The sequence below is a fragment of the Carettochelys insculpta genome, chromosome 2, assembly GCF_033958435.1.
Source record: "Carettochelys insculpta isolate YL-2023 chromosome 2, ASM3395843v1, whole genome shotgun sequence".
Lineage (NCBI taxonomy): Eukaryota > Metazoa > Chordata > Testudines > Carettochelyidae > Carettochelys > Carettochelys insculpta.
Genome location: NC_134138.1, coordinates 239351281 through 239495459, shown reverse-complemented (window position 1 = coordinate 239495459; position 144179 = coordinate 239351281). Strand labels below are relative to the sequence as shown.

At 43.3% G+C, this 144179-nt stretch overlaps 1 protein-coding gene across 4 annotated transcripts; it reads left to right on the top strand.

Annotated features, from left to right (window-relative positions):
• Nucleotides 1-36089: 36089 nt before the first annotated feature.
• MINDY3 (MINDY lysine 48 deubiquitinase 3) lies at nucleotides 36090-139611 on the top strand. Of its 4 annotated transcripts, XM_074984806.1 has the most exons (15): nucleotides 36090-36407; nucleotides 42121-42200; nucleotides 50886-50943; nucleotides 51358-51531; nucleotides 58495-58546; nucleotides 60365-60479; nucleotides 64204-64277; nucleotides 64767-64846; nucleotides 77196-77266; nucleotides 82998-83078; nucleotides 124692-124764; nucleotides 126329-126401; nucleotides 132141-132228; nucleotides 134374-134445; nucleotides 138168-139611. In XM_074984806.1, the coding sequence occupies exons 1-15, from the start codon at nucleotides 36311-36313 to the stop codon at nucleotides 138315-138317; spliced, it is 1338 nt and encodes a 445-aa protein (XP_074840907.1). In that variant the 5' UTR covers nucleotides 36090-36310; the 3' UTR covers nucleotides 138318-139611. The 4 variants fall into 4 exon arrangements, with proteins under 4 accessions (XP_074840907.1, XP_074840908.1, XP_074840909.1 ...); XM_074984807.1 differs by lacking the exon at nucleotides 134374-134445; XM_074984808.1 differs by lacking the exons at nucleotides 36090-36407; nucleotides 42121-42200; nucleotides 50886-50943; nucleotides 58495-58546 and having other exon boundaries at nucleotides 51397-51531.
• Nucleotides 139612-144179: the final 4568 nt, after the last annotated feature.

Sequence of the window (144179 nt, the reverse complement as noted above, 5' to 3'; positions counted from 1 at the left end):
AATGGCAGGATGCAGTTGCACAAACGCATCTGGAGTGACCTGCAAGCTGGTGGCTGTTTGGGAGCCATCCAGGTTAAAGGATTTCAAGGTATGTTAGGCTCCATGACATCTGCAAATTAAGTTTGAGTTTTATCAATGACATTTTGACACCTTGGCACCATTTGAACCCTGTCTGGAGCAGTCGGCAGGCAGCTCTGTGCACTGATGTTCCCTTCTGCTGGGCTGGAGCTGTGAACACTGGCTGTCAAACCTCTGTCTACACACTGTGGTCACCTGCAGGAGCCATCCATGCAGCTCCCATTGGCCAGGAATCATAGGCAGTGCCTGAAAGCAAGAGCAGCATGCAGTCACCTACCCTCCCACAACAAGGCTGCAGCCAAGGAAGTGCAGGTAGATTCTGGGAGAGATGCAGGGTCAGGACAGGCAGGGGCCTGCCTCATTCCTAATGTGCCACCAAGCAGGAGGTGCCTAAGGTAAGTACGTTACACCCCAATATCCTGCCCCAACTCTGAGCCCCCCTCCTGCACCATAACTCCCTCCCAGATCCTGCACTTCCACCTTAACCTCCTGCCCTGAGCCTGCTCCTGAACTCCAAACCCCTTGGCCACAGCCTGGAGGCCGCGCATGCACTCCAAATCCGTCAATCCCAGTCCCACCCCAAAGCCCATGCCCCCAGTCAGAGCACTCACCCAGTGCTGCACCCCAACCCTTTGCCCCAGCCTGGAGGCCACTCCTGAATTCTGAACCCTCACTTTTAGCCCCACCTCGGCCCCATATAAACCAAAACTGAAGCTCAACATAGAAAACTGTACAACAAAAATGCATTTATTTCATGGAACCTGTAACATTTGATGCTACAGACCAAATTTCAGGACTCTATTGCCGACCCACCTTCTTTCCTTAATGACACAAATAGATTTTATCCTAACCCTAAGGCTTGTATTCTGCATAGGCACTATGATTCCCTATGAAAATAATAGCTTGCTTTGATCTCATGTCACCCATACAAACTGCCGAAAATGGGGAAACCAATTTAGATTCAATTGTATGACTGAAAGTGGTTTTTGTTTTTCTGGTTTTTTCAATGTTAGTCACTATGTTGGATGATTTTGTATGCATTGTATATATTTAACATTTTTTCTTGATTTTTTTTTGTATCGGTATTTTATTTATGCAATTTTTTCTCCTTCCTTTTTGTTTATAGTTTGAAAGAAATTCATATCTTTTCTCTTTTTTTTAGTTTACAAGGTAAAAGAATTACTAAATGCCTTATCTTATGGGCAAAAAAATGCAAGTTGATGGAGTATATTACTGTGATTTATATGTCTTCACTCGGGACGGTGCTTGTGATTGTAGTCCCCTTGCGAGACTATAATGTTTTTATAACTATCATTTATTTCTGAATAAAATTGTATGAAAAAAGAAATATATAACCTTGAAAAAGAAAACTCCCTAAACAACAAAACAAGAAATTTAAAATGCTTCTCTCTTATCTTTGGAGGCAGTAATCCTGTCTGAAATCAGACTTTAACAAAGAGAATACATACTGAAATTTGTGTCTCAGAACTTGTCTTCACTGTAGGATTAATTCAAGCTATAACTTGATTGTTGTCTCCGACCCGGCTCCTGTCCACACACATACATACATACATCTCTATCTCAAGTTAAGCGGTACTTTAAACTTGACCTAGTTATCCAGTTAGGGGTATAGTTTGGATTGCAAGTGTTGCTAAACTTGATCTTAGCCAAACACAGTGGGGACGAAGCTGCAGGCTTAGTTAACACAACTCATCAACTGCTATGCCATTCATTCTGTGGCTACGTCTATACTGCAGTGATCTGTTGGCAGAAGTTACTGTCAGAAGATAGCTTCCAGCAAAACTTCTGTTGACAGATTGCAGCCACACATGAAAGTATATTGAAAGAGCAATCTGATCTGTTGACAGAGAGCAGCCAGGCTCCCCGACTGCTTTCTCAACAGAATGGACCCTGGAACCCCATCAGACAGAGTTGCATGGCCAGCAAGCCCTCCCAGGAGCCCTGGCAATGCGTGCCCTTAAAGGGACCCCCTCCCACACACACATACACACACGTTACCTGGCCAAACTGAGGCTTGCCTACCTCCACGAGTGACAGCATAACTAGTGCAGGGTTCGAATACTTGCTGACAGAGACTGCGCTTTCCAGCTAGCTATGGTGCCAGAGCAGCCCCCAGGGGGTTTGCACAGCCCCCACACACTGATGCTGCAGCTTCTGCTGCACCTCATTCTGACCGCCCTCCTCTTCCTCTGGGGGAATGAGCCCAGCATTGGCTCTGAGGAGCACATCATGGCTATTGCACCGGATCCTCTGTGCTCACCCCCTCAGGTACTCAGGCAGGTCTGGAGGTATAGCCCCAGTTCCTGCTGGTGGGACTGGCTCATCACGGGGCAATGGGATGGCTAGCAGTGGCTCCAGAACTTCCACTTGCAAAAGAGCACTTTCCCGGAGTCCTGCACCTGGTTGCCCCTACTCTCCAGAGACAGAACACCCAACTGCAGCCCACCATCCTCCTGGAGAAGCAGGCCACCATTGCTCTATGGAAGCTCGCTACCCCCGACAGCTACTGCTCTGTCAGGAACCAGTCTGGCATGGGGAAGTCCACCATCGGGGCTGTCCTTCTGCAGGTAAGGCGATCCCGGGTTGCAGGCCCTGCACGGGGTGGTGGTGTGTCCAACCCAAGAGGGACCCTCTGGGATTGGGATTCAAGGGGGTAAGGACTCAAGGGCGAAGCCCCAACCCTGGGATGCTGTGCATAGTAGCCTTGCACAGCCCTGCTGCTGGGTGAGTGGCCTCGTGGGGAGGCAAGAGGGGGTTGCAGCCAGAGAGCTCAAGGGAGAAGGGAACAGGAGGCAGCAAGGGGCCCCCTTCCTCAGTCCCTGATGTGTGTTCAGTCTCATCCCCTTGCAGGTCATGATGGCCATCAACATGCTTCTTCTGTGGAGGGTCATCCATCTCTAAGACATGGATGCACCATCCTGGGGCTCCTCAACTGCTTCAGGGTGATTGATGGAACTAACATCCCCGTCCATGCCCCAGACCACAGCACAGCCAGGTTCATCAACCAGCAGGGATATTACTCCATTGTGCTGCAGGCCCGTGTTGACCACCACAGACAGTTCCTCGATGTTTATGTCAGGCAGTCAGGCTGGGCACATGACGCACAGGAGTTCCGCATCTCCAGTCTACACCAACCTGTAGCCAGGAACCGTTAAATGCCTGTCTCAACCAGGCACGTATGCAGGCTCACAAAAAACACTGGCACCAAACTTTCTTCAGTAGTGGGAAAAATTAGATAACAGAGACAGCTGATGTAGAGTTATATGCTTATCAGTATAGGAAAACAGCCTAGTCAGTAACAACAGGATAGACATAGTCTCTACACATTGCACTTAGAAGGCCACAAATTAACTGAGATGTATGGACAGAATCCATAACTATTTCACAGACTTTCCTACAGACTTGTGCATCAGTGAGTGATTTTATTTAGATTGTTCAAGTGAGATAAAACACTTGAGATTAACAAATGGTTGGAGTGACCCGAGAGCAAGTGAGACAACAGAAAGAATTCTGTGTTTACATGCTGTGGAATATATAAAATGGACTATGGGAAAAGAAATATCAAGCAGACAAGGAAGAGGAAGAGAAGAGGACATGAAAAAGGAGCTAAACAAAACATTTTATGATTTTTAGACTGAGATGCGAACAAGTCTGTATTGCCTTCTCTTCTGAGAGATTATCTAAAGCTGGTCAGAGAAACTTCAGTATTCCCATATTCTACTGGAATACACAGTTTGCCCAAAACCAAATACTGCACAGAACTGGATTAATTTTGCCAGAATTTCATTTAGAAAAAATAAATAAAAGAGCAGGGCACAAGGAAGGCATTCTATTTTGACATATTTTGAAGAAAATTGTTTGATTTTACATTTTATTTTGTATTATCAGTGAAAATCACAACTTTACAATTCAGATTTGTGAAAAATGTCTTGAATAACCAGGAATAAACATCTTTATAAAATTTTCTTTCACAGAAAATTTCATGATTTTCTGTTTTCATTCTGATATGGAACAAAGTCAAATTTCAACATCTCAAAATTCTTCACGAACTGGGACTTTATCCCGTGCACACCTCTGATTATAATATTAATTTTCTCTTCAATGCCTCCATTTCTGTAGGTGCCGTGACCTTCATATTGTAGGCTTTGAAGTACTGGTTCTCTGACTGCTCTTGGGAATTGTTGCCAGGTGATGCAAATTTGAACAGTGCCCAAAGCAGAGATCAGGGAAGCCGTGACCAGTGCTTTGACGACCCCTGGTTCTGAGTATTTATTCCCACACACCTGCCTGCCCTGATTTTTATTTTCATTTTTATTTTGTGGGAGCAGGGAGAGAAGCATGCATTCCAAAAGATGCAACACAGTGCAGACATATTGCTGAACTACAAAGAAAGCACAAAAGATTAATTTGTTTTGTCAGTATGCCATCTATGTAGCTACTACAAACACAGAACCTTAGAGATGCAAAACATAGGTTGAACATTATAACTAATCACAACATGAAGGATTAGGCTTGTATGATGCAGTAAACCTGCTATGTACAAAATTTATAAATAAATATTTTTGTAGCATTACATGAGAAAGGAGTGATGGAGACAGCGGGGAGCTATAAGTGACATTGTAGCACAAAGTAGTAATTAAAAGAACCCATTGGCAGATGCTCGTTTTAACCCTAAATTACGTTGGTTCAAAATGAACTTGTGTAGTGGGGAGAGACAAAAGAAGGGAATTTCTCATACATTTTACTGCCCCAAACTTGTGTGGGGATACAGCGAACCCACTCCACGCACTTTGTAAAAAGCTGGGGCCACAGAAAGTATAATGTAAGTCAAGGTGGCACGCTTGTCTCTAAGTTTTTGCTAGAGTTAAGGGTTAAGAGAGAGATATAGACAGCGTTTGAAATTTATTGCTAAACTCCCTTCTCGATACTAAGGGTTGTAGAATCGTGTTCTAGGAAGCATAGGTCAAAATACAATACAATATGTGATGCACTTCACCGCCGCTCAGTCTCATACTACTCAATAGAAGGTATTTCAGCTTCAGCTATTTCCAGTCACCCAAAGGAGTGTCTGAATGTCAGGCTCTTTCTCATCTAGTCTCCAAAGAACAGCTATCTTGGGAAAAGATTGCCATAATGTCTGAGTTTTGTCTTTTCAATCTTTTTCTTTTAGAATAGTGTTTGCAGTGGCAGCTCTGCAGCTACAGATGAATAGATGCTTTCCTTATAAGTCTCTGTTTCCAGGTACTTTGACAGTTGTGAAACAAAATATTATCCTTTGGGCTGAAATTTCTCTCAAACCAATAATGATTTCATTTGGAATGTCTGGTAAAACTTTGTTTGCCTGTGATACTATGGCTACAGCTACACTAGCAAATTTTGCCGACAACGCCCTGGCAGTCTGGCCACCCTGTCAACAGAGCAGAGCGCTCTTCCGATTGGCTTTTGCATGAGGCTGCACTCTGACAACAGAAGTTTTGTCAGGAAATCTCTTCCTACGGTAATGTCTGTCAACAGATCACTGTAGTGTAACTGTAGCCATGGTGTTTTGTATTTTAAGATCACTTTGATTCTTTAAAATAGTTGAAATATTTCAATAAATCCTCTTCACCTTTTAATCACAAAGAGCAGAAAAGTAGAAACTTTCAAGGTAGGAGGGGCAAGGACAGATTTTTCTCCTGATTCAGAATGGAGTGTTCTGGAATTTGCTTTTATACAATGTCCTTTTATTGAAGATGTCATAAAGATTTTCAAATACCACTGAAGTCTGATGAAACAGCAGAGCTCAGTAGATAGTGAATTGTCTGTTGAGCACTTCACACACGCAAGTAAAATGTAGTGGACATTAGGGTGGAAGCTGATAGTCATTTAAAAACAGGCAACAATGATGAGGAGCAGTCTTGAACAAGAGGAAGTGAAGAACAACATGGTCAGTTGAAACTTCATCGGAATTGCACAAAGACAACAAAATATATATCAATACAATTCAATTTTACACAAGATGCTTAGTTGTATTAAAAAGGCCATGTGATTTTTAGACACAAATTTTCAGAGACACCAACTAGCATTTGTGTGTCTAATTGGCAGAACATTACTGTCCTTCCTTACGGTCAGAATAATTGTGGTCTCTGTGACTGCAAGCACAGTTTTTGAAAATGTCTCCCTGAATGGAAAAACACACAGGATCCAAATGTGTGAGTCTGGGTACCTGTCATGTTAAATATTATATTGTCTATAAAGCAAGATATATTGTACAATGTACATTGAATAAGGAGGGTAACATTGGAGCTATGGAGGAAAAGGAACGAAGTGAATCAGCTATAGATGATACTGAAACTAATCTAATTTCTTTATAAAATGCTAGAAAGTGTGTATAGCACTTTACCAAATACATAGCTTAGAGAGATCCCTCCCCAGAAAACACATAGGGCACATCTACACTTGGGCACAACATAGAAATGGCCATGCTAATGGCCAAATCGGAGAAAACTAATGAGGCACTGAAATGAATATTCAGCACCTAATTAGCATGCTACCAGCCATGGCACTTTGAAAGGACCCCCGTGTGGATGAGACGCGTGCAAGCAAATTGTGGCACTTTTGAAGTGCCACAGCCAGCACCATGCTAATGAGGTGCTGAATATTCAACCAGCTGATCAGCAGTGCGCCCACAGCCACCCACAGTGAGCAACATGTGCTGCTATTGGTGGTGCACATCCACACATGCCTTAGTGCACATAACACAATTTGTTCTGCCCATGGATTGAAGAAATTAGTGGGAACAGAGCACTGCAGACAACTAAAAGAAGACACATGACAATGGAAGCCAAGAGAATTATACTCAATGCTTACATCTACACCGGCAGCCCCTGTGGATAAAAATGGGCTTTGGTTGACAAAACTCGCTGAGTGTCTACGCGGTTAAAGCGATCTGTCGAGTCTGTCAACAAAACTCAGCTGTTCAGCTGGCAGTATCATACTTCTTCCTCATCAGGTATAACGCCTCTGTCAACAGTGTTTTGTCAACAGAGTTCCCTGTCTCTGTCGACAGAGAGGGCTTCCGGTTCCACTGGCGGCCCTGTTGGCAGAGCTTCCGGTCAGCCATTCTGTCAAGAGAGGGCAGTTCAGATGCTCTCTGTCGACAGAGCAGCTTGTTCTTTCCAGCTGCTTTTATGTCTAGAAGTGATTCGTCGACAGAGGTACTGCCAAGGTTTCTCTGACCTCTGTACTTCTACTACATGTAGACGTAACCAATAGGTATAGAAAGCTAAGCGAAACCATGAATTTATGGGCTGATTTCAAAGTGAAGGTGGGCCATACTTGCGTCACAAGACAGAGGTTGTTCCCTCAATAGTGGACACTGGAAAAAGTCTAGGATTCTAGAGGGACATGTGATGGGATGCTAAGTAGATAGGTCTGGGCTGCAGGGCAGAGCTTAGGGCCAGAGAGTAGATAAAGGAGCAATATAAATAGGATAGCAGTTTTCAGGTTGTAAACTGAAACACATGTTCCTTTCATGGCAGTGGTATGGTATATGACTGAACAGCCTTTTTTCCAAGAATACCTAATACTCCATGAAGTTCAGTTTATCTCAAATGTCAGGAGAACTGTAGGGAGAAAGAAAATCTGTTTTCAGAAGCATTTTAATGAGGCCAGGGCTATGTCATCTCTAACAGAGATGATTTTTCTGTACTTAAAGAAGTGGATTCCATTGAGGGACATTACGCTTCTTCTTTTAGTACTATAGCACAATTGTAACAATGGTTCCCCATAATACACTGCCCCTCCAGTACATCTGATGAGCTCCCCTCCCCTTCTACACACACACAATACACTAAAAAGGCCTGGTGCCAGGTCTCAGGCTTATTCTATACTAAAAAGTTTCGCTGGTATAGCTATGTTGGTTGGGAACATGAAAAAAAATCACACACACCCAGCCAACATAGTTCTGCCAGCAAAATTTGTAGGCTATGTCTACACTACAGAGATCTTTCAAAAGAAGCCCTTCCAGAAGATCTCTTCCAAAAGAACTTCTTTCAGAAAAGAGTGCTTCCACACACAAAAAAGCAGATCAAAAGAATAATCTGCTCTTTCAAAAGAGAGCATCCACACGGCCCCCACTCTTTTGAAAGAATGGGCCAGGCATTGAAAAATCAGGCCCCATGAGGACTCCTCTTTCGATAATAAGGGCCTGTGGAGAGCCTTCACATTTTCTTTCAAAAGAAGCTTTCGAAAGGGGGTGCTGTTCCTGAAATGGGAAAGGACGAGCGATTTCGAAAGGAGCACCCCGTTCTTTCGATTTACTTTTGTAAGAATGCTGTGTGTGTGTAGACATGCCATGGGATCTTTCAAAACAGCCCCCTTCTTTTGAAAAATCTTTCAAAAGAACTTGCTAGTATAGATGGAGCCCTAGTGTAGATGTGTTTATGAGAGCTTCAGTTGGCTTAAATGATGTCATTTGGTGTGGTAGAGTAGCTATGCTGGCAGAACTCCTTATCTTATCTCCAGAATTCCTTTTTAAATCTTTAGCTGTCAAAATTCTAGAGAAAAGGTCAGTCCCTGTCTACGCAGAACTTTATAGATCATAACCAGAACCCTGTAGCTCCCAAGCAGATATGAAGTTAATTCAAAGCACAATAGGGAAAAAAAAATGTTTTTTTAAGACAGAAAACTAAACACAAGTAATGGATGCAAGCAAAACATTATAGTGGGGGAATTTAGAAATGCCAAATTGAGGAAACTCCACTGTAATGCAGCCACACTGTCTATGCAGTGCTACATATATTAAAGCATAAAAAATATCAGCATATATATGCAAAAAGTATATACAAAGAAGCCAAATCACACGTGCTCTGTGACCTTTGAAATTCTTTAATTTGTACATTTCAAATCATATGCTCAGCTGCTATAAATTGATACAGCTTCCTGATCCTTAATTTCTGAACCACCAGACTGTGTGAAGAGACTTTTGCCCCAAACTAAAATAAATAGGATTGTTAAGGACATCTATACTAAGAACCACAACTCCCTCTACTGGGCAGAAAATTCTGAATGAAGACGAAAAAGTTCAACTAATTTGAATGATTTGAAGTTACTGATAATTGCACTGTTCCTGAAATGTCAAGTTTTAAGGTGTGACAGGCAAAATTACTGTCATATAAACTGTGATAATGTGTCTTCATAAAATGCTGTGAGTGAGTTTATATTTTTTTTGTCTGAGGATGATGTTCCCCTGGGTGATTAAACTCAAGATGGATAAAGATCAAAATGTTCTGATGGAAAAATGTCCAAATCTGAATCTTTTTAAGTGGCAGTCCCTCAGCTATCATCTCGCTCTCCACAACAGTTCTCACTTAAGTATTCCTCTTCTCAGTGTTGCACAGAGGCTGCCTGTGAACCTCATCTAACTGTTCAGCAGAATCCACCCTGTAGACCTCTCCCTGCAACAAATGATCATTTATTTACTTTTTGAGTGTCATGGGGAAGGTTATATGGACAAAATGGTGTTTTAGAAGAGATGTGAAGGGGGAAAGATAAGATACCCATCATATAGGAAGAGAGAGGCTATTCCAAGGTTAGGCAACAGTGTGATATAGGTACAAACTGACCATGATGAAGGAGACGAATTGTTCAGAAGAGAGAACTGCAGAGCTAGTAAAGCACATGGAGTACAGGAAATGTCAGAGGACAAAAAATGCTGCTTTGTAATTAAAACATATGCTAAAATCACAAAATTTCCCATGATACACAAGTTCTCACTCCTGCACAGCTATAATCAAGAAACTCCTGAACCTCAAACACTAACAGGCCACTGTCTCTCCATAGCCTCTTTCTACGCCTTGGATTCTCCTTGACAGAGTTCTACCTTTTCATAGCTCACAAGTTCAGGCACTCTAGTATCTTTGCTCTCGCCCTTCTGGCAAGCTCCTGTTTCCGTATTATCTTCCCTCTTAATGAACGTTCAGGATCCCAGCATCCCACAATACAATCTGTCTGTTGATGTCATAGAGAGGATTCCAACACCACATGAGCTCTCTTTATAGTTATGGTCTCCTGAGTCCTGGGTATTCATGCCTGCCTTTTTTCCCTTTGAAGACTTCACATTCTCCTGGATCTCTATGACAAACACCCACAACAGGCTCTCCAGAAACCTGCAAGGTCCTGCAGCACTTGACATAGCCTCTCTGAAATGTTTCCATAACTTGTCCCAAATGATCTCGGGTCATGGTAATATTCCATCTGTGATTTTCATGCCTTTCTATGACATATCCTCAATAAGCTGCAATGTTCTCTTATCTGTTCTCAGGCTTCCAGAGCACCACTAAACGAGGATGTAAAACTTCAATTACAAAAATATCCACTTTTCAATTAGCTGCATAAGGCTATGTCTAGATTGCAGGGTTCTGTCAACAGTGCAGACGTTAGGAATCTAAATACACATACCTGTCAGTGAGCATTTCAGTGGAGTGCGCCATTCTGTTAAAGACCTGAGAATATGCTTCCTGCAACAGAGACCTTAACAGCAGACTACAGGGGGAGATGTGTGAACTGGAGTTCATGCTGAAATTCGATACATTGAATCTTGGCCTTAATAAGCAATTACCTCATGCATTACAAAGACAGTTTCCCTATCTTTGACAGTTATAATGATCTCAGGCAGGACACTTAATATTTCCCACACCTAACCTCCCTCTTCAGTTCCTTGTATCTGATTTGCTAGTTTTTATTTCAATTTTTTTAGATCTCTGTGTAATAATACCGTCAGTGCTGTATTGGAAATGTTATATCTCCAGGTCTGAAGAAGTGGGTCTGCCCCACAAAAGCTCATTACCTAATAAATTATTTTGTTAGTCTTTAAAGTACTACCTGACTGCTGGTTCGCAGTACTGGTAAGTTTAAGATACATACAACTGGAATGCTTTCATAATTCATTTGTACAAGAGACTTCTGTATGATTGTTAGCTCTCATTTTTTCTTTATTGCAAGATTACTGTAGGTTACTGTTTCAACTCACTGAAGAAAACTGCATGCATGCAAATTATTAATTAATTCAATACCTCCTAGACTTAAAACTTTGTCTGAGCCATCTGTAGTCAATGAAGCTGAATACAATATTAATATTATTGGCTATCCATACATTTAATTTTTAACATTCTTAGCAATCAGAATGTTTACTTTTTGGCAATTATAGTGCCAGTTTCTTTGTCTTACTTTTCAAAAACTGAAGTCTATTACTCAGAGCTATATGCCAGATGGTCACAATGGCTGTTCCTACACAGGCCACTTCCTTTGGAAGTGGCATGCTAATACGTGGAGCAAAAGATGCTAATGAGGTGTGGATGCAAATTCCCCACACCTCATTAGCATAATGGCATGTGATTTGGAGTCCAGAAGACCATTCTTCCAGACTCCAAAATGCCATGTAGAAGCATGGCCCCAAAAATTTTTGGGAAGAAGGGGCCTCCAGCAGGAGGACTTCCTTCCAGCAGCCCTGCCGGGGCCGTGCTTCTACACGGCGTTTTGGAGTCCAGAAGAACAGGGGCAGCTGGGGATGGGCCTGGGGTACCCCTGGGCACACCCACAAGTGTGCATACTCTCTGTCCCCTGCAGGCCATGAGAGTTATCAATGACATGCTCACGTGGCGGCTCGTGTGCCTTGGGGACCTCAATGTGGCCATGGCGGGCTTTATGGAGCTTGACTTCCCCCAGTGCTTCAGGGCATTGGATGGCACCCATGTCCACATCAAGGCCTTGGCCTGCTGCACCAGCCAATACGTCAACCACAAGGGATACCACTTGATCATGCTCTAGGCAATGATGGATGCTTGGGGCCAGTTCACCGATGGCTACGTTGGCTGGCCCAGATGGGCACACGAAGCCTGCATCTTTCGAAACTCCTCCCTGTGCCACCGGATGGAGGCGGGCACATACATTGACCAATGGGATCTTGCTATCAGCGATGTTGCCATCGTTCTAGGCCTGGTAGCCAACCCAGCATACCCTCTGCAGCCGTGGCTGCAGCACCCCTACACATGGCACCTGACCCCATCTCAGGAGCTCCTCAATGCCCAGCTGGGACATGCCCAAAACACAGTGGAGTGTGCCTTCAGATGCCTAAAGGCACGGTTCAGATGCCTCCTCATACACCTTGATGTGGGGGTAGAGAATGTCCCACAGCTTGTGGCCACCTGCTGTGCTCTGCACAACCTCATTAAGGCACATGAGGGAACAGAGCACCAGGGTGGGCTGTGCCTGCCACTTCAGGTGTATAAGCAGACACCTGTGGCCCCCAGCTGTCAGCTCCATCGGGATGGGGTCTGCATCCAGGTGGTCTTCACTTGCGGGGACCTCTGGGCTGGGTTCCCAACACAGGTCCCCCTCCACCTCCAATGAACAGGGGAAGAGGGGTGCCAAACAAAACTGTATTAAGTCAATATCTAACTAGAGTAACATCTATATATAAACAATAAGTGATTCAATATAATGTCTGGGAGTGGGGTCAACTATTTACAAGAGTGGGGCATCATAAGAATGGCCATACTGGGTCAGACCAAAGGTCCATCGAGCCCAGCATCCCATCTGCCGATGGTGGCCAATGCCAGGTGCCCCAGAGAAGGAGAACAGAAGACAATGATCAAGTGATTTATCTCCTGCCATCCATCTCCTGCCCTTGTTCTGAAGGCTAGGGCACCATACTTTATCCCTGGCTAATAGCCATTTATGGACCTAACCTACAAAAATTTATCAAGCTCTTTTTTAAACCCTAATAGAGTCCTGGCCTTCACAGCCTCCTCGGGCAAGGAGTTCCACAGGTTGACTGTGCGCTGTGTGAAGAAAAATTTCCTTTTATTAGTTTTGAACCTACTACCCATCAATTTCATTTGGTGTCCCCTAGTTCTTGTATTATGGGAAAAGGTAAATAATTTTTCTACATTCACTTTCTCCACACCATTCATGATTTTATATACCTCTATCATATCGCCCCTCAATCGCCTTTTTTCCAAACTGAAAAGTCCCAGTCTCTCTAGCCTCTCCCCATATGGGACCCTTTCCAAGCCCCTAATCATCTTAGTCGCCCTTTTCTGAACCTTTTCTAATGCCAATATATCTTTTTTGAGGTGAGGAGACCACATCTGCACGCAGTACTCGAGATGTAGGCGTACCATAGTTTTATGTAGGGGATGTATGATATCTTTTGTCTTATTATCGATCCCTTTCTTAATACTTCCTAACATCCTATTTGCCTTACTAACTGCCGCTGCACACTGCGTGGATGTCTTCAGAGAACTATCCACTATAACTCCAAGATCCCTTTCCTGATCTGTCATAGCTAAATTTGACCCCATCATGTAGTACGTGTAATTTGGGTTATTTTTTCCAACATGCATTACCTTACACTTACCCACATTAAATTTCATTTGCCATTTTGCTGCCCAATCACTCAGTTTGCTGAGATCTTTTTGTAGTTCTTCACAATCCCTTTTGCTTTTGACTGTCCTGAACAACTTGGTGTCATCTGCAAACTTGGCCACCTCACTGCTTACCTCATTTTCTAGATCATTGATGAACAAGTTGAACAGGATCGGTCCCAGGACTGACCCCTGGGGAACACCACTAGTTACCCTCCTCCATTGTGAAAATTTACCATTTATTCCCACCCTTTGTTTTCTGTCTTTTAACCAATTCCCGATCCATGAAAGGACCTTTCCTCCTATCCCATGACCACCTAATTTACATAAAAGCCTTTGGTGTGGGACCCTGTCAAAGGCTTTCTGGAAATCTAGGTATATTATGTCCACTGGGTGCCCCTTGTCCGCATGTTTATTAACCCCTTCAAAGAATTCTAATAGATTAGTTAGACACGACTTCCCTCTGCAGAAACCATGCTGACTTTTGCCCAACAATTCGTGCTCTTCTATGTGCCTTGCAATTTTACTCTTTACTGGGTGTGGAAGGGGTGGGAAGGGAGGGACCCCTACTCGAGGGATGTGGTGGAGAGCCATGAGCCCTGGCGTCCAAGGCTGCCTGTCCCACCCCAAGTGTGTGGACCCCATCACAGCCCTGATGGGGCAGGCACCACAGGAAGGTGGTATTGGATGGCCAGTGGCATGTCCTCAGTGAGGGGGCAGGGGGTCTGTCACGGGGCCCATCGTGGCCAGGAGCCAGGCCTCCAGGTCTCGATGGGCCACTGTGGGAAGATGCCGGGGAAGGACAGCTAGGGCTTCAGGGGCAGGGATGGCTTGGGCATTAGGGCATGGCAGGGTGTGGTAGGAGGGGGGCAGAAGAAGGGGACAAGGGGCAGAAAGGAGCAGTGGGGGAAAGGGGGGATGGCAGGAAGAGCAGTGGAGGGGTGGGAGGAGGAGGGCCAGGGTGGCAGGGGTCAGGGGACAGTTCCATGAGGGCCTCACACGCCTGGTGGAGCATCCCCACCACCTCCCCACAGGTGTCCTGGTGCCACCAGAGGTCCTCCACCTCTTGGGCCAGGCACCTCTCTGCCACATCATTTTGGTGGTGGAGGGCGGCCACATATGCCACTGCCTCCTCCACCAGACTCCAGCAACAGACCCTCCATGCCTGATGGGCTGCAGCCACACATGTGAGCATTGTGCCTTGCCCCGCCCCACCTGGGGGACCGCCAGCACCTCCAACCTGCACACTGCCAGCTGGCTCCAGGCTCCTCCAACACCTCTCCCATGCCCAGGATGGAGCTGCTGTAAGATGGGGGGAAGGGAGAATTACGGCCTCAGCCCCAAGCCCTGTGTGACAGTCCCCCAGCCTCCCTGGGCACTTACCCCTGGGCCGGACCCAGGAGGCCATTGTACCACAAGCAATGGCCTTAGCATGGTGTCCTGGGTAGGCCCTCACCTTAGGGATGCTGCCACCTGTGAAGGGCCCTGCCCAGGAATGGGGCACTAGGCGTGAGGGATGTGGTTGGGCACAGAGGGCTCCATGCCCGGGGTACAGGTAAGCTGGGTGTACCTGTGCACATGTGGATGCAGCCCATAGCTGCTACATTTTCATGTAACTGCTATTGCATAAATAGGGATATTAATTCTTGTCAATGTTTCTGCAAATGCTGGGGCTATAGTTTGGTAGGAATCAATTTCAATCAGTGGTGCTGTAGCTTAAACTAAACTATTTTAAACTAAAATATGGTAAAAAAAAATGGAGTTCCTCTTTGGTTTACAATTAAAATGATTAACTCTCACAGAAACTGAGCTATGAAACTTATGAATTATTTCCCCCTTCCTCCAGGAGAATGATTACTGCTAGTGATAATAGGCACTAAACACATGCATCAAGGGAAATCAATAGGTTGTTTTATCTCCTAGATAGGTAACACAATAATAATAAAGACTGGAGTATGGGTGAATTTTATACTATTTCCTATATTCAAAACAATTATTTTCACAAAAGAGATTGCCCTTTGTGATCTTTTGGTCTCTGCTAGACCAGGGATTCTGAAACTGTGAGTCAGGACCCAAACATGGGTCGCTATTAGATTTTCTAAGGGTTGCCAGCTGGGCGGCTCTGATATGGCTCTTTAAGGATCCAGTTGTGGCTTCTACCACTCACTCCTCCGGGTTCCAGTCCTGCTGTACTGAAATAGAACTCAATTGAATTGGCTTTATGGCTGTCAAGAGGGATCTGGCCATTAAACCAATTACACTGAGCCCCATTTCAGTGCAGCAGGGCAGGCAGAAGCCCATACTGCAGGTGTGGGAAGGGAGAAGGGCTTTGGTGGGAGGGCGCCCCATGGAGGAGGCAGCAGGGGCAGCAGAATTCATGTGAGGTAGGTGGGGGGGGCTGTTTGGGGCTGCAAGGGGTTTAAGCCTGGGGGCTGAAGGGCGGGTTGAGGCTGCAAGGAGTTTAAGCCTGGAGGTGGAAGTTAATCAAGATTTATAATTTTTTTCCCCAGGTCAGAACCTCCCCACCCCAATCCCAGTTTTGAATTGCCTTGGGTCACAAAGTCTTACTGAATTGTCAAATGGCTCACCGTCTCGAAAAGTTTGGGAACTACTGTGCTAGACCAACAGTTATCAAATTGAGGTATGTGTAACACAGTGTAATCAAGGGAAGATGAACTGATTTATCAGAGTAAGAATCCATTATAAATACACTGATTAAAATTATGGAAGTGATACTCCAGTATTTCTTTGAGTTTTAGACAGGGTACAGTGAATTTTCAAGTGTGCGAGTTGCTGGTCTATGTGTTGTACAATCAATCTTTGCAGTGAAACTGAGCACTCTTACCTTGTTCTTCCAGCTTTTAAAAGCACAATTTGTCTGAAGCAAGCTTGTCATTTACGTAAAATACTATTTTTTCTTAAATTTACATTACATACATTCAAGAGGCTGGAGAGGTAAAATCTGTCTTGTAGCTAGGGAACCAAGAGAAATGATCAGATAATTACTTGCTATCTAAAAGTGAATTGGGATCTTTACAGGGTAATAGTGGAAACAATATATGAAAGTTATGTCTACATGAGAGGTTTTTCCCAGAAAAACTGGGCTTTTGTTGGGAAAAAACGTATCCACACGCAAAATGCACTTTATCAACAGTTTATCAACAAAACCCAGCACATCTGCCAGAATCATTATACCTCTCCCCGTTCAGCTATAACACCTCTCTCAACAGTGTTCTGTTGACAAACCAGCCATGTAGAACGCTCCAGGGATCTTTTGTTAACAGACAGGGCTTCTGATTCACCCGTCAGCCCTGTTAGCAGAGCTTTCAGTCGGTTGTTCAGTGGGGAGAGGGCTGGGCAGTCTACCTGCTTTCTGTCAACAAAGGGGCTTGCTTTTCAATCTGCTTTTATGTGTAGACACAATCTGTCAACTGAAGTTTTGTCAGGAAATCCCTTACGACAGTGACTTCTGTCGACAGCAGCTTCTTGTGTAGACATAGCCGAGGTGATTAAAAAGGAAGTGTTAAAACTGCAGGAGGTTTTACAGTATGGAGAGAGAGAGTAATAAATGTTTGTACATGGCATTACTAAAGGCAGAAACAGATGCTATTAAGCAGTCTCTACAGAAGAATAGGTGTATGTGGGCACTGGAGGAATTTCTACAGTGAGATTGTGGTAGGAGAACATGAAGTGAATTCAGAAGAAAATCAGAATAGCCCCAGTTTGAAAGGGAAGGTGCAACATATTCCAACTTCAACAGCTCTCTCTCGTATCACTGATCCTCCTACTGTGTTTGGCACAATAATGAACATACCAATTGCTATGTCTTGTTCTTAGCTTTGAAACAATTGTGTAGCTTTCACTTCCACATTCTTACCATTAATAATTTTACAATGTAAGCTTAGCAAACAGGGGACTTTGTGTGGGAGTCTCCAGGTGAAGGACAAGCGATTACCGGACCTTTTGAGTAAGATGTCTATAGTGTATATGTTTGGGTGGCACTTGCTGCTTGTCTGAAAAATACTGTGTGCTGAGCTTATGTTCTTCTGTTTGTTTGGAGGTCCACATGATGAGCTGTTTGTTTGAAGGACCATGTACTGAGACAAGGGCTGTGTCTACACTCGGCCAAAATTTTGAAAGGGCCATGCTAACGACCCAATCGGAGAATACTGATGAGGCGCTGAAATGAATATTCAGCACCTCATTAGCATGCTGCCAGCTGCAGCACTTCGAAAGCGTCATGTTTTGATCACGTGCAGCTCATCTACATGGGGTCCTTTTCCAAAAGACCTTGCAAACATTGAAATTCCCAGCTGATAGGAATAAGAGAATTTCAACGTTTGCAGTGTCCTTTTGAAAAGTGTCCCATTTAGATGAGCCATGAGCAATTGAAATGCAGCACTTTTGAAGTGCTGCAGCCAGCGGCATGCTAACGAGGCACTGAATATTCATTATAGCGCCTTATTAGTATTCTCCAATTTGGCCATTAGCAGGGCCCTTTCAAAATTTTGGCCAAGTGTAGACGTAGGCTAGGAGTTGGAAGCTGTGAGCCTCTTAATGAGGTTTTGAAACCTAACCCTTTGTTCATTCATCAAGCCTTAACCAGGGTGCCAGCGTTATATAAGGCCCACTAGTAAACTTAGAGAACAGGAGCACCTAACAGGGAGTTTCATGGGGGAGCTTATAAGGGAAGTTTGGGGGGGCTAAATACACTTGGCTTTCTGTGAAACATCTTTTAAACTAAACTAATACCTAAAACACTTGATTTAAATAAATACCCTATCAAAAATCTAATTCTCTGTAGGACAGAATGCAGGCAGAAATGGGAGTTATCTTTTTTTATAGCACCCAATGTAGCATGTAGGAAAAAAATGCTCTATGGATATGAGGAGTATGCATGCATTCGATGCAAGGAGATTCTAATCCTCAGAGAACACATGGATTTTGGAGGCCAGGGTGGCTGAATGGGAGGAGCTAAGGGAGGTGGAGAGGTAAGTAGGTGAAGCTTTCTAGGACACCACAGAACAGTCCCACCTCTGATTAGCGGGAAATGATCCCATAGCTGAGACCCTTCTTCCAGATGATGATGCAGTATCTCCGCAGGTGTTAGTAACAGGGGTTTGATCACTGGAAACATAGACAGCTGGGTTTGTGACGACCGGGAGAACTGCGTGATGACTTGCCTGCCTGGTGCAAAGGTTGCACATCTCTCAAGACATCTAGCTAGACTTTTGTGTAGAGCTGGGGAGGAGCCAGAAGTCATGGTACACATGGATAACAGTGACTTAGGGAAGGATAGGTGAGAGGCCCTGGAGGCCAAATTTAGGCTGCTAGGAGAGAAATGAAGTCCAGACCCTCAATGGTAGTGTTCTCTGAAATGCTTCCAGTTCCACACACAGGGCCAGGTAGGCAGGCAAAACTGTATAGTCTCAGTGCACGGATGAGCTAATAGTTTAGGGAAGAGGGGTTTAGATTTATTAGGAGATGGGGAAACTTTTGGAAAAGGAGGAGTCACTACAGGACGAATGGGCTCCACATAGCTCAAATGTGAAACTGTGGAACTATTAACTGTGGTTGTAACCTAGCCTTCAAGTCATCTTCTGTATCTAATGACTGGAAGATAGCTAATGTGATGCCTGCATTTAAAAAGGGCTCTAGAGGTGATTCTGACAATTACAGACTGGTAAGTGTAACATCTCTACTAGGCAAGTTAGTTGAAACTAAAGTAAATGATAGAATTTGGTGGGGGGAAGTCAACATGGTTTCTGTAAAGGGAAATCATACCTTAATAATCTACTAGAGTTCTTTGGGGGATCAACAAGCATATGGACAAAAAGAATCCAGTGGATATAGTGTACCTAGATTTCCAGACAGTCTTTGGCAAGGTTCATCACCAAAGGCTCTTAAGTAAAGTAAGTTGTCATGGAATAAGTGGGAAGGTCCTCTCATAGGCTGATAACTGGCAAAAAGACAGGAAACAAAAGATAGCAATAAATTGTCAGTTTTCAGAAGGAGCATGGTAATTAGTGGTGTCCCCCAGGGGTCTGTACAGAGACTAATCCTATTCAACATACAGTCAACATTTTCATATCCAGAAGATTGGGAGGTTGCTGGATATTCAAATATTCTGGATAATAAAGAGGCATACATAGCAATGCTTAACAATAAAGAAAAACAAGATTAGATGTTAAGGAACAAATGAAAATGCATGCAGAGTACTTTATTTATCAACAATGGTAGTATTGTACACTGTAAACTTACATTATATTTGCTGTATTTATTTGTATTTACTTTCACTAAATTGTACTTAAGGAAAATGTAACTAAAATTTATTTATGGTTAAAATGCCAGTTATCTGAGTGTTCTGGATAATAGAATGCTGGATATGAAAGAGTTTACTATATTTATAAATGATTTGGAGAAAGGGGAAAACAGTGAGGTAGCAAAATTTGCTGATGATACTAAACTGCTCAACAAAAACCAAGCAGTCCAGTAGTTGTTTGTGAAGCTACAGACTAACATGGCTACCCCTCTGAGACTGTTTAATCGCTCAAAATAGTTAACAAGAAAGAATACTGTGAAGAATTTCAAAAGAATCTGGCAAAACTAGCTGACTGGGCAATAAAATGGCAAATTACTTTTAAGGTGATAAATGCAAAGTAATGCACATTGGAAAAAAATGATCTCAACTATACGTACAAAATGATGGGAACTAATTTAGTCATAAACACTCAAGAAAGAGATCTTGGAGTCATTGTGGATAGTTCTCTGAAAACATCCACTCAGTGTGCTGCAGCTGTCAAAAAAGCAAACATGCTGTTTGGAGTCATTCAAAAAAAGGGATGGAAAATAAGAAAAAGAGTATTTTATTGCCTCTATATAAATGCCTGGTATGCCCACATCTCGAATATTGTGTACAGTTGTGGTTGCCTCATCTCAAAAAAGATATATTGGCATTGGAAAAGGTTCAGAAAAGAGCAACAAAAATGATTAGGGGTTTGGAACGGGTGTTATGTAAAGAAATATTAAAAAGACTGGAACTTTTCAACTTAGAAAAGAGATAGATAAGGGAGAATATGATAGAGGTCTATAAAGTCATGACAGTGTGGAGAAAGTGAGTAAGGTGAAATCATTTACTTGTTCCCAAACATAAGAATGAAGGGTCAGCAAATGAAATTAATGGGTAGCAGGTTTAAAGCAAACAAAAGGAAGTTTTTCTTCACACAGTGCTTAGTAGGCCTGTGGAACTCCTTGCCAGAGGATGTTGTGAAGACCAGGACTTTATCAGGGTTCAAGAAAGAACTATGTAAATTCATGGAGACTAGGTCCATCAATGGCTATTAGCTGAGACGGGCTGGAATGGTGTCCCTAGTCGACTTGTCAGAGGCTGGAAATGGATGATAAGAGTGGAGGGATCACTCAATGATTACCTGCATCTGTCATTGGCTTCTAGCGGAAGAGAGGATATTGGGCTAGCTGCTAGATGGACCTTTGGTCTGACCCAGTCTGATCCTCTTATGTGCAGTTACCTCCTTAAATCACTATATTTATTTGTAAAAAAAAACCTGTTTCCAAAAATTAGACTGGTTTTTATTTTCATATTTTTATGGTCTAGGTGGCCAGCACAGGTGAATTAGAGTTCCCCCACCTCTTATTTGTACAGGAAGATTGCTGGCTGTTCTGCTTCCTCAGGGAGGGAGGGGAAAGTGCTGTTTGCTGTATTTCTCACTCTATCTGGGAGTACAGGGGGCAAAGGAACCTGGACCTACACTAGCTTGGGGACATACACCTCTCCCCCAGCTGTGTCCACTGGAGCTGCAGCAGCCATGGAGAAGCTGTTCACACCTGACCCAAAGTTGCCGCAGTTAGAGGGCTGGGATACACCTCTCTCCCTGAAGCAGCCTGCATACTGAACTCCTCATCCCCAGCCCCATCCCAAAGCAAAGATTTAAATGAAGAAAAACAAAAATTGAGTTATGCACGTGAGCAAAACTGGGCGAGTCCTCTAGTCAAGTTACTGTATTTGTGATTTGTGTAGTACCAGAGCCAGGGATGCATTTTAAAGACAAATGAGACAACACAATTTCTGCTCTCAAGAAAATTGTGATCCTGTGAGATGAGAAGTGCCCTTAATGTCTATTGACCATCAGTGCCGTAGCCAGAAAGGCATCAGGGAGGAGGGGTGGCTGGGCAGGAAGTATAACAGATGCAGGAGGTGGAAAAATGGACCAGAGAAATACTAAAAAAATACAGCAGGGGACACTTAGACTCAGCCCAAGTGCTAAAAAGTCTAATTACAGCTCTGTTGAATGAGCCTCAACAGTTCACAGGATTGGGCCATTAGGTAATGCAAGCACTTTTCGAAGTCAGGCTTTAACTAGTCAGAAAAAAAAAGGAACAGTGAAAGAGAACAAGGAGACTTTTGCATGTACAGAAAGGAAAATTTGTTTTGTTTTTATCCATTGCTTGTCTGCTATAATGTAATTTTGTTTTTTAAATGATCACAGGCGAGGGCAGGAATCTGAAGCAGTACAGCAAGACTAATGGGGGAAAAGCAGTTTGAACAAAGTGAGTTAGGAGTACAGATGTGAAAAGGGAAAGTGGTTGCCTCCGTCCCCCATAAAAACAACACAGAATTAAAAGGCAATTAAGCGTATCCGGCAAAAAAAAAACAAAAAACAAAAAAACAAAACAAACGTGAGTTGAATAGAATTTCATGTCATGTATAGAAAAGAAAATAGAAAAACTGGGAGTATTGAAAAGCAACAGGAACATTATAAATGAACAAGGCAAACCACAACATAGAATAAAAGTGGGAAACTGTAGCTATGCATTTAATCTGAAAAAGAGGCAAAAACAACTCAGACTGTCACCATATTAAAGATCCACCATTTGTTAAGAATAAATGTGCATGTTAATTTGGAGATATTCCTTAGAGTAACGAGATGGCATTTATTTCAACATGTAACTATCCTCTTACATTTTCCACGCTGAGTCAAACAACTTTTATACAGCGCAGAGGTCAGATTCATAGTACTCTCATCCCTCACTATACGAGCACAATTGGTTCCCAACTTTCTGCTTGTAGGAGAAAACTCATAAGTGGGACACTAAATTACCATTAAAATTTGTATAAAAGACTGGTTGGTTCCAAGTGCTGCTAACTTGGGGAAGGAGTGGCAGCAGGTGGTGCTGCTTCTGAAGGGAAGGTGATCCTTGGGTGGGGGGTGGGGGTTGGAAAGGGTAAAGGTTGGGGGTAGTTTGGGGACATGAGTGGGAGGGAGGGTTAAAACCTGTGGCTGGTTGGGTCTTTGGGGGGGTGAGGGTGGAGGGGGGGGTTCAGACTGCTACAGGTTGGATCCTTGGGGCTGGCAGTGGGGGGTTAAGGCTGTGTCAGTTTAGATGTGTGGGGACAGCGGGGGGCTGTTAAGGCTGTGGCCGTTTAGGTGCGCTGGACTGGCGGGGAGTGGGGGTTAGGTTGTGGCAGTTTCCGTGCGTGGGGCTAGCTGGCGGGGAGGGTTAAATTGCAGTGGTTTGGGGTCTGCGGGGCCAGCGGAGGGGGTCAGGCTGCAGTGGGTTGGAGCCGGAGCCGGTGGGGGGGGGTAAGGCTCAAATTAGCTGGGGCATTTCACTCATCCAGCGAACAAAAGGTAAGTATATGTGTCCCTCGTTTAAGCGAGTACTCATAAATAAAGTACTCGTTTAACGAGGGATGAGTGGATTATATACAGGAATGTTATATTTATTTGAAGCAGTATACAAGTAGCATTACACCAAGTAGCTCAGTAGGCATACTTGTAGCAAGGTGGTGTGGCCCCTCCCCAACCTTGAAGCAAAGGAAGTCTCCCGGTGACCTTGGTGGGTGGGCCCAGAGCATCTGTGTCCCACCCCCAGAGATTGACATGGGAGGCAGGAAGTGCCTGGGACAGGGCCCATGGCTCATTAAAAAGGCAGCCTCTCAGGCAAACAGAGGGGCCTGGCCAGGCTCCAGGGAGCAGGAGTTGAAGGCAAAGACCCTGCACCAGGCCAACTGACTGTCCAGACAGGCCCTCAGAGGCACACCCAAACCTTCACTTGCTCGCTACTTAGAGGTTCCTGACCTACCTGGGGCCTCTGTGGACCTGCTAGTTGGAAGGACCTGGCCGGCTGGACTCTACAAACCTGCTGGCTGACAGCTACTTGGAGGTCCCGGATCTGCCCAAACCTGCAAACCTGCTGGCTGACAGCTATCCAGAAGTCTAGGACCTGCTGAGGCCTACAGCTGTGTCACCAGTCCACTACCCCAGTTACATGGACATGCCCAAGCTCCCAGACCTACCCATGGCAACTTACCCGGAGGACATAGACCTGCTCCACTTCCCACCTGATCTGGAGTCGGACCCTGTGCTGATGGAGGTGGAGGTAGGAAGCAGACCAGGGGATGCTCCACCAGAGCCCATGTTGATGTGTTTCAACATGGATCCACAGTGACCAGCTACTGGTGTAAACAGCTGCTAGGGCCATGGGCTGGGGCATAGTAGAGTGGGTGGGTCTGCATCCCCTTCCCCCTTCCCCTGGAGAGGTAGCTCCTTGCCTCTCCCAACTCACACCACCACAGTGGTGAGCCCGCTATTTTGCCCTGCTCCGGGGCAAACTGCTGCTACTGTTTGACTGTTCAGCCCTGGTAAAAGGGAGCTGAGCTTTTCTCAGGCAATTGCCATGCCCTGCCCCAAGGCCAGGGCTTGGATACTGTTACAAACTGCTTGGATACAGCTGGCTGTTTCACTGCTGCCCTGCCCAGGGCCAGGGCCAGGGCTTATATACTGCTGATCGATTGCTCAGCCTTGCTGAACAGAGCTGAGCCTTCCCACGATGGCTGCCCTGCCTCAGGGCCAGGGCTTCTACATTAGGTGGTTGCCACACCCTGTTGCAAGGACTGAGCCTGACTACTTTATTGCAGCCCAGCTCTGAACTAGGGCTCTGGCTTCTACACTGACTGCCTGTATGGCCTGTGGCCCGGCCCTGGCCTGTAGCCCTGTTAAAGGGGACTGGGCCCCATAGAGACTGCTGCCTGCTCAGAACCTGGCATCTCCAAGACATTGGAGAAGTGTTGTGGCCTGCCCTACCCAAGAGGGGGGCACACTCCCCTGGTTGACACTTCTACAATACAAAAATGAAATGCAATATTAGCTTCCTCACTAGAGTTCAGAGGTGTCAATCAGTATTTAAACAAGAAAATAAAAGTAGCTTCAGAAGAGACTAACAGATCACTAATCACTTCCTAATCCCGTTATTTATTCTTTACTCACCATCGAATCCAACATAACACTCCCCACAGTAAATCTGAACATGTGCGTGCGCACACACTCAACCTTCCTTTCCTCCATCTAAGTTGTAGTAGGCGTCCTTCAGTCTGCATAGACTATGGATCGCGCCCTTTAAAGTTTCAATTGAGGACTTCATTTACAGCGTCCATTGTGACTATAAAGACCCACACGAGAGTGACAGTCCTTGCTGCATCTCTTGCAGATGTAGTGGGTGTCTGGCAAGTCCTTATTGTGCTTTCTGTGCGCTCGCTTCTCCTCTGCTAGCTGTCTGATCTTCAACTCGCCCTTCTGAAGGCTCTTGTGTAACCCCTGCCTCCATCTGCTGTGGTCGTCTGCTAGATCTTCCCAGTTGTCCAGCTCAATGTCTACCTCTCTGAGGTCTCTCTTGCAGACATCGCTGTAATGCAACTGGGGGCATCCGGGAGGTCTTTTGCCAGAGGCTAGCTCACCATACAGGATGCCTTTTGGAATCCTTCCATCGTTCATCCTGTGGACGTGGCCAAGCCAGCGGAGTCGACGCTGCCTGAGGAAGGTGTGCATGGTTGGGATTCCAGCTTGCTCGAGGACGGCAGTGTTGGTCACTCTGTCCTTCCATGATATTCTAAGGATGCGCCTGAGGCAGCGCAAGTGGAAGACGTCAGCCTCTTTTCCTGGTGGGCATACAGGGTCCAAGTCTCGCTGTCATAAAGGAGGGTGCTGAGGATGCAGGCTCTGTAGACTTGCATTTTGGTGTGAGTGTACGTAAATGTCAATGAACAACCAAGACGCCATTCACAAGCATATATTTAAAATGCCTGAACTTGCATTAACTTTATTGCCCAATTCTATTAAAGGCATTGATATATATTCTGCATTCGTTTACCTGTACTGCAAAACTTGGCAAAAATCTTCTAAAAGGCACATGACATTTTAGCCCTATGTGACTATGCAAACATATAACAAAGTCTCGGGGCGGGGGATAGCCATGTTGACCTGTAGCGCCTTAAAAACTAACAAGTTTATTTATTAGGTAATGAGCTTTCATGGGCAAGACCTTCTTCTTCAGATTCCATCACTTTTAGGCAGGTATTGGAATTCGCGAGTGCCCACTTTTATAGATATGAATCAGTAATCCTTGGGTGGGCTCACTCAAAGGACATAGACAGCCATAGTCTCACTTCTTCAGTTTGTATTCTGTGCTGCTGTTAATACAACCTACTACACTGATTGCCTTTTTTCACTGTTGTTACTGATACTGTGCACTGGACTGATGATGTTTCCACCACAATTCCCTGATGCTTTTCTCTGGGCAGTGCACTAGTTGATTGGTCTATTTGGCATATATTCCCTAGATTGGTTTCTTGCTCCCAGACTAATTATTTTGTATTTGTCTACATTGAACTCAATTTGCCATAAACTAGCCTATTGCTCAGCATTCCATGCACTGACACAGACAAACTAGGGAGAATTCCTGCAATCACTCTTCTCTCCCGTACATCCAGTGTGAAACATCTCCCTTTATGCGTACCCTTTGCTCCCTTCTCTTAGAACTGTTTTTAATCCTACAATATATTTTTACTCCATGACCATGGGAACTTGAAAATTGTAAGAATATGTATTATAACTGAGGAAAGCATCCATTTTTGTAACATTGTAGAGTACCTCATCCACAATGTGTCATTGATTCAAAATGGAAAAAATGAAGAACAAGAAGGAAAAGACCAATTAAAAGAAATATAGGGTCTGATTCTGTTCTTATATTGATTTTACAACAGTTCCATTAAGCTCTCTAGAGTTACTACTGATCTACCTTAGTATAAGAGCAAAACTAGGCCTATAATGTCATGATACACAATGTAATGCAGACAGGGAATTTGCTTCAGGTAGAAAGACATTGATGAAATATCTTACTAACGTACCCAAACTAACCACTATCAAAATTCAATGGGAATGTGGAAATGGCACTGTACTGGAAAACTCTTGACATTTTATTACAATAGCGAAAAGGATAGCAGTGCCACCTGCTGATCAATGCACAGAACTTACAGCAGCCGCTTGCTGCTGCACGGGTATCTGCTAAATCAGGCTTTCAAAAGGCATATAGGTTAACATCCTTAGACAATCAATAAAACATGCAGAAGTAGTACTGGGTGATGACAGATTAGACAAAATACTACAGCCCCATCTTTCATTCAAGTTACTATGGTAGGTGTACCCACAGAATGGTTAGAAAACAGGGCCTCTTGATTTTAGCTTTTACAGAAGAAAGATAGCACTTTCAGAGCAGTTTTGTTAGTGACGATTATTACCCAGTAGAATAAATGACTTAACAGATTATAAAGAGAGAAGGTGGTATTCTCTTCTGCATGACACTGGCCATTGGATTTCCCAGAAATAATTCTTGTTTGACCTAGAGCACAGATATGAAGAAAAAAGAAAAAAAAAAAGCTTGATTAACAAACGTTCATTGATGGAGACTCCACTACAAAACTACAGGTTGAATCTCTCTAATTTAGAACTCTGTTGTCCAGCAACATCCATAATTTGGCATGCTTTTAGTTAGTCAGATGACCATCTACCATGTGGGTGGCCAAGTTTCCTGTGGTCCCATAAAGTTTGCTTACAGCCAGTGGTCCTGACTCTGGCTACATCTACACTAGCCCCTTCTTTTCAGAAAGGGCATGGTAATGAGTGACTTGGAAAGATACTAATGAGGCACTGCCATAAATATGCACCTCATTAGCATAATGGCAGCTGAACATGATTCGAAAGCCCATTTGGTTTTAGGAAGAAGGGGCTTTTGAAGTCCAGGTGGGGGTCTTTTCAGCAGGGCTCCAACTATATGGGTAGGACACAATTCATGGTAGCACCTCATCAGCATCTTCCTATCTCTCTCATTACCATGCCCCTTGCAAAAGGAGGGGGCTAACGTAGATGTGGCCTCTGTGTTCTGTGCTGTTATTTAGCTGTGATTTACCCAAAATGTCTTCTATGAGCCCAGTAAGCAATGGAAGTGTTGGTAGAAAGTGTTGCTTATGTGCTAGCCAGTACTGACTTCCTGTGGTCCCTTTAATTCTCTCATTGGGCACTGGTCAGGTCCTGTGGGTGCCAGAGTAGAGGTTCAACCTGTAGTTTGAAACTAGATAATTCTATTTTTTAATAAAAATCAGTCAGTATATATTAAATATTAAATATATATGAAATATACATAGTTAAAAACAGTTCTGACAAGAGCCACTGTTATGAATTTGGTATTACGAAAATAATGTTGGTCTTTTTCTTCTCATTCATAGATTAACAATAGTACTGTAAAATGAGCACTTTCCAACAAAAGAGAAATTCTGAAAATATTTTCCGTAGTTTATATGGATAACCTAAGGAAGATGAAAATATTTTGCCAACAGTCCCTAAAATATATGCTGCACAAACAGGTTAAGAAACTTTCCACTTTGAATTTCCAGGACTTCAGCTCTGTAAGGTTCTAGTAGCTAGGAAGACTTCAGAAAATTTTTGATCAGCAAATAACACTTTCTCATCCACATCCATCTTGATTGAATTAGCAGTGATGTAACACTCCCGTCTCTGTACCCCTATGTTTCTTTTTCTTTCACTTCATGCATCTGATGACATGAGTTACAACTCATTAAAGCTTATGTCATAATAAAATAGTCTTCAAGATACCTCTGGACTCCTTGGTTTTTTAAGTTTTATTTGCTGAACTAGTTTTAAGAGAACCCACCAGAAAAAAATCAGTACCTTAGTAAGATATAAAACCCTTTCTTATGCCTAATATCTTTGTAAATAATATTTTTAAAGCTGAACATGTCTATTTTTATGGAGATTGTATAAAGTAAATGACTTTTTCCTTTTTCTAAAAGTAATAAGCATGGTTATGAACACACTAAACCTCGGTGACTTATTCATTTAAAATGATGTCTTTGGTTTAGTGAGTTAAATATGTAGTAATCTAAAATTATTTTATTAAGGCGTAAAAGTATATTTAAACTTTACAATCAGCTTAGAAATACTAATTAAGAAATTATAGAACAGAGATGAGCTGCATAATATATTCCATAATATTTAACATTGTATTCAGCAGGACAGTTGACTTGCCATCACTACAAAGTTTTTGCAAATACATCTCTGACAAACTTCAGAGTATAGTAAAAACCCTGTGACCAGTATTTCCTGTAAGCTGTGTACTTGCATGGCTGCTCAGGAGAGAGTCAAATGCCACTCAGCAGGTTAGCAGAATGCCCCCAACTCATTTTTTTCCCCTGCTGGTGGTGCATATTTGTACATGCCTCAGTACACAAAATGTATTTTGCACATGGATGGAAAAAAATCTCCACATGGATGGAAAAGATTAGTGGGACCATTGCCTGTGACTGACATTTTTATTCCCAAGTTTAGTGCTTTTAATTGGGTACCTTCAAATGTCGAGTCTTCATCACTTGGCATACAGTGGAAAACATACTCCATTTTCATTAGACAGAAGTTACAGAAAAATGTTCCACCCCCTCCTCCATGTCCTCTGCTTTATTTGGATGTATGGATTTGAGTGGAAGGGTGTGGGCAGGCAGTAGGAGGACTTGGGACCTGGATGGAGTCGGGGGGGCAGGGCCTGGGGTGAAGCCGGAGAAGAGTATGGGCAGGGTCACAAGCAGAAGAGGCAGGTGGAGGAGCTAGTCTCCAGGAGCTTAACCCATTGCCCATGTTTTCTGGTATTTGTGGGCCTGAAAATCTTAACACTTTTTCTCCTACTTTGTATTAAGTGCTGCATAGGTGCATTTAGGGTACCTTCAGCCAAGCTTTCTGCATTCTTTGTGGGCATATTTAGATCAACACCACTTTTTTATTCCATCACTGATCTTGTAGTAGTGGACTGAAGAATGCTGGAGAGACCACTCTCTTTCAACGTACAACTGTAATGAAAGACTGCTTTTCTGAGTTATAACCATATCCCAAAATAAAGCAACTCCTTCTCAACTTCTGTGGAAGGGTAGCTTTCTAAAAAAGGGTGTGTGAGAGGGTCTAGGCCCTGCTGTTTTCCAGCAAGCAATTCTCCTCCCCTGCTTACCTCTTACAGACCTCTGAAGTATGAACAAGGCACAGCCTGGGTTCTAAAGGCCTGATCCAAAGTCCACCAAAGTCAATAGAAATCTTTCCACTGATTTCAATGGCTTTGGATCAGACCTTAAAAAGCCCTAAAGCAGAGGTCCCCAAACTTCTGAGGGTTGTGCACCCCCTACCAGCAGTCCCATATGCCTTTCACTGCCCCCGTTCCATCCCCAAACCTGTTCCCCATCCAAACCTACCCCTTTCCACACCCTCCCCAGGCACGCTCCATCCCAACACCTAGTGTACACCACAGAAATATGAAAAACCACAGAAATTTGACATTTCAGGCTTAATTAGCTTCTGAGCATTGGCTAGTTTTTGGCTTGATGCTTTTTTATTTTTAAATCAGCTTTCTTCAAGCATGGGAAGGACAATAATGGGCGAGAGTTTGAGGTTCCCAGCAGGCCCACAACAGTCTTATACTGTACTGAGAGAGGAGAGGGAGTGGATACAGATCTAGTCACAGTCTTGGAGTCGAGGAATTAGCATATTTTGAAATGGGAGCAGCTCGATTTTTGGCTTATTCTGAAAGTCACAGTGCTTATTTATAGCTTTAAAGTTGACAACAGAGGGAGAGAAAGGTGTTGATCAGCAAGGCTACTGGTGGGCAAGGAGGAGGAGCTTGGCTGCTAGTGGGTGCTGAGCGCCTGCTAATTTTTCTCCTGGGGTAGTCCATCCTATAGTACTCCCAGAACTGGCTTCTGTGAAGCTGTCTGACACAACGCTTAGTTCTTTGATACCTATGCCCAGGGATGGCAGAAGAATCTGCATGAAGACTATCCAGAGAAGCTGCAGACGAAGGTTGATGCCCCTCATATGAGAGGCCTCACTAGTGGTTATGCATTTAATATAAAAAAGGGGCAAAAACAACTCACTGTCATGATAAAAACATCCATCCTTTATTAAAAGGACTAAACCTGTATGATAATTTGGAGATATTCAAGCAGTGCTTTAGAGTAACAAAATTACGTTTATTTCAACATGTAACAGTCCTGTTCTTAAATTATAATTTCCATGCTGGATAAAACACCTTTTACCGAGCAGATTCATAATATTACATACAGGAATGTTATATTTGTGTGAAGTAGTATAGTGTTATAATGTGTAAATCACTTGGCATATTATTATTCTACCTCATGGTCCATTCCTTATTGTGGTGAAGTGGCTTGTGTATTTCAAGGACCGGGAGAGCTCCACAAGTGGGAGCCAGAGCTCGTGGAAGGGTCATCCAAACTACACAGGTCAAAGGGTAGAGACCAGACAAATCTGGATCACCTCTCCCAGAGATAAACGAGGTTGGCTTAGGGTTAACAATCCTATCTGAAAGCTGAAAGGAAGCTGCCACACAGATGGTCCTTCCCTCCCCCAGAACAAGCACCCATTTTGGTACACGGAAAGCTCAGACTATGTCTCAACTAGGAAACCCAGATTGTGGCAAAGACGAAACAATACAAACTTGCAGTTTTGGGTTTGTATCCATCTTGTCTCATGCAATCTGGGCAGCTATGCCTGCCAACAGGTGAAACCTTCATCTACTCAGGACATGAAGAGGGCACACCACACACAGAAAGTGTGAGCTTGATGTTATCAAGAGATGCACCTGGTACTTCAATGGAGTGGACAGCAGTATCATCACACATCATCACAAGATGCTACACCAACATATGGAAGGTACCAATTGTGCAATGTTATGTACCAACCAACAAAGCAGCTGAGGAATGTAAAACAGACTTCTATGAGAAATTATAATGTGTTGTGAATCAGAAAGCAAAGAAGGATATCTTGATTTTGATGGGTGACTTCAATGCAAAAATTAGAAGCATAAATACAGGCAGAAAACAGAACATGGGAAAAGAAGGCCTAGGCAACATGAATGAAAATGAAGAGGGCTTCAGTGACTCTTGTTCCTTCAATGGATTGGCGATAGTGTTTTTCCACGCAAAAGAATCCATGAGGTCACTTGGGTTTTCACCAGACCATCAGTTAGAAAACCAGACTGATCATATCTGCATCAGCAGTTCTTTCAGAAGATCGATGCAAGACATCCGCGCAAGAAGAGGAGCAGATGTAGGTTCAGACCACCATTTGGTCACGATAAAGCTCAAGTTCAAGCTCAAGAGGTACACCATAAAAGTGACCAAGCTGGGACTGAAATTTAACATGGAGCAACTGAAGGATTTAGAGACAAGAGCTGGTTTCCAAGTGGAGCTGCCTAACAGATATGGACTTCTGACAAACCTCATCCTGAAAGATGCTACCGTGGAACAAATTTGGGAACACACCAAAACAGCCTGGAAAGAGACCTGTGATAAAACACTGGGAAAGAGGATAAGGCATCACAAAGAATGGATCAGAGCAGAAATTCTGACAAAAGTGAAGGAATGAAAGGACAGAAAAGCAGCAGTCAACAAGAGCAAAACAAGAGCTGCCAAGGTGGAAGTTCAGAGAACATATTCAGAAGCCAACAAAGAAATTAAAAAGGCTGCAAAATGGGACAAGAAGAACTCTGTGGAAAACCATGCACAACAAGCCAAACAAGCTGCAGGACAGAGAAACTTGAAAGAGCTGTATAACATCACATAGAAACTAGCTGGGTCCCAGCATACAGAGGATCAGCCAGTACAAGATAAGGAGAGGTGTATGCTAACAAACCCAAATGAGTAGGAAGGAAGGAACACTTTGAAGAGCTACTGAACTGCCCTGCCCACATGGAGCCTCCTGAGTTACCACCTGCAAATATACCTCTGAAAATTAACAGCAACAGACCTACCAAAGGAGAAATCAGAAAATCCACTGCCCATCTGAAAAGTAGAAAAGCACCTGGTCCACACAACATCCCTGCAGAAGCAATCAAGGAAGGTAGTGAGACATCAGTCAGTATGATGTATAATCTATTTGGGAAAATTTGGGACAATGAAGACACCCTGCAAAACTAGAAACATGGCAACCTTATCAAGCTTCTGAAGAAAGGCAACCTGAACGAATGCAAGAACTGGAAAGTCATAATGTTACTGTCTATTTCAGGAAAAGAGTTCAGTAGAATTCTTGTGGAGAGAATGAAGACGGAAACTGATAGACAGCTCAGGGAAGAACAGGTCAGCTTCCAAACTGAGAGATCTTGTACTGACCACATAGCAACTCACAAAGTGATCAAGAAAGTGTTGTTTGAGTGGAACTCCCCCGTACATAAACTTCATAGACTTTGAAAAAGCCTTCAACTGCGTTGATAGAGACACTTTGTGGAAACTGTTGCAACACTGTGGCATCCCAATCAAAATTATTAACCTGATCTGTTCGACGGATGAACCTTCGACATGCAAAGCTGCTCACAAGGGTGTCTTGACAGAATCCTTCAGCATACTCTCAGGAGTGTGATGAGGGTGCTTACAGTCACCTTTCCTGTTCTTGATCATGATGGACTGGCTTATGAACATGACACCAGATAGCCATAAACAAGGCATTCAGTGGACACTTTCAAACAGCTAGAGGACACTGATTTTGCTGATGATGTCACCTGCCTTTCACACAAACATAAAAGTATGGAAGATCACAACACTAGATAAAACTGCCTCAATGACTAGACGGACCCTTACCGAGAGAAAGACCAAGACAATGAGGAGCAACCAGTCCAAACACAGCACCATCACACTGGGAGGGGATGACCTGGAAGATGGAGAGCAGTTCACCTATTTGAGGGGTATTATGGGCAGAAATGGAGGAATAGATAAGGATATCAAATTACAGGAAAGGGAAAGCAACAGCTGCATTGAAGATTCTCCATACCATATGGAGCTCACAAATAATATCTGCAAAGATAAAACTGTGGCTCTTCAGCACAAATGTGAAGATTGTGCTCTTGTATGGATGAGAGACCTGGTGTACTCAGAAGTCTTCAAATTATAAACTACAGACATTCATAAACAGATGCCTGAGGTACATCCTTCACATCAAATGGCAAGACTTTGTTACAAATGAGGAGCTTTGGAACAGAGCAGGACAAGAACCACTTGACATTCAGATCAAGAGAAGAAAGTGGGGATGGCTAAGCCACACTCTCAGAAAACCAACATCCAGCATAGTCCATCAAGCTCTCAAATGGAACCTACAAGGAGAACACAAAGAAGGAAGACCTTGAACAACGTGGAGAAGATCTACTGAGATGGAAGAACAACTAGGGTACTCCTGGAGTCAGTTAGAAGTTTTGTCCCAAGACAGAGTGAAGTGGAGGAGACCTGTAGTTGACCTATGCTCCACTCAGGCTATGTCTACACTAGAAGCATCTGTCGACAGTAATGTCTGCCAACAGAATGCATCTACACACAACAGGAGATTGACCGAGCAATCCTCTCTGTCAACAAAGAGCAGCCAGACTGCCCTGCCTAATGGCAACAGAATGGCTGAATGGAAGCTCTGCAAACAGGGCTGCCTGGTGGAGTGGAAGCCCTCTCTGTTGACAGAACTGTCTACCCTGCACTTCTGTTGACAGAGTCGTTCCTCAAATTATCGAGAGATAACACAGTCGTGACAAATGCAGTTCTGTCGAAACTCTGTCAATAGAATGCTTTGTGTGTGTAGATGCTCCCTGAGTTATGCTGACAGATGGCCCCTTCTGTTGACAAAACTATCTAGTGTAGACACAGCCTCAGAATACAAGGGTTTTAGTAATAGTAATATACTAATATTAAATGCAGTATTAGCTTCCTCACTGAAGTTCAGAGGTGTCAATCACTATTCAAACAAGAAAAATAAAAGTAACTCCAGAACAAACTAGTAGAACTCTACTCACTTCCTAATCCCTTTGTATATACTTCACTCTACACACTCCAACCTCACAGTCCCCAGCAGTAAATTTGTTCATGTGCACACACAGCCCCTCCTCTTCTCCACCTAGATTGTAAGTGTCTATGAACAACCAAGATACCATTCACAAAGCTCGCATTTAACATAATTGAACCTGGCATCAAACGTATTGCTCCATAGTATTAAAGGCATCAAACTATTTGAGTATATTGCCCTTTGCTTTTAAAATATGGGTCCATCTTCTAAATTGCATGCAAACACATAAGGAAGTGTGCACACAATCCCATCACTTTAAGGCTGGCACTGGAATGTGTGAGTGCCCACCTTTAAAGTTATGTATCAGTACTCCTTGGGTAGACTCACTCAAATGACAGACAGCCATGCTCTCACCTCCTTATTTTGTATTCTGTACTGCTGTACTACACTGACTGACTTTTTTCATTCTTGTTACTGATTCTGTGCAATGACCCGATGATGTTTCCAGTATCAGAACTCAATGGGACTGTGGAAATGGCCCTGTACTGGGGAACTCTGAGACGTGTAACTACAGCAAGAAGTACAGCAGTGCCACCTGCTGATCCAAGCTCGGTACTTACACCCCAAAGAGACTAAAAATTCTAGCTAGTGGCTGGAGTATCCCTGGGCGGGGGCGGGGGGGGAGGGGCTGCACTCGATAACCTCCTGAGGTGTCTCCCAGCCCTAGGAGTCTGTGTTCAGCTAAGTGAGAACACAGTCAGGAGTGCAACAAGGCACCCAGCCTAACCTGCTCAGACAGCAATAAAACGCTAAAGCACTGGCGGGTGATGACAAAATACACGGGTACAATAGTGCAGCCCCGTCTCGCCTGACCGCTCCAAGGCCGACTTCGCTGAGGTCAGTCCCTGGGGTAGGGGCACCGTCCGAAAGGCTAGACAATGGGGCCTTTGGTGGAGTTTCTACACATCAGCCAGGTTGTTAAGTGGTGCCACACCACGGGGGTGGCCGGGCTGCCTCGGTCGGGCCAGAAGGGCTCTAGACTCGCTGCCTCACAACCGGCACAGCTCGAGGCGCCAGGACTCGCAGGCTGGGAAACGGGCTCACGTATAACTGCGGCTTCTCCTAGACCTCCGCACCAGTAGCCCCGCCCACCTGCCCGCTGGGAACCCGGGGAGCGAGGCGCCGCGCGAGAGCACATAGTTTCCAACGGCTGCTGCGCGCGCCGCGGTTCCCACGCAGCACACGGAAGTGCGAGACATCACCCGCCGAAGGCCCGTAACCGAGGTGGCCTCAGAGACGCCGGCTGAGAAGCGGGGAAGGGCAGGAATCCAGTCAGTGGTACTGAGCCGGGCGCTTCCTCTTCCGGGTTACACGGAAGAGGAACCGGAAGCTTCTGCTTGGGCACCGCCCCCCCGTTGAAAGAAACCCAGCGGAGCCGGCTACTGAGGTTTCTTCTCCCTCGTGTCTGAGCGGCCGTTTGCTGGTCCTTCCCCTGGCCTCGGCAGCCGCCTCTGCTCCGGCCCCTTCCCATGTCCAGGGAAAGCGGGTTGGCAGCAGCTCCGTTTCTTTCCACCGCCAGGAGCCGCCTTCTCCGCCCGGCTCGAGAGCCGCCCCCGCCCTGTCATGTCTGAGCTGAGCCAGGAGCTCATCCACCTGGTGTGGGGCAAGAAAGCCGGGCCCGGTGGGCTCGCTGACACCATCTTCTGTCGCTGGGCGCAAGGTACCCACACCGCTCCTCTGCCCCACTCCTCCGTGGTCGTCGTTCTACTCCTCCGCGCCCGTGTCCTGCACTGCCCTCGCTCCTCCCCGTTCTGCCCCACCCAGTGCTTACTCCCCCGCCGCTCCCTCCTCATCCTCTGCGCCCTCCCCTTCGCCCCTGCCCAGTCCTGGCCTCTCTCAGGCGCCCCTTAGTCTTCTGTGGCCGTCCTCCTCGTTCCCATCCTTTGTGCCCTCCACTTCATCCTCCCCTTACTCTTGCCCCATATCCTCCTTCCCCTTCATTTTGCCTCTCCCTGCCGTCTTCCCTACCCCTACCTTTACTCTTCCTTACTCCCTTTTTGGTGCTTTACTTATTTTGCTTTGTGCACCTCTTCTAACATTTTCACCCCCCACCCCACCTCCGACCCTTGCTTTCTCCTGTTAGTAACTCAGGTTTGTATCCTGTGGTGTAAAGTCTTTTCCCTTTAGCCTTCTTTCTCTGATTTAATTTTTTATCACTAAGTCAGCCTCCTGGTTTGTTTTTACCTGAAGTTACATCTTTTTCCCAACCCCCTACTTTATCCTGTTATTGTTTTGCCAGTAGCAATCCTTGGGATTTTATTGCTCCTTTTTTTCCTAAGGCATAAGTTGGGAAACGGCATGCTTGGGGTACAGATGAAACCACTATGTACAGTAAATGTTTTGCATATGTGTACTTCTCTTATGTTACTGTTGGTTTGTGGCCTGTGAATGAATGATGAAGCAATTTGACAGCTCAAATATTTTTTGGGTTTTCAGGCAATTTCTTTTTAAAATAGTGAAATGGAAATATAAGAGAAATGAAAGAAATGCACTTGTGCAGCTACAGCCATTCAGCAGTGTGAACACATTTTGCATGTATTAGGTTTTTGTTGCTACGAACACTTTTCCACTATTTGCTGTTTGTTCTTATGTGACTGCAGAGAAGCACTGGGGTCATTAGCATTCTTGCCAAAACTGGATATAGACTTGGACCTAATCTTGCATAGACTTTTGGACTCAATACATCTCAACTCTTCTGTGTACAATTAATCAGGTGTGAACATCTGTGCAGGATTGGTGCTTTGTCACATGAAAACAAATAACAAAAACATGGAATCTGAGATCCTTACTGTATTAAATAGATGCAGCTATTATGTGTAATTATAATAATTCTTAGTACAGAAAATCTTATTTAGGAATTGAAATTGTAATGGTGGGCCCACATATTAATTTGGTGAAAATAATGGACAGGGGTCCACCAGAAGTTGAAATGTCTATATGGTTTGATATGAAAAAGAGAATAATAGTCTCTGACGTAGGCAATAGTCACAGTTGTTTCTAGAATCTACTTGGGATGTATTTTATTTTTTGTAGAGCCCTGTGTGTATGGAAAATTGGTATCTGCATTCACAAAGTGATGTGCAGGTCATCCACATCTGTGAATATAAAATGGATATCTGTGGATTTGCAGGGCTCTGCCAATGAGTGTCTTTGGGTTAAGTAGACAGGGACATATTTTTTTCTCATGTCTTGTTAGTGTAGTCTGCTGTGGGCATTATGGTGAGTAGCAGTTTTGGAGGCTAGGACTTGGAGTCATGAGGTTCTGAGTTCCATTCCTGTTGCTGTCCTGCAATGTGGTATGAAGCAATTAATTTGCCTTCAGTTTCCAAACCTGTAGTGTTTGGCTATGTGTCTGTCTGTTCCACAGGAGTATTGAAAATTATCTGATCATCAGTTAAGTGTAAAAGTACTGTGGAAATGCAAATTATTTTTCTAGTCTTCGAAATTGGGACAATAACTCAAATATTACATAAGGTGAACTATGTATAGTTCGCAGATGCACAAATAAATTTGAACTATAAATTACATTTTATTCATCTACGTTGACCATTAACTCTGAGACATAATTGCCATACTTTCACTTATTTCTAGTACTTAATGAATACTGAGATGTTCCTTACAACATTGATGACAAATAGGTAGCTATTACCCTCTTCAGAGAGGGAAATGAGAATTGTGTAATTAGACTGTAGGAAAGATTCCTGCTAGGAGTGGAAAACACCTCACATGGGGGTACAGATAGCTTAGTGGTTAGAGCATTGGCCTTGTAAACCCAGGGTTGAGAGTTCAGCCCTAGTGGGGGAGCCTTCAAGGTTTGGGGTAGGTTAGATTTAAAAAATGTCAGGGATGGTGATGGGTCCTGCTGTGAGTGCAGCAGCTGGACTCAGCCTTCTTGAGGTCCCTGCCAGTTTTATGAGATACATATATCTTAAGACTTCTGGCCATATGCTACATTTTCTTTAGCAGCAATTTAAATTTTATAGTTTTGGCCACTTCACTGATCATAGTAATAGAAATGATCAGCTGCTCTGGGACTGTGCTCAGTTTGGGTGTGTCTACACAGCAAAATGATTTCAGAATAATGCCTGCTATTCCAAAATAACTTTGCAAGCATCTACAAGGTAAAACTGCTATTTCAAAATAATTTCAAAATAACAGATGACTTATTTGGAATTCTGTATACCTCATTCTGGCTATGTCTACACTAGCCCTTTCTTTTCCAAAGGGGCATGGTAATGAGTGAGGCTGGAAGATGCTAATGAGGCACTGCCATGAATATGCAGTGCCTCAGTAGCATAAAGGCAGCTGCCGCAATTCAAAAGTGTAGATGGGAGCTTTTCAAAAATACCCCCAGGACTTCCTAAGGGGCTTTCGAAGTCTGGGGGATCCTTTCGAAAAGCCCCTGCCTACACGGGGGGCATGTGATTCAAAAGCAGCACTTCTGAATTGTTGTGGCTGCAATAATGCTAATGAAGCTCTGCATATTCATGAAAGTGGCTCATTAGCATCTTCATACCTTACTCATTACAATGCCCCTTTCAAAAAGAAGGGGCTAGTGTAGATGTAGCCTCTATGAGGAATAAAGTCTATTCAGAAATAAATGTTTTGGAATGGGGCTGTATAGACAGTCCAGCCAGGCCTACATGTGCCCCTTCCTTTTGGAAGGGGCATGTTAATAAGGCACTTTCCAACAGGTTAATGAGGCGCTGACATGCATATGCAGCACCTCATTAGCATACTGACAGCCAGTTGCTCTTTGTAAAACGTAGACTGGCTGTATAGACATGGGTGCTTCGAAATAAACCTACACTTTGAAATTCCCTTATTCCCAAAATGAATTTATTTCGAAGCACCCGCATCTGTACAGCCTGTCTGCTTTTCAAAAGCACTTTCGAAGGGCGACTGCCTGCCATTATACTAATGAGGTGCTGAATATGCATGTCTGAAGTGCCTCATTCATGTGCCCCTTCCAAAAAGTTGGGGCATGTGTAGACCCGGCCAGTATATCTACGCTTGCATTAGTCTTTCGAAAGAGGAATGCAAATGAGAGAAATCGAAAATGAAAATGAGGCACTGATTTACATATCGTGTGCTTAATTTACATAATCTCTTTGGAAGAGATTCTTTTAAAAGAAAAAAAATGCAGTGTAGATGGGGCACTTTTGGAAAATAAACCCCATCTTCGAAGGAATCCTTCTTTCTATTTTCTTTCAGGGCTTTTTCAAAATAAGCTATAGCGCTTCCAGGAGCTCTAATCTGAAATAGTTTCCTTTGTGTGTGGACACTATTTTGAACTAGCTTAGCAGTATTTCAGTACACCTTTTGTATGTAGACACCCTATTTCAAAATAACCTATTCCAGAAAATCTCTTCTGGAATAGCTAATTCTGAAATAATGCTGCTGTGTAGACTTAGCCTTTGAGGTGACAGAGCTTGAAAAGAGTACCTCTGCTTTTCCCAATCTGAGCCTTGTTGGCAGCCATAACTAAGTTTAGTTTGCTTGGTGGGAGAAGGCTGTGTACTATAGCTTCAGTGTCCTTAAAGGAAAATTCTCTTCTGCAATTCTAGCAGAAGATTGAGTTGAAACCTGCAAAACAGGTTTGGGGGTGGGGCAACCAAAAGGAAAAAGAAAATGACAGACCAGATGTAAACTAAAAGCTTTGCCTATGTAACTATTTTAGGAAAGCAAGTGGGAAAAATCATACCTGTAACCAACCTAGCTATGCCCTAGTGTATATGCGGTTGTCACAAATCTGGACTGGCTTCACCTTTGCCTTCTCTGTTGCTTAATGCAGTTCCTCCTGATGACAGGCCTTGAGTCTTCAGTTCTCTAGGGCAGAATCATGAGATTCTCCCTCTCTTTTTAGTTTGAGTAGCTGGGGTCTGGTTACAGTGTGCATGTGTACAACTGTAATTGCTTAGGAGGTATAGCTGGATTCAGCTGTCCTACCTGCAAAACTTCCCTGGGTGTATGTAGGCAGTTATGCAGTGCAGCCTTTTTCAGAACAAAGTAATGATTCATTTCAAAAGAAGGAGCATGTCATAACAAGCAAAGAAGTATTAATGCACCTGTCTACACTTGAATCTCACCTAAAATTTAGGTAGGCTCAGCGGTGAAATGAAAGATCTCCCTCTGGTGAGATCTCCTATCAAATGAGAATCATGACATGGCAGTCACAGGGAACAAGGTGTCTGAAGGTCTGGTTAGACTTTCCTGGAAAGGGGGCCTAAGTGAAGAAGGGTTAGTAAGGCTATTTGCAGAACAGTGTTTGGTGATGAATATTTAGTCCACCCTAAACTAAATTCATGATTGGCAAATTGGGCTTTGATTTTTCAGTTTTTACATTTTGCTATGGAGATTGGTCAGGACATCTGAAAGTTTTCCAGCTTTTCTCTTCTGAGTCATCATGAATGTGTCTACCTCATGGGCATTTAACATTTCAGCTCCTGTGAAAGACATCACATTAAAAGGACTTGCTATAGTTAAAAGCAGTTGCTCAAAAAGATTGCTTTTTTAAAAGAACTAACCTTAGTTGTAGTCTTTGGTGCCTCCAGTGAGGTCAGAGGGAGGTTCACAATGGACCAGTAGAAGCAGAAATGGATTATTTACCTATAATGAATATTAATTAAAAAGCTCAGAATTAGCATTTACTGTAAGATAAGGTATCGCAAGTTTCAAAACAGGATTTAGATGGAACTATGTTCTTACTGAATCACTATGGGCTTGTCTGCACTAGCCCCCTTCTTTGAACGGGGCATGGTAATCGGCCCGAGCAGGGAATAGCAATGAGGTGCTGCAGTGAATATGCAGCACCTCGTTAGGCTAAGTCTCGCTACGGCAACTTAGAAGTTGCAAACTTTGAAGCACCAGCATGCCCTGTGGCTGCAGGCACTTAGAAGTACCTGCACAACTTCCAAGTGCCCTTACTCCCAAAATGTTTTTCATCGCAGTAGCTCATTGCTATTCCCTGCTCGGGCTGATTACCTTGCCCCCTTCAAAGAAGGGGGCTTGTGTAGACAAGCCCTATGAGTACTATGGTAGACTGCTGAAAGTCAGATTCTGATGGCTGTCTTAATTATGTTCACTACTTTAGCATGTTACCACTTCAGAACTCTAGGGATTAGTGTTTTTTGGCCATGTGTCATTGTTGATAATTATATTGTAGAATATAATCTGCCCCCTTGCATGCCATACATTTTTGTTTTCATGTAATAAATTAGACTTGTTTGTTGTGTAAAACTGGTAGTCTGGTCTACAAAATTAACTTGATCTTCTTGGTAAATAAGGTGGATGGGTTTCCTGTCAAGGAGTAATATAAGTAATATGTGTGCATGTTTAAGTACATTATTAACCATGGTCTTTTTTGTTGTCAGGTTTTGTATTTAGTGAATCAGAGTCAACTGCATTAGAACAATTTGAAGGTGGCCCTTGTGCTTTGATTGCACCTGTTCAGGTAACGTACACTGGTTACAGACATGTTTTAAACTTAACAGGCAAAAAATTTCACAGACTTTAACATAATTTACACACACACACACACACACACACACACACACACACACACACACACACACACACACACACACACACACACACACACAGGTGAAAGAAGATTGATCCCCAGCCAGTTGAATTTACAACATCTGATAATATAAATCATGAGAAAATAGTTGAGGCACAAGAAGGGGAAAAATAATCTGATATTGACAGAGAGACTTTGTGAAAGTAGTATTTTCCTTCTGAGAAGTATGAAAGACCAATACAGGCATAGGTTGCTTAAAAGACAAAATAGAGCAGAAACTGAGTGAGATAAAAGAAAATTAAAATGTAGCAAGTGAAAAGGATAGCACAAATTAGATGTAGGCAAGACTCATCAGAAATTGAAATTTCACAATTCTTCTTCAAATTATGGAATGTTTTTCTTAAAAGTATTGTCTTCATCACAGCAGGCACAGGCACTGCCACAATAGCGAATTCTGCTAAAACAATTAAAGCATTTGAGCTGCAAGTGAGCCAGTGCTCAATGTGTAAAGAAAGTGAAATAATACACTTTCATCGTCCCAAATCCTGGACAGAAATCTGTAACATCAGTATAATTAAGATATCAAAATTGCCCATTGTCATTCCTGGGACTTTTGTACTGAAAACGACATGATTTTCAGTACTCTTGCCTATGATGATTTTTTTCAAACTTTTGTAGTGTGGGCTAAATATTAGTATGTTTTCGCCAATCGCAATGTGAATTACCATACCTGTGATGATTTGAAGCAATTGCTTAAATGGCAAAATCATGGCAGGAAAGTATCTATTTTTTTTATCTTTCTAATATAGCTTCCATTTCAGTCTGTGGCCCACATCTAGGGAGCCACTAGTTCATAATGTAGGAATTATAGTTTGGGAGAAGAGAACACAGGTCAGTCAGCTGCCTATAAATTTAAACAAATGGAGGAGGTATGTCAGTGATTCAAAATATGTGAGAAGATTCTTTCTTCTTCGAGTGGTCCCCGTGGGTGCTCCACAGTAGGTGTTGGGCTCGCCCCGGCGCTGCAGCTCGGAAAATGTTCAGCAGTCTCTGTCGGGTCGCACATGCGCCGATGCGCGTCGGCTCTTCGCGTGCTTACAGTCACGTGCGCGATCCGGTCCCCGCCAGTTCCTCCTCAACCGCCAACGGCTGCAGACTGAATCCTCTCCGGCTCCAATGCCTGAGACAGATAAGTCTTATTTTTTCTCGTGTTGATAGTTTTTAACAGTTCATAGTTAGCAGTCCTATAGTTGTTATAGTTAGTTACTCTGTTAAAAGTTGTTAAAAGTTAAAGACTATCTTAAAACCGCAGCGGCCGCCTCCGGGTGGGCCCGCTGCTTTTGTTTGTCAGCCTTCAAAGGCCAACGGTTATTAACATCACCTAACATACTGTTAAGTGTGCTATTAGTACCTAAGGACTCAGAATTAAGTTTTAACAGTGCCATCCCCCGGCTTTAAGAAGTGTGAATCTTGCCGGAGGCCATGCCTGCTTCGGATGGCCATAGCAGATGCATACGGTGCCTTGGGGAGACGCACGTTCCCCAGAAGTGCTCCCATTGTTCCAAGTTGACTTATAGAGCTACAAAAGATAGAGAAATGAGGCTGAAGATGCTGTTAGTTGACAAAGCACTTCAGCCTGCCTCATCGAAGGCAACACATGTGGAGGGCTCTTCAGGACTGCACAAGAGGAAGGCTGCCTCTTTTACCTCCTCTGCACAGAAGAAAAGAAGAGCCTTGCCTACTCGATCCCTGCCCCTTACTGTTGGAAGCGGGGCGAGTGTAACAAAGGGCCCACGAAGAGCCTCGCCTACTCGATCCCTGCCTCTTACTGTTGGGAGCGGGACGAGTGTAGCAAAGGGCCCGCGAAGAGCCTCGCCTACTCGATCCCTGCCTCTTACTGTTGGGAGCGGGACGAGTGTAGCAAAGGGCCCACGCACGTTGGCTTCCTCCACTGGTAAAGCCGCGGCGCATGCAACCACTCAAGGCACTGCAGTTACTGGGGAGACTGCACCAAGAGCCGTGCGGGCACTAATCAGTTCGGCACCAGCTACTGCAGCACTGATCGAGACTTCCCCAGAGGCACCGGAGATGACGGCACCGAGGACATCAGCACCGAGGATGACGGCACCGAACACGACGGCACCGGGATCCACGGCACCGAAGACGACGGCATTGGGATCGACGGCACCAGCAACAATGGCACTGACAACAACAGCACCGGGAGCAGTGGAAATCAGCATGACACCTGCTCCGGTACCAAGTTCACCAATAGGACCACCCGAGAGGGTAAAGGCTAAAATGAAGACCAGGCACCGCAGCCCATCTCCTGAGGTAATTGCGCTGCCTCTGTCACCACGATCACCACCGGAGATTCGACAGGCAGCAACACCTTCAGCCTGCCACAGACGTCCTTCTCCTTTTCTTCGGAGCCCATCACAGGGATCTGCACGCTTTTCTCCAGCATCTAGCAGAGATCCCTACGAGTCTTCTCACAGAGGCTCTCCTCGTACATCGGTATCATCTCAGAGGTCTCGACATTCCAGGCACCACCCTTACATCCTTGGGTCATGGTCCAGGTCTCCATCGCCGGGCCCCTGTCCCTGTTGCTACAACCGCCATCATTATGCGGGGCGTCATCATAGGAGGTCGACGTCTCACTATGGACCCCTGTCGACCACTCCTCAACACCACAGTGTTCTGCTTCCACCTGGGGGAACACCACGGGTTCCCCAGTCAGAGGCTGGGTCTAAAGACATTGAACCCCACCTCGAAATTCCACAAAGGCAATCACATCAATACGGCCAGGATCCAGAGGAATTGGAGGAGAGATACCATAGTGATGCCTCCGCATCCTCGCCAGACGAGGCCGTGGTCCCTGGAGACATTTCTCCCCCAGATGACCTGAAACAGTTCCAGGAGCTGTTCAAACAGGTAGCTCAATCCCAAGATATTCAAGTGGCGGAGATGCAGGAGAAACACCACAGACTCCTTAAAAACCTCAGGCCTCCATCTTCTTCTAAAATTGCTATTCCTCTGGACGATGCAATCATGGAGGCAGCCACTAATATATGGCAGACCCCAGCATCCGCTCCTCCTACCAACAAAAGAGCGGATAAAAAGTACTTCATCCCTGCGAAAGGTATGGAATTTCTATTTAGTCATCCACAGCCAAACTCGCTAGTGGTTGAATCGTCCCAACACAGGTCCAAATCATCCCAGTACAAATCTGGGGGATTGGACAAGGACATAAAGAAGCTGGATCTTCTGGGTAGAAAAGCCTACTCCTCCTCTACTCTGTTGCTCCGCATGACCAACTATGCTGCTCATTTGTCGAATCACAATTTTGACAATTATTCCAAGCTTACCGCCCTCATGGACTTCCTTCCAGGGGAAAAAGGCCAATTCTTAAAGCAATTGTGCAAGAGGGCTACGCGGCTTCTCGAGCAGGCGTGCAGATTGCACTGGATGTGGCGGACAGAGCGGCCCGCGCCGTGGCCACTGCAGTGGTAATGCAGAGAGAGTCATGGCTTCACACATCCGGCATTCCAAAGGAGTTACAGGTCAAAATTGCAGACCTCCCCTTCGACAAAATAAAATTGTTTGCTGAATCGTCTGACTCAGTCCTACACTCCAGCAAAGATTCCAGAGCGACACTTCGGACTTTGGGGATATATACCCCACCGTTCAGAAGGAAGAAATTTTATCCTCAGCAACGCCGTTATCGTTACCAACAGCAACTTACCCAATTTCAATGGGGGTATGATCAGGGATGTCATCAACAAACACATTATAAGGGCCCTAGGCGCCGGCCTCAGCAGGGCAGTGCCTCCGCAGGGCAAAGTGCAAGACAGCAAGTTTGACGGATATGTCGAGGGCCACGAAGCCAAGACCGTACCTCAGTGCCAATCTCAGTACATGTTCCATCACCGACTCAAGCCATTTTACCCACAATGGAAAAGCATCACGTCGGACAAGTGGGTATTGGAGATCGTAAACATGGGATACACGATCCCCTTCCAGTCTTTACCTCCACCAAATCCTCCCACTGCATCCATGCTCAGAGACCCCTCTCACCTACCGGAATTAGGGCGGGAGGTGGACCACCTCCTATTCATAGGGGTGGTGGAGAGAGTACCAGAACAATTTCAAGGCAAAGGGTTCTACTCCAGGTATTTTCCTGACGGAGCAGAAGACAGGAGGGTGGAGACCCATTTTGGATCTACGCGCACTGAACCAGTACCTACACAAACAGTGCTTCAAAATTACTACGATGGCTTCAGTAATCACGGCACTTGACCATGGCGATTGGTTTGCAGCCCTCGACTTACAGGATGCGTATTTTCATATCGCAATTCATCCAGCCCACAGGCGTTTTCCTCCGGTTCCTTGTGGGTATGGATCATTTCCAGTACAGAGTCCTCCCATTCAGACTCTCTTCAGCACCCAGAGTCTTCACCAAGACCTTAGCGGTGGTGTCAGCATACCTACACAGACAGGGAGTTTCATTTTCCCGTACCTGGACGATTGCCTGTTAAAGGGAACTTCCCGGGAGGAGGTATTACGGATGATACACATCACCACAAACACATTTACCTCACTGGGCCTCATCATCAATTTCTCAAAATCAAAGACCTACCCCACGCAAAATATAGAGTTTATAGGGGCTCTGATAGACTCAGTCACGTCAAGGGTGTATTTACCCGAGGCTCATTTTCATGCCATCGAATCCCTCGTACAACTACTAACGTACAGCCCCACTGTTCCAGTTCTCACGTGCTTACAACTGTTGGGGCATATGGCAACCACCACGTTTGTGGTGCAAAGTGCCAGGCTACATATGCGAGGATTGCAGCATTGGTTGGCAACCGTATACAAACCCTCAATCCACACCATCCACAAGAGGGTGTCACTTACAACAGAGGCACGAAGCTCGCTAACATGGTGGGGAAACCCCAAGAATCTCCTAACAGGGGTGCCCTTCCGCCAACCACAAATTACGGTGTTCATTACAACAGATGCCTCCCATAGGGGATGGGGGGCTCACATGGACAACAAAACCACTCAAGGATTATGGTCCCCCGCGGAGAAGACACTGCACATAAACATATTAGAGCTCAGGGCAGTGTTCAATGTGTGCAGGCATTTTCACAATTATCTGCGCGGAAAAATAGTCAGCGTGAATACCGACAACACCACCACCATGTTTTATATAAACCGACGGGGGAGCCAGGTCTCGTACGCTTTGCGCGGAGGCGGTCTGGCTCTGGAACTGGTGCATCGCCAACAATATAACCCTAAAGGCTTCATACCTACCGGGGGTCCACAACGTCAAGGCGGACCAACTCAGCAGACACTTTGCGCCCACTCACGAGTGGCAGATCCATCCAGACCTATTCCACCAAGTGTTCCGCAGATGGGGTTTTCCCCAAATCGACTTGTTTGCCACCCGAGAAAACAAGAAATGTCCCCAATACTGCTCCAGAGTGGGCATGGGACACGGGTCTTTGGGGGATGCCTTCATGATCCCATGGAAGGGCCCCCTACTTTGTGTTCCCTCCCACGACACTTATACACAAGGTCTTGGAGAAGACCAGAAGGGAGAAAGCACGCATGATACTCATAGTCCCAACCTGGGACCAACAACAGTGGTTCCCATTGCTCTTGCGCATGGCTCAACATCAGCCATTTCCCCTATCAACAGTACCGGACATTCTCTCTCAGGCTCGGGGGTCAATACTGCACCCGCACCCGAAGAGACTTCGGCTACAAGCATGGCTAATCTATGGCTAAGCGCCTTAGAGACTACGTGCTCAGAGGGAGTACAACAAGTCCTTGAATATAGTCGGAGAACTTCCACCAGAAAGACTTATCAGCACAAATGGTTGCGTTTTTCCGAATGGTGTTCCTCCAGGCAACTAATACCCCAGGACGCCACCATACCTACGATTCTGGATTATTTGCTACAACTTAAACAAAACGGACTTTTGCTATCCTCTGTAAAGGTGCATCTGGCGGCTATATCAGCATTTCGGCATGAAGAGGATGGATCAACCACATTTGCCCATCCTGTTGTCTCGCGTTTCCTAAAGGGGTTGGTGAACCTGTACCCCCCTCGGAAACCAATACCGCCATCATGGAGTTTAGACCTAGTTCTACATACACTCTCGGGACCGCCCTTTGAACCATTGGCTACGGTCCCCCTCTGACTACTTACCATTAAAACGGTTTTCCTCCTGGCAATCACGTCAGCTCGCAGAGTGAGTGAGCTCGCGGCCATAATGTCCACACCACCCTGCACGATCTTCTCAAAAGAAGCGGTGGTCTTACGATTACACCCAGCCTTCGTTCCAAAGGTCTCTTCAGATTTTCATATCAACGAAACAATAGTGCTGCCCTCGTTCTATCCTAAGCCTCACAACTCAAATGAAGAGGCACAGTTGCACTTACTTGACGTAAGAAGGGCACTGGCCTTCTACATCGATAGAACTAAACCTTTCCGGAAAACGGACAGACTCCTGGTGTCCATTGCATCCAGGTCAAAAGGAGAAGCACTATCTTCGCAGAGGATTTCAAATCACATTGTGTCTTGCATAAGACTGTGTTACGAGATTCGCAAGACTCCTCTGCCAGTTCCGCCAAGAGCCCACTCTACGAGGGCGATGGCGGCATCAACGGCCTTCTTCAAAGGCATCACGCTGAGAGATATCTGCAGAGCGGTGACGTGGTCTTCCTATGACACCTTCGCCAAGCACTACGCCATGCACAGGATGCTTGATGAGGATACACACCTGTCGACAGCAGTCCTTTCACGGGCAAGCTGCGCATAAATCGGGTACCCACCTTCTTTTTCGGGGGTGGGGGGGGTTACTGCTGGGTAGTCACCTACTGTGGAGCACCCACAGGGACCACTCGAAGAAGAAAGAGAAGTTACTCACCTGTGTAGTAACGATGGTTTTTCAAGATGTGTCCCTGTGGGTGCTCCACTACCCACCCGTTCCTCCCCACTTCGGAGCTGTGTGTGTTTTCAGGGGCGTCCGGAGCGGTTGATCAGGAACTGGCGGGGACCGGATCGCGCACGTGACCGTGAGCGCGCGAAGAGCTGACGCGCATCGGTGCATGTGCGACCCGACGGAGACTGCTGAACATTTTCCAAGCTGCGGCGCCGGGGCGAGCCCAACACCTACTGTGGAGCACCCACGGGGACACATCTCGAAGAACCATGGTTACTACACAGGTGAGTAACTTCTCTTTTTTCAGTGCATACAGATTAAATCCTTTTGTCTTTGAATCTGTGTTTTAAAAATATTTTTAAAAAGTGTATTGGTCAGTTAGGTGAATTTTGGTTGGGGGAGTAGGAAGGAAGGGGTCAAATATGAGGAGTCAGGAGAGAATCTGGCATAGCTGCTGCTAGCACTGGATGGCCAAAAAGCCCCTGATAGGATAATCTGTTGGGTAAGCAAGCCTGGTGCAAGGAAGGGGAGACTATGGGAGTGTTATAACACTTCAAAATACTATGTGGTATGAGTATTAATTAGAAGAGACGCATATACATCTGTGTTTGTTTTTGCATTTTGTCTGCCAAAAATAAGTTTTGCAAATTCATTTTGCAGTTGTTTGTTTTGATACTTTTCTTTTAATAATCTCAAGGATTTATAGAAAACATAGTAGATATCTAGGATGTCAATAAGTTTTCAGACTGATACAGGAAAACAGTTACCCAGGCACCCTTTTCAAAGAAAAAATGTAGCTTGCAAGCTGCTGAACATGTTAACTGCTGAAAATACTTAGTTTAGTCTCCTGCATGGAAGGAGGTTATCATAGTTTATGTAAATTTGTATGTTAGAATTCTGAGGTGGTGGTGTGCCTTCACTTGCGCAAGAGTCCCATTGGGCAGTAGTCCTTAGTTCAGTATATAGGAATGCACTCTGACAGGCACTGGGGGCATGCTTTGCTCTTGGGCCATGTCTACACTAGCCCAAATCTTTGAAATGGCCATTTATATTACAAATTGATCACTAATGAGGCACTGAAATGCATATTGAGCACTCATTAGCATGTTGCTGGCTGCAGCTCTTCGAAATCACTGCTTTTTGCTGCTGCGCAGCTCATCCAAATGGGTCCTTTTCAAAAGGACCCCACTGACTTTGAAATCCCCTTATTCCTATGAGCAGATAGGAACAAGGGGATTTTGAAGTTTGTGGGGTCCTTTAGAAAAGGACCGTCATTTGGACGAGCTGCACGGCGGTGAAAAGCGGCAATTTTGAAGAGCTGCGGCTGGCAGCATGCTAATGAGGCACTGAGTATGCGTTTCAGCGCCTCATTAGGAATCTTCGAAATGGCCATTTGTATGACCGTTTTGAAGATTTGGGGTAGTGTAGATGTAGCCTTGAAGTTTACACTTAAAATTAGAGAAAATTATTCTGAGGGCACTAATGTAGTAGCAGGGAGTGGGGAAACTGGAGAATAAATGAAGCTTTGGGATGCTGTCATAGTTTGATCTCAAACATCTGATACTTTAACTATATATTAATACTGTCTTTTTAATATAAATATGATGTGAAATATACATGATCACTTCCTTTTGTAGTCTAACATTTGTTGCTTTAATACCTAAAGGCATTCCTTTTGAAGAAGCTTTTCACCTGTGAGAAGTCTGCTTGGAGAGAGTGTCAAGGTAGTTAGACCTGTTTACCTTTTTCATATTTCTTATTGTAGTAATCTGCATTGCAAAGAGGCTAAATATTTCTAAATTTGCCCATCACTGTGCTGCCATGTGTAATAGGGAAAATTATACTTATATGTCATATGACACTAGTTAATTCTCATACCTCAAGGCTGCCCTGCAATATTTTTGATCACATTGATGAACCTCACTGAAACGTTCTTCTTGGATTAGTTTAAGTTCTTATAAAAGAATTTAAAAGTAAGGAACAGAAATCTTATTGAGGTGTATCTTTAGAGGGCTGGTTTTAAATTTCTGTGTTTTAATAAGACAGCTGCCAGAGTTAATGAGAAGATGCTTACACTCGGTGCTAATAGCATATTTAGGAAATAGTGATTGAACTCATGCAGGTTTCTAATCTTACAGAGGAAGAACAGAAGACTCTTCTGTGCCATACATTGTGTGATATTTTAGAAATGGCTTGCTCCGACAATTCTGAATTGTATTCTTTGGCAACATGGGTAAGAGGAAAAACAACTGAAGAGACTGCTAGTATTGCTGAGAGTCCTGCCGAGTCAAGTCATCAGGAAGAGCAACCCTGTAAGACTTATCTCTCTCTAAACTGTGCTATTTCCTGAGCAATAGTTCATTATTGTAGAGAATACTCAGTAGTTTGACAGTTGAGGAATACTGCTTTTCATTATTGTATGGATGAGGGTTTTTGAATCTACTTCCCCTATCTGTTGTTTGGTACTGGTTGGGTATTATTTCTCTTACTAGTAAAAGTTTAACTAGTTGTTTATCTCATTTTTTTTATAACAACAGTCAACCACAGCTGTTCCAGACTTGTTTCTCTTAAATTGGGCAATCTGACCGACCTTCTCATGGGACAATACTAACTTTCATTTCTAGCTTTTTATAAGCAGAAATTCATCTAATCTTGGAGTTGGGGGGGAGGGGGGCAGGCAGGAGGACTCTGCATGTTCCATCAATCTGTAAGAATTGTTGAACCAGAGCCAAAAATGAGTGGCTTATATCCTTATCCACTCCTTCAGTATAGCCTTTGTAGAAATGCTATCTAAGCCTTCTTTACCTATTTTAGAACAACATATTTAAAAAAAATGTAGTTCCCTTTTGGAAGGAAGGGATTTTTCTAACATTTTTTCCCCTCAAGTACAGTTCAGTTTCTTCAACAAAACATTAGTGCAGCTGAACGAAATTACCCTCTCCTAAATGTGCAGTCCTCTTGTAGGGAAGAAGGTTTTTTGAAGTCCTTTTCTTTTTGCCAGGATCTTGATTTGCTTTATTGATCCTGACCCTATTTAAGATGCTAGTGTTGGCATTGCATCTTTTGTTCTGCTGAGAAGAGGCATCCCGGCAAATCTAATTCAGATGTCAACTACTTTCCCTTGCCAATGGCATGTATTTTTTGGTGTGAGAGAGCCTTAATTAAGGCTATCTTCATTACCACTTTTATTTCTATAATATGACATTTGGGGTGTGGAAAAACCCACATCCCTAAGTGGTACAAATCACACTAACAGATGTGCCAGTATGGACTGCTCCATGTCAATGGGAGAGCTCTCTCCTTTTGGCATAGAGTGGCTGTATGATGTCTAACAGCAGGGCAGTTGAATGGGTGCAACGGTGCCACTGTAAGCTCTCTAGTGTAGACATAACCTTAGCGTTAACAAACTTATGAAGTATGTCCTGATCCCAAAGAATTTAGGCTACAGCTACACTGGAGAGTTTACAGTTGTGAAGCTGCAGTAATGCAGCTGCACTGCTGTAAGCTTTCTAGCGTAACTCTTTGGGAGAGCTTTCCTCTCACTTAATTATTCCAGCCCAACAAGCCATAGCATCTCTGTCACTGGAAGAATCTCTCCCACCAACATAGCATTGTCTGCACCAGCACTTAAGTTGATGTAATTTATGTTGCTTGGGTGAGTGGCTTTTTCACTCCCATGTGACATATGCTATAATTTTAGAAAGTGCTAGTGTGGACATATCCTTAGTCTTGAAACAGATGATGTGAGGAAGGATGCACTATCAGTGTGATAATCATACCTTATTTAGTCCATGTACTTGCTTTTTGTAGACAATAATACAAGAAAAAGCTTTTCAGAATAGATAAATTGTTGAATAGATTTTTCTGCTAAGCTCTTTTTAGTAGGGATTGTCTTAGTAGCTTCTGTTAAGTGTCTAGGATACTTTTGAATGCTCAGACGATAGTTAATATATTGGTTTCTAAGAGTTGCTTGATCAACAAAGTTCAACCTCACCTTACAAAGATTGTTAGAGTTGTAAGTCTTTCAGACAGGATCACTTGAAACAGCATTTCCCAAACAAATTTGGCCATGGAACACTTTCAAGCTTAGAATATACTGACAGAACCCATGCAGGCTTGTCAGGTGGGGGTGAAGGATTTCATACTGAAAAATTGCTGCATGTAATGCTCAAAAGTTGATCTAAAAGACTTAATTTTTTTAGGTGTCTTATTTTACAAAGAACAAAAAATAAGAGAAAATCATCTGAATGAACAACTAATGTCCTGGTAGGAGGCAGGTTGGCAACCCTATAATTTAAGTTTAAAAATTAAGTACAAACCCAAAACAAAACATCAATATAACTACCGAAAGAAAGAGGATTAGTGTCATTCCTTTGTACAAAAATAAGACAATATTGGTCAAAAAAAGGACTGTCCTTCCTTAAAGCTTAAAAAAAATAAGCATTTTTTATGAAAAAAATTTAAAACAAATTAGGTATGGAAAATATTTTTAATTTTTCTTTTTATAAATATATTTTTACAGAAGACTACTGGAAAATAAAAATAAGTAACATTTGCTGCAAACCTGCTTAATATTAGAAATGATGCTGGAGAGTTGGATCCTCATATCAGGTGCAGCATCATGTGATTTCTCTGAACATGGCTCATGCTGAAATAATCTGAATCGAGTGATTGTTTTGTATGAGTCCCAAAATTAGAACTATACTTGTATGAATTTGATGCACATAATTTCACTTTTAATATTTCGGAAGGAAAAATATTGCTCACATCACCACATTTTCATGGAACACCTATACACATCCGCAGAACACTGGTGTTCTGAATGAACATAGTTTGGGAAATGCTGATTTAAATAATTGAGTTGTTTTTGTTCAACAAACCTGTTTTTCCCACCTACGACATAATGTCCATAAAGCTGTTATTGGCAACTTATTTCTAAGGATAGTTAATTCTTTCCTTGACAGATTATTGTACCCATGGACTAATAATGTCTATTTTCTTTTGCTTCTTGCTTGTCATGAACATCATCTTTGTGCTGTGAGGTTTGTCTTGTAATACATTTGAGCAGTTTCTGGTTGCTAGTAGGCTTATCCAAATCCTATTTGCCTCCATTCTGCATCCCATGAAAATACTGATCTGTACTGAGGTCTGGGTGATCATAGAAAGTGGGTATGCTTGCTGCAAGAAATCTTCTCCTTTCCCCATAAAGTAGCCTTGATATAGACAGCCTGGTGGTGAAGGGCTTCTTTTCACTGAATTGTCAACTCCGTCTTAAGTTTTACCCCAGTCAGACTCCTTCCCACCCCACAAATCTCTAGCTCAAGTTCAGTGGTACTTTTACCTCCACCTAACTAAAAAGAGCACTGTTTGAAGCTAAGTGTTGCTAAAGCTGGAGCTACTAAAGAAGAGGGGGGATGCTGCAGCTCCACTTACAACTAATCTTCTGATAATCCAATTGCTCTAGATCAAGTGTTTGATACTGTGGTCACTTTCACTATAGCTGGGCTAGTTGGAATTATGAGCTAACTATTGTGGTGTATTAATCTGGCCCAATGTTTCTTATGTAGTTTTTTGTTGCTGTACCAGTTTGAGAATTGTGGTTTACTTTGTCCTTTAACCGGAATGTGACAGTCAAAGTTTCTCTGTGTTTTGAAGGTCCTTTGTTTAGAAGAACAGGATACTTTAATGGCGAACTTGCCTTGTCTCTTGTCTCAGATATCGAACAGCTCATCTCTTACTTGAACTCTGGAGTTCAAGTAGTATTTTGATTTTTTTTTTACTTCCTTCCTGGACTTCATTTTCCCTCATTTTGTCTATGGCTACACTACAGCACTCTGTCAACAGAAGTCACTGTCTGGAGAGTTTTCTGGACAAAATTTCTGTTGCTAGAGTGTGGCCACTCACAAAAGCCAATCAGGAGAGTGCTTAGCTGTGTCAGCAAAGCAGCCAGACTGCCCAGCTACTGTCTTGATAAAACAGGTACTCTGAAGCCTAGCAGACAGGGCTGCCCATTGTTGTGTCTGTTGAGAGAAGGTGCCCCCAGAGTGGCCACACAAACTTTTTGTCAACAGAACCTGTCAGCAGCAGCATTCTGCCTCACAGCTTTGAGGCAAAATGCTGCTGGCAAAAGTGCTGTGTTTTGTCCAGATGCTTTCAACAAAATGCATTTTGTGTGTGCATGCTCCATAAGTTTTGCCGACAAAACCAGGGTTTTGCCGACAACCTTGCTAGTGAAACTGTAGCTTTTAGCTATAGGGGGCTTTCAAGTCCTTATCTGGCCAAGAGATGGGGATCAAGGAGCTGATGGTAGTGCAGAGTATCACCACTGGCAGGGTTAAGAAATAGATTGAAATTTCCTGTCCTTTCAGCTGTAACCAAAGATACAATCAAACTTTGCCTTTTCATTTTTCAAGACTTCTGGAGTGGCAGAAGGCAGGATGGTTTCATAGACAGCAGTCAGTGTTATAGTCAGGCTGCTGCCTTTGGAAGTCTAATTATATACTTCAAATAGAATAAAAACTGAAGTTTGTTCATTAATGTTTCAAAGATTTCTACTTCTGTCTTAATGCACTAAATATTTTCAAATATTGTAAAGACACTTTTTTTAAACTAAAGGTTCTGTAATTACCTTTTTCTTGTATAGATTTTTTTTTAGTCCATCCATTCTTTCCTCTCCTCTTTCTCTCCCAACTAAATGCTGTATCAGTGTGATCTCATTTGAATTATGCCTATCTCCATGTTTGATTTGGTTTGTTTTGTTTTTAAAGATTACCTCTTCTTTCCTGGTTCTCTCATCTGTTGTTCAAAGTGTTCCATTTTTTGCTATTCTATTCTAAGTAATAGCAGAAAGAAATTGTCTAAAATACTGTTTTTGGATCTTCCAACAAAGTGGATTCAAACACATGTGGGCTTCTTTCATCTGCTTTTATGGTATATACTCGTGACTTGGAGGCCGGCTGCTTTGTTATAAGAGTGTTATCCTTCGAGTTTCAATGTTGATTTGATGTTTTTTATTCTAACATTTTTCTTTTTCTGTTTTTTTTTTTTTTTAAAAATTAGCCTATTTACTATGAGAGCAGTTATGACTTCTATAAACTTAACAATGGTTTTCCTCGTGAACAGCTGCTCATTTTTTCTAAAATGCATTTTTATACAGTTTTTGTCCAAAAATTACTCGTTTTAGATTATGTAAAGCTTTTTAGCCAGTAAATTGGAAGTGTTAAATCATTGTTTCCCTTCCCCCCCCCCCAAAGAATATTCTGGGTAGTCACTTTAAATGGGATTAACTTGGTGATGTCTATTTTGGTATGTGAGTGGTCCATTGACTAGACTACTTGTCTAAAACAAACTTGAAACTCAGAAGACAAATACCTCTGAATTTTTTTTCATTAATTTAAAAAGGAAGTTCTATCCAGACAAGGATCCACAGGTAACTTTGCCGTTTCAGATTGATTTTAAGGTTCCAACAGTATTATCTGGCCACATCACACATTTATAGTATCTTCTGTTCTAGTTTGGTTTCCTATTTCTCAAAATACATATTATATGACAGGAAATTTAGAAAAAGTTCATGTTCTTGTAATAAATCTAACTTTAGAAATTCCTGAGTGTTTGTGATTTTTAAAACTATTAGTACGTAGGTGACAGTGCTGAGGATACTGAAATAATGAGCCCAAAACTCCGGTAATTAGTCATTGCAAAAGTCACCTCTTTACTGAAGAGAGACTCATACTGTGTATTGCAGGCAAACTAAAAAGACCGTTCAGAACACACCTTTGATATTCAATTAAGCCATTTATCTATATCGGGGTGTCCAAAACGTTTGCTGCTTGCCACATGTGGGGAATAGGGCACTGCGTCGTGGCAAATACAAGGGTGGCCAGCCCGTGGCTCTTGGAACCATTAAATGCATCTTGTCCTGAAGCAACATGTGGGAAGTGCCATCTGCCCACTCCATGCACGCACCCCACCGCTTGGTGGGAGAAGCGCATGGCGGCCCCAGCAGCAACTCTGGTGGCTCTGGCGAGTCACTTGCATTGAATTAGAGTGGGGGTGGCTGGTGGTGCCTGGCTCTGGTGGGAAGGCATTCAGTTAGAGCCAGGGGGAGGGAGGATCTGGCTCTGGGGAGGGGAGGGCATTTATTTAGAGGGGGCTGGGAGTGCCTGGCTCTATAAAGTTTTGTATAATGTAATGTGGCAAGTATGGAAAGACAACAACCACACCTGTTGCAATCTTTGAATTCCTATTGGACACCGCTGCTCTACAGATAAATTATTCCTCCATTATTCATTATTTTGTTAACCTTCATACTGGATCGATAGTATTGCTTATGACAGATACACATGTAACTGGCACAGAACTCAGTCATGCATCCATTGAAACAAACGGAAGCATTGCTACTCGTGCCTGTGCCTTCAGGATCAGATAGAAGTCCATTGTTCAGTTTGAATTCAAAGTGAAAGCATCTGTTTTATTTATGATACACAAGCTACAAGGTAAAATATTTAGGAATATAGATGGAGCCAAAACCTGCTAATGATTTTAATTTCAGAGCATCTTTTGTAATCTTGGATACTTGTTTTACACATTTTACAAGTATCTGGTTTTAAAGTCTATTAAGAGCAAGTGAAAGCCAAGAAAAGCTAATTTTTCTCTCCAATTCAGAAGCCTTAATGGGGAGCCAAATGTCTACACTGAACCTCACAGGAATGTCTGGAGGGGAAAGATAGTTTATAGGTCTGAAAATCTTGTTGTAGGAACACTGTGCTAGAATTGTATTTGGAACCATTTTAATTTGTTTATGAAAACAAGTGTTACTTAAATATTTCAAAAATATAGCTTTCTTACTTTGACTTTACTCAAAAATATTAAAATAACCATGCTTGCTTTGCTCTAGACATAATACTTGCAGTTGATTTCCAAAATTATTTGTAGCATGTTTATGCTTGGTGACTAACAATCATCATCACTTTTTCAAAAACATCTGTTTATAGTTTTACACATTTTCAAGGCTACAAACTAGTAGCTGAGTACTTTTGATTTAAAAAAATAAGATACTAGTCTGTAATCTACATAGTGGCGCATTTGCTGATTGGTATGGTGAAGAATCAATATTGTTACAGTGAAGAAAATTGAGATTAAAAAAATTGAAAATAAAATTTCAAAAGTAGGGTACATTAAATACAATTGAAGATTGAAAGTACATTAGCTTGCTGTGTGTATCTTGTGTCATTTTTTTGCCATGTGTAGTGCTGAAAAGTGTCTCTTGTATATAGCTGCCTTGGCTGCCGAAGAGCTTGGCTTTGAGCGATTTCATGCGTTAATTCAGTAAGTAACATGTTGGAACATTTAAAATACATTATTTCACAATCTTATTTAATATTCAAAATCTCTCCAAGGTACATGGGAGTGTTTAAAAGAGTGGGTCAAAGTTGTAGTTCAAAATTTTATTTTTATGTTGTTTTTTAATTCAAAAAGGCACAATCATTTGTTGCAGAGTTCAAAAAAAATTATCTGAAGTATTAAATTAGCACACTTTGCACAAGATTATGTGCATCTCTTTGCAGTTAATTAAAATGCAACGTCAGTTTATCCAACATCAAAAATGGTTCATGTTCATCTGTGTCATTTATTTTAGCTTTAGGACTGTCCTTTCTAGTTTTTGTCTAAATTCTGGTTTAAAGGATGAAATTCTGTTTAATTTGTCTGAGAAGGTTGTAATTTTTAAAAAAAAAAAAAAAAAAGGCTACATTTTATTCTCCATAAATGTTTAAGGAACAAAACGAAAACAGTAATAGAAATTTAAGAAAGTTTTGGATAAAATAGAACTTTCTAATAAATCTAAAGATTACTACAAGTTTTTATCACCTTCAACTTTCCTTACAATAGTTTTTGGTATTCAGTGTTCAAAACATCCTTTTATGTGATAGAGGAAAGAGGAAGAAAAATATAACATTGCTTGTCTTCATAGTCACCTCTTGTCTCTTCCTTGGTCCTGTACCAGGTCCCCTGATGTTTACTTATCATTGCTTCTCACAGAACATCTCACTGGGAGTGGCCATCCTTTCCCATGCTCTGTTGATGAAGTTTGTTTGGCGGGTTAGGTTTCTGAGCTTTCTGTGCCTTCCATACCTTTTTCAAGGTTGCAGCATGCTTTTTGTTATCAGGAATGGTTTGAGTGAACCTTCCCCTCACAAGCAGATTTTACACCATTGCAATATAGATTTCATAAGAATAAATAATAAGATATATATTAGAAACAGAATGGTAGACTAAATAAAATGGCTTACTAAATGTATTTAAATTTATACTTCTAACATTGTCAGGCTTTCTCTGCTTAAGTGACAAAAGAAACAATGACTATATGCTCTTAAAAGAAATCTGTGGTTATGATCCCATGCTGTCCTGAGAGAAAGCAATGACCCCGCTTAGCTGCATTCAGAGGTTTATTCTGCTTCTCATGTAAGATCTACCAGCCTGTCTGGATAAACCTCTAATCCATTAAATTAGTCACTTTGCCAATTTTTTCCATTGTACATGCTCACACCAGATGAAGACTTTTGTCTAAAAGGTGTCTTATTGACGAAAAGACCTTTTAACAATAGTCTTCCAAATGCTGAATGAGTCCTCTGAGAGGTGCCATTTGAATGTCTAGCTTGCCCTTCAGAGTAAGTGATTGCTGATAGCCCCTACAGGTTGATACTGAAGGAAGAGAAACTCCACCCAATCAGGTGAAGCTTTAAGATCTCCCTCCCTCCCTTCCTTTCATTATTAATTACTGTACTGACAGACCTAGTCATTCCACTGCAACTTCAGATTTGGAAAAAAAAAATGTTAATTATTTATTCTAGCCACTTTGTGCTGTTTTGGTTGCACATAATTTTTACTAAATTATTTGCATAACAATAGAATGTAATACTGTAACAACCTTTTTAAATAAATAATTTATTTCCTTTTCTGATAAATACTAATAATTGTGAGCCAGGTATGTTAATGCAAGATTGCTGTGTAACTATCAAAGCGTGCAATAACACTGATGTTTCTCTTGTTTTTGCTTGGACTTGATGTTACGATCTAATATTCTTTTTTACTTTTTACACTATTCTAATGCTATATCTAAATTATTTCTTCTTTTTCTATCTTCAGCAAGCAATCCTTCCAAAGCTTTCCAGAACTAAAGGATGCAATGTGGGATCAGTATTCAGTATGGACAAGTAAATTTGGAGTATTGCTCTTTCTGTATTCTGTGATATTGACAAAGGTTTGTTTTTAAAAGAGAAGATTTTTATTATTGCTATTTCACTTAAAGGTGAGCGGCAAGCTCAGAAATGAAAATTGAGTTAATTTCAGATTTATGGGTCAGATGGGCTCCTTATTTATATTGTAGTGGGGCAACCTCCCAAATAAATTTGTAGGTTGTTTTTTATGAAAATTCCTTTCTGAAGTTCATATGATATTTTGCAAAGTAACAAGTGGAGAAGAATATTTACATAGATTTAAAATAACCTATTTAGTAAGAGATGTTAGACTCATAGAGATATAGCTCAGTTTTCATGTTAGCCCTTCAGCCAGTAGCTATGAAAACATGAAGAAAGGGAGAAAGTTAGAGGACCTTCTTGCAGTGTTCTCCCACTCTTTAATTCTGAGTGTAGTGATTTGTTCCTTATTTTGTAGATTGGGGTGTGTCCAGGCCACCAAAACTTTTGATCATGGGTCCCCAGTGTCCTGCGGCCTAGCAATATCTTTGGGCAGGCTTCCTGCTTGCCAGGCCCCCACATGCTGCTCAGAGCTGCTGGGTTTTGGGGCCAACATGAGCATCACAGCACAGCGTGGACCTTCTGGGAGAGGGACTCCATGTGCTGCCATTATCCCAAGCACAATTCTTTCAGCTGTTACTGGCTGAAAACTGGCCAATTGGATCTGCTTGGGGTGTACTTGTGGCACATAGCCTTTCCCCATGGGGAGTGCAGCACAGAGACACATAACCCCAGCAGTAGGCTGCTTTGAGCAGCATTCCAGGGCCAATGCAGACAAGGAGCCTACATGAGCCTCACTGTAGTGTTGCCCAGAATTCACCTACTATGGTGACTTCCCAGTCAGAGCCTGCACCCAACCCCAGTTTCTTGCCCCAGGTCACAACCTGAACCCTCTCCATCCTGCCCAGATCACAACTCCCTCTTATCCCCAGTCACCCTCTGTATTTCCTTCTATGTCCCTGCATGTGCTCACAAACCCCTCCTGCACCCCAATTCCCTGCCCCAGATCACAGCCACCACCTACACCCCTGCCCCATGTCACAAACACCTCCTTACAAACTCTTTTTGGGTTAGGTCACAAGCCAAAACCTGTGAAACCCCTTTTGCACCTATGCCTCGTGTCACAATCCCCTCCTGCACTGGATCACAACCCAAACCCTCTGAACCCACTCCTGCCCCTGTCACAACCCCTCTGAGACCCTGCATCCTGTTCTGCACCCCAATCCCCAGTCTCAGGTTGCAACCCCTTTTACCCAAACTCCCTCCCAGACCCCAAATTCCCTCCAGCACCCCAGTATCTTTTCCTGAGCTCCCTTCTGCACCGAATCTCCATCACAGACCCCACATCTCCTCCATTAATATCCTAGAAGAGAGTGGCCCCTTACCACTAACCAAATTCTTGGAGTGCCCCCCTCCATCAAAAATGATCCACTCCTGCCATAGACTCATGGACTTTAAGGTCAGATAGGACCATCTTGATCCTGTAGTCTGACTGCCTGCACATTGCAGGCCACAGAACCTCACCTGTGCTGTCCTATAGCAGACCTCTAATTTCTTGGCTGAGCTACTGAAGTCCTTATGTCATGGTTTAAATACTTCAAGTTACATAGAATTCACCATTTACACTAGCTTAAAACTTGCAAGTGATCCCTGCCCCATGCTGCAGAGGAAGACAAAAGTCCCCAGGGTCTCTGCCAGTCTGATCTGGGAGAAAACCCTTTCTATTCTGACCCTAAATATGGCAGTGAGTTAGACCATGAGCGGACAACGTGGGCAAAACCTACCAGACCACGCTTGGGAAAGAAGTCCCTTCCTGTCTAGTGTTCCATCAGCAGCTGTTGGAGATTTTTGCTGCCAGCAGTCGTAGATTGCTTCCAGCCCATTGCAGGCAATCTCATACCACCCCCTCCAGAAACTCAAGAAGTACACTCTTGAAGCCAGTTAAGTCATTTGCCCCCACTGTTCCTCTTGGAAGTGTGTTCCAGAACATCACTCCTCTGACGATCAGAAACCATCATCTAATTTCAAGCCTAGATTTGTTAATGGCCGGTTTGTGCCCTTCTATTGTTCTGTCACATTGGTATTTAACTTCTCTCTCTCCTTGGTATTTATCCCCCACTGACGTTGAGAGCACCATCATACATCCCGTCAGCCTTGTTTTGGTTAGACTAAACAAGCCAGACTCTTTGAATCTCCTCCAGTAAGGTAGGTTTTCCATTTCTCAGATCGTCCTAGGAGCTCTTCTGTGCACCTGTTCTAGTTTTAAATTCATCTCTTTTAATCATGAAGTCCAGAATTATGCATAGTATTCCAAATGAGTATACATTTGTACTAACCGTGCAACATGTAACTTCTCTCTTTACTGGAAATACTGCACCATATGAATACTCAGACTTCATTAGCCTTCCTCATGGCTGCATCACCTTGTCATCTCAGTCATCTTTGAACAACCAATATGTCCAGGTCTTTCTCCTCCTTTGTTACTTCTAACTGTTGTTTCTCCAGATTATAGCAAAAATTCTTTAGTCCCTAAATACATGTTTTTGCACTTGGTTTTAATTCCATTTCCAAGGTCCTCGTCCATATTGGCTGTACCTCCCAACATTGTTCATCCACAGATTTTATTGTCACACTTAATTTCTGTCCCAGGGTCAGTAATAAAAATGTTTTGGTCCCAAGACTGATCCATGAGGAACTGCACTAGTAATCTTTCTGCAGCCTTAATTTTCACCTTTTTGCTGTGACCCATTGTCTCCCCTCTGACCTGTTCCTTATCTTGTCACTGTCATATTAATTCACATTTTCATTAATTTAGTTAATAAATAATTTACCATGTGGAAATGCTTTACTGAAATCCAGGAAGACTAGACTTGTACTGGATTTTCTTGACTTAAAAGTCATTACTTTTCAAAGAAGGCGACAAAGTAAGTCTGGCACAAGCTACCCTTTTCTACACCCATGTTGCATTTTATCTCAGTTATTGTTAATCTCTATGTTCTCATCTATTTTCTCTCTGAGAATTTGTTCCAAGACTGCATGCGAGCGAGATTTAACTAATAGCCCTTCATTTTTCTAGATATTTTTTCCTCTGAGTTAGCAATTCTTCAGTCACAATGATAGACCCTTAAGTTTAGAGATTTATTAAAAAAGCCTTGCTATTAGTCTTGTAAATTCAGTTCTTTTAATATTCTTAGATGGAAATTATCTGGGCACCTGATTAGTCCCATTAAATTGTTTGTTTGACTTCATCTTGGATGTGATAATTTTTATCTCCATATCCTCATTCCCATCAGACATCCTGCTACTATCCCTAAACTCATCATTAGCCTCTTTAAAAACTGAGGAAAAATACTTGTTCAGATGCTTACTGTCAGTTATGTTACTTTGCAGTGAGGTTGCTAGGGCAGCCAACCTTGATGTGTTTTATTGTCTGGTTGCTTTATTTTATCTGCTAGCTTGAACTTTGTATTCATCCTTAACAGCCCATATATTTAAACTCTCCTCTGGAACCCCCCAGTCATGCATTGATGAAGCAGGTTTTTGCCCATGAAAGCTTACACTCCAAAATCTGTTAGGCTGTATGGTGCCACAGGACTTCTTGTTGCTTTTGAAGACACAGACTAACTTGGTTACCCCTCTGATAGTGTTGTGTTGGGGGGTTTTTTTTTGTTGTTTTTTGTTTATATATATATATAAATACTCCAATGAGTAGTTCTGCTTTTTCTCCAGGGTATCGAAAACATAAAAAATGAAATTGAAGATTCCACAGAACCATTGATAGATCCTGTCTATGGCCATGGGAGGTAAGATGGAAAAAGTGATCTTAGTGTGTTTGCAATCATTTATATTTTCACTAGACGAGCCAGATTATTCAATGGTCTTCTCTGTAGCATGGACTAACATATTTTCCCATGATTGTACAAGGGAATATTCTTTTAGAAATAATTGTTGAGCATGCTTAAGAATGAATTTGCTGTTCTGCAGTAGATAAAAGCAGCAACTCTTCCGGTAACTTTCTACTTGAATTCTTGTAATCCCTTTGTACACACTGTTTGCTGTGATTTGGAACAAACCCTCTTAATACTGAATTTCCAGAGGAAGTAATCAAACTCTTATGATGGAGGTAAATTTGCAATCTTATGTTAAAATGTTGGTTTAAAGTGAATTCAAAGTATTTAAACAGCAAATGCTTGCTAAGATACAAGTTTTCTGCTTGGTTCAGGAATAATAATATTTGCAGAAATATATTTTGCATGTCACTTTTTAATCAATTATGTCTCCCTATTATATAGCCAAAGCTTAATTAACCTCTTGTTGACGGGGCATGCAGTTTCTAATGTGTGGGACGGAGATAGAGAATGCTCAGGAATGAGTAAGTTAGTTATTTTCAGTTTATACTTTTATCTGTTTTTACACGTCATGACTGTTCAGTATTAGAAACTTGAGTTGAACAGTGTTCCTCATTCAGTGTAGGTATCAAGTGATAGTAACATTTAATCCTCCCCAAATCTTTTGTGGCTTGGTGTTCATTAATCCTCAAAATGCTTTGTGTGATTTGTGTTTAATTAGCCAGTATTTATACAGCACTCAGGCTTGTAAGGCTATACCTTTTTATAATTTTTAAAAATCACTTGTCTAATTCTTCAGTTAGGTTGAATCTGTGTAGTCTGGAACTTCCTGGTCTGGTGACATCTGTGGCCTGGAATAGGTATGGGTGTGGACTCTGTTGATGATCTGCTGATGGAGCGCCCATGGAGTAAAATTAATGGGTCCTGAGTATCCACTGGTGCCAAGCTATACCTCTCCCTCTGCATCACTCATGCACTGGCAGTCCCACACTTACTGATTCTTTTTGTATGTATCTTTGAATCTTAGCCTTGGTCTTCCTCTTGTTCTCAACCCACATGACGAATGTCCTCCCAAATAAATCACTGAAGAGGATTTATTTGGGAAGACATACGTCACCGATCCTTGTCACATGACCAAGCCATAGTAGTCTTCTGCTGTTGAGGATCGCTGTGAGGCTGGGTATGACAGATCTTGACAGGACATCGGCATTTGAAACTTTATTTTACCAATTGATATTCATAATTCTGCAGAGGCAGCAAAGATGGAAGCTGGCAGTTTTTCCTCTGGGTTTGAGTAGGTGGTGGTTGCCTCAGATCCATGTAGCAGTATACTCAATACACATTCCTGATTAATATATTTGTTTTCATGGTCAGTTTAGGATTCCACGCTCATTTCATAAGTTTGCCAAAAATCATAGCTGCCTTCCTAATTCAGATGTTCAGTTCTTCGTCCAGGGATAGGTTTGCGGTGACAGTAGATCCAAGGTAACAGAACAGTTGAACCACGTCTAATGGGCTGTTATCCAGAATGACATTGGGTTGCAGACATCCACCTTCAGTGAATACAACAGGGTTTTTTTTTTTTTTTTTCTTCATGCTTATGTCAAGGGAAAACAACTTCCAGACTGTGGATAGAGAATCCATCAGTGACTGTAGCATGTCTTCATTATGAGCGATGAGACCTGCGTCATTTATTAAGAGGAGTTCCCTGAGGAGGACTTTCTTGACCTTAGTTCTGGCCTTGAGTTTTGCCAGGTTGTAGAGAGACCCATCTAATCCTGTGTGGAGAAATACATCACGGTGTGAGTTTTGAAATGTGCAATGTAGTACAACTGAGAAGAATATGCCAAAGAGGATATGGGCATATATACACTCTTGTTTGACTCTGCTGTTCGTTGCAAACAGTTCCGATGTAGATCCATCACATTGCACTGTTGTTTTCATGAAAGGATGTTATGAGCTTGAGTAGGATCGGTGGGCAACCAGTCTTGGTTAGTGGTCCTGATCTACTGACTGTGTCAAACGCCTTTAAGTCCACAAATCCTATGAATAATGGCTTTCCTTGTTCTCTGCATTTTTCCTGTAGTTGTCGAAGTGAGAAAATCATGTCCATTGTTGACCCACCAGCCCTGAAGCCACACTGTGTTTCTGGATAGATTCAGTCTGTGAGCTTTTGCAGGCATTTGAAAATGACACGGACAAATGCTTTGCCTGCTATGCTCAGTAGCAAGATGCCTCTGTAGTTGTTGCAGTCACCCTTGTTGCCTTTGTTTTTATAGAGGCTGATGATGTTTGCATCCTTCATGTCATGTGAGACCTCACCTGCCCTCCAACATTTTAGGAGTAAATCACAGAAGAAAGGGAAGAGCACAGCCTTGTGTGCCTTCAGGACTTCAGCTGGAATTCTGTTGTTTCCTGGTGCTTTTCCATTGGTGAGAGCATCAAGATCTTGAGAAAGTTCCTCCCCCATAGGCTGCATCTAGCTCAGACATTTCTGGAAGAGTTGGGATGAAGTTGTCAAGTTCAGGTTGTATTGTACTTGAGTAGTGTTCCACCCATCTGGATATCTGCAGCTTTTTGTCTATGACCACTTGTCCATTTAAATCCTTCAGTGGGGTCACTTTTTGGTAATGTTTGGTCCGAGTGCTTTCTTCAATCCATCATACGTGGTTTTCAGGTCGCCCCAAATCAGATGCCTTTTGAGTACTAGAACATAGGTTGGCCCAATACTTGTTCGTACACTGCCTGGATTCTCTCTGAAGAATAGATCTTGCATGGTGAAGTTGAGCTCTTGTGCTTTGAGATGGGTTCTTTGTCTTATTCAGATGCACCTTGTGTTTTTCTTCAAGAAAAGGCCTAAGAATGTTAGTATTTTCATTGATCCAGTCTTTGTTAGAGAATTTATATGTTCCAAAGACAGATGTCAGAGAAACCTTTGGTCTTTTGAACCTTACCATTGAGATTGTGATCACAGTGGTTCCTTTTGGCTTTGGAATCTGTGATTTACAGTTGATTCTACCTCCTGTAGTTATGTTCTGTTGGATCACTGAGGGTGGGTCTACATTTGCATTCCTCTTTCGAAATAGGTATGCAAATGAGGTGCAAATTTGCATATTCTGCACCTCATTTGCATATTCTAATTTCGAAAAAGCTTTATTTAGTGGGAAGAAGGATTCTTTCGAAGATGGGGTTTACTTTTGGAAGGGCAGCGTCTACACTGGCTTTCTTCTTTCGAAAGAAGATCTTTTGGAAGTTGAATATGCAAATTTACACCTCATTTGCATCTTCAATTCATCTCATTTGCATACCTCTTTCAAAAGAGGAATGCAAGTATAGACACACCCTGAGTCTGGCAAATAAAAGCTATTCACTGACTCTTAGAACTTTTTTTTTCTTGTGGCAATGCTTTCAAGGTATGCTTCTTTTAAAGATGCAAGAACCTAAGTTAGTGGTATTCTGATGTTGTTTAATGTTAGTTGATTGTACACATTTACTGTGTATAAATTCAGACAAAATAAATCTTTTAACAGTTGGTATATTTGTGGCTTGGTTTCTGTTGACCTGTTTTTGACCCCAATAATCTTCATTAGTTTCAGGGAACAGGTCAAGGTCCTAAATCTTAATACTAGAGTGTAGTGAGCCGCTGTGGCCTCCCGCTGACTCAGAGACAGAGGAGGCTGCGCAGAGGCCCTGGTGGGCGGGCCCGGAGCCAGAACACCAGTGGCCCGCCCCTCAGAGGGCGGGGCCTAGAGCCAGAAGGGCCAAGGGCAGAGCTCGGGACCCATTAAAGCCTGGGCCTCCAGGCAGAGAGGTAGCACCTTCACGGGCTCCCAGATACCGGGGCAGAGAGCCCACTGCCACCTGGCCAGTCAGGAGGAGCAAGCCCCCAGCGGCCCAGACCAGCCAGGATAGCTACAGATCTGGATGCCCCAGGGGACCTACCTGGACTTCCCAGATCTACCAGGACCCTCATGCCGGTGGAGGACCCCCTCCTTGGAGGAAACCCCAGGCCCAGCCATACAGGCAGGGGTTAGCAACCATGAGGCCCCAAGAGCGGCCTTCCCCATAGTTCCAGTGGACACCTGCAGCCCCCAGGCCCAGGATCGCCTCGGGCCCACCGTGCTACCACTGCTGGACTACCCCAACGATGTGGAGATGACCGACTGGCCGGAGCCCCCAAAGGTAGACGATTTGGAGGGGGCCGACCCCACGGGACCCCCTGACCAGATGGACTGGGACCTTCCCCCGATGGAGGTGGAGGTAGGAAGTGGCCCGGGGAACACTGCACTAGAACCCATGGCGGTGTGTTGCGGCCTGGATCCCCACCACCGTGGTAGTATGTAAGCAACCCACAGGGCCCCGGGCCGGGTCGCAGTGGTGTGGGAGGGCCTGCGACCCCCCTACCACCTCTCCGACAGGGTAAGCCCTTGCTGGGCTTGTTCCCCAAACCCTTGTGCTGCTGCCCCACCCTGAACTGAGGGCTGGGCTTGTTCCCCAAACCCTTGTGCTGCTGCCCCGCCCTGAACTGAGGGCTGGGCTTCCCGTGACTGTGGTCCCACCCGGAGCTAAAGGCCGACCCTGGACTGTTTGACTGGCCGCGGCCCCGCCCCAGCCTTTAAGGTGGGGCCCTCCAGCTGCGGGCTGGCCGATTGCCTACTCTTAAAGGGGACAAAGCCCTGGGACGGCTAGACCCAGGGCAGGTGGTAGGGGCCTGCGCCGCCCAGAGGGGCATGGCCATAGCACCCGGGCGCCTATGTAGAGATTCATGTTTTTGATTAAATTCATCGTCGTCATCAATAACCGTGTGGTCAGCGCCCATTGGTGTCTGATGCCTCTCACTATTTCTTTCCATCATTCCCTGTCCAGTGCAGAGTGGCTTAGGTTCTGTAGACTAGCTCCATGCCAGTCTTACTATATCATCTATCCATTCTCTGTGGGGTCTGCCTCTCCTATTCGAACCGTCCATTATGCTGAATACTGGGGTCTTGATTTTTTTGTTCATTGTTCATTCTGCAAATATACCCAAATAGTTGTCGATTCCGTTTTATAACCTTCTGCAGCAGGTTCTTTCGGCTGTGTCTTCCTATATTATTCCTCATTGGTGACCTTCTGCATCCATCCTATTCTCAGAATCTTTCTATAACAACTCCTTTCAAACGCCACTATTCTTCTTTTTGAATCTTTTGTTATCACCCATGTCTCACATCCGTACAACATGCTGCCGAATACACACGTTTTCAAGACGCTCAGCTTCATTCCTAAGCTAATGACTTTGCTTTTCCGGATTTTATTCATTGCCTTCAAACTAGCTCTTGCTTTCGCTGTTCTAGTCTCTATTTCCATCTTACATCTAGATCATACGTTATGTTGCTCCCCAGATATGTGAACTTCTCTACATTTTCTAGTTCAGTACCATCTACACTGATCTTTCTTCCTATTTCCTTCTCTCCAAATACCATTGTTTTTGCTTTATCGATGTTCATAATCAGACCGTACCTCTGCCCTTCTTCATTTAGCACCTGCTCCATTTTTGCTAACTTCTCCTCATCTTCCTCAATGACTGTATCATCCGCAAACCTCAAGTTGTTAGTTCTTTTCCTATGCACAGATATCCCTTCTACCTCTTCCTTGATCTTGTCCATCACTCTCTCCAGATGTGCAATGAAAATACTTGGTGATATTGGATCTCCTTGTCTCGTACCTCTACTTGTTTTAAACCAACTTTCCAATTCCCCACATGATCTCACCGCTGCCTCCGCATTGTCACTGATATCCTTCAGCAACTATATCAGTCTGCTGTCCACTCCGTATGACTCCAACACCGCCCAAATCACTTTCTGATCTATACTGTCAAATGCCTTTTGAAAATTGACGAAGTAAGTATATACGTTCTTGTTCTTTCATCGAGCTTTCTCTGCTATCAGTCTTAGTGCCAATATCTGCTGTATGGTACTCCTATCTTTTCTGAACCCTGCTTGCTCCTCTGCTATATGTTTTTCTGTCTGCAATCTTAGTCTCTCCGTCAGTATCATCAGCAGCACCTTGCCTAGATGACTCGTTAGGGCAATTGTTCTGTAGTTTTTGCACTCCAGTGTGCTTCCTTTCTTGGGTATTGTCACTAGCATGGATCTTGTCCATTCCTTAGGTGCTTTCCCTTCTTTCCATGGTATATTACGTAGTTGGTGTATTTCCTGAATCGTGCTTTCTCCACCGTATTTGATCATCTCTCCCGTGATCTTATCATTTCTAAGGCTCTTGTTCTTTAGTTGTTTCACTGCTTTTTCTACTTCCTCCTTTGAAATACTGGTCTCACTCTCAATGCTCAGTGGAGGTATCTCTTTCAGTTCCTCAGTCAGTCTCTCTGAGACACTCTGGTCCAACTGTGCTTTGCATGGATTGGTGCAATATCTTGTCCATCGCTGCACAATCTTCTCCCTATTCATGAGCACTTCTTTGTTCTCATCTTTGATCGCCATCTGCTTTGGTTGCCATTTCCTGTTAATATTCCTAATCATTTTATACACTTCCCTGGTCTTACACGCACCATAATACCTCTCTATATCTTCACATTGCTCCTCTAACCATTTCTCCTTATCCTTTCTGGATGCTTTCTCACCTCATTGCATTTCACCCTATATTGCTGTTCCACCATCTCAGAAACTTTATTAAATTCATGCTTTTAGTTATTTATTGAAAGATCAAATTACAATATTCTGCAATTCAAAACTGTTCTGCAGATGGTATACAGTACTGACTTGTGAAATTCCATAAGTATCTAAGTGCCATATGGGAATATTACATAACTTTCTTTTTTTCCCATCTCTCACCAATTTAGATTGCTCTTTGTTTTAACATTTGTTTGAACAAATTCCACTTTACTTCTTTGACATCCTGTCAGCTTACTTCCCATCCTTGCTGTGTTCATTTTGTCTTCTCTCTTCCCTCCTATATTCCAGCCTAGTTGGAAGATGCCTTTCATTTGTGAATATCGAATTTGAGACTCAGTTTATTTCAAAACTACGCTATCTTAACTTGTTTGATTTCTTTATGAATTATTTTTTGTGGTGGACTCTTCCCATTTTAATACCAATTGCTTTTTTGTTGTCTCAAATGCTGTGATCTATGAAATAATAATTTCATTAATATATGCAATGCTGTGCCTTTTCAAAAACTGTAAGAACTTCTGCATTATTTCATATCAACACAAGGTGGCACTTAAGTTGCATTAAGCATGAAGTAGCATCATAATAAAGCCCAGAAAAAAGTTCTCCTATGAAAGGTGCAGTGCACTAAAAACTAACTACCTAATAAAGAAATTGCAACAACTATTTCTGGAAAGGACTAATTTTCTGACAAAAAGCCTGAGACGGCATAGCAGGCTGTGTGAAAGCCCTCAACTATCAGAGGCTCTCTTATGTTTCCTTTATGACATAATGTCTCAAAATAGTAGGCAATTTTCTCTCCTACACTGAATCTTTCACATAATACTTGTTTCAGGCATTCAGTTTATAAAATCATCCTCTTTCCTAGATGCTCTATTGAAGCTGAAAGGGAAAAAAAAATCTGTGCCTGAAAACATAGTTACCCTTAATTACTCCCTAGTAGGGAAGCAAGGTAGCTTTCATCCTATATTTTAAATGCTAAATATCACATATATTGATCTTCAATAGTGTCTTAAAAACACAGAATTCTGAAGTGCTTGCAGTCCTGTAACTGCATTTCAGAAAAGCGCTTCTCTGATGGACTGATTTTTCTTTTTTTTTAAAAAAAGACCTGATTTGAGTGTAAATTAGATTTTTGTTTCCCCACAATAGGAATTTAAACTATGGTATTAACTTGGATAATTGTATTGAGACGGCCTTTTGATAGGCTAAGTATTTACCTTTTTTGCTTAATTCAGCTAAAATCACTTGATGCAAGGAAGTGTGTAGGTCTAAATTAAGGTTTCTTCCTTGTCTAAACCACACTTTCCATTAGATGCTGAATGGGACTTGAAACTTTACTTTCTTCCAAAGGAAGATGTGTGCTTCTGTTCAGTATACTTCCATGTTTGGCACTGGAGCTGTAAGTGGAAGAGGTATACTATCTGAGCACCACAATGTACCAATGCATGAGCAGGTTCTTTCCTGTCTGGCTGAATGTCAGCCTGGAAAGAATTTTTAACCATACCTCTAAAGTAGAGGGTAGTCAGGCAGATAACTTTTGTGATAAACTTTTGCTTCTGTAAGGTGTAGATTTCTTCAGAATACAGCTCTTGAGCAATTCAGAGCAAAGAAGTCTATTTGTGGGCAGCACTGGGAAAACAAGAGGATGCATCAAATGAAACTTACATAAATGAAACTCATCGTGCCAAACTCATCTAGTCTCTTTTTTGATTTAGTGGAATGGCTAGATAAAGGAACTGCTTGGAAAAACTAACACTTCTTTATGCAATTCCTATAGTCAGTTTATAGCGCAGGTGTTTAATTCAGCAGACTAAACTTCAAGTGTGTGAAAATGCATTGCAGATAGCATCCAAGTAAATAAGAGAGCATCTTGTACAGTCAGAAAATGTGGGATTTAGTCTAATTGAATCATTAAAAAATAAGTCCATTTTCTTTCTCTTCAGAATGTTTCCTCAACCAATATGTTTACACTAGAGAGATCTGGCAACAGAAGTTGCTGTCGGAAGAGATCTGACAAAACTTCTGTTGACAGATCGCAGCCACATATGAAAGCGGATCACTCCATTGATCTGCTCTGTCGACAGAGCAGCCAGACTGCCTGGCCCCTCTCTCAACAGAGCGGCCATTCAGAAGCACATCAGATGGGGCTGCCCAGTGACCCCGAAACCCTGTCTGTTGTCCCCACCTCACACCCCTAGAGTGTCCACGCAGCTTTTTGGTCAACAGATTCTGTCGAAAAAGTCCTTTTACCTCCTGGGGGAGAGGTAGAAGGCCGTCCACAAAAGTACCAAGTTCTGTCGACAGTATGTCATCAGAACACATTTTTAGCGTGGACACTCCATGGGTTTTGTCGACAAAACCCTGTAGGGTAGCCGTAACCACAGTGTTTCCTTAGAACTTGATACGTATGTAAATGCATCGCTGTTTATAAGAATACCGTGAGTTCTCGTTATTAACAAACATATATATTCAGAAACTACAATTTTAGAGGGAAGATTTCCCCAGATCAAAGTAGCTTCAGTGTAATTCTCCAAAAAGTGACTTTAGATACGTCTACACAGAAGTTAAATACTGGCCACTGACTCACTTTTGTGGGCCTGTGAAATTTCAGGGAAGATGTTTAGGCTCAGACTGGAGCCTGAGGTCTGAGACCTGCTGCTCTTTCAGGGTCTCAGAACTCTGGCTCCAGCTTGAGCCCAAACACATACACCATAGTGTTACAGACTTGCTGAGTGAGCCTCACAAGCCTGGGCCAGTTGCAGATGTTTTTCTGTGTAGAAGTTGCACTGGAAACTTCGCAAAACAGATGCACCCCCTGTGTATGTTGAGACATATGCTTTCTTCAGTGTCACAGATGTTTTTTACTTCTGTTTACATGAAAGTAAAAGCTGCATTTTGCTACTTTTGATCAACACTATTACTTTGTAAATTCTAAACTGTGTAAAACTAGGGCTGCTGTATTTTGGGTTGCCAAATCTTTATTACTCACGGTTCTTTCTGAGTAGAAAAGAGTTCAGACTGACTTTCAGATCCAAGAGAATGTGCAGCTCAGACAAATAGATTATGTAAATTTTGTACATGTAGTGTGGGTCATTGAGACAATAAGCCTGGGAACCCAGAGCCATTTTTAGTCCTTTTCAGAGTGAACTACATTTTTAAAGATGCTGAACACCAATTTTTAGTTATACATAGACTATATGTTTCCTAAGATTCATTAGCATTCTTATTGTGGTCATTTCTTTAAAAATAGTTTTTCAGCTGATTAGTGCTGATATTGGCGTGCTTGCACTGGTGGTTGCTCACAGTAGTAGGCATCCTTCAGTCTGCATAGACTATGGATCGCGCCCTTTATAGTTTCAATTGAGGACTTCATTTACAGCGTCTACTGTGACTATGAAGACCCACACAAGAGTGACAGTCCTTGCTGCATCTCTTGCAGATGTGGCGGGTGTCTGGCAAGTCCTTAGTGTGCTTTCTGTGTGCTCGCTTCTCCTCTGCGAGCTGTCTGATCCTCATCTCGCCCTTCTGAAGGCCCTTGTGTAACCCCTGCCTCCATCTGCTGCGGTCGTCTGCTAGTTCTTCCTAGTTGTCCAGCTCGATGTCTACCTCTCTGAGGTCTCTCTTGCAGACATCTTTGTAATGCAACTGGGGGCGTCCGGGAGGTCTTTTGCCAGAGGCTAGCTCACCATACAGGATATCTTTTGGAATCCTTCCGTCATTCATCCTGTGGACGTGACCAAGCCAGCGGAGCTGACGCTGCCTGAGGAGGGTGTGCATGGTTGGGATTCCAGCTTGCTCGAGGACGGCTGTGTTGGTCACTCTGTCCTTCCATGATATTCCAAGGATGCGCCTGAGGCAGCGCAAGTGGAAGATGTTCAGCCTCTTTTCCTGGCGGGCATACAGGGTCCAAGTCTCGCTGCCATAAAGGAGGGTGCTGAGGATGCAGGCTCTGTAGACTTGCATTTTGGTGTGAGTGTACAACTTGTTGTTCCACACTCTTGCTGAGTCTGGACAGAGTTGTGGCCACTTTTCCGATCCTCCTATTTAGCTCAGTGTCCAACGACAGGGTGTCAGTGATGGTGGACCCAAGGTAAACAAACTCGTGGACGACCTCTAACGTATAGTTGTCAATGCTGATTGATGGGGATTCAGCAACATCCTGACCGAGTACGTTTGTCTTCTTTAGGCTGATGGTAAGCCCAAAGTCCTAGCACGCTTTGGAGAACTGATCCAGCAGTTTTTGAGGCTGGTCTTCTGTGTGAGACACTACAGCAGCATCGTCTGCGAACAGCATGTCTCTGATGAGGACTTCTCGCACCTTAGACTTAGCTTTCAGCCTTGCAAGGTTAAACAGTTTCCCATCAGATCTTGTGTGCGGCAAGATGCCCTCTGTTGAAGATCCAAAGGCATGCTTCAGGAGGAGTGCGAAGAAGATCCCGAACAATGTCGGAGCAAGCACGCATCCTTGTTTGACACCGCTCCTGATTCTGAAAGTATCTGATAATGCGCCGTCATATTGGATGGTTCCTCTCATGTCTTCGTGGAACGACTGGATCATCTTGAGTAACCGTGGAGGACAGCCTATCTTGTGGAGCAGTTCAAACAGACCATCCCTGCTGACCAAGTCAAAGGCCTTGGTCAGGTCAATAAACACTATGTAGAGTGGCTTTCTCTGCTCCCTGCACTTCTCCTGCAGCTGCCTTAGAGAGAAGACCATGTCAACGGTAGACCTCTCTGCGCGGAATCTGCACTGCAATTCGGGGTACACCCTCTCAGCAATCTTCTGGAGTCTGCCAAGGATGACGCGAGCGAACAGTTTACCAGTGACGCTTAGGAGGGAGATTCCACGGTAGTTGTTGCAGTCGCTTCTGTCTCCTTTGTTCTTATACAACATTACAATGTTAGCGTCACGCATATCCTGTGGAACCTCACCCTCTTTCCAGCACAGGCACAGTAGCTCATGTTGGGGTTCCAGGAGTGTGTCTGCGGCACACTTGATTACCTCTGGTGGTATACCATCCTGGCCAGGGGCCTTTCCTGCTGCAATGCTGTTGATGGCTCTCTTCAGTTCATCCACAGTCAGTTCTTGATCCAGTTCGTCCATTACTGGTAGGAGCTCGACGGCATTGAGGCCTGTGTCAACCACAACGTTCTCGCATGAGTACAGCTCGGAGTAGTGCTCAACCCAGCGCTCCATCTGTTTGGCTTTGTCAGTGATGACTTCACCAGATTTGGATTTCAGAGGTGCCATCTTGTTCTGGGTGGGTCCTAATGCCTTCCTCATACCCTCGTACATTCCTCTGATATTACCAAAGTCAGCACAGGTCTGGATGCTGCTGCATAGCTGGAGCCAGTGGTTGTTGGCACAGCGCCTAGCTGTCTGCTGTTCTGTTCTTCTGGCCGCTCTAAGTGCTTGCTGGGTACTCTGGCTCGGTGTGCGTTTTGTGCTCCAGGAGTGCAGCACACTTCTTTTTTCAAGTACTGGAATCATCTCATCAAGAAGCTGTACCACTCTAAACCTGCTGGAAGGCCCCGCATTGATGCCAGAAGGACGGCAAACTCGGAGAAAGCTGAAAAGTTCAGAGAGACCCTCCAGGAAAATCTGTGCAGCGGCCCTGGGGGTGCCAATGTGACATCCAAATGGCAGCATCTGAGGGATACAGTTTACAACACGGCCTTGTCGGTGTTTGGTTGCTCACAACATAACTTAAAAGTGGAGGTCCCTAGGGAAAAATGAAATGGTGAGAAATAACCATTAATAACTAATATTTTTCAACCATTTGATTTTTTTTCCTTGTCCATTGTCATTAAGATTAGGAAAAAGTGTGGAAATTTTGCTCCTTTAATTTTTCAAATATGGCAATTTTGGAGTATTTTTTTCTGGAGCCTACTGGAATACGTCACAAGAATTTGCTTCAGCGTTCTAATGCGAAACTCTTTCAAAAGGACTGTCAACAGCAGACTTCTAGCAAAATTAATAATTCATTGCAGTTGTATTTTTTATGGGAAAAACAATTTGAGATTTGGCTAAAGTGATCCAGGAATGTTATTTAAAGCTTTCTGTTGACCTGACCTTACTGGTTTTTCAACTCCTTGTTTAAGCTGTCTGTCTTTGTAAAATCAGGTGTTTTATACCACGTCATTTTTGGGGGGAAAAAAATAGAAAACAATGTATCTAATAAAATGTTCATGTTTTGTTTTTAAACAGAGCTACTTGGTATTCGTAAACAAGCAACTGTAGGTTTTTTGACATTAATGGAATCTCTAAGATATTGTAAGGTAAGCCACCTTTTTTTGCAATTCTAAACTTGATCAAAAATACCAGGCATTGTGAATGCTTTATTATGTACCAGAAAAAAATTAAATATTGCAACCCCATCTTTCCATTTGTTAATTTAAAAAAAAAAAAAAAGTAAATCTTCAGTCATATGGGAAATAAAGACAAAAATGGAATAGCTAAAACATATAACTTTGGCAGATGCAGCATTTTTAGCAGTGATTTAGTTTAAAGCCAAATTGGAGTGGTTCATTATTTGGGCATTGGTAGCAAGTTCTCAATTTGCTTTTCACAAAGGAAATCCTTTGCAGCAAATTTAATTTAAATAGAAGCTGGCACTAAACTTTGGGTTAAATCCAATGTAACCTTTTGATTTTGTTTATTGTAACTTGCTTGTTCCAGTCTGTGCTGCTTATGTATTCTAGCTTTTTTCAAAATTATTTGTATATTTATTTATTACTATTTCTCTGTCAAAATTATTGACATCTAAGTGATGCATACTAACTTCCTGTGTGTATCACTGCATATGTCATGATCTACTTAGATGCAAACTAGGGATGTTAATGGTTAACTAATAGTAAGGGCTGGAGCATCCCCTTCTGCCCACTGTGGGGAAGGATTTGCTGAAGTCCTGCCTGTGGGGGTGCTCCATCTTATCTGGAGCAGTCCCTGTCTACAGTGGTGTGCCAAGAACCAGGGCTACTCTGGCCATGCTGAAGTGCCCCCCTGCCCTCCATAGCTGCCTCCTGCCTTTAACTGGTTAATTGGTTAAACATACCATTTAAATAAGTAACCAATTAAATGGGATTTTACATCCCTAGTGCAATTTCTGTGCCTGTTTTGGTATGTGGTGATAGAGAATATAAGTCTTCAGTATTTAAAGTTTCACTTAAGGAACATTAATATACTACTTCTGCACTTTTGATATTTTGGAAGCCATGTTAACTTTATTTGTTTGTTTGTTATGCACGTGCTCTTGTTATGGTAATATTTGTCAAAGGGCAGATTGTTTGTTGGTTTTTGTTTTCATATGACACTGAATCCTTTTGACATGGCTAATTCTGTATAGAATAGTATGGGGACTTTGCATATATTTAAAAGAATATCGAGTGCAAATAATGAATATCTCAAATTTAAATCCCTCTTTTAAATAAAAATAGGTTAAAAAGATGCAGTGGTAGATTAAAATTAGCACAAGCAACTTAGCGCATGTGGTGGTCTGATGCCTTAAATGCATAAATACCCCATTGGCCAGGGATTTACAACAGTGGCTCTGGAGCCACATGGGTAGGGTACAACAAGGTAGGATTCCTAGGTGAAGAGGAGAAAATTGGCCAATCAGCCACTTCTCCAAGGTGCTTGCACACAAATGCAAGAAGCTTGGGAAATGAACAGGAGGAACTAGAGGCCCTGGCACAGTCTAAGAAGTATGAAGTGACTGGAATAATGGTGACTTGGTGGAATGACTCACATAACTGGAGCATGGTCATGGAAGGGTATAAACTGTTGAGGAAGGACAGACAGGGGAGAGAAGGAGGAGGAGTTGTGCTCCATGTGAGGGAGCATTTTGATTCCTCAGAGCTCCAGTATAAGGAGGGAGAAAAGCCTGTTGTGTGTCTTTGGGTTAAGCTTAGAAGTGGAAGCAATAGAAGTGGTATTGTAGGTGGTGTCTTCTATAGACAGGCAGATGAGGATTTCTTCAGACAGCTAAGAGAAGCTTCCAGATCACAGGCCCTGGTTCTCATGGGAGACTGTAATTATCCAGACATTTGTTGGGAGACCAATACAGATGCACACAGACAATCCAAGAAGTTTTTGGAGAATGTTGGGGATAACTTCTTGATACAAGTGCTGATGGAACTGACCAGGGACCATGCACAACTTGACTTGCTGCTCATAAACAGGGAAGAACTAGTAGGAGAAATAGAAGTGGGTGGTAACCCGGGCTGCAGTGATCACGAGGTGGTAGATTTCAGGATCCTTACAAAAGGAAGAAAGGTGAGCAGTAATATAAAGACCCTTGATTTCAAAAGATCAGACTTTGACTCCCTGGGGGTACTGATGAGCAGAATCCCTTGAGAAACGAAGATGAAGGGGAAGGGAGTTCAGGAGAACTGGCGATATTTTAAAGAATTGCTGAAGGCACAGGAACAAACAATTCTGTTGCATAGTAAGAAACACAGATATGGTAGGCAACCAGCTTGGCTTAACAAGCAAATCTTTGGTCAGCTTAAACCCAAAAAGGATGCTTATAAGAAGTGGAAACTTGGACAGATGTCTAAGGAAGAGTATGAATATATGACTGGAAAATGCCAGGCAGTAATCAGAGCAGCAAAGGTACAATTGGAACTGCAGCTGGCAAGGGACGTGAAGGGTAACAAGAAGGGTTTCTACAGGCATATTAACAATAAGAGGGTTATTAGGAAAGGTGTGGGGCCGTTATTGGATCAGAGAGGTAACCTAATGACAGAGGTAAGAAAAGCTGAAGTACTCAATGGTTTTTCCCTCAGTCTTCACAGGCAAGGACAGCTCCCCCACTAAGGTGCTAGACAACGCAGTATGGGAAGGAAGAGGGCAGCCCTTTGTGGGGAAGGAACGAGTTAAAAGCTACTTAGAAAAACTAGTTGTATACTAATCTGTGGGTCTGGATTTAATGCAGCCAATAGTCCTGAGGGAATTGGCAGATGTCATTGCTGAGCCTTTGGCCATTATCTAAGACTTTTGGAGATTGCGGGAGATTCTGGATGATTGGAAGAAGGCAAATGTAGTGCCCATCTTCAAAAAAGGAAAGGACAACAATCCAGGGAACTATAGACCTGTCAGCCTTACCTCAGTACCTGTGAAAATAATGGAAGGGATCCTCAAGAAATCCATTTTGGAGCACTTGGAAGAGGGGAAAGTGATCAAAAGTAGTCAACATGGATTCCGCAAGGGCAAGTCCTGCCTGACCAATCTGATTTAGCTTCTGTGATGAAGTAACAGGCTCATGGGGAAGTCAGTGGATGTCATATACCTTGACTTCAGTAAAGCTTTTGATACAGTCTCCCACAATGTTCTTGCCCATAAGTTAAGGAAGTATGGATTGGAAGCATGGACTATAAGATGGATAGAAAGCTGGCTTGACAGTTGGGCCCAACAGGTAGTGGTCAATGGCTCAATATCTGGATGGCGGTCATTTTCAAGTGGAGTGCCCGAAGGCTTGGTTTTGGGGCAGTTGTTGAACAGCATCATTATTAATGACCTGGGTGAGGGACTGGATTGTGCCCTCAGCAAGTTCACAGATGACACCAAGCTAGAGGAGAGGTAGAGATGTTGGAGGGTAGAGAGAGAGGATCCAGAGCAACCTGAATAAATTGGAGGATTGGGCCAAAGGAAATTTGATGCGGTTCAAAAAGTGTAGAGTGCTGCACCTGGGATGGAAGAATCCCAAGCGTTGTTACAGGCTGGGGACTGACTGGCTAAGTAGCAGTACAGCAGAAAGGGACCTAGGGCTTATGGTGGATGAAAGTCTGGATATGAGTAAACAGTGTGCCCTTGTAGCCAAGAAGGTCGGTAGCATAATGGGGTGCATTAGGAGGAGCATTTTGAGCAGCTCTAGGTAAGTGGTTGTTCCCCTCTGCTTGGCTCTGGTGAGGCCACATCTGGAATCTTGTGTCCAGGTTTGGGGCCCCCAGAATAAAAAGGATGTGGATTTGCTGGCACAGGTTCAGCAGAGGGCAACAAAAATGATTAAGGGGCTGGAGCACATGACCTATGAAGAGAGGCTGAGGATTTGGGCTTATTGCGTTTACAAAAGAGAAGACTGAAGGGTGATTTTAATAGCAGCCTTCAGCTTCCTGAAGGGATGCTCTAAAAGGGATGGAGAGAAACTCTCTTCAGTGGTGACAGACAGCAGAACAAGAGGTAATGGTCTGAAGTTACAAAAGGAGAGAAGTAGGTTGGACGTTAGGAAAAGGTGGAGAACACTGGAATGCATTGTCTAGGGAGGTGGTGGAATTTCCATCCCTAGAGGGTTTTAAGTCCTGGCTTGACACAGTCATGGCTGGGATGACTTAGTTGGAGTTGATCTTCCTTGGGGGGAGGGGGCTGGACTCAATGATCTCTTGAGGTCCGTTCTAGTTCTGTGATTTTTATGGTTGTGGCTCCCCACACTATATCTATAAAGTGGTTTTAAAAAAAAAACAAAAAAACCTCCTGATTATTTTTGGTAAAAGGTGAATGTCTAAAATCTCAGTAATGAACAACTCATATATAGCAAATAATATATGATCTCTCAACATTGCGTAGCTCCCCCTTTAATATGTGCAGTGCATTCTGGGACATGATACTGTGTCTGCTTTGATCAGGTTGCAGATAAAGTCTTGATTTTGAAAAGGAAAAGGAAGCTTGCAGCATTCCTGCTGTGAAGGGCAACAACCATCCTAAGAAAGAAAAGTAAAATTAAACATGAAGTAAAATTGTCATAATTAAAGTGGATTTGCAAGTGGAAGTCAGGAAGATAGTAGTACAAACACACATGTAAAGTGTGAGGACATAGAATATGTAAAAAGTTTGTGAATGTCCTACAGTAAACGTATTGCATTACGTATCATAATTTGTGGTGTTCTTAAAACGGGTCACAAAAAGTATGGTTGGAAATTATTATTTATTAAGGACCTTCTGATATTCACTTGCACTGCGGCTCTTGAACTACTGATTTTTTTTACAAAATGAAAAGTCATCCTTATATTGCTATTTTGGTTGCCGATCAGTGCCCTTGGCTTTTGTATGGAGAGCTGTTACTTCTGAAGTGAGAGACTAGTAAAGTTGTCTTAATGAGGCTGAAGAATGTCTGGTCTGTTTTATTTCTGTGAAATAAAATAAGTTTATAATCACAGTATCTATAGCCAAGTGTATAAACCAAGAAGGATTGGGGTCTAAGACTGCAAGATGGGGTATTGCTGTTTTCTTTGACTGACAGTTTTCTTACTGAAATCTTCTACCAATGTGCCAGCTGTATTATTTTCTGAATTCTTAAGTGGATTGTTGACCATCTGCCTATTCAGTACTACTTTTCCCTAGACAGTTGTAGGGTGTTGGAGCAGTATAGTCTTGGGAGGTGAAACTGCTACATTTATTAAATTAGGCCAAATTATATGACTTGATGACAGTCTTTCAGGAGACAAGGTATAAAAGCTTATTTTATATGCCACCTAAGATGTAGAATTAGTATGTTTACAAACAAATTATGTGTACCTTAATCTACTTAAACACCTTGCTTTTTCTTTTCACTTAATCCCCCTTTATCAAAACAAGTTGGTGGCTTTTAAAAAAAAATTCTGTAAACAGGATTTTTCACATGAATGAACTACATGCTTGTTCGAAGCCTCTCTGGTCAGCCCCCCCCCCCCCCCCACCTCCCTTAGCAAACATAAACAGTGGTTTGAGCCTCAGAGTTGCAGCATATCACCAGCTCTTGACTTTGCTGGTGATCGAAGTCACTTGGCATTACGTGGGTTTCAGCTTAGTGCCATCTAATTTCTGCTGCTGATTGGAATTACGTGGCTAACTCATAGCTCACCAGTTATTAAATGGGGGAATATAGTAATCATAAACAGATTTTGGTAAAGTTTTTAAATATGGTCTTCAAATTTTCACTGAATATTAATTTTAATATTACAGATTGAGTTGTGGCATTGGGAATTCATTATAGCTGTATAACTAGCTTATTTGCTTTTACTTTGTCTCTTCTAGGTTGGCTCCTTTTTGAAATCTCCAAAGTTCCCTATTTGGATACTTGGCAGTGAAACACATCTCACAGTCTTTTTTGCCAAGGTATGATATCTTTGGTTTTTGTTACATGAACCCAGGCAGATAAATACCATATAAGCCCAAAGTTCAGATCTTGCTACACTGTGAGCTTCTTCTGCCTTTAATACAGTAACTGAATCACTGAATACTCTAAACAAGCTCTCCCCTTAAAAGCAAGTTTAATGGTTTCAGTGATCTCTCTAAAGTTTCTTTAAGCTTAAACTTGAAGTTAAAAGAGAGAGTGCTTGTTTCAGTTACTGATATATTTTAGGCTTTACAGTGCAAGTTGAATCTCTAATTCGGAGCAATCTTGTCTGGCAACATCCATAAGATAGCATGATTTTAGTTAGCCGGACAACATGGGTGTGGCTAAGTTTCCTGCAGTTCCATAAAGTTTGTTTACAGCCATAAATCCTGGCTCTGAGTTCTGTGCTGTTATTTAGCTGTATTATTACCCCTAAATGTCTTCTAAGAGCCGAGTAAGCAGTGGAAGTGTTGGTAATACTTCTAAACAGTGTTGACCTCCCAGGGTTTGGCAAATTCTCTTGTTTGGCACAAATCAGATCCTGAGGGTGATGGATGAGAGAGGTTCAACCTGTACTACCGTTAGGTCTGAGATCTTCAGTCGCTATAGTTGTGGGGAACAGTGTTTGAATAAAATATAGCCTCTTTGCAACTCTGCCCATTTTTAAACCGTGAGGCAGAGAAAGATGTTTGGTCAACTTTCTTAATAGAACATACAAACTAAATATTTTACAATTAGTGCATCATATTAGGAATCAGTTTAACCTTGAGGATGTAAACTTTAACTACAGAACATAATAGTTAATGTACAAAACATGTGAGTTAACCATTCCTAATGAATTTGGAAATTTTATCTTGAATTTTCTGTAAAAGTGTTTCCATAGTTCTGGCTGAGACATTTTCCCTTGTAAGTCTAACTTTCTTACCTCCTCTGAAAAGCTACTTTCTCTGTAAGTGAATCTTTGATTTAGGAAACGGTAACTTTGAATTTATAGGCAAGTTAAGTATTGCCTATTGCTATTTCAACATCTTGAAGTTGAAGTCTTCTTTTAGATCATTATTCCGAAACAAGGGATGAAGTTTGAGCACAGAATTCTGTATCTATTAAAAGTGATCTCTGTAGTATAGTTTTCAGGAGAGTTCTGTGTGCTATCTGCTGAATCTTTCCGGTTTGAAATCCTCCTAAAAACTTGTGATGTGAAATATGCATGCAGTGAAGAACAAAATAGCTAACTTATTAATAAATAAGAAGTAAACTTACAACATGTAGAGAGGTGCAGTTCGGTCCAGCTAAATGACCTTATTGTCGTCTTGCCTTTGGTCCCTCGCTATATCTACTCCCTTTTGAACCCTCACTTGATGTAAACTGATGAACAGTGACTCCTTACTTGTGGTGGTCATTCAAATTGGTGGGCATTCAAAAAAGTACTGCTTCCATTAATCTGCAATACATTTTCTTGAATTAGAATAACATACATGTTATGGAAATATTTCCATTTTGATAGCTCATCTAGTCCGTTCCCTTGCAGTGAAGCAGAACTAATGTTATCTAGACCATTCTTGGCATGTGTTTGTCTAACTTGTTCTTAAAAATCTCCAGTGACACAGGTTCCACAACCTGCCTAAGTAATTTGTTCCAGTAGTTATCAACTCTTACATTTAGGATTTTTTTTTTTAATGTCTACCTTAACTCTATATTTGCTGCAGTTTAGACTCAAGACTAGTTGCCCTGCTGTCAGTGGCTATAAAAATAGTATATCACCTTCCTCCTTGTAACATTTTATGTACTTGAAGACTGTTACCTTGTCTCCTCTTTTGCTCTCCCCCTCCTCGCTCTCATTCTTCTCATCTCCTAACTAAACAAAGCCAGCTTTTCAATCATCACTCGTAAGTCATATTTTCTAGACATCTAATTAATTTTATTGCTCTTGTCTGGATTTTTTTTCCAATTTTATACATCATTCCTAGAGTGTGGTGCCCAGAATAAGAAGCAGTACTTCAGTTTTGAGAGCCTTATCAGCTCTGAGTAGAGTGGAAGAATTACTTCTAGTGTTTGCTCAAGTATCCCTGCTAATACATTTCAGAATTTTTCTTTTTTACAACAGTATTATATTGTTGACCCATATTTAATAATCTATAACATCCTGCTCCTCTTCTGCAGTCCTCCTTCCAAATTATTCATTTTCCATTTTGTATTGGTGTATTCATTCCCAAGTATGGTAGTTTGCATTTCTTCTTCCTGTATTTTGTCCTGTTTAGATAAGAACATTTCTTCAGTTCGCCAAGATCATTTGAATTTTAATCGTGTCTTCCAAAGTGCTTTATCTTCTCCCAGCTTGGTATCATCTACAAACTTTACAAGTGTAGTCTGTCATTATGCAAATATTTTATGAATATAACCAACCCCAGGACAGTTGTTTGTGGTAGGGGTGGGGAATTGGGTTATAGTGGAGGGGGGGGGCCTGGGAGTGCCTGGCTCTGGGGTAGGGCATTGAGCTATGTATTAAATATTTATTTTTATACTTCTATTTTATAGATCTAGATATAATAGAGAGAAGAAAATAAATATGTAATACGTGGCTCTTTACACTCTATATACAGCTATTTTGGCTGTTTGACACTAACTGGTTAGACACCCCTATCTAAAGTCTTACTAAAAGCAATATATGACATTTGCTACTTGTCCCTATCCACAAGACTTGATTCCCTGTCAAAGAAGAGTAGTTTGGTTTCACCTGATTTGTGCTTGATGACTTTGTTGACTATACCTATTACATATGTGCTTTCAAATTGATATGGTGATTATTTGCTCTGTTATCTTCCTGGGTACTGAAAATTAATCTGTCTGGTCTGTAAATTCTTTTGTTTGTCCTTATTCCCCTTCCAACCCAGTCCATGCTGACTTGAAGACCTCTGACTTGTCTAAATAATTCTTAATATGTTCTTTTCCTATTTTAGCTTCAGAGCCTTCCCAGGTTGCACTGTTGTTCTGTTACTTGTCCAGTCGCTGCTGCTACTTCTGGCAAAAACTGAAACAAAGGCCTTTATTGCTGTACTTTATTTCCTTCTCACTGAGTAATGGGCATACCCAAATGCTTTCTTTTTAGGCATTATATCCAAGAGAAAAATCAGTCAGGGGCCACATGCAACTGAGAAGCAAAAAAAAAAATATTTTGGAGTTCAAGGAGCAGCTGTAAGCTTTACTTCATCAGGCAGACACTGAGAGCTTCAGTAGTGGTATCAAAATCCCATTATTCTATGAATTTGGGATAGTTGTCACCACTAATTGCTGCATGCACTGGGGGCTGAATCAAGACAAACTAAAAACAAAGCATCCTTAAAAACAGGATTTTTGGGTGGTCTGCCTAGTGACGTTTAAAGTTTTGGAATTGACAGTACTGGGGTCTTAACTCTTTGGTATACGACTATGGAAATCTGAGTAGCTCTTAAGATTTTTTTGACTCTTGAAACAACAAGCAGAGTAGTAGTGTTATCCAAGTCCCATTGTACAGTAAACTCTATCGTATCCAGCAGCTCTGGCACCAGGAGGTTGCCAGATATTCAAATATTCTGGATAATAGAAAGGTATACCTACCAATTGATAATATCCAATCTTGTTTTTATTTAGTGTTAAGAAACGAACAAAAAAGTATGCAGAGTATTTTATTTACCACCACCGTAGTGTTGTACACTGCAAACTTATATTGTATTTGCTGTATTTGTTCGTATTTACATTCACTCCACTGTACTTATGCTCCTGGAAAAAGTAGCTAAAATTTACTTATGGTAAAATGCTGGTTATTTGAGAGTTCTGGATAATAGAATGCTGGATATGAAAGAGTTTACTGTACACTTATGAAGGGCCTTAAAATTAGTAAAAAAGAATCTTAAAAATGAGGCAGTAGAAAGAGTCAGTGGAAGAGTTTATAGCCAGGGAAGATGGGAACGGATTTATAGGCAAAAGTGACTATCATACATCAACATGGTGAAAATATTTTTCTGATTTTGAAAATTGCTACCTTTTACACTTATCACAAAATTCACAATTTTACACTTAGAATGTGCACATAATCATAAGAGTAATCACAGCAGTTCATGGTTAGGTCAAGCTTTTTCTTAAAGCCGCCCCACCCAACATGCTATTAAAAGCCCTAGGGGCCAGCAGGCATGGTGGGCCTTAAGATTCCATGAGGCAGAGGATCTTGGGTCACCATGGCTTCGGCTCCATGTCTCACTCTTGCTGTTAAGCCCACTGAAGCTTGGGGCTTAAACACTGGTGGGGAGCTGCAAAGCCCTTGTTCAGAATTGCTGACATACAGCATGCAAATGTAACTATATTCCCTTAGAAGAATAAACAAATTATCTTTTGCAAAAAAGTTTTCTTACCCATCTGTTTCATTCAAAGGTGGGTTTTAGGTGCTATACTAAAGTTCCAACTTCCTGGAAGTCCAAATCAGACCTCAGAGGTGTGTTATGTATTGCCACATGGGACACGTTAACACTGAATGGTACTGCGTACAAAACTACACTGGAGAACTCATCCACTTCAAGATCGAAACTGCTGACATCACAGGACCATTTCCCACGAAGTAATTAAGTTACAACAGAAGGAGCAAAATTTCTGCACTGAAGTGGCCCGGTTTGAATTCAGGGTGTGCCATTTTGTTAGAGGTTGTCTGACCACTTTTAGGCACACGAAACCCCATCTCTTCAACTTACTCCCTGTGTCTACACATGCCCCTTCCTGTCGAAAGGGGCATGTTAATGAGCAGGTTTGAAAGATGTTAATGAGGTGTCACAATGAATATGCAGCGTCTCATTAGCATAATGGCAGCTGCGGCAATTCGAAAGTGTGGCTTTTCAAATCGTATGCCACCAGTGGAGACGGGACCTTCCAGAATGACTTATCCCAGTTTTTGAAAGCCCTTCTTCTGATTGCCAGATAGGAAGAAGGGACTTCGAAAACTATGCGTGGGGGTGTCCTTTCGGAAGGTCCCATCTCCATAGGCGGTGTGCGTTTTGAATCGCTGTGGCCGCCATTATGCTAGTGGGGCACTGCATATTCATTGTGGTGCCTCATTAGTGTCTTTCAAACCTGCTCATTAACATGCCCCTTTAGAAAGGAAAGGGCACGTGTAGACCCAGCCACTCTTTTTGGCTCCAACATTGTTGTGGATTCTTATCAGTCATTATGGCCTTTGCACCATCAGAATTAGCCATGGAAAAGGACTCATTCTACCAACAGCTAGCAAGCCAATCAATTGTGCTAGTGCTCACAGACTTCAGTGCCATGAGTGGATGCAAATTAAATGGGTATGAAACTGCCAGGTCCCTTGAGTTCAGGTTCCCCAAATAACAATACCATCCAGCTATTGACATTGTGTGCCCGTGAGGGCTTGTCTGTCATGGGCTCCTGGTTTAGGCAGCTTTACTATCACTTGCATCGGTTTTCAAACAATGGGTGTGCTACATCTAAAGGGAGATTGCCTTATATCTTTGGTGGCACAGATGCATCAGCAAACTCAAACCATAGATCTCCTTGTGGAGTTCAAGGCATTTTCCAGCTCCTCAAAAGCCAGATGTCCACCAATAGTACAACATCCAGCATCTAGTCAAGTGTCCTGTTTAAGCAATGAAATACACAGAACCATTGAGGATCAAATACATATCCTCAGTACCTTATCTAATGAGGTGGAGATATTGGTTTAAGTAATGCTTTATTACATACTCTGGCTGCAAAAATCTATGTCAAACACACAAGAAATCTTGGCTTTCTGAAGAGGTCTTTGACAAATTAGCAAAGAAGACAGGCGCAAGCAAGATGAAGTACAGAAAGCTAAAAGCCTGAAAGGCATTTTCTGGACCATGGGGTGCATGTGACTGAGGTCTGTGTCAAATACTTGGCTGTTGAAGCAGAGGACAGATTCAGGTCCTACAATCTGCCTCCTACCTGCAGAGCTGTTGCTTCTGGCTGGCAGCCATAAAACAGCCTTCTGGCATACCCATCACAGCTCGTTGATGGACAAGATCCTGGGCAGAAAGAACACATTGTGAAAGAGTGATGATTCACGTACCTGCTCACATCTGTCTTCTAGCATCGTGATCTAGAAAACAGCATGGCTGCAAACTTGGGAGAAACACTAATACTCCATCACCTGAAGTAATCTATGCAAAGATTAGGAAATTGCTACTGGGCCTACCGATTATTACATGCAAGCTGATCAAAGATGCTTTGGAATCTGTGGTCATCTACCTGCGTTAAGTGCCTTTAAAACTGTGAGCATCCAGCAAAATAACTGCAGAATGGAAAGATGGCCTCTGTCTCTGTTCAAGGGAAAAATTTTTCACCAAACGTAGCAACTGCAGGCTTATCTCATTGTTATCTATTCCTGGAAAGGTTTTTGCTCATGTTGTGCTTGGTGGGATGCAGCCACTCCTTTACAAACATTATCAACAGCAATCAAATTTCAATGCTGAGCAGTTGACAGTGGGTGCTGTCCTTATCCTCCGGCTTCTGCCTGAGCACCACTGAGAAGTTAACCACCACCTTCCTCTGGCATATAGCAGCATCAAAGTGGCATTTTATTCAGTCTTAAGGTTAGTGCTTCATCTCATGCTGAGATGATTTTCATGTGCATCTGGAACCCCATCTTCACACCAATACTGGCATGAGTTTGCATTGGTGCACAGCTTTTGCTGTGTTTCTACACAGCCTCAGATGTGCAACAGAGATACAATCTCGCCTTGGCGTTATTTTGTTAGATAGCTATTAAAATTTCAAACAAAAAAGCAGTTAAGTAGCACTTTAAAGACTAACAAAATAATTTATTAGGTGAGCTTTCATGGGACAGACCCACGACGGAATTTGTAGAATTTGCTGCTACATACATTAGAATCCAGGTTGCACAATAAGTGTTCATATGTTGACAACACTAACCTACTTGTGGAAGGGTTAGATAATTTCAGCCCTGTCCACCAAGGTCTCAGAAACTCTGCCTGCAATACTTTGTTGAACATAGCATGACAGAAACCAATGTCCCGTACTTTAGAGCTGGGCCACCAGAACCCCAGAGCATATAGGCTCCGGTGTGGAGGTCACATATAACAGTAGTAGTAGTAGGCATCCTTCAGTCTGCATAGACTATGGATCGCGCCCTTTAAAGTTTCAATTGAGGACTTCATTTACAGCATCTATTGTGACTATAAAGACCCACACGAGAGTGGCAGTCCTTGCTGCATCTCTTGCAGATGTAGTGGGTGTCTGGCAAGTCCTTATTGTGCTTTCTGTGTGCTCGCTTCTCCTCTGTTAGCTGTCTGATCTTCAACTCGCCCTTCTGAAGGCCCTTGTGTAACCCCTGCCTCCATCTGCTGCGGTTGTCTGCTAGTTCTTCCCAGTTGTTCAGCTCGATGTCTACCTCTCTGAGGTCTCTCTTGCAGACATCTTTGTAACGCAACTGGGGTCGTCCGGGAGGTCTTTTGCCAGAGGCTAGCTCACCATACAGGATGTCTTTTGGAATCCTTCCATCATTCATCCTGTGGATGTGGCGAAGCCAGCGGAGCCGCCACTGCCTGAGGAGGGTGTGCATGGCTGGGATTCCAGCTTGCTTGAGGACGGCGGTGTTGGTCACTCTGTCCTGCCATGATATTCCAAGGATGCGCCTGAGGCAGAGCAAGTGGAAGACGTTCAGCCTCTTTTCCTGGCAGGCATACAGGGTCCAAGTCTCGCTGCCATAAAGGAGGGTGCTGAGGATGCAGGCTCTGTAGACTTGCTTTTTGGTGTGAGTGTACAGCTTGTTGTTATTCCACACGCTCTTGCTGAGTCTGGACAGAGTTGTGGCCACTTTTCCGATCCTCCTATTTAGCTCAGTGTCCAACGACAGGGTGTCAGTGATGGTGGACCCAAGGTAAACAAACTCGTGGACGACCTCTAACGTATAGTTGTCAATGCTGATTGATGGGGATTCAGCAACATCCTGACCGAGTACGTTTGTCTTCTTTAGGCTGATGGTAAGCCCAAAGTCCTAGCACGCTTTGGAGAACTGATCCAGCAGTTTTTGAGGCTGGTCTTCTGTGTGAGACACTACAGCAGCATCGTCTGCGAACAGCATGTCTCTGATGAGGACTTCTCGCACCTTAGGCTTAGCTTTCAGCCTTGCAAGGTTAAACAGTTTCCCATCAGATCTTGTGTGCGGCAAGATGCCCTCTGTTGAAGATCCAAAGGCATGCTTCAGGAGGAGTGCGAAGAAGATCCCGAACAATGTCGGAGCAAGCACGCATCCTTGTTTGACACCGCTCCTGATTCTGAAAGCATCTGATAATGCGCCGTCATATTGGATGGTTCCTCTCATGTCTTCGTGGAATGACTGGATCATCTTGAGTAACCGTGGAGTACAGCCTATCTTGTGGAGCAGTTCAAACAGACCATCCCTGCTGACCAAGTCAAAAGCCTTAGTCAAGTCGATAAAGACTTTGTAGAGTGGCTTTCTCTGCTCCCTGCACTTCTCCTGCAGCTGCCTTAGAGAGAAGACCATGTCAACAGTAGAACTCTCTGTGCGGAATCCGCACTGCGATTTGGGGTACACCCTCTCAGCAATCTTCTGGAGTCTTCCAAGGATGACGCGAGCGAACAGTTTACCAGTGACGCTTAGGAGGGAGATTCCACGGTAGTTGTTGCAGTCGCTTCTGTCTCCATTGTTCTTATACAACGTTACAATGTTAGCGTCGCGCATATCCTGTGGAACCTCACCCTCTTTCCAGCACAGGCACAGTAGCTCATGGAGGGGTTCCAGGAGTGTGTCTGCGGCACACTTGATTACCTCTGGTGGTATACCATCCTGGCCAGGGGCCTTTCCTGCTGCAATGCTGTTGATGGCTCTCCTCAGTTCATCCACAGTCGGTTCTTGGTCCAGTTGGTCCATTACTGGTAGGAGCTCGACAGCATCAAGGGCTGCGTCAACCGCAACGTTCTCGCATGAGTACAGCTCGGAGTAGTGCTCAACCCAGCACTCCATCTGTTTGGCTTTGTCAGCAATGACATATCACAGAGGATTGACAAATTCATGTGTTTTTTTTCAGCACAGTTCAAACTATCTCAGCACACTGCACAACGTTTGACAAGTAGTTCTTGCCACTTCCTGCACAAAGTTCATGTCCTTGCATTGAGACAAACTTCAGGGCCTATCAAACTAATGTATTTCCTGGATTGCTAATACAAATCAGAAACTTGAACTATACGTAGGCAGACTTGGCAGCTGGAAACATTCCAGGCATGTTGCGAAGAACAAATCTAGAGCATAAAATGGTTTTAATTTGTGCTGAATGTCCTGGTCTGAGAGTTCTGAGCATCCTTCTATCAGTATGTTCAAAGGTGGTGTTGTGTACTTTTCTGCCTTGTCACCCGAAATGAACAAAAACAGCCCCAATAGCTACACCTAAACTCTCCACTGATATGTGAAGAGATGCATACCCTGTCTGCACCTGGTGCCACCTGTGAAACTGCCTGGCAATTTGTTGAAGGACTAGTGAAGTTTGCAGAACTTGCTCAATCTGTTGTGACGCCATAAGCTATGGTCACTCTGTAGAGTGTGCATTGATCAAATGACCTTAAGTGGTTAATTGCAAATGAAGGGAGTTGCATTCATTTACTTTGGGGGATGGGAGAGTATTGCTTTGATGAAATCACTTGTAATTCATGCATGCAAATTCACAGTGTCTTTAAAGAATAAGATTTTAGTTCTCAGCTTGGATCCTTCACTTAAAGCTGTACATTTCAGCATAGTTTCACAGTAAGATAGAGATGAAATATCAATTTAACTGCACCTTCCCATAGCCTTTCCAATCCCAGAGGAAATGCTTTTAAATCAAGAATCAAAATATGCCAGCTTTTCTCCCCAGCTGTTCTGTTTGATCGTCATGGGAACAAAGTTCATTCTATAAAAATTCTAATTAAAACTCTTGCTCCAATTTGTATTGCATGAGGCCCTTGCCAGAAAGAACCAACAAACAAATCACCCTTTGTAGATGAAACAAGATAATTTCCCTTGGGCAGTTAATAGTAAATATAATTAAGAAACACTTCAGAAATTTGCAAAAGTTATAATGAAAATGTAATTTTGTGTGCTGAAATGTAACCTTCTATTTAATCATTTTTCTTGAGAGATTTCTTGAACATTTTATTAAAAGGTAGCTAAAAATACTAAAGTCTTTTTCGTTCAGTGTATGTTCGAATCATATTCTCTACTCACTGCTGTTTTGTCATCATTACAAGGTTTATACAGCTATGACAGCTCCATATATTCTGTATTTCCCAATGTAGTTAAATAGTAATTTTCAATTAGTGTTCATGGCTATATATGAAAAAGAACATAGTGTAATTTCAGCTCAGTTAACTGTGCCAGCAATTAAAATCCTCTGATTTGTGGAGTGGGCAAATTTGATGGTGAAATGCAATGAGAATAAATATGGAACACCACAATGTAATGTCTTATAGTCTTCTCAGACTATAAGTACAAGATTAATTAGAATATGGTATTGCCATTTTACTTTTTGGTATAATTTTTTTGAATTCATTTGGTTGTATTAACTAGAAATATGTAAAATCACTCTGTCTTGAAAAAATGTAGTCACCATAAAAATGGAATATTTGAGTAAAAATTATTGACATATTTTAATGGAGGTTTCTGCGCATTTGTAACTAAAGCAGTCTTTGATTTAATTTTATGCAAAAAGCCACAAGTATGCAGTTGTTTTGGTGATTAATTTTAATGTAACTTTAATGGGACAACTGATGGGTTTTTGCACAGAATGAAGTAAGATGATTGATGAATAAGTCCAATGTAATCTGAATTATTTGGCATGGCCCACTTCTGGTGGGTGAACAGCACATAGTGCCTTTAGATACCTGGTAGCTGAGAGACTGAGTTATGAAAACAAACATTTCAGCTTTCTCACATTTTTGTAGACTACACAGAATGGCTTGCAAGTACTGAACACATCAAATGCATTGCTAATATAGTTCTCTTACCAGTAAGTCATTTTGTACAGTATATTAGCCCTACCCCATAGGAGAGCCGGCTGTGAACATCTTTGTATAATTCTGTATCCTTTTTTAGGTGTCAAACCAATGTTGGTTCCAGCCATGTTTGGTACAATAGAAGACATTGGGCCTGACTCATCACATGACGGGTAGATATTTTGCTTTTCAAAGTTGGAAGAATAGACATCCCAGTTGACTGAAAATTGATATTTATAGAAACACCACGTAAATGTAAATCAGCTGTAATCTTTTTTTTGCAAATTTAAGCCCTATCAATTGGCAAAGCAAACCCACTCTTCTTCAGGACTTTTGGTAGGTTTCAGTCTTGATTGTCAGTGCAGTACTTTCACTTTAAGTGCTGTGGACTTTGATGGTCTTTCTGAATATTTTACAAAACTCCATCTCCTTATTCTAGTTATCCTTTCAGCTTTTCTCTGAGCATTACTAAGGATATGACATTTCCAAGAAAAATCTTTTTAAATATAATTTTGAAGAGTCATTTACCATTCTGTTTTTTAAACTTTGATGGTTTTCCTTAGCTTTGTTAAAGGCTTTCTTTCCTTAGTTTTCTAAAGGCATAGAGGTTAAATGATTTTTTTTTTCAATCTTTGCAGAGTCTTTCAAAGATTCTAATCTTAAAATATCAGCTAAGATCTCATGAGAAAATACAAAATGCTTTAACTTAACTGTTGTCTGCTTCAGTTTCATTGTAGCTTATAGGTATAAGTATTTGCTAGGTAAGGCATATGCAGGGGGCCTGCAACCGAAATAGCAAGCAGAGAGATTTTTTTCAAATTGTTATAGAACCAATACTTCAAGAGCCATAATGCCCATGAAGGCAAGACAATCCTTAATGAATACATAAAAAATAATAGACCTCAAACTGTACTTTTTGTAACCTATTTTAAGAACAGATGCACACAGTGATTTATACCAGTTAGAAAGTTGTTACCCCCATTCCCAAGCTTTACCCTCCCATCTCCAGGTTTAACCGCTTCAGCCCCAAACTGCCCCTATTTCCCGATTTTAACCTGCCTCAGAGCATGAACGTAGCTCTTCTTCATGGCCTTTGCTGCCTCCCCCATGCTGCTTTCCATGCCTCCATCTCCTCTGCGTGGCTCTGGTAGGCTCAACTGCCTCTCCGCGGTAAAATCTCCTGCAGTTTTCTCCCATGTGCACAGTGGGTGGCTCCCTCCTCTGCTGGTTTTCTCCTCCAGGGCCCCCTGCCCTGACAGCTGACTTCTACAGAGCTCCCTGCCACAGCTGGCTGCTCAGTGGCAGCCTCCGGAGCCACTTACTTAAACAAAAAAGCTAAATTTACTTTAAGCAGTGGCAGCTTCCAGAGCCACAAGCGGCTCCTTAAAGAGCAGCAGTTTACCAACCCCTGGGCATATGTATAAGTTAAGGCAATAATGTAGTGAGTTTTCAAGCTTCACAATCTGCTGTACATTTACATGTGCATATATGTGCTGCTAATGTAATCTAATCAAGGCTTAAGGACAAAGCCTTAGTGTAAGCAGCTAACTTGGAGTAACCATAGATTACAAACTACCACAAAATAGAATTGTATAATGTCTAAACTGTTCACAGGTAAACACAAAATGATAGCTTATTCCATCTTGGGATATTTTAAGTTAGGAACATCAGCGGATGTCCAGCAACAGGAATATCATAGTGACTAATTGACGCGTAGACTAATAAAGTTGAAGTAAACAGATCAGTAACCTATGAGAGAAGGCCAGTCCAAAATTCATAGGGTGAGGAGATACAAATAAGTGAGGAGAATGAAACACTATTGAACATTCATTAGGCATGGTGGCATTAATTTAACACATTACAGAAACTGTATGACAGCCCTTGTGCCTTGGGGGAAGTCACGATGGCAGTCCCTGGCAATGAGTATCAGAGTGGTAGCCATGTGGTCTGAGGAAGAACCTGGTGGAAATCAATTTGTCTTTTGGCTGTTGTTTGGTCATGAAAACTGTAATGCATGTGACAGCTGTTAAATCCACAGAAACATTAGCAAAAACCCATATACAGCATCCAGTTTCATCCTTTACAAGAACAGCGACTAACACCCTTGGAAATCCATTTCAGGCTCCTTTGAAGTGGTGGGAAACGAGTTTTACATACCCTTCATTGTCCTTTCTTGGTGATAGGGATGTTCATGTGCGAAGAATAACACCTTTGACCTCTGCTGATTTAAGCAGTTTCAGTTTCAGGTGAGGCCACGTGAGGGAACATGCTGAAAGCCTAAACTTAAAGAAAACAGCCTTTAATAGTGCGGGAAGCTCTTAACCCTCCTTGGACAAGTTGGCAGTATACATGATGATATCTGTTACTGAAACCAGATTGGTTTCATACTTTACATGGCAAATGTCTTTATTTCTTCCCTCCGAGTAACATTAGACTTCACATTTTCTCAAACACTTGAATGACTTTTTTGTGTGCCTGCACATCTAAGATTATACTCCTGAATTAAAATAGCTTTTTAAAAATTTTGAAATGGTAAATATAAATTTATTTTACGTGTTATACATGAAGTCTGAAAACAGAGTTTGTGTTCTGTAAATGATATTTTGATACCATGCATTCAACCAATACAGAAAAAAATTAATAGGGAGTGTCCCTAAACTCAGCAAGCATATGTAGTAGCTAGTGTCCAAACACATGTTCTGGATACTTTGTGTAGAGCAGAGGTGTCCAATCTTTTTCAAGCCACATGGCAATTTGTTACATGTTCCCAGGGCCAAACACAAAATAGCCCCAAACCCGCTCCCAGGCTTAAATCTCCCCACAGCCCCAAACTGACATCCACCCCTCCCCAGGCTTAACCTCCCTGAAGCCCCAAACCTACCCACAATCCCAAACCCAGGATTTGCTTACCTTGCACAGGAACTCCACATGCTGCCGTCCTCCATTGCTCCTTTGCTGTCTCCTCTTCACCACGGCTGCCCGGCTTCCCCAGCCCTTCAGCTCCCCACAAGTAGAGCATGGCAGGGATAGCCCTCAGAGCTCTGCCACGATGAAACAATAGAACTTAATTTAAGTGATTTAATGGATGTTAAACCAATTAAATCAAGTTCTGCGCTTTCAGTACTTCAGGTAGGAGAAATCAGGCAGCAGCAGTGGGAGTCACAAATGGCTCCTTAAAGAGCCACATGTGGCTCAGAGCTGCTCAGCTGCCTTTTAAAAATGGCACTGCAGGACAGATAAAAAGGCCTTCTGGCCCATGGGCCATGTGCTGGACACCACGGTGTAGCAGAAGTTGTTAAGATCATGACTATAAGACACAGAAGAGCTAAATACACTCCAAGACTATGAAAGCAGTGTCCAGCATATTTAGAAAATTATAATTTCAGTAATGAATTGTGATGTAGCATCTCCCCTGGCACTAGCCCTACAAATCTTAAAGTCAACCAAGGGAGGCTGAGTGGTGGGCAGTCACAGGTGTGTCTACAAATAATTAGGGCACAGCTGACTCTGATAAAAGGGAATCTGCAAAGTAGGGTGGGGAGTCTGCTTCAAGGAGCTTGACAGAGAAGGCTGGATTCTTAGGCTGCACAGCCAGCACAGGGAATCGCCTGGCTTCGTCTGGCAGGCTCAAGGCCCTGGGAGGAGAGAGCTTGGGGCTGGAAACAAATGTTGTGGGGCTTCAAGAAAGTGGCCCAGGGAAGCAGTTGGTGATGAAGTTAGAGGAGGTTCGATGAGAAGTTGCTGCTCACAGGTCCCTGGGTTGGGACTTAGAGTAGTGATTAGGCCTCTCCCCGCGTGTGCGCGCACACGCACACGCGCACACACACACACACACTTAGAATCATAGAACAATAGAGCTGGAAGAGACCTAAAAAAGCCATTGAGTCCAGCCCCCTGCTCTAAGCAGGACCAGCCCATCAGATGAGCCCCGCCAGGTCTTTCTCGAGGCAAGACTTAAACACCTTCAGGGATGGAGACTCCACTACTTCCCTGGGTAGACCACTCCAATGCTTCACCACCCTCCTAGTGAGAGAGTTTTTCCTAATGTTCAATCTGGACCTTTCCAACCACAACTGGAGACCATTGTTCCGTGTTCTGCCATCCGTGACCACTGTGAACAGCCTCTTTGCAGCCTCTCTTCAGTAAGTTGAAGGCTGTTATCAAGTCCCCCTTCAGTCTTCTCTTCTGCAGACTAAACAGTCCCAATTCCCTCAACCATTCTTCATAAGTCATATGCTCCAGCCCCCTAATTGTTTTGGTCGCCCTCCACTGGACCCTCTCCAGTGTATCCACAGCCTTCCTATAATTGGGGGCCCAGAACTGGACACAGTATTCCAGATGTGGCCTCACCAAAGCCGAATAAAGAGGAATAACCACTGCTCTGGATCTACTGGCAATGCTCCTCTTGATGCAACCTAATATGCCATTAGCTTTCATGGCTACAATGGCATGCTGTTGACTCATGTCCATCTTCTCGTCCACTACAACTCCCAGGTCCTTTTCTGCAAAACTACTACCGAGCCAGTCGGACCCCAGCCTGTAACAATGCTTGGGATTCTTCCGGCCCAAGTGCAGGACTCTGCACTTGTCCTTATTTAACCTCATCAGATTTCTTGCAGCCCAGTCTTCCAATTTGTCTAAGTCAGTCTGGACCCTGTCCTTACCCTCCAGCGTATCTACCTCTCCCCCTAGCTTAGTGTCATCCGCAAACTTGCTGAGGGTGCAATCCAGCCCCTCATCCAGGTCATTGATAAATATGTTGAACAGAACAGGACCCAGAACTGAACCTTGGGGCACTCCACTAGAAACTGACCGCCATCCTGACATCGAGCCATTGGTCACTACCCTCTGGATAGTGATGAAGATGGCTAGGATAGACTGCAGCTTGTGTCTGGAGTAAGAGGCTAAACTGAGGAGTGTAGTGGGTCCCTGAAGCAAATAACAAGACAGTGGATTGCTGTTCCCCCAGGAGAAGGGAAGGTTAATAGTGCTGGAGCTCATCCAGAGGGCTGTGCGCCTAGACAGACGCCACAGATCAGGACTGACTGGCTCTCTGTCGGGACCCACAACAGAAGTGACAGTAGTGAGACACCGCTGGTAGAGGGCAAGCTGGGTGGGGAGGGTTAGAGAGGTCGATAAAGCTAATTAACAGCAGGAGATCCCATGGTGGTGAGTTAAACTCCATGATATGGCTTATACAACCAATGTTTAAAGTGCACTAATACTGCATTAAGACTGGAAAACTGAACAATAAAAGCAAGTTTTATATTCAGTGAATATTGACATACTTTTATTTTTTTTAAAACAAGGAATTCAAAAGTAAATGGGGTGGAGAAAGAAGGCAAGTACCCTCAGAATAACAGAGTTTCGTAATGTACCCTGACAAAGTTCAGTGTCTGGAGCACTTTAGGCAGTTACGGAACTGAACATCTAAATTTTTGCTGTAATGTGAAAATAACTTCTTTATTGCACAGCTGTTTTTAAAATACTTGTTCACTGTTGCTTGATATTTTGTCTTTGAAGATGAGCTGTACGTATAGTTTCAAAATAAGTAGTAGCTCTAATGAGGCTCCACCTTTGTGCTTAAAAAGCAATTTTTCCCCACGTAAGTTGTTTGAATAGCTGATTTACAACCACAGACTTATAGAAACATAGATCTGGAAAGGATCTCAAGAAGTCATCAAGTCAAAGCCCTAGCCCTGTACTTGGACCAAGTAAACCTAGATTGTCCCTGGCAGGTGCTTGCTCAATATAATGTTTTAAAGTCTCCAATGGTGGAGATTCCCTTGAAAGCCTATTCCAGATCTTAACTACTCTTAGGCCGTGTCCGTACTTAGGAAAAACTTCAAAATGGCCATGCTAATGGCCAAATCGAAGAATACTAATGAGGTGCTGAAATGAATGTTCTGCACCTCATTAGCATGGTGCAGGCCACAGCACTTTGAAAGTGCCGCATTTTGCTCGCAAGCGGCTCGTCTACGTGGAGGTCCTTTTCGAAAAGACCCTGCAAACATCAAAATGCCCTTATTCCTATCAGCTGATAGAAATAAGGGTATTTGAACATTGTCAGGCTCCTTTCGAAAAGGACCCCCATGTAGATGAACCGCCCATGAGCGAAATGCAACACTTTTGTGGTGTCGTGGCTGGCAGCATGCTAATGAGGCACTGAATATTCATTTCAGCACCTCATTAGTATTCTTCAATTTGGCCATTAGTGTGGCCATTTCAGAGTTGTTTTCTGTGTGTAGACATAGCCGTACAGTTAGAAAGTTTATCCTAATGGCCAACCTAAATCTCCCTTACTACAGATTAAGCCCATTGCCCTCTTTCAGAGGATGTGAACAATAATTGATCCCTGTCCTCTTTATAACATTCCTTCACCTATCTGAAGGCTGGTAGTAGTTTCCCTCCCCTGCCCCCATCATCTTTTCTCAAAATTAAGCATGCCTAAATCTTTTCTCATGTTTGTTGTTCTCCTGTATACCCTTCTCCAGTGAGTACACGTCTTTCCTGAAGTGTGGTGTCCAGAACTGGACATCGTGTTCCCTCTAAGATCTCATCGCTGCCCCATGGGACAGTTATCTTCTGTATCTTGTATGTGGTACTCCTGCTAATACACCCCAGAAGGATTTTTTTTTCTTTTGCAGCTGCATCCCACCGTTGTCTCAATCAGTTTGTGAGCCAATATAACTCCCAGGTCCTTTTCAGCAGTACTAACGCAGAATAAAAGTATTCCGCATTTGATTTTTTTTTTTCTTTCCTAAATTAGGTATTTTGCACCTCTCCTTTTTGTGCTTCATCTTGCTGAATTCAGACCAGTTCTCCACTTTGTCACACTCATGTTGAATCCTAATCCTGCCTTCTGAAATACTTGCAACCCCTTCTCTTGGAAGCTTCTGCAAATGTTATAAGCATACTCTGCACTCCATCATCCAAGTAATTAAATAAAACATTGAATAATATCAAGACATGAGACCCCACTAGCTAAGCCCTCCAAGTTTGAGAGTGAACAATTGATAATTACTGAGTATGGTCTCTCAAATAGTTGTGCAAACACCTTATAATAATGTCATCTAGATCACTTCCCCTACTTTGCTTTTGAGTATGTTATTTAGAACTTTTTATTTTAGTGAGGTTTTTGTCAATTACATCTACTACTTCTCCTATATGCAGTAGGCCAGAAACCTTGACAAATAATTTCACCTTTCTGGATTGAAACACTGGAGTTTTTAACCCAAAAAGAAAAAAATTTACTTTTGAGCAAGTGGAAAACAGTTATTCTGGAAATTGAGTTGCAACCTTAAAAGTAATTTCCATTATCATAAAAGTTGTAGTGTTACGTAGAAACAGCTGGATTCAAAATGGCTTTGATGTCTGCCATCTATTTTCATTTACTCTGAATTCTGCTCACATGTGTTTTTCTGTTGCATTTGTTCCACCTTCTCTTGCTTAATGAAGGCTCAGGAAACAGATGACCATACAATATCCAGTATGCACTGCATACCTGATAGTGTGTGGTCTTATAATCAGTTTTATTGGTTGGAAAGATATTAATATCCCATTACTCATTAGCTCCTCAAACCCTATGAAAGCCCTTCTGCAACATCAAAGCCACTTTTTATTCCGAGTTGAAGTATGCCTCAGAACAGAGGTCAGCAACCTCCGAGGCAGAGTGCCAAAATTTGACCTTTTAACCGCTGTGCTTGTGGTACATTTTAAAGTCACCAATAGTCCTACTTACAACAGCTTCATTAATAAATAAATAAATAAATAAAGATGCAGAGCTTTACTGTTTAGGTCGTGATCAATAGCATTAGCTTGTCTTTTGTTAATCCACAAGTGGCATGGCTTTGAGCAAGCTCCTGGCTGCATGGGGGCGGAGGGTAGGGCTGAGCTCCCACCTTGTGTTCCAGTGTTAATCATCTTGTGGCACGCATGCTGGGGGTTGCCGACCCCTGTCTCAGAAGCATCTCGAACCGGGGTAGAAAAAATCTGCTCAACCCTCTTTCAGTTTGGCTCTTCATCCTAAAATTTAAGATATCCTGAAATGAAAATTGATTCTGTATGTGTGATAGATTACAAACATGTAGAGGAGCAGAGCCCTCTCAGGTCAAATTTTAGAGGGGGATGCTGAATATATCAGCTAAATTAAAGTTACCAGGCTTTCCTTTCTTCTGCAATCTTCAAAAATTTGCTTTCACAGTCAAAAATTTCCGTGGATAAAGATCATCTGCTTAGTAGCTGGAAAACAAAATCTAAAACAATACGACCTTCCCATATTTTCTAAAAGTCCCATTGTAACCTTCAAAGAAATATGGAAAGCAAGAGCCATCTTCTGACTGTCCAGCAAATTAATTATAGCCTTTGGTATTGATTGGATACAAAAGATTGGACTACTTCAACATTGTCACAGAGGTAAATGTGATAATGATGTATTTGTTCATTTTAGTTTGTCTCTTTAAAAGTTGTGCACTTCAGTGGATGTTTTGTTGGCTCAGTAGTTAATCCCTTTGGAGGAGAAGACATATTGTGGTTTCTGCAATTGTATGGAGTGTCTGTTAAGGGCATTACATTCCAAATGGATACTCGGACGTATGATTCACCACATATTACTTTGTTATGAAGTCTTGTTCTGGTTTTTTTTTTTTTTTTTTTCCTTGGATCAAGCATCTCCCTTTTGGGGCCAGAGAGTTAGGTTGTAATGCATTGTAGGTACTGTTTCTGTCCTTTATTAGTACTAAAGAACAGTAGGAATGCCTTTTTTAAATACAGTAAATCCCAGTGTGCAGGGGAGACAATGTACGGCACATTGGTGGGAGCAATTTGATGAGTACTGGTACCGGTGCAGCTTTAAACATATTAAGATGCTCATATTTTAAATTGTAGAGGTTGCACCTCTCAAAACCAGGATTCTTTAGTCCATCTGGACCACAGATGTTACTGAACCAGAGATCTCCATCTGGGAGGCTTGTGGGAGGAAGGATGGTGCCTGGGAGCCTGGCTGAGCCCAGTGACCTGGGGAGGACAGAAGCAAGGAGGCCAGTGGGCGTGGAAGCAGAGATGGCCACAGGGGAGGGGTGGCAGGCAGGTGGGGCCAGAGGTAGGGGACCTTCCCTGGTCCAGCAAATTCCCTTGTTCAGGACTGATCAGGTCCTGAGGGGGCCAGACCAGAGAGATACAACCTGTACTTTATTCTGAAAAACATGTATTTAAAACTGTTTTACATGATGTGTCTGTTCTCTGTTCCTGTTGAGTCCTATCAATTTGCTTTAGTTAACAGAGGCCCAAGTTATCCTCTCCTTTGAAGAACACACATAGGAACAGACAAAAAGTTATTAACATAACCTAGTCACTGTCCAACATTAAATTGCTTAAATGAGGTTTTTTGTTTGCTATACAGGGCCTTCAGCTTAGTACCATACCAAGCATTTTTCAAAATCCTTTTACCTTTTATTAAAGATATAACAAAAGGAAAAACAGTTAAACCATTTGTTAAGTATAAAGAAAAGCTTTCATTTTAGCAACAGAATAATGTCGCTTGTTCCTTTTCTCTTTAGTTGAAGAGGATTGTTAGGAAGAAATGCCATCTCATAGTCTCTTCAATATTGAAATAGTCTCTTAGGCCGCATCTACACGAGCAAGTACATTTGAAATTAGGATCGGAAGACTGAGCTCTTTTGAAAGAGCCCACGGAGCGTCCATACACACCCCCCGCCCTTTTGAAAGTAACTTCGAAAGAACTCCCGCGTTCTTTCAAAGTTGGTCCTCCATTCCCAGCCTGGGAAGAGCGCCTTCCTTCGAAAGATAATTTCAGAAGAGAGCAAGTGTAGACGCTCCGTGGCCTGCTCATTCGAAAGAGGGAGTCCTCCATGGGGGCGATCAGCTGGCAGGCGGCAGCGCCGCTCACAGCACAGACAGATCTCTATGGTTCTAGCATCCGGCCGCGCTTAAGAGGACACAGGCTCCCAGAAACCCTAAGGCAGGAAGCTGAGAGCGTGCAGCCGACAGTGAGGCCACGCTGCTCTCCAGCTCGCCAGCCACCGTGATGGCCAGGCAATCCCCCACACCGCCCGGACCCATGGCCAGCCACCCAGACCCCAACCCACCTCAGGGGCCCTCCAAAAATGGTGGGGGGGAGTCCCAGGAGGCGGGCCAGGCTCCAAAGCGTCGAGCCCCCTCCGGGACAGAGGCTGAGATCAAGGACCTCCTCTCCCTCTGGGAGGATGAGGAGGTCCTCCAACAAACAGGGGTCCGTCGCCGCGATGCGGTCGCCTTCCAGCGGCTGGCAAAGGGGCTGCTCGGCCGCGGCCACCCCACCCGCACATCAGACCAGGTCCGGTCCAAGGTAAAAGAACTGTGGCAGGGGGATTGCAGGGCCCAGGACGCAGCTGGGCGGTTAGAGGCAGCCCCCACAAGCTGCCCCTACTACACAGAGCTCGACCGCCTCCTGAGGCCGAAGGAGGCCGGACCCCCCACCATCTTCATGGACACATCAGTAGGTGACACTGAGCCAGAGACGGCGACTGAGGGCGAGGAGCACCCAGGGTCGTTAGCCAGCACCAGGCAACTGTGGACAGCGGACCCCACCAGCGACAAGGAGGGCTCAAGCAAGGGGGCCCTCGTTATCGACCTCCCATCTGGGCCATCCAGCCTGGCACTGTCCGACCGCACCTCGCCTGCCTTCCCGGAGGGATCCCTAGGTAGGTGGCATGCACACCAGCCTCCCTAGTGCCCAGGGAGGAAGTGTCAGGTTCCACCCGGGGTGGCCACAGGCATCCCACACAGCCACCAGTGCAGGTGCATGTGGACCCTGGACAGCTATGTTCCCCAGGCTCTCAGGGGGATGATGCGCGACACTCAGCACCACATAGATGGGACAGCATCGGGGCTGCCCAGACTTGGAGGGAGTGGGGAACAGCGTTGTGGGGGGGGTGTTCCCGGTACCCCTGTGGGGCACCCAGGGACATGTACCCTGGTGGGGGAGGGCATGACACGGGGACCTGCACCTGGGACTAATGGCCCATTCCCCCCTCCCCTTCTGTCTCCACAGTTCCTGCAGCCAGTGGCCAGACCAGCCCCACCACGGAGGACAAGGAGTGTCCGGCATCCCAAGCAGGGACTGTGTGGGGTTGCCGCTGGGCCACCTGCTGGTGCCACCAGGGCAGCAACGAGGAGGTGGGGGACACTGCCCATACCGCAGCTCTGCGGGACCTTACTGGCGTGCTGCGGGAGTGGCTTACCATGGAGCAGCAGGCCTGGGACCAGGTCACGGCAAACATGGACGCCCTGACTCGGGCCGTGGTGGGCCACCTAGACCCAGCTGCTGCCCCATTGCAAGCCACTCCCGCCCCCACCCCACCAACCCTCATCCCCCTGTCACCCAGCCGCCCCTCCGCCTCCCCATCTCCTGGTCAGCCTCCCCACTCCTGACGTCTCCTGCCCCCATGATTTCCCCCCCACCCCTCCCCACAAGCCTGACCTCTCTGCCCTTGTCCCAACCCACCTGCCCCCATCTGCCCTGTTGCAGCTGGCCCGTATGTTGATGGCCAGGGCTGGCCAAGGTGAGGCCATTCTGCCTGCCCCCCACACCTTCCATGCCGACCCCAGGGAGCCTGCACGGGCCCCTCCTCAGCAGCACTCTACCTTCCTGTGCCACCTGCCCCAGCCCAGCCACGACGGACCACCCGGACCCAGGGGGGAAGGGGCGGACGTGGGCGACAGGGATCCCGTCCCTCAACCCCCATAAATGAATAGGGCCTTCCGCCCTTACCTTTGGCCCTCCCAGGGCCCACAGGGTGACCACCTGGGGCCACAACACCCTGTATACAGTTCCCGCCAGCCCCCCTTTCTGGGATACCCCTTGTATTTAGTCCACCCCAGCCACACTTTCTGGGATACCCGTCCCTGTACATAGGTGGCAAAACAGTAGTATCGGTCAAGTAACGTGTTTATTTTGTGGTTCCATCTGGGTCCGCTGTGCATATGTGGGGGCGTTGGGGTTTGCGTGGGGGTGGTGGGGTGTGCGCACATGGGGGCAGGGTGGTTACTGCAGTTCCTGCTCAAAGGCCTGTCGCGGGGCCTCCTGTACCCGCACCCCGTCCTGCTGGGCCTGGTGGCATGGGCCAGCAGGGGGCTGCTCTTACCCACGCCCTGCCTCAATGGCCCAGCCATGCATGAATGGCTCATGCTTTGCCTCCACAAGGTTATGCAGGGCACAGCAGGCCCCAACCACTACTGGCACACTAGGGAGGCCAACCTCCAGCCTGATGAGGAGGCATCTGAAGCACCCTTTCAAGCGGCCAAATGCCCGCTCCACGGTGTTGCGGGCCTGGTTCAGCTGCTCATTAAAAACGTCCTAGCTGGGCTGTGTGTGTCCCATGTATGGCCTCATCAGCCAGGCCTGCAGGGGGTAGGCCGCGTCTGCCACGATGCAGGGTGGCATTGTGGTGTCCCCAGTGGGTTGCTCCTGCTGGGGGATGAAGGTCCCCTTGGCCATGCGGCGGCACAGCCCCGAGTTCCAGAACACCCTGGCGTCATGGGCACGGCCGGACCAGCCCACACGGATGTCCTGGAACCGACCGTTGGCATTGACGAGTGCCTGCAGAACCACAGAGTGGTAGCCCTTCCCGTTTATGAAAGCCCCAAAGCAGTTTGGGAAGCCCAACTCCTCAAAGCCCCAGATGGCATCGTCCAGGTCCCTGACATGCACCAGCTGCCATAGGAGGACCCTGCTGTGATGGCCTGGACGACCTGCAGGGAGCAGGAGGAGGATGCACTCATGAGCATGGGGTAGGGTGTAGTGTGCCCAACCATCCCTGTCCCCTGCAGGGCAGGCCTCCCTGGGGCTCCTGTCCCTGTCCCTGGTGGGGGCTGCCCTGTGGTCCTCGATTGGTGCCCCATGCCGGAGTGCCCCCCATCCCCTGGCCCCCACATGCACATGGCTTACCTCATTGAGGACGGCCCCAACGGTGGCCCTGCCCACCCCGAACTGATGGCTGACAGATCGGTGACTGTCCAGAGTGGTCAGTTGCCAGAGGGCGATGGCCACCCTTTTCTGGAGCGGGAGCGCTGGCCTCATGCAGGTGTCCTGGTGCTGGAGGGCTGGGGCGAGCCAGTGGCACAGCTCTAGGAATGTCCTCTTGGTCATCCGGAAGTTCTGTAGCCATTGGTCATCGCCCTAGTGCTCCAGCACCAGCTGGTCCAACCAGTCGCTGCTTGTGGGGAAGGTCCACAGGCGGCGGATGTCCCAGGGGACCAGCTGGGGATGTTGCACCCTCAGGATGACTTCCAGGAGGGTGGCTAGTAGGCTGGCTGCCCATAGCCATTGCTGCACAGCAGCCAGGACCACAGCCAGTGAACTGGCTATGGCCTCGATGGGGATGGGGGGCTGCTCGGGTTCCATGGGGGCCCGGGGTGCCTCCTCTGATCTCCTCGGTGTGCGAGCCTGGGGACAGGTGGCTGGCCCTCGACGTGTGCAGGCTGACGTACGGGGTGGGAGGACCTTTAAGGGGACAGCGGGCCGTGGTCCTGGAAGGGCTCATTCGCCATGCGACCCTGCCTGCGGGACTTGCTGCGCCTGTATTTGCGAAAGACCACCCTGCATAGTGTGGATGCTCATTTTCAAAATTGCACTCTGGGACTTTCGAAAGAGCGGATTGCACCTTCAGTCTCTCTCTTTCTGTGTGGACGCTCCCTTTCAAAAGAAGGCTTTTGATGTTTTGTTCCGAAAGTCATCCTTTCGAAAGGGGGCCGTAGTGTAGATGCAGCCTTAGTGTAATAACTGTCTGATTTGGGGAAAAGAGAATGTAGTTGAAATGGGATGGAGCTTTTGTTGCTGCTGTTAAAGTCAGGCTTCATTTCCTAAAAGACAAAACAAGATACACATGACAAAGAAGAAGAAAGGACAGCAAGATAAAAAAAAAAAAATGCAGCTTGTGTCTCTGGTGTTGACTTGCATTTGCACCCTTATGGCTGATGCAACACACAATTTCATCACTCTGAGATCTGGCAAACTTGTATTATCATTGGTCTGTTTAGGCCATTGTTTTAAGCTGTCTTGTTTTGTGCATAGACATACAGCATTGTTGCAAAATACAGATTCTTCACTGTCTATTCCAGATCCTTACTAAATGGAAATCAATTAGGGGAGAAAGGAAAAGGAATGGAAGTAACAGTCTCACATCTCAGGGTTGGGGATGTCACTGGGTCCCTCTATATGGCCTGCTGAGATCAAGACATTTCTCAGGATCAACATGATGAATATCCAGTGTCCCAAGAGATGGTGAAGTTGGTGCCTTCCCCCTCCTGTCTTTCTGTCAGCCAGCTTCCTGCTAGTTATATTTTCCTCCCAAAACCTGTGAGGCCCCAAAAAGAAAGTGATGTATGGAGTAAAATATTCACTTGATTTCCACACACCAATTTTGTCCTGAATTGGAATAGCATGATATCACTGGTCATTTTTGTGCTGAGTTGACCAAATTTTGTTTATAAGCTTGTACTGAATGTACTTTAAGATGCTGTTCTTAACATCATTGTGATGTTCTGGGTATTTAGTAGTCTTGAATATTAGGCCACTTGAACCTAACCTGAAATATTGTCATCTGTATATCTTTCAGATATGGTAGCCTCATCTCAAAAAAGAAATCTTGGTATTGGAAAAAGTTCAGAAAACGGAAACAAAAGGATTAGTGTTTTGGAATGGCTCCCATATGAGGAGAAATTAATAAGACTGGGAAATTTCAGCATGGAAAAGAGATGCATGGGCACCTTGGGGGGAATACAATAGAGGTCTCCAAAATCATGAAGGGTGTGGAAGAAGTGAATAAAGAGCTATTTACGCCTTTCCAAGTATCGGAGGGGTAGCCATTTTAGTCTGGATCCACAAAACTGAGAAGTCCTGTGGCACCTTATAGACTGACAGATTTATTGAAGCATAAGCTTTCATGGGCAAAGACAAAGTGGGTCTTTATCCATGAAAGCTTATGCTCCAATAAATCTGTTAGTCTATAAAAACAAAAAAGCAGTCCAGTAGCACTTTAAAGACTCACAAAATAATTATTAGGTGATGAGCTTTTGTGGGACAGACCTACTTCTTCAGACCATATCCATACCAGAACAGACATAATATTTAAGGCACAGAGAACCAAAAATAGTTATCAAGGTAAGCAAATCAGAAAGCAGAGGGGCAGAAGTGGGGGAGGAGTCAAGAATTAGATAAAGCAAAGTATGTATAAGAGCCCCTATAATGAGCTAGAAAATTATCATCCCAGTTCAAACCATGTGTTAATGTGTCGAATTTGAATATAAAAGAGAGTTCAGCAGCCTCTCTTTCCAAACGTCTGTGAAAATTCCTTTTCAGTAAAACACAGATTTTCAGGTCATTAACAGAATGGCCCCCTCCATTAAAGTGCCGGCTGACAGGTTTGTGAATCAGGTGTGTTTTTATGTCTGTTTTATGCCCATTAATTCTTTGTCTAAGAAAGTTGGAAGTCTGTCTAATATATAAAGCATCTGGGCATTGTTGGCACATGATGGCATATATGATATTAGTTGAGGAACATGAGAATGTGCCCATGATTCTGTGAATAACTTGGTTAGGTCCAGTGATGGTATCTCCAGAATAGATATGTGAACAAAGTTGGCAACAGGCCTTGTTGCAAGGAAACGTTCCAGGATTGGTATTCCTGTGGTATAGACTGTGGCTGTTTGGTGAGAATCCTCATAAGGTTGGGAGGTTGTCTGTAGGAGAGAACAGGCCTGTCACATGCTTTACCCTCTGCTCTCTGATTTGCTTACCTTGATGATAATTTTTCTGATTTGTCAACCTTGATTACTATTTTTGGTTCTCTGTGCCTTAAATATTGAGTCTGTTGTGGTATGGCTATGGTCTGAAGAAGTGGGTCTGTCCCACGAAAGCTCATCACCTAATAAATTATTTTGTTAATCTTTAAAGTGCTAGTGGACTGCTTGTTTGTTTTCATAGTATATAGACTAGCACAGCTATCTCTCTGTTACTGTTAGTCTATAAGTTGCCATGGGACTCCTCATTGGTTTTACTCCTTTCCATAATACAAGAACTAGGGGTCACCAAATGAAATTAACAAGAAGCAGGTTTAAAACAAACAAAAGTATTACTTCACACAACACAGTCAGCCCCTGGAACTCCTTGCCAGATGGTGATGTGAAGTCCAAGACTATAAAAGGGTTCAAAAATAGCAAAATAATTGCATAGAGAATATTAGCCAGGATGGGCAGGAATGGTATCCCTAGCCTCTGTTTGTCAGCAATTGGGAATGGGTGACAGGGGAATGGATCACTTGATAATTTCCTGTTCTCTTCTTTCCCCCTGGGGCACCTGGCTTTGGCCACTGTCCAAAGACTGGATATTTGGCTAGATGGACCTTTGGTCTGACCAGGGTGACTGTTCTTATGTTACCAGTGGGAAGATTTGCTGTATTGTGTGTTAGATGTAAGAGCTATCAGTTTGATTGCATTGAGATGGAAGTTGGTGTGAACTACAAAAACATGGCCTTTATAATAGTTTTGAGATTGTGTAAATCTACAGATTAACTCTGAATAGTTATAAAAATACAGACTTTACAAATGTAGGCACTTCTTACATATATTAACATTTTAATCTGAAGTTAAGCAGATGACTTAAAAAATGTTACACGATGATATTTTAATAGCAATAAAATATTACTGTAAGTCATATACTTGGTCTAACTTTTAAATACAATCCATATCCAAGTAGGTGTGAATTTAAAGGGTAAATAGGTCCTTAATTGAAAAACATAACAAACTCAAAACAGGCTGTAGGTCACCGCAGCTTAGTCATTAGACACGTTTTGTGAGCTGTTTCTGATTTTCAGGATAAGTGTCTGGAATGTTTTCATTAGAACTTACTAAGAGAATATATTTTGCCTCTGAGGGTAAACATGAAATCTTAAAATAACTGGTATTATTGAAGAGAACTTCTGAAAGTTGCAATGTGGCTATGTGTGTATCATGTCATCAGAGCCACAGAATGAAACGTGTTTTTCTTACCTTTTGGGACATAGAGTACTTTTAAAAGTGTTAATAATTGTTATGATAAACTGTTGAGATTTCCTTGTATGGAAGCTTTTATTTGTGGAATGTATCAAATGCAGTTCACAAGGCTGGAGGTTTCTGAAATTTTGGCAGAAATGCTGGAATTTCAGTTTGGGCAGTTGAAGTACGTTTTTGTTAGATGTTTGTCACATTTTTAATCTTTACTGACTGTAGTTGTATGTATTTATTTTCCGTTTATTTTCATTGCAAAAATGAGTGGTGCACTGAACTTCAGTTTTATGACTAGTGAAAAATCACTGAAATGTTAAGTCACAGAAACATTGGAGATGCTATGCACATATGTAGAAATGCTTTTTAATTTGTTTTTACTCGGTCTCATAGCACCGTATTCCCTCTGAAATCCAAAGTTTGTATGAGGTTATGGGTTCCCCCCCACTTTTAAACAAAAGTGTACAAGTTTCTTTTCTTGGCACTTCTCTATGAGAGCTAAGGGTGCTTTTCTGATTTTGCTGTTTAAAATAAGGAAAACTGTGGTATAGAGTTAAAGCTTCATCTAAAGCAAATTATTTAATCCCTTCCTGAATGACTTACTTAGAATATCAGAATATACCATACTTTAAGAATTTAATGTGTACCAAACAGCTGGCTTAATTCCATTTTTAGCATTTGGCTTAAAATTGTAGTCATTTACTGTACAAGCCAGTAAATGAATGGAAAGGCTGAATCCTTGTATTCTTCCATGGCGACACATACTGAAATGGAAAAATAATCATATGCACTGATCCAAACAAATTATGTATATTTACATTATTTCATTTTTGTTACCGAAGATCATTAAAGTAATAGTCAGGTCATATTTATAGGAATCTGCTGGAGATATTTTGGGAACAGGGAGGACTTCTTCCATATCCTGTGGATTTGTAAAATATTAAACAAGAGTGAGATCATATAATGCAGCTATTTGCAGAGCTTTTGTGGGGCGGATAAAAGAAACAGTATTGATGATGATAGGCACAAGAGCAGCCTAGCTGTTAAAAGGCTTTTGCAGGCATCATGGCAAAGGTGTGACCTGAAGGTGGGTAATCAGTTAAGCAGCTTTGTGGACATTTATAGGGAGGGCCTTGCAAGCCTTTTAGTCAGCATGGGAGAAAGCAAAGAAGGTGTGTTAGAAAACCGAGCAAGCGAGCAGAGGAGGCTAGCCTCACGTGCCAATGGGAGACGAGTGTCAAAAGCAAAATAATGAACGAGAGATGATTGGTAGGGTGGGGATCGACTGAAAGGCCTTGAAAATGAATATGAGCTGCTTGTTTGATGACACAAAGGTAGGGAGCAAGTAGTGGGATTTAAAGAGGGGTGATGTAACCCTAAGAAAAAGATCTCTGCAGTAGTATTGTGACAGGATGTGAATGTGTCAAGACTGCATTTGTCAAGGCTAGAGAAAAAGTGTGAAGAGATTAAATAAGGAAGTGTTTACTCCTTCTCATAACACAAGAACTAATGATCACCAAATTAAATGAATAAGCAGCAGGCTTAAACCAGATAGAAGTATTTCTTCATATAAAGCGCAAGCGATTTGTGGATCTCTTTACCAGAGGGTGTCCACGACCAGGGCTCATCAAAACTGATAATTTTTTTAAAAGATGGGATTTTTTTTTTATTTTTTAAAATGAAAAATACTGAATTTCTTATTTGAAAGTAAGTTGCAATCAAATCTTATCACAAAAATGTTCAATGAATTAATGGCTCTAGTCTGTGTAGCCTGGTTTACTCGCTCTTGCTTCTTGAAAGTTCTGGGCTTTCAATTTCTGTTTCTCAGCAGACTAAAAAGTGACATGTGCAAAGAAATACACGAGCTGTATAGGACTGGTTTTGTTCCATGCTTATGTGGTGGTGGACCTTGGCCAAGCACAGCAGAGGAGTTACTTAAGACATTGTCTTAGAGACAGACAATCTGCAGAACAGGACAGAGGCAGCATAGAAAGGAATAATGAAGTGGACTAGAAAGAAAACAGGGAAGATATTAGTCATATGTATTCTGCCACAATTTTACCACAGAAAAACTGTCATGGCATCTGGGTGTAGGGGAGACTTGTTAAGAAATTTGTTCACTGGATTAAATAAGGAAAATGTGTCAAGTGTAAGCAGTACAAGATGATGCAGGGCTTACTTGCAAGAATGAAACATCATATGAAAAACTACTTATTGAGAGAAAATGGTGTGGATGAAGATGTGGATATGGCTGAGTGGATGAACTGATTAGTAACTTAATCACTTTGCAAAGCATCATTCTTCAATGCCTCTCTCTCAGCATGTGTTTTAGCATAAGGATGATTTGACAAGTAAATTCTCAAACTGTTTTCTAGCAAAAAGTTTAGCTTGGCTGATCCTTAAGACTTGTTTAATTAGTTAACTAGGTTTAGAATCTAACACTGAATGTCATTTTCTTGTTTTAGATTACATAATACATGCCCTCTTATTTTGGAACATCATTGCCACAGACTATAATGGTGATGCCATAAGTCTCTTCCCTATTTTGCTTCAGTATAACTCAGCTTTCTCAAGGGAACCCCATTTGCTACTTGTTTTCTCAAAAAACAGCATTTTCAGTGAATTCAACAGGGCTTACTCCAAAAATTAAGTGCATGCTAAGCACAGTCAGACTTAGCATGTTTTTATTTTTGTTTTGTTTTGTTTTTTGATAACTTGATTTAAGTAGGTTTTTTATTTTAATTTAAATTGCCTTGATTTAAATCAATCCACCCTGTCAAGACTACAACAGGGTACACATAAAGAACTAGATAAATTCATGGAGGATATCTTATTAGCCAGGATGAGCAGGGATGGTGTAACTAGCCTTTGTTTGCCAGGATCTGGAAATGGACAATGAGATGGATTAGTTGGGCTACGTCTACTCTACAGAGATCTTTCAAAAGAAGCTCTTCTTCCTCAAGTGTCCCCGTGGGTGCTCCACGATAGGTGTCGGGCTCGCCCCGGCGCCGCAGGTCGGATCTTTTCAGCAGTTTCTGCCAGACCACGCATGCGCCAGCGCGCGCCACTCCCTTGCGCGCTCCCGGCCACGTGCGCGATCCGGTCCCTGCCATCTTTAACCGCCATTGGCTGCAGACGGAATCCACTCAGGCTACAGCCAGAGTTAGCGTATTTAATGTTTTTAAAGTGTTTAGAGTTTCTTTTTCAGTCTTTTAGCTTAAGTTAGCTTGTTATTGTTTTCAAAAAAAAAAAAAAAGAGAGTAAAAAGTAAAGTTTTACAGCCTTAGTAGCAAGTGGAGCAGTGGAGGCCCGGGGACGTAAGGCCATTAGGCCTCCTGCCGCGGCAGGCTGAGTCCGAGAGGGGAACAGGCACAGAGAAGGTGCTAAGTACCCAATTAACAACTCAGACTCACCACAATGTCCTCTTCAGGATTCAAAAAGTGTGAGTCATGCCGCGAAGCGATGCCGGCCTCCGATGGGCACAGTCAGTGCATTAGGTGCCTCGGGGAATCTCATGTCACCCAGAAATGTTCCTTCTGCGCAAAGCTCACAGCCAGAGCAAGGAAGGACAGAGAGATGCGGCTGAAAATGCTGCTCTTTGACAAGGCCCTCCAGCCAGACGCGCCGGAGCGGCCTCAGCAGGAGGGACCTGCAGGGGCCCATAAAAGGAAAGCTGCTTCCCTAACCCCATCAGCGCAAAAACGGAGGAAGCTTTCACCAATCCGATCCCTGCCGGCAGCCACAGCGAGCGGGATGGGTGGAGCGCATAGCCCCCAGCCGCAGTCACAGCTGAGCGGCAGCGGCGCGGAGACGCACGTGGCAGAGGCTGAGCCTCCGATAATCAAACAGCTGCCCCGCACCGTGGGCAGGGCGGCAGCCGGGCAGGGCGGCGGCCAGGCAAGCGCCGGAACCAGCGTCACCGCAGCTAGCGGCACTGACCCCCGGGGAACCGGTGGTGCAGAGCTCGCAGGCACGCGACCTGCAGGCACCGGGGGAGACCACCCGCGCGGCACCACAGCGGAGCGTGCCGAGCGCGGCGCAGACAGCAGGGCTGAGATCCCCGACGTGGAAAGGGGCGGAGCCAGCCCCACAGGGGAGGGGAAAGGCAGCACAGAAAACCTGGCACCGCAGCCCTTCTCCAGACAGGGCTGCAGGTCTACTCGCTTTAAGCCCTCCACTTATGCTGCGGACTCCAACGAGGTGGCAGGGGTCACCTCCAGTATACCCTGAGCCCCCATCCCCGTTCCTACAGCCAGCATCACCATGGCTTGGACCACCATCGCCCTTCCTGGGCTTTGAACCCCTCGAGTACTGCCACAAATCAGTCTCTCCATTATCTCAATCACCCAGATGATCTCGCTCCCCCAGACGCAGGGGGTATGCGCCTCCAGAGCGGTCCAGGTCTCCATCTCCGGAACAGTGCCCGTGTTGCCATGGTCGCCCCTATCACGCGGGGCATAGACACCATAGGCATACTCCCAGGGACAGATCCCCCGAGACGTTTCAATATCCCCGAGGGCAATCGCAGACGGGGATGGAAACGCAGATATCTCAGGGGGAGTTGATTCTGGAACCCCGAGATTTTCCCTCGCAGGTATCTAACGAGAGGATGTATCACCGTCAACAGAACCCAGAGGGGTCCAGAGAGGCTTACCCTAGCGGTTCCTCGCTATCTTCCCCTGACGAGGCCACGGCCCCAGGGGACATCCGTCCTCCGGACGATCTCAAACAGTTCCAAGAGCTGTTTAAAAGGGTGGCCTTCACGCAAGGCATCCAAACAGCAGAGGTGCAGGAGAAACACCATAAGTTCCTTAAAAACCTGAGATCTCCGGCCTCTTCCAAAATAACTATTCCACTGATGAAGCAATCATGGAGTCCACCACCACAATATGGCAGACCCTGCGTCCACTCTGCCTATAAACAAGAGAGCGGATAAGAAGTACTTCGTCCCGACGAAGGGCATGGAGTTCCTGTTCAGCCACCCACAACCAAATTCTCTGGTGGTGGAATTGTCTCAACAGAGGTCGAAAACTTCTCAGTACAAGACAGGGGGAACGGACAAGATGCCAAGAAACTAGAGTTGTTTGGCAGAAAGGTCTACTCCTCCTCTACCCTACTGTTGAGAATGGCGAATTACGCAGCGTATCTAGCGAACCATAATTTTGACAACTACTCCAGGCTGACTTCCCTCATGGACTCGCTTCCAGAGGACACGAAGACGGTGTTCAAGGCCATCGTGCAGGAAGGCTACGCACCCTCGAGGACAGGAGTTCAGATCACCCTAGATGTAGCGGATACGGCAGCACGCTCAACAGCTACGGCAGTGGTCATGCGCAGGGAGTCCTGGCTCCAGACATCGGGTATCCCGAGGGATCTGCAGGCGAAGATCGTTGATCTCCCCTTTGACACGCAGAAGCTGTTTGCAGTATCAACCACAGCGTCCCCAGTACCACAGGGGCTACGAGCAAGGGCGACATCAACAGCACCAACAGTACAGAACTCCCAGGCGACGTTCTCAACAGAGCCGTGCGTCCTCGGGGCAGGGCCAAAGGCCACAAGTTTGACACACAGTTCGAGGGCTGCACTATCACTACCATCGCGCAATGTCATCTGAAGCTACTATTCCACCATCGCCTCCGACCATTCTATGACCAGTGGCAAAAGATCACCACAGACAAATGGGTACTGGAGATCATAGCCACGGGTTACGCAATTCCCTTCCAGTCACTCCCACCGCCACGACCTCCACCCAGACCCCACCTAAAGGATGCCTCCCACGAAGCGAGACTCAAGCAGGAGGTAGACCATCTTATGCTTACAGGGGCAGTGGAAAGAGTGCCGGAGCAACTCCGAGGGAAAGGGTTCTACTCAAGATACTTCCTCACAGGAAAAAAAGACAGGAGGCTGGAGGGCCATCCTAGATCTTCGAGGCCTCAACCGGTACTTGCGCAAGCAACGCTTTTGGATGATCACAGTCGCCTCTATACTTACAGCACTGGACGATGGAGATTGGTTTACAGCCCTCGACGTACAAGACGCGTATTTCCACATAACTATTCACCTGGCTCACAGGCGTTTTCTCCGGTTTATGGTAGGCAAAGAACATTTTCAGTACAAGGTTCTGCCGTTCGGCCTGTCCTCGGCCCCCAGAGTCTTCACCAAGACCTTGGCAGTGGTGTCGGCCTACCTGCACAGACGGGGTGTTTATATTCCCATATCTGGACGACTGCCTACTGAAAGGGGCCTCGAAGGAGGAGGTACTTCGCATGATACGTGTCACAGCAGACACATTCTCTTCACTGGGCCTGGTCATCAATCTGGCAAAATCAAAAATAGACATCGCACAGGACATAGAGTTCATAGGGGCACGTGTAAATTCCATCACAGCAAGGGTTTATCTACCAGATGCCCGCTTTCGCGCCATTGGTTCCCTCGTGCAAGTCATCACCTTCAGCCCTACGGTGCCGGTTCTGACGTGCTTACAGCTGCTGGGCCACATGGCAGCAGCAACGTTTGTGGTACAGAACGCCCGATTGCATATGTGCAGCATGCAGCACTGGCTGGCGAGTGTCTACACACCGGCAGCACACACCGTCCACAGGGTGGTGTCGCCCACAACAGAGGTGCGCAGATCCCTGCAATGGTGGGTGAACCCCAAGAACATGCTAACAGGGTGCCCTTTCACCAACCAAAAATATCTGTTTTTCTCACTACCGACGCCTCCACATAGGGTGGGGAGCACACATGGGCGAAAAGGTGACGCAAGGACTGTGGTCCTCCACGGAACAGTCACTGCATATAAATATACTGGAGCTCAGAGCAGTGTTCAACGCCTGCAAACACTTTCGAGACCATATACAAGGCAAGTAGTCGGGATCAGTACAGACAATACCTCCACCATGTTTTATATAAATTGGCAAGGAGGAGCTCGGTCCCGTGCCTTATGTGCGGAAGCAGTCTGATTGTGGAACTGGTGCATCGCCAACAATATAACCTTGAAAGCCTCGTATTTACCAGGCGCTCACAATGTGAAGGCAGACTAGCTGAGCAGGTGCTTCGCACTCACACACGAGTGGCAGATCCGTTCCAATCTGCTACGACCGATTTTTCACGCATGGGGATTTCCCCAGATAGACCAGTTTGCCACTCAACACAACAAGAAGTGCCCACAATACTGCTCCAGGGCAGGACTGGGACGGGGGACCCTGGGGGATGCATTCGCGATCTCGTGGAGGGGCCCCCTGCTCTACGCATTTCCTCCCACAGTGCTGATCCACAAAGTCTTGCAGAAAGCCAGGAGAGAGAGAGCCCAAATGATCCTAGTAGTCCCAACGTGGGATCGACAGCAATGGTTCCCCTTACTCCTGCGCATGTCGGACCATCCACTGATGCCCCTCCCAGTGGCGCCGGATCTGCTCACGCAAGCCCAGGGGTCCATAGTGCATGCACACCCCCGAGGCCTGCGACTGCAAGCATGGTTAATCCATGGCTCAGGTCCCTAGAGAGCATGTGTACGGAGGGAGTGCAACAAGTCCAGAAAGTAGCAGGAGGACTTCCACCAGGAAGCCCTATAAGCAAAAATGGACTCGATTCACTGCATGGTGTTCTACCAAGCAATTAGCCCCCCTTGCTGCGCATATACCTGTAATACTAGAGTATTTACTGGACCTCAAGAGAGGCGGACTCTCCCTATCCTCGTTGAAGGTCCACCTTGCCGCTATATCGGCTTTCAGACATGAAGAGGAAGGGCACACGGTGTTTGCCCATCCCATGGTTACCAGGTTCCTCAAAGGGCTGGTAAACCTATACCCCCCTCGGAAACCGCTTCCACCTTCGTGGAGCTGGGACCTGGTGCTTAATGCGCTAACGGGACCACCGTTTGAACCCTTAGCCACGGTATCCCTCCGTCTCCTTACGGTAGAGACGACCTTCCTTCTTGCAATCACGTCAGCTCACAGGGTGAGCGAGCTTGCAGCAGTTATGGCAACACCACCCTGCACAGTATTTTCCAAGGAGGCGGTAACCTTACGGCTGCATCCAGCCTTTGTTCCCAAAGTTTCTTCAGAGTTTCATATTAATGAACCTATAGTTTTACCCTCATTTTATCCAAAGCCTCATAACTCCAACAAAGAGGCGCGCCTACACCTCCTGGACGTGAGGAGAGCACTGGCTTTCTATATAGACAGGACTAAGTCCTTCCGGAAAACGGATAGACTCCTAGTCTCTCTCGCTGCCAAATCAAAAGGAGAAGGTCTCTCTTCGCAGAGAATCTCGAAGCACATCGTATCCTGCATAAAAATGTGCTACGAACTTAGAAAGACTCCATTACTGACCCCTCCTAGGGCTCACTCCACTAGGGCGGTGGCAGCATCAACAGCCTTTTTGAAGGGCATTGCGCTAAAAGACATTTGCAGAGCGGCGGCCTGGTCATCCTATGACACCTTCGCCAAGCATTATGCCCTTCACAGGGTATTCCAAGAGGATACCCGTCTCTCAACAGCGGTCCTCTCGGGGACAAGCTGCACATAAACCGATTACCCACCTCCTATCTTGGGTTACTGCTGGGTAGTCACCTATCGTGGAGCACCCATGGGGACACTTGAGGAAGAAAGAGAAGTTACTCACCGTAGTGATGATGGTTCTTCGAGATGTGTCCCCGTGGGTGCTCCACCACCCGCCCATCCTCCCCGCTTCGGATCTCTGGTTAGTATTTTTCAGGAGCATCCCAGGCGGTTGGTCAAGGAACTGGAGGGGACCGGATCGCGCACGTGGCCGGGAGAGTGCAAGGGAGCAGCGCGCGCCGGCGCATGCGCGGTCCGGCGGAAACTGCTGAAAAGATCCAACCTGCGGCACCGGGGCGAGCCCGACACCTATCGTGGAGCACCCACGGGGACACATCTCGAAGAACCATCGTTACTACAGTGAGTAACTTCTCTTTCTGAAAGATTTCTTCCAAAAGAACTTCTTTCGAAAGAGTGCGTCCACCCACAAAAAGGTGGATCAAAAGAGTGATCTGTTCTTTTGAAAGAGAACATCCACACAGCCCCTGCTCTTTCAAAAGAATGGGCCAGGGATCTAAAAATGAAGACTTCTTTTGAAAGAAGGGCCCTGAGGAGTACCTACACATCTTTTCTTTGGAAAGAAGCTTTCCAAAGGTGGCGCCCTTCCTGAAATGGGAAAGGTAGAGTGATTTCGAAAGGAGTGCCACATTCTTTCTCTTTACTTTCGAAAGAATACTAAGTATGTGCAGACACTCCATGATCTCTTTCAAAAGAGCCGCCTTCTTTTGAAAAATCTTTTGAAAGAACTTGCTAGTGTAGATGCAGCCTTGATGATTATCTGTTCTTTGTATTCCTTGTCACATAATTCCATTGATAAACTTATTAAGATCAGTCTTAAAGCTACAGTTAGGTTTTTTGTCCCCTCTACTAACTGTTGGAAGGTTGTTCCATAACTTGATTCCTTTTATGATTCAAAACCTTATTCCAACCTAAACATAAACATGGCCAGTTTATGCCCATAGCTCTTTATTTATTCCCATCCATTTGGAAGACAGGATGGTGAGCTAGAATGACAATTGGTCTGGCCCAGTATGATCATTCTTATATTAAGGATATTGCAGTAATGAAGATGTAAGAGAAAAGCTCCTTCCATCACATTTTTGTCACACCTTTGAAGACTTTTTTTTTATCCCATCACATGATACTACAGTATAATCTACATTGTCCAGCATCCCTGGGGATGCCAGATGATGATATGTTCTGGTTATTAGAGCTGGGACCAGCAACTGGGCCCACTCTATCCCCCACCCCAACCTGGGCAGTGGACAGCTGGCCCTGTGTCAGTTGGCCCCAGCTGGCAGCTCCATCAGGGCATGCCGATTATCCAAATGTGCCAGTTACTGAATGGCTGAACCAGGCTTTTACTGTATAACAGTTGGGTGCGGGGTGGGGTTGGTTTTGTTTTTTTGCAAAACTTACATTTGTCAGGGAAGGGGGCTTAGAGAGGTAGCTGTGTTAGTCTGTAGCTTCACAAATAAAAGCATTAGAGACCAACACATTTTTGTAGGTCATGAGTAAAACCTACTTCCTCAATTGAAGTGAAATGGAGTGGAAAAAACAGAATCCAGGGTTTATATAGCGTGGACTGCAGGGAGATAAAAACAAAGGGTAACTTGTCACTAGTAGGACTAGTTAATGAAGCAAGTTAAGTATGCATCCCATTCACAGTAACGAGAGCTCATGAATAAATTTGTTACTCTCTAAGGTGCCACAGGACTGCATGTTTGTCAGGGAAGGAGTTCAGCTAAAGTATATAAACATGAGAATAAACTCCTAAAATTATTGATGTTCTAAAATGATGTTCTAGTCATCAGACTTATTGCAGTGCTTTTTAATTAATTTTCCCTAAGTCAGATGTACTTAGCTCATGCCAATTTAGCATCCTAAAAGAGTAAATAATTGTATCTGTTTTCAATTAATCATGTGAGCAAGGTTACAAGCTTACGTTCCTATTCAGAGAGCTATTTAAGCACATGCCAACCTTAAAAAGTTAAGCATATTTTTAAATATTTTTCTCATTTGGAGTGTTTGCATAAGAATGAAATTCTGGTTAAGTGCATTTTATTTCTAGTTTTTCCTGTAGAAGCTCTTTCTTTCCTTAATCTAAGATTTAAGTTGCTTTACTAAAATAACTCTTTAATTATCTTTTCATAGATGTATGGCTTCCTCATGTCTGCTTAGTTAAATGAAGCAATAGTACAGGCCTGCGCAATCCATATTAAACCATTTGTCACATACAACGCTTTCAAGCAGCAGATTTTAGGCTATGATTTAAATAACATGAAAACAAAATTAAAAATCTGCCAGAAGTATTTATGTGCACTGATGTTTTGTATTTTATGGGTCATTTTAAGTGAATAAGTAACTTTTTGTTTTACATGTAACAAAGTATTTAAATTTAGTGCAATGTAAACATAAGACTAGACGGAACCAGTTGGGTCATTAAGTCCAGTCTCCTGTTGTTGCCATCATCAACCATGTCATATAATCCCACTGATAAATTTATCAAGCTCTGTCTTAGAGTTAGAATTTGTTGGAAATTTTTTCTAGAATCATACTCCTTTTCTGATTAGAAACCTTATAATTTCCAACCTAAATGTATGCATATCCTGTTTGTTACAATTTGTTCTTTTGCCAACATCGTATTTTATTTTAAATAACCCTTCTACCTCCCTGTTGTCATTTTACCCCTCACTTCCCCCACTCCCCAACCATTTAAGAGTAATCTTATCCTTCCTCATCCTCCATTTTGTTAAGCTAAATAAGCAAAGATCTTTCCTCTTGTAAGATAGGCTCTGAATTCCTCTGATCATCCTAATATCCCTTCTCTGCATTTGTTTTATTTTGAATTCATCTTTCTGGTTACATGGGTAATTAGACTTATACACCGTATGCCAAGTGAAGTCTTATCAGTGACTTGTTCTGCAATGATATCAATACTCCTCTGTCTCTATTGGAAATGTTTCGCCAGATATATTCTAGGACTGCATTTGCTGCCTTTTTTGTTGTTTTTACTGTGGCCCTGTTATCCTGTGATCAACAAATGCACTTAGGTATGTCTGTCCTGTCATTTCCAACTGTTGAGCCCCAGTTAATCACAGAAACTCTTATGTGTAAGAACAGGTAAGGTAGACCTTACTTACAATTTGGAGGACTCTATCCTGGTAAGCAGCTTATTCTGAAAAAGATTTAGAGGTGGATAATACTCTGAATGTGAGTTCCCAGTTTGCTTTGGCCAGAAAGGGTAATATGTAGAGCCATGCATGCATACAAATGTCTACCTGCAGATGCAGATATCCACAGACAGAAATCAGTGTACACTGATCTGCCAGGCTCTATTCCCAGGCGACTGTAGCCAAAACAGAGGAACATGGTGCTGCCCTTCCCTGGAGCCAGTGCCCTAGAAGTAGCTCCTCCCAGCCACGTGGCTATACCACCCCCCAACTGCATCTACTGTTTGGGGTGGTACAGCTCTGAGGAGCTGCCAGCATGGGACAATAGCTCCTGGGAGTGATGACACCATCCTCCTCTCCTTTGGCCACGGCATCTCTTGGGAACAGAGCCCTGCAGATCAGCAGATACCAGTTTCTAGTCACAGATGTCTACTTGCCCATGCAGATATTTGTTTCCATTCAGGGCTCTACCAATATGATCCTTAGATGCATAAAAAGGAATTTTGACATATTTTTTATCTATGTGTTTGTCACTGATGTGACTGCTTCTGCAATACTGCATTCGATGCTCATTTCCACAGTTCAAGAAGGATGTCAACTGGAAATTGTTCAGAAAAGTGCCATGACAATGGTGGAAGAATTATAAAACATGATACTCTGTTGAATTTAACAAAGACTTGAGTAGTTTTTAAGTACCTGTGTGGGCAGCAAGTACTTGATAATGGCCTCTTTAGTCTAGAAGAGAAAGATAGCACATGATCTACTGTTGAAAAGTGGAGCTAAAAATACCAGAGGAGATAAGATATAAAATTTTAAATGAAGGTTATTGATCATTGGAACAACTTACCAGGGGTCCTGATGGATTCTCCATCACTGACAAATTTTAAATCAAGATTGGATTAGTTTCTAAAAGATCTGCTCTAAGAATTATTTTGGGTAAGTTCTGTAACTTCTGATTTAGGAGATCAGACTACATGATCACAGTCATTCCTTCTGGCCTTGGAATCTTTGAATATCATAAAGTTCCCTGTATAATAGTCCAGTGCTCCTCTGCATTGTCAGTGACTCCCAGCTTTGTCCTCGGCAAATTCCATTACCACACTAAAGCAAATTTTAATTGTTTTCAAGAACAGTCCTCGAGGAACTTCTCTAGCATCTTCTTTACAGCCTGATAGTTCTTTCAGCAGAACTCATTGTCCTCCTCTCTTTAGCCACTTCCTCACCCTCCTTTCAATTCCTGTATTTATTTTCTTTTTTTTTCTCCATTTAAACTAATCTCCATATCAGTTTCTTTATTGAAGTTCACATTATATCCATTGGATTTTCCTTGTCAAGAAGACTGTTATTTTTTTCCCCAAAGAAACTTATTGGGCTAGTCTGGCACGATCTATCACTGATATACTTGTCTGCCTTTTACCAAGTTTTCTGTTTTATTCCACATCTGTAATTGTCCTCAAAACTTATTGTAAAGAAAATTCAACTCTGCTTTAAAGTTGTGTGCTTTTATAGATTCAAACTGATTTAGTTGTCCATGTCAGCATTTGGCTCTTGGTTAAACTATTTTTATGCCATGGCATCTGCATGAAAGGGTATATCCAAACTAAGACAGGCTGTGGAAGGCTTGGAAGGCTGTGTAAATAAACCTTAACGTGTCCTCCTATCAGACTGTCAATATCTGGAAATAACTTGAAGCTAATGCTAACCTCTGCCATTATACTTTGTAGCTTCATTTACGTAAGGTTTGAAATTTTTCAGTATGGTCATGTATGTCCATAGTGCAACAATATGTATTCATCTGAAACAATTCATCTTGTGGAATTTCGTTTAGGATTTGGCCCTTGTTGCCCCTGAAGCTCCTTCAGAACAAGCCAGAAGGGTTTTTCAGACATATGACCCAGAAGGTAAGCTTGCATTGTCTAATTCTGAGTTGAAATCTGTTTGCACTGAGTGACCTGACAGACTTCAAATCTTCATTGGGGCTACGTCTACCCTACAGCGAACTTTTGAAAGATGATCTTCTGGAAGATTTCATCCAGAAGACCATTCGGAAGAGCGTGTCCACAACACAAAAAAAGCAGATCGGAAGATTAATCTGCTCTTTCCATAAAGAGCATCCACATAGCCCACACTCTTTTGAAAGAACGGGCCAGGGATCAAAAAATCCAGTTCCAGGAGGACTGATTTTTCGACAAAAGGGCCCACGGAGTGTCTACACATGCTTTTTTGAGGGCCTGCAGAAGAAGAGATCCATGCTTTTGATTTCAGATCAAAAGAATGCATCTTGTGTGTGGATGCTCCATAGGTTCTTTTGAAAAAGGGCCTGATTTTCCAAAAGAACTTGCTGGTGTAGATGTGGCCATTGACTGGTTTTGAGCGTGAAGAATCTTTCTGGGAGAAGAAGGGCAACATTTTCACAATATGAGGGGGTTTCACAAAACCCCTCATCTCCAGTACTACAGTCCTTTACCATTGCAAGGCGCACTGTTCATGATAAGTCTTAGTGCTGATTCACAGGGTATATCTCTACTAGAGCTGAAAGGTATAAATTCCAGCTTGGGGAAACATACATACTGTAGCTCCGTCTTATACTACACTAGCTCACTAAATCATACTCATGGCGCTGCATGTATGATCTCTCACAAGACCATAGGTATGTACTTGGCACAGCTAGCCCCTCCTATTTCTTTCACTGTCATGGCTACATGATATTTTTAATGAGCTAGCACAATCAGAGCTAGTTACAGGAATGTCTCATCAGCCTAGCATTCACATCTTCAACCTCTTGACGTATCTGCTGGGAAACCCTACTGTTTAACCAACAAATCAAGAAATGTTGCGGTGTATTAACGTAATGATAAAAGGGAAAAGCCGCTTGAAAACTAAAGAGCATGAAGATGTCAAATACAGTGATAGTAGGAACCAGAGTTCTACTGCAATCTTTTCAATGCTGGGAACAATTTCTTTATGACATACCACTTTCTCTAATCTTACATTTTCAGAAAGGTAAGACTTTCACACTGTATCCGTCATGTTCTCAGAGGTATGACAACTACTGAAGAATTCATGAGTTTCATTTTAGAGATCAGAAGCTGCCTGAGATTCACTTGTTTTAATTAGAAACAAGTTTAGAAACATTCTCTCACCATTTTCATGTGGCATGATATGCCTATTAAAAAAACCAAAACCAAAATGTTTTAAGTTTAATAAGGTTCACATTCTCAAATGTGTTAGGAAAATGGCATTTTCAAGACCTGTAGGCCTGCGGAGGTGGGTGGGTGGGTGTGTGTTTGGGGAAAAATGTATGGAAATTATGAGTTCTAAGACCTTCTCATGTAACTTTACAGTGGGCTTTCAAATTCTAAGATGTGGATTTGATTACCATTATTTTGGGTAACATCCATAGCCTTGTTTTTGTTTTGTTTTCAGTTTATGTTCCCCTAATGAAAAAATTTGTCCCTCTTGCAGATAATGGATTTATACCAGAAACCCTGCTAGAAGATGTAATGAAGGCTTTGGACCTTGTGTCGGATCCTGAATAGTAAGTATAATTTGTGTAGCTAAAGTTTCAATTAAGAGATTAGGTTTGGCTTGATTTTTATCTTGAATTGTTAGTACATATAATTCTGCGTGGTGTCCTGAGAACAGTGCCTTAAAATATTGAGTCACTTGTAAATGGGATGGTGGGGGAGGCCTAACAGTGAGATTCAAAATAATATGTGATTTTTAGAAAGAGGATATTTCCTAGCTCCCCGTTATTAGATATTTGTGACCCACCTTTTTGTGAGTGCATGCATTTGTCTATAACAACCCAATACTGTGAATCTGTTTGCTGGAAAAAACAAGGTCTCTCAACAGCAGGCCACCATGCTGTATGAAGATTTAAAACCATCCTAGAGCTTGTGATTCAAACTACTTTTGAGATTGACTGTGATTCTGTATGGTTGCGTCTTAAGTAATTCTACTTCGTTACCATCAATAGCAGATATGTACCAGCTTTTCATTGTGGCTATTACTGTCCCTGTAATATATAATTCTTATATGGACTGGCATTGACAGAAATGTTTCCCAAATGCTTGGTGGTAAAAATAGAGCACTGTGAATCTGCAGATATCCACTTTATATCTATGGATATCCCCACCTGTTGCTCTTTTTTTCAGATGCAGATATCAGTTTTTTATCTGTGCAGGGCTGTAGGTATCAAAAAAACAGGCTTTGGCTCAGAAGTTATCTAGTCATATTTTCTTCCTGAAAATGCAATGCAGAGAACAAACCTCTGAACTTGTTCTAATGTCTCCCAGGTTTTAGCCTTCTCACTTATAAGGCCAAATCCCATTTTATCATAATCAATGTGAACTCTTAGCTCTATGTGAAACATTTTCCCCTCCAGAGGGGAATAAGAATTTTGAACGTTCTAAGGAAAGAACCTGATTTGGGAGACTTGGAAAGTATTCTTTTGTTCCACTGCTTCTAATCAATCTGCTTTTCCAAAGGAACAGGGTAAAATCCTTGCTCCAAATTCAGTTTTCTTTTGGAGAAGGCTGCTTGGGTTTTCGGATATTTGTGGCATAATCGTGACCTCATGTGGTACATGGAACATCGGGTGTTTTTATGATCACAAACAATTTACAAGAAAGTTATACCATGTAAACACTTTCTGGTGTTGCTCCAGCTGTGGAATCGCTCCATGCCATACTCTGCAGTATTTTTTCCTCTATTAAAGCAACTGTATTTTAGAGTAGGTTCTGACTTATGTAGGTTCACCATATTTTTCTGCTGAAATCTCTCTCTTTAGCTGTGTCTACATGTGCACTTACTTTTAAAAAAATCCATGCCCTCTTTTGAAAGAACGCAGGGAGCATCTGCACGTATAGTGTGTCCTTTCGAAAGGAGATTGGAGGAACCCGGCTCAGACTTCAAAGTCCGGACCCCAATCCCGTATTAGGAAAAGTACCCCTTTTCGAAAGAAGATATGTGTAGATGCTCCATGGCCCACTCTTTTGAAAGAGGAGTCTGCCATGGCGCCAGCCATCTGGAGCATGGAGATGGCCTGGCCCACAGTGGCAGAGCTCTATGATCCCTGCATCTGGCCACTCTTAAAGCTGCCCAGACCCAGAAACCCCATGGCAGGAACCTGAGAGCATGCTAGTAACACAGACACAAGCTGCTCTCAGCATGCCCTCACAGGCACCTCTCAAAATCAAAAAAAGGAGAATGGCCAGCAGCCACCCACTGCAGGAGCCTCAGGGCCCCCCCAAGAGCCCTCACAGGGCTCCCAGGAGTCAGAGGCCAAGGGAAAAAAAAAGGCAGGGAGCCGTCATGGACAGAGCCCGAGCTCCAAGACCACCTTGGACTGTGCAAGAAGGAGCAGGTCCTCTGGAAGATGGGGGTGAAGCACCGGAACACTGTGGCTTGCACTCACCTGGCCCAGGGACTGATGACCCAAGGACACCCTGAGCAAACCATGGACCAAGTAAGGAGCAAAGTTAAAGAGCTCTGGCAGGGGTACGCCAGAATGAGGCTGGGCACTCAATGGCAAGTCCCTCCACCTGCCCCTACTACTGGGAGCTCCACTTCATCCTGGCGCCCTGGGACAGTTCTCTGCCACCTGTTGTCCTGGACACAGCTGCAGACCAGCCCAAGAAAGAAGCCCAGAAGGAGCCAGGACCATGCAGCCAGAGTCAAGAGCCAAACACCATCCTGGAGTGATCGAGTGAGGAGGGAGAACTCGTGATCGACGTGCCCTCCTGGTTGTCCAATCAGGCAACCGAGAGCTGGGCATCACCAGAGTTCATCAAGGGACCCTCCGGTAAGTCCATGGTGGGGCATGCACCCTGACTAGCAAGGAGGGGGCGACACAGCTGACAGTCAGTCATGCACAGGCCTAGTGGTTCAGGCCCAGACACATCTTGGTTGGCTGTGGCCCCTGGCATGCCATGACGCACACTGGTGACAGCCATCATCTGGCCCCATGAACAGCTCCGTGCACTGCATGTGCAATGAGATGTTGGCAGGGCTGGACTGCACCTGGGGACAGTCCCACTTGGGCAGGGAACTCCTGCATGCTACCAATACCCGATGGACACCGTGCCCTTGTCATTCATCAATGCCACCACGCCAGGCCCATAGCCGGAGACCGCAGCAGTGTTTGGGGAGGACACTGACAGCCTCTGCCAGGCCGAGGTGGCAGAGCAATGCCTCCAGCTGGAGGAGGCTGACTTGGCCTGGTGGAGGGAGGCCTGGGATCGCCTACTGTCCTGTCTGGAGGGCACATACAGGACCCTTCAGGAGCACACAGCCAACATGACCTGCCTCCTGGCCCACCATGCTGCACATCCCACCAAGCTCCCTACTGCACTTCACTCCAAAGCACTTGCTAAGCAGTCAGCGATTTAGGGACATGCAGAGCAAGGGGGTGAATCCCTGACCATCTTGGCTAATCCATTTCCATTTTTGTCCTTCACACCATCACCTGATGATGTGTTCTACAGGTTTCCTGCAACTTGCTGCCCAGGGGCAAATTGTGAAGGAGTTACAGGGACGATTACTGGCCACGTGACCCCCCTCTTCACGCTAGACACTGCCTCTTCCCTGCCCTCTTCTCCACCACTGCTCTACTCGCCTTGTCCCCCTCCCCCAGGTGATGCAAAGCCAGGGGTCTGGCAACAGCAGCAGGGGTCTGTCCCTCCCCATCCCCTAATCACCTGCAGCAGTGGGGTAGGCGGAGCAGCAGGGTCCTAGGTTGCTCTGCTCCTCTAGCCACGTTGCTCCACTTCCTGCTGGTGAATGTGGGGGCAGTTCTGCCCCCTCCTTTAACAATGCAGCCAGGAGAACAGAAGGAGCTGGGGACGCATAACTTCACTTCCACCACTGCTGCTGGTGAATACTGGGTGTGGGACCAGACTCCTGCTGTGGTCACCAGGACCCCTGCTAACTCCCACAGACGCCCAGGCACCCTGGGCCTGCCAGCTGCTGGCCAGCCCCTTGCCCCTTCCGTCCATGGCATTTGGGGGGCATGTGCCCCTCCCACATATGTTGCCCATGCTGCTGCTCATTAATTTGATTGGGTGACTCCTAGCTCTTTTGTTAGATGAAGGGGTAAATAGCACATTTGCATTGTCCAGATCTTTCATGGTTTTATAGACCCCCATCATATCCTCATTAGTTGTCTGTTTTCCAAGTTTAATAGTCCCAGTTTTTTAAATCTCTCCTGAGCTGTTCCATACCCCTGAATATTTTTGTTGTACTTCCCTATACTGTTGTTGTTTCTAAAACTTCTTTTGAGCTGGGATGACCAGACTGTCCACAGTATTCAAGGTGTGGGCACACCACGGTTTTATAAAGTAGCATTATAATATTTATTATGTTATATACCTTGTTCCTAAGATTGTTAGTTTATTTGAATTATGCACATAGTGGATATGTTTTCAGTGAACTATCCACCATGGATCCATGCTCTTCCTGAGTGATGACTGCTAATTTAGATCTCAACATTTTGTATATGTAGTTGGAATTGTGCTTTCCGATTTGCATTATTTTGCATTTTTCAACACAATTTCATATGCCGTTTTGTGGCACAGTCACCCAGTTTTGTGAGATCCCAGTGTAATTCTTCACAGTCAGCTTTGGGCTTAATTATTCTGAATAATTTTGTATCATTTGCAAGCTTTGCCACTTCACTGTTTACCCCTTTTACCCGGATAATTTATAAATATGTTGAACAACACAAGTACCAGTACCTGTCCTTGCAAGATGCTGCTATTAACCTTTCTCCAGTCCACAAACTGACCATTTATTACTATGCTTCATTAACCAGTTACAGGTCTGTGAAATGGCCATCTTTTTTCCCATGTCTGCCTAAACCTGGGCTTCAAATTTAGCATGTCTATGAGGTTTTTAAACAGCTGCTGTAGTATTTCCTAGAGATGTATTTCATTAATAACTAAAGGAGTTTCTCTATGTTCATTAGGTTAATTGCAGAGGATTTGAAAAGTGGGCCCCTCTAAAAATGGAATAATTCACCTTTCAAGGTTGTGATGTCTAATGTACACTAATGTGTTGTACGTTGGTGATCTGTGTAACCTGCTAGTGTGCATTAAATGTACTTTGCTGCTCTGTCTGAATCAGTACTATGTTAAAGTGAGCTGTGGAAACTGTAGTGTGCATCACTGGGCTCTAGAGGGGCCAATTTACTGCACAACATGTTAATACATGTTAGAAATCACACCTTCAGACTGCACCTTACTGCTACATGTTAACAACCACTAAATATGCCTTGTGCATGCTGTGTTAGTCCATCATGCATAGAACCCCTCTGACATTCCACATCCAAGCAGATTTCTGACTGCCTTAAAAAAACAACTAAAATGTTAAATACGCCAAAGGTGTGGCTTGATAGCAGAGTGGTGGTAAACGTTCTGTCTTGGATGAGTGGTAGGTTCAAAATTTGTGTTAAAATTCTGCTGGGTTTCAGGAGTTTAGGTACTGTGTGAATTCTAAAATTTTCTTATTCAGAAGCTTGCCCTGGTAAACTTTTAGCACTAGACTGAGAGCTAGGAAAAATATTAATTCTTTTTAAAGCTCACAAAGTAGTGTCTATAAAACATATTGCGTAAATAGAAATGTGAATGTTTCATTGATGCTCACTTAAAAGGGCTTGCAAAAATCCCACACAAGTGCCAATAAAACTTTTATATTACTCCATATGTATTCTCATTTTCTCTGTTTATGTATGTATAATATCAAAATAAATGTTAAATGGTTTGGGCTACTTTAATATGAAAGGCACTACGTTAATATACAATGATAAACAAGGGATATTATTTCAATGAAATGTATTCTTATTAAACTTAATTTTAAAAGTCTCTGAAATGTATTCATTAGTGGCTTTTCAAATCTCCATTTAAAAACAGATTGTTTGTTCAGAGCTGTTCAAAGGATAACTGGTTTGTGTGTTTAAGATGAGGAATGCTTTCAGCAGAAAGTAAAATGTCTTCTGGGCTAAAGTGTAGGTTTTAGTCTGCATGACTTTCAACTGATTTTACCTAATAAGGCAATCTTTCAAAATTATAACTACTACAGTTTTAAATAACAGATTACTTTGGTTTAAAAATAACTGCATTTTGTCAGATCTGGTGCCGTTCTGGTGCATTTTTCATTTAAGACTCTAAATAAAAAAACCTCAGTATACTTGGCAGTCAGAAGTGTTGTAGTACCACATAACAGTCATGCAAGAATAAAAATGCACAACTTATGTTTGTGTCTAATGTTCTTGTCTTAGTGTAAATCTTATGAAGACCAAATTGGACCCAGAAGGATTGGGAATTATATTATTGGGTCCTTTTCTTCAAGAATTTTTCCCAGAGCAGGTAATGTAGATTTTTTTTTTTTTTTTTTTGCTACTGCTTATGCCATAGAATATTTTGTATTTCACTAAATAGGGTCTTCCAGTGATGCATTAAACTTTAGTACCTTTATAAAGTGCATTTTTATAAAACTATTTAGGCTAATAAATGTTACATTACTTTGATACTTCAGGTCAGGCAATAACTCTTGCACTGTTCCGTTCAGAATACGTGTCATACATCATTAGCATTCCAAAATGTTTCAATGGAAAAATTATTCTACACTCATCCCTCGTTTAACAAGTACAATACTTATGAGTACTCGCTAAAACGAGGGACACTTATACTTACAATTGTTCACTATGAGAGTGAACTTCCCCACTTATACGAGCCGGCCGTGGGGTCCCTGGCTGGGGCATGGGCTGACCCGTGGCTGGAGCTGAGCATGCCGCAGGGTCTCTGGCTGGGGCGCAGGCTGACCCGCAGCCTTGCGGCTGGCTCAGCTACAGCCACAGGGTCCATGGCCGGGGCACGGGGAGACCCGCAGGGCCCACTCCCAATGCTCCCCCTGTGACAACAACTCCCCTCATACCTGTCCGCCCTCCCACCCAGTCCCAACATTTCCCCAGCCCACAGGTCCCCACGCAACTCCCCCTTCCAGCCTGCTCCCAATGCCCACCCCATCCCCTTCCATTCCGAACCCCCCTCGCCCCTCAGGTACCTCTGCTGCAGCCGGGAGGAACAAGCTGCCACCTCCTCCATCTGAGCTGCCTGCAGGTTTTAACCCTTCCTCCCGCTTATGGCCCTAAACTACCCCCAGCCTTTAACCCCTTCCCAACCCCAGGTTCACTTAGCTTTCAAAAGCAGCACCACCTGCTGCTACTCCGAGCACTTGGGACCAATCAGAGTCTTTTACAAGTATTTTAATAGGAGTTTAGTGTCCCTCTTATGAGTTTTCACCTACGAACAAAAAGTTAGGAACTAATTGTGCTCGTGCAGCAAGCGATGAGTGTAATTTGTAGTGCTCTCTCTCTCTTTCTGTGGAAGCTACCAAGTGTCAGCTAAAGGGACCAAGTTAGGTAAGGAAAAGTTGTCATCAAGTATTTTAGATAGAAAATGTAGTTTCTCTTACCTGGGAATTGGTGAGTCACCTGAATTATTTTAATCTTTTGTGAGAATAAAATGGTAACAGTGCTATATACCAGAGTTGCAGCCACTATGGCAGCAGTTAGCTAACTAATATTAACCCAGATTTTGCTGACCTGATGGATGCTTGGGCCCAAACAAATCTTCACACATCTCACAATATCTTGAAGCTATAGTTAGTAAACTAAATAGCCTTATTCATTTCATCTGTGTTTGAGATACAGGTATATCAGCATATGTTTACACACAGGGTTATGGAGAATTATTATTTTGAAGATTCTGAGCGTTGCTAAGGAAAAGTGAAACACAACTATTTTGAATGTATGCTTGGCAATACACCTTTTACAGATGTTATTGTAGATCATCAGAAACATCTCCTATAGCAAAACAATATAATAATGTAGAACACTAGCGCTACAATGATTCAGAAGCATTTCTAGAGCTTTGATGCCAAAGATGAATACATTAAAGAGACGATTCAATGTCTAGAGGAAAAGTGTAGACTGCAGCTTTCATTTTCTTAGGATTGAAAGATCCCTTGGCTGCCTCTTAATGGCATCCAGGAATTAGATTTGTCTTCTTTCCCTCTTCTCTCCCACCCCACTTCTGACACATGGAACCACTAGAAAGTCTTTTGAATGAAATGTTATTTAATACAAACACTGATGTTGCAATTATTGACAAGTCTGGAAGCAATATACCACTGACAGAGTGGAATTAGTTGTCTTGTTAAATTTAAATACTATTTTTAAACTCCAAACATGATTCTTCTTTACTCTGGGCTAAGTGAAGAAGGTATTCTTTCTTGGAAGAAAATTATTAAACCTTTAATTGATTGACGGGGTGTTACATTTTTCTCCTATGACAGACCTGAAAAATCTTCAGTATCTTGTATCTTAACGCTATTTTTTTTCCTCTGACTTACTTGCCCCTTTCTCATCAGACAAAGTAACTGTAAGGAGGAAAAAGTGTGCATGATAAACTGCTTTTATGGTATAAAATGAACTGTCTTGTTTATGCCAGGACTCCAAGGTTCCAGAGTCATTCACTGTATATCACTACAATGGATTGAAGCAATCTAATTATAACGAAAAGGTATGATGATCTGAGAGAAAATGAATTGGGACATGCTTGGGAGCAACAATTAATCATGACTATATAATAGTTCACTTTCTTATATGAAACATGTTGGTGTCAGCGCCATTCCTTGTGTCCATATTGCAGAACTGCCTCCACATTTGACACTACACTAAGCCAGATGAAACTAGTTTTGCAAAAATTCTGTGCTTCCCACAGAAAATAAGGGTTTTTTTCCCCTTCCCAAAGCCAGAAGTATTTCAATCTAGAAATGCTGGCTCATACTTGGGTTCTCTTCTATATGCCATGCTTTCTCGTAGAACTACATGTACTGTAATACACCAGTCACCCCTCTTACGGAGATGAGGCAACACCTCAGGGAAGTTGTAGTCGGACCCAGAGAAGAGAATGGGGTTATGAGGCAGATGAACTTCATCTTCCATAAAACATCATAGCAGCATTTCCACATCAAAATTTTTAATTTCTGGCCACAATTATTGTATTCCAATTTCTGTCAAATCAAAGATGATTCTGCAAAGGAAAAAAAATTCAACCAGTTTTAATTAGTACCTTTGCTATCAGTCTGAGTGGAGATCACAAGGAATGAATAGACATAGAGCCATGGTGTCCAACATGCTCGCCACATGTAGCTCTTCGGCCAGAAGAGTGTGACTAGTTGGCTTGAACAATACATGTATTTTGAGAATAATGTGATTAGTTCACTATAGTGGCTACTGCTTCAAAAGTGGTTGTACACCACATACACAGGGACTATTACTAAGCCCTTCCAGAAAATGCCTTTGAGTCAACCAACATTTAATACTGGTTGAAATCAGAGTAATATGAGATTATAAAGTTTCTGGAATTAATTGCTCTGGAACTTCCAACAGTTTTATGTTCCAAAAGATAGGCAGGGGTATCCAGATGATAGCTGCCTGGCAGCATGGATTGATTTAAATAAGATTTTTACTTATATGTTGATAATTAGAGGTTGCTACATTTATTCAGGTTGTTAATGTTTACATTTTTGTTATGTCACATACTGGTGACTGAGGCCATTCATATATGACAGATTTTTATTTGCTTTTTTGTCAAGTTGTTTCAGTAGAAATAGGATTTTAATTTTATTAAATAAAACTGTTCTGAATGTACTGGTTACATTAAAAGTTACCCACATTTATTAAAACTTATTTTCTATTTTAAATAAGTTTCTTGAGCAAAGAAAGCATTTTCTGTAGTTAGTGAATTGACTGATTATTTCTGGTTATTGTGTCCTTCAGGATTTTAAAACTAATGTATCTCATTCTTTCATACTAAGTTGCTGTTTGTAGATTGTAAAAGGAAGACAAGTTCTCCTGCTTTTTCAGTAGCTAATTGGCTTCTTTACTTTGAATTAGGATATTGAATTGACTTATCTGAATAAACTAAAATGAAGTCAGTATTCTCTCTGCACCTTGAAAAAGAGATTATTACTGTCAAACGCCATGTTAGCATGTGCGGCAAACTCTGATGTCAAGTGTTTGAGCTAATGGAAGTCAGAGGCTAATGATTTGACTTCAAAATTTGTCAGCAATCATGTATGCTTAATATTATATAGTTGTAGTTAATTATAATTATTTTAATAGATTATAATAAGGTTAGACCTTAAGATAACATTTTCAAATTAAATTTTAAATAAGTTTTTAAAAGTACACTGTTGAAAAGAAACGCACTTATTTACTTCCTACATTTATTTTCTATCCATGATGTTGCCTGGTTATTTTATATACATACAGTAAAAACTCAGTTCTCTGGTACCCAGATAACTGGCACATTGAGTTAACTTGCATGATGTGAGGCCGACTGACTGGCCATTGGCAGCAGGGCCAGCTGCCGCAGGGCCACCAGCCCCACTCCAATATCCAGCATATTCGATTATCCAGCGCCCCCTGTTTCCCGTATATTGAATATCCAACAGAGCGTCTACACGCAAAAAGTGTTCTTTTGAAATTACGTCAGAAGATTTGGCGCTCCTTTCAAAAGCGCTCTTCCACTCCCATTTCAGGAAGAGCGCCTTCTTTCACAAGCTTCTTTGGAAAGAAAATGTGTTTAGATGCTCTGAAGGGCCTTTGCTTTGCAAGAGTAGTCCTCATGGCACCTGATTTTTTGATCCCTGCCCTGTCCTTTCGAAATAGCAAGGTCTGTGTGGACGCTCTCTTTCAAAAGAGCAGGTCACTCTTTTGATCTCCTTTTTTGTGTGTGGACACAGTCTTTCAAAAGAAATCTTCTGGAAGGACGTCTTTCCAAAGATCACTGTAGTGTAAACATAGCCACAACGTGTATCAAAATAGCGCTCAGCTGTTTCGAAACAGAGAATCCACACTGGCCCAGCAGGGCACCCAGGATGGGGCTGGAGACCCTCTATTTCAAAATAGCCCCATTCTGAAAAATCTGTTTGAGAATGGGTGCTATTACTAGTAGAATGAGGTTTACAGAACTCAAAATAAACTATCCACTATTTCAAAATTAATTTGAATAGCAGTTTTGCTGTGTAGACACTTGCAAAGTTATTTCATTATGGGGGGCTATTATTCCAAAATAATTGTGCTGTGTAGACACACCCATTGATATCTTTGAGCAGTGCTGCAGCCTTATTCTATGTTATGAATTAAACTGACAGAGACTTTACAGTATGGATATAACTAGTTGTCTTGAATCAAAGGAATAGGAGACAAGCTGGCATTTTGAAAATAAGAATACGTTTAACATTGGGAAAGGTAACCTGCAGCAGTGAAAGTTGTCTCACTGTACCTTTTGTCTACTTTAGGATCCCAGTATTCAAACCTGTTTTGCTAAAGTGGGGCACCTATAAAGTAGCCTGTTTTTCAGAAATGCTGAGCACCTTCAGCTCCAATTCAGTGCAAGCTGTGAGTGCTGATAAATTCTGAAAATCAGACCACTTATTTGGCTGGCTCAGTGTAGTTTATGTGCACTTATTCATGAAATAATTACTATAACACTTTGTCCATCCTCTTTACTAATCTTTGTTTTCTTGTGCATAATTGTATTTGTTGTCAATTTCTTTTCATTTGTTCTGTCCATTGGCCCCTGTGTATGTTAATTCATCCCTCCCTCTTTTCTGTTGCATTTGAATGAAAAATATTCAGCATATGTTTAAACATTTATAGTAACGTTTACCTACAAGACAAGAAGTCAGTGCTATAACTTCATAGTGTTTCTATATATAGAAGTGCACACTTTGGTGCATTGAAACCTCTGTTTCAAAACTGTACTGTCACATATCTGAAAACATGATCAAAACTTTATTTCTGACTTTCATGTAAGGCTTGTGCTGTAATGTAAGAGAAGATTTGTACATGTTTTGCTTTTTCGCCTCTTTTTGATATCTAAAATTGAGTTTGTTCAACAAATGGTCTATTGCCTTGGACTTTTTGCATCACTTCAGTTTTCTATTTTAATTTTTTGTACTTGGCCTTTGTCTGTTCTTGTAGTTCATGTACTATCCATCCCTGAACAGAAGTTTCAGGCATCAAGACCTACCAGTTAGATATGCTGGATCTCATATTTCAATAAATTTGAACTACTTGTGTAAAACTTTTAATTTGATTTGAGTTTTTCCTTTTGTTATGAAAAGCATTCTTTGTGACAAGTGCCTTCCTATACACTCAAAGTAACTTTCTATGCTTGTCTTGAAAGAATGCTCAGGAAACGCACTGAATTAGATGGTTTTATTTTGACAGGTCATGTACGTAGAAGGTACAGCAGTTATTATGGGCTTTGAAGATCCAATGCTACAGACTGATGATACTCCAATAAAGCGCTGTTTGCAGACCAAATGGCCATATATAGAATTACTCTGGACCACGGATCGATCTCCTTCATTAAATTGATGTGTTTAGAAGAAATACTATACAACTATTTAATGCTTACTGGGGAATTAAGGATTGGCATTTACTGAAAGCACTGCACTTGACTGTATGAATCTGTACACTGGTATCACTGATAAATTGTAAATAATGATTATAAAAACTTTTTTCAATGTTAATTGAAATATTTAATTTTTGTAATAAGATTGATTTCTCTTTATAATAGTTTGTCATTTTTTGGCCATTGTGGTAGTGAGAGTTTTGTTCATTTTTTTTAAAGCTGCCTTATACTATCTAAATTTGCTATCTCATAAAGATTTGAAAAATGTCTAATACTGCAGTAGTTGCATGTTAGATATCACATTAATCTTTCAACTCTAAAAATATTCTGTTAACTTACCCTTGAATCTTTTGAGCAAGTTTTATTTAAATTATACTGGTTTATGTTACAGTACCATAATTTACGGTGTGGACTGGCGTTGCACTGACTGTTTTAATGAGTTTAAACTCTGCATTTTTTTTCTAAAATTTGGCTCTTGCTAAAGAACTTTTACAAAAATGATAAATCTAGGAATAACTTCTAGACAATTACTACTTCATATAAACCTTAAAAGCAGTTTCTTGGCAGTTGCATATTGCTATGGCTAAACTATCTGGCATGTTTAAAGTGAAGACAGAGTTTGAAGAAAAATAAGTATTAATATTTATTCAAAGTTGTGTAAAGAAAATGTAAAAAAAAACATCCAGAAGAATTTGTTCTATAATCTTTAATTTGTTCAGATTCTTATTATTGCCAAATACCTCTTCTCAGTTTATCCAAACAACAATGTAAGCCAGCTTTATCGTACGTGTTAAGTGCATGAGAACATCTGTTATTGCGTGTATATTCCTTTATTATCTAGTTGTTAGCCCCAAATAAAAACTTTTCCCTAGACTGTGACCTAGAACTTGCAAGTTTCTTGCTTTTTCAATCTAACCTTTTTGCTGCCTGTGATTTCTTTGTATTGAAAAAAATAACTGGATAGTAGAGGAGCTAAAAATGGACAGTCTTTGAAGGGAAGGTGATCTCTTGAGGATATAAACATAGGTTAAATTTAACTAAAGGATCACTTACTGCAGTTGACCCATTTAATTGTGCTGTTGACAGTTCATAAATTCATAGCATATAGTAATATCAAGAGGGCTGATAATTTATGATGCGGGATGTATTTTCTCTACAGTGCGTAGGTGCGGATACTTTCTTTTTATGTATAATAAACATGAGTTAGCTTGTTTCCTCATTAAGCAGACTTGCGGTGTTTGAATTGTCTTAACAAGAGCCTAACAGAACACATGTATATTAAAGAATTTTCAGTGTCAATTGTGTATTAATGGCAGAGAGAAATAGCAAAACTAATAACTGCATGGCATTTTCAGTTACAGCCTGTATAAGCATAGAATTATCTACTAGATTTACATGAAGAAAATGTCAGCAGTGGAAGTGCTGCTATAGTCTACATCCACATATTCATTCCAAATGCTTAACTCTGTAATAAACACTGCCCCTACTGGGTGCATCTTAGTTTTCAAAATCAAGGAAATAAGACACAATTACATTTTCCTGAAAAACTATCTTCTCATGGTCCATAACAATTTGAGAATTATTTAAAAAATAGCTTTTCACATGTCTGGACCCAAGGTTAAAGTGTCTTTTTATAGCTGATTCAAGTTAAAGCATGAGTATTTTTCACATGTGAAACTGATGTTCAAATATGAGAATAGCTGCAGTTCGTGCTCCCTCTGTACAGGAAGCCATCTTGCAATCAGCTTAAGTGATCTGGCACACCCCAGCTTCCTACTCTAAACCAGCAGAATGCTGCTACTTTCATGCCTTTGAGTACAAACTTCTCTTTACCCACCACCTCTTAACTCACTTGTGGTTCACATTGACAACCTGGGAGTTCTGACAGCAACTTCAAGGCCACCCATTCTGATCAGGCTGTTAAGAAACTTGAACTTCTGGGATGCAAGCTCTAATTCTCTACAGGTCTGTAGCTCTGCAGTACCAACTATCAGCCCACCTTGGTGAAGAACAACTCCCTCTCTTATTCTAGTTGCAATTCCAGACCTTTCTCCCTGCCAGAGAAACAGCAGATTTTTCAAGCCCTACTAGATGAGGACAAACTAATTGCCAAGGTCTCTCTCCAAGCTGCAGTTGATATCACGTTGTCATTCAGGATGTTGCTCCGCTGGGATTCCTGACTTCAGTCCTCCAGCCTTCCCAGGGAGGTCCAGCCAGTCCTCGAGGACCTCAGACTTCTCATCAATGAAGCAGATGAGTCCCTCCACTCTCAAGGTCTCCTATGTCGCCACCCCCGCCCCCGCCAGTTGCTCTGAATCTACACCCCAGCCCCAACATGCAGGCAGCGGTAGTGGTTCTTCTGACCTTGATCTCTTACTACCTACCAGCTCTATCCTCAATGCCCACACACAGTGAACTCACTACTCTGCCACTTCTGTGTCCAGCTTTCCACAATACCATCTAAACAGTCCTTTTCATTCTTCCCCCCAAGATCCTTGAACCTCACCCACCCTGCGACAACCATGGGGAATTCTCAGTGAAACCTCTGAGAGGAAGTGCACATCCTCATCTGAAAGGGCACCATAGAATGTGTCCTGCCCTACCTCCATTTCCATAGCTGCTACTTTCCCTTATTTTCTTGCGCCAAAGAAGAGGGGTGGCTGCCATACCATTCTGGATGTTTGGTCACAGAACAAATTTGCATGCAAGTTCACTGCCACATGTCCCATCCCTCCCCCATGGAGGCTGGTTTGTAGCTCTTGATATCAAGCCTGCGTATTCTTTATATGGACATTTACCCTGCTCACTGCAAGTTCCTTCTTCACAATGAGATGCTCCTGCTACCATTTCAGGTCCCCTCTTTGTGATCGCCACTGCTGCCCATGTGTGCATTGTAGTTGCAGCCTACATGAGCTGTCTAGACCACTCACTAGTCCTCTATTTAAATGACTTATTTCACCCTCTCACAACTGCCTTCTTATTGCTATCCCAGACCTTCTGTGACCTCAGGGATCTGCATAATAAATAGAAGTAGATTATTGTCCCTTCCACAACTTAATCTTAATAGGGCTACATGTAAACATTCTTCAATATTGAGCGTTTCTCCCATCCTATCAATTTGCCATTCTCATCATGAAACTACACCACCATCTACATATGAGCATCCAGCAGTGCTTCCTGAGCCACATATCAGCCTGCACCTTGGGCGTACCATATCAACACCAGCATATGCACTATCTCCCACTGTGTCTCTGGTCAGTCTACAACCCACAGTTGGAGCATCTGGGCAAAGCCAACTCTGATACCTATATCTGTCCTCACTCCCCTTTTCTGCCAGTGGAACCTATCCATGACTCTGGACAGCACTCCAGTCACTCACCTCACCTCCCACACCACTCAACACATATGCTGCGCTCATAGGGTGGGATGCCTGCATAGAGGGCTACGCAGCCCTGAGGTTTTGGCCTCCAGGGAAGCACAGGTGCATATCGGCATACTGTGTAAATGGAGAGAAATTGGAGAAGGTCCAGAGAACAGAAAATTGGACCTGTTTAGTTTAGAAAAGAGAAGACTGAGGGGACATGATAGCAGTTTACAAGTACCTAAAAGAGTCTTACAAGCAGGAGGGAGAAAAATCATTCTTCTTGGCCTCTGAGGATAGGACAAAAAACAATGGGCTTAAACTTCAGCAAGGTAGGTTTAGGTTGGATGTCATGAAAAATCTCCTGTCAGGATGGTTAAACATTGGAATAAATTGCCAGAGGAAGTTGTGGAATCTCCATCACTGGAGATATTTAAGAGCAGGTTAGATAGACATCTATTGGGGATGGTCTTAGAGGGTGCTTGGTGTGAGGGTAGGTGAACGGACTCTATGACCCCTCAAGGTCCCTTCCAGTTCTAGTGTTCCATGATTCCTGTCCCAAGTAGATCGTTCCACATTCATCTGCTCTCCAACAAACTGACAGCATACATAAACATATATTAATAAGCAGTACAGGGCCTCTCCCTCTGAAAGAAGCAATCTTCCTCTGGAACTAGTATGTCAGGCACAGGGTTGACTTTCACACCATGCGCTTCCCAGGCACAGCAACTCTCTGGCAGACACATCCAGCCAATTCTTTGAGTGTAAGCTCCAAGGCTCCATGTTTTGCTCACACTTCTGACAGTGGGTCTCTGGCACTCTGGAACCCTTCTACATTCACCCAGAAGGTTCAGAAAAGGGCAGCTAAAATGATTAGGGGGTTGGAATGAAGATAGATTAAAGAAACAGGGACTTCTCAGTTTAGAGAAGAGACTAAGCAGAGGAATATGATAGAGGTATATAAAATTATGAGTGGTGTGGAGAAAGTGAACAAGCAAATATTACTTGTTCCCATATTATCAGAACTAGAGGACATTAAATTAAATTAATGGGCAGCAGATTTAAAACAAATAAAAGGAAGTTCTTCACACAGCACAGAGTCAACCTGTGGAACTCCTTGCCAGAGGAGGCTGTGAAGGCTAGGACTATAACATGGTTTAAAAAAAAGCTAGATAAATTCATGGAGGTTAGGACCATTAATGGCTATTAACCAGGATGAGTAAGGAATTTTGTCTGTAGCCTCTGTTTGTCAGAAGCTGGAGATGGATGGCAGGAGAGGTTGTTTGATCATTACTTATTCAGTCTGCTCCCTCTGGGGCACCTGGCATTGGCCACTGTCAGGCTGGATGGATCTTTGGTCTGACCCACTCTGGCTGTTCTTATGTTTCATTGATATATTTCATACAAAGCATGTCATGTAAGATACCACATGAAAGACCATGATCTGTTGAAACCCATTGTTTTATCAAAATATGTATATCATTAATATGTATGAAGTCATGAAATTTTGCTGTATGGTTGTTGCAACATATTTCAGCTAGTTTGAGAGTCTCTACTACTAGTTCCCCCCGTGATGGAAAAAAGTGGTGATTCACACCCAGTAGAGTGTTAAATGACCTTTAATTAGCAGGGGAGTTGTAAACACAGGACTTACAATTATGCAGGAGACGCACCACTAAACTGGGGACTGCTCAACCAGATGACTCAGCAGAGCCCACCAGGTCAGGTCTCCATAAGTTTCTTTCCAGGAACTGAGGATAGAAGATGGAAGAGTTATCATGGTTCATCTTTTTCCTGCCCCACCCAACTCTGGAAGCAACAAGAATGCTGAGAAGATAAAATCTGGAACTGAACAGACTGGTCTGAGGCTTAAGAGGCAAGTTCATGTGTTGAAAACTTCACATCAAATGTGGGGTGAGAGAAAACTTAATCCAAATACTAGCTAATCTAATAAAGTTTAAGATTTAGACTGTGTGCTTACCTTTTATTTTCTTTGTTTCAGAGAGGTAGCCGTGTTAGTCTGTATCTTCAAAAACAAGAAGAACTCATGTGGCACTTTACAGACTAACACATTTTGGAGCATAAGCTTTCATGGGCAAAGACCTGCTTCATCAGATGCATTATTTTTTTGGTAACTATCTCAGACCTTTTGTGCCTACCTCTTACAGTAATTTAATCTATAGTAACAAAAAAGCAGTCCAAAGCGCTTTAAAGACTAACAAATAATTTATTAGGTGAGCATTCGTGGGACAGACCCACTTCTTCAGACCATAGCCATACCAGAACAGACTCAATATTTAAGGCACAGAGAACCAAAAACAGTAATCAAGGTTGACAAATCAGAAAAAAAATATCAAGGTGAGCAAATCAGAGAGTAGAGGGGCAGAACTGATGAGGCACTGAATATACATTTCAGCACCTCGTTGGTATTCTTCGATTTGGCCATTAGCATGGCCATTGCAAA

Bases quoted from the DNA above. Each gene is read 5' to 3' on its own strand.
- MINDY3 (XM_074984806.1), top strand. From the start codon at position 36,311: ATGTCTGAGCTGAGCCAGGAGCTCATCCACCTGGTGTGGGGCAAGAAA. The intron at 60,480-64,203 runs GTTTGTTTTTAA...CTTTTTCTCCAG, and splicing joins ATTCTGTGATATTGACAAAG to GGTATCGAAAACATAAAAAA. The intron at 83,079-124,691 runs GTATGATATCTT...AATTTCGTTTAG, and splicing joins TCACAGTCTTTTTTGCCAAG to GATTTGGCCCTTGTTGCCCC.